At 40.8% G+C, this 144179-nt stretch overlaps 2 protein-coding genes across 2 annotated transcripts; one reads left to right on the forward strand and one right to left on the reverse strand.

Moving 5' to 3' along the window:
* The first annotated feature begins 5101 nt into the window (after positions 1–5101).
* Positions 5102–106783, forward strand: Eea1 (early endosome antigen 1). Its single transcript, XM_051139909.1, has 29 exons — positions 5102–5229; positions 31686–31778; positions 43500–43627; positions 44255–44309; positions 44403–44468; positions 48086–48125; positions 48986–49099; positions 49678–49799; positions 50971–51126; positions 57334–57450; positions 66343–66681; positions 69010–69159; positions 69993–70112; positions 77244–77447; positions 78785–78985; positions 82356–82469; positions 84419–84574; positions 86691–86830; positions 88655–88985; positions 89144–89245; positions 90145–90339; positions 94967–95149; positions 100408–100593; positions 101373–101504; positions 102366–102551; positions 103420–103658; positions 104268–104388; positions 105360–105458; positions 105940–106783. Exons 1-29 carry the CDS (start codon positions 5206–5208, stop codon positions 106060–106062), a joined length of 4236 nt encoding a protein of 1411 aa, XP_050995866.1. The 5' UTR covers positions 5102–5205; the 3' UTR covers positions 106063–106783.
* A 3341-nt stretch (positions 106784–110124) lies between these two features.
* On the reverse strand, positions 110125–110516 carry LOC127183713 (40S ribosomal protein S26-like). Its single transcript, XM_051139825.1, has one exon. It carries the CDS (start codon positions 110506–110508, stop codon positions 110161–110163), a length of 348 nt encoding a protein of 115 aa, XP_050995782.1. The 5' UTR covers positions 110509–110516; the 3' UTR covers positions 110125–110160.
* Between the last annotated feature and the right edge of the window lie 33663 nt (positions 110517–144179).

A 144179-nucleotide genomic window follows, 5' to 3' on the forward strand; every position in this document is an offset into this window, starting at 1 on the left:
ATGAGTCAAATCAGAAAGGCATCTTAAAGAAGTGTAATTGGTCCTAAGGATCATTAATTTGACTGAATTATTCCTTTGATTTTCATAATGAGCTACAAAATTTAAAATGCAGGGCCCCACTCTTAATCAAATTAAAATGAGATTTAAGGGCCCAGTCAGTGCTGGTAACAGATTAGTTAAGCAGGGAGACCAAGAGAATGGGCACTGGTATCAATTACCTGAATCACATCTTTGTCTCTCTCTTTTTAAGTGGTCCCCAAGATTTTTTCTAATTACTCCTGATTTATTAGCACAGAAACAATAGGCTTCTCCCAAAGACCTATATACCCCCCTTGTCTCATGGGAAGTCTAGGCCTCTCATTTTATAGAACCTTATCGGCAAGGGAATCTGTTATTCTAATTCAGAGATAGAAACTCTTTAATATCTCTAGGTCCTGGTCAATTTGTCTACTTAGTTCCTTAAAGCTTTACTTTCCCATAATAAAGGTTGATATGCTTATGGCTTTTGAGCCAGCTATGCTTGCTCTGACCGAGAGTGAGGTAAGGATTGGTGAAGCTCATTTTTTTTCTTTGTAGTCTGCGGACCGTATTAAAATACATGCTCCCTTCTTCCCCTCTGTATAGGTATACCCAGGGTAGAACGTGTAGGGAAGCACATAAAAGGGTGTTTTAGTTTGGAAAGCATCAGAAGAAGGGAGTTGTTCTTTTTTCCCCCATGTCAGGTCCTTTCTCTTTCTGCAATTTTTCCCCCCCAGAGTGTAGCCAAATTATCTGTAATGATTCCCAAGCAGTTTGCAGAGAAACGACTTTCTCCTAAAGCCATATACCTTGTTCTGCATAAAGTAGGTTGAGTCCCTGCCATGTTGTAAAACCACTTCAGCTAATAAGTCCACCTTGTTCTTCCACATTGTTAAGAGATTTTCTAAGATGGATGGACCCTGGTCTATTTGATGCCCTAAGTTTTTGAGTTAGTATCTGTCATTGCTATACCTGGGGCGCCAACAGTGGCCCCTGCTATTCTTAGCTTATTAGAAGAGGTATAAGAAGGTTTCTGCATGTTTCTTTCTGAATAGGGAGTCTGGAAGTGTTTGTGAAGACAAGTGCTGTCTTCCTCCTGGACCATCTAAACTCACATCCAGGGAAACAATCGACACTAAGATGCAACACTTCGGGCTTTTATGCATATGTCATATAGATAAGCAAGGAAACAACCAGTTAGCACATGCACACCGAACAGTTTTTGCTGTGAAGTTAGAAATGATTACGAGATGGAGCAGTTCCTGGAAGGGTTGAAACGCTGATGGTAGAGCTGCATTTACTCTTAAAAGGGGACCTAGACATATCATTGTTCTTGGAATAAAAGGAGGTCCCTTCACTGTGGATTGGATTGGGTCAAGGAACTTGATTGCTGAGTGAACCAGCCCCCATAGGCAATTTGCCCCAGCCGACGGAGTGACGGGCGCCAGGTCCTGATGTGCATTTCGTCCTATATAGCGCTGCAATTTTGGAGAAATGCATAACCAACAGCCAAGTGGAGTATTAGGGTTAGTAGTAATTTAATCTGGTGTACTGATCCTAGGGCTTTTAAAGTCCAATTTAATTTCAGCCTTTTCAAAATATATTTCTGCCTTTAGTCTGGGTAGTAGGTAATAGCTCCCCAGCAGATGACATAGGCATTTAGGCATGAGTAGGAAAGTGTGGGTCAATATCCTCTTTCCCAAGGGCACAGTTCTCTTAGTGGTCGAGGAACAGAGCCATGAACGAACAGTTCCTTGTATCACAGTACGTTCTTACTCAGTGGCCCATCTGTCCGACTTAAAACTGAGTAAGTGGCCCTGTATCCACCAGAATATTGACAGGACGCTCTCCACTTTGGAGCGATTCTGGGCTGGGTGGTGGCTGGACCCAGACCCCATCAGTCTGTTATCTACTTGGAGCACTGATGCCGTCTCTCAGTTTTTTGGCTTGGGCATTCATCTTTCCAATGGCTGGTCCCTTCAGAGTAGGCACACTGATCTTTTCTTGGGCACTTGTCTCTCCAATGGCCAGTCTCTTTACAGTGGGAACACCAATCTTTTCCCAAAGGGGTCCTTTTCTTGATATCTCTCTCTCTTGGCTTCTTTCTTTTTATAAATCTGGTACACCGAGGTCTCTCTTCCTGGAAGGCTGACAGCATATTCTTACCTAAATTCCTGGTCTGCCTATCCTTCAGGGTATCCCTACTGTCATAGACTTGGGAGGCAATTTCAACTTCAAATCCTTCTATTCTCTGAAACTTTCCTCAAATGGCTGATGCTGACTAAGAAACGAAAAGTTATGTTAATAGCCCTTTGGTTTTCTGCAGCCTCTGGTCAACCAGAGTCTAAGTCTGATTAGCTTCCTGAAGATAGTCCAGAAAAGCAAATGGGACTCATTTGAGCCCTGGATCCCCTGACTTACCTTACCTTTGTAGGGCACTTAGAGGCCGCTCGGAGACCGCCAGCATAGTCTAGTAAAAGAGCTTAAGAGACTACTTATCTTGCACTGGGTTCCAATCCAGTTCCCCAAGGCCAGCTTGTTGGCTTCCCGGAGGATTCTCCTCATCTCTTTGGTGGTGAAGAGGGTCTGAAGTAGCTACTGACAGACTGCCCAAACTGGCTGGTGTGTATAAAACATTACTTCTAGCAGAGAGATTAAACTCTAGGACTTCTTTGAGAAAGAGAGGTTCTGCAGTTTCCAGTTATACAGACCACCAGTGGAGAACGGAACACAAATCATCACAGTTGGAGGGAGTCTCCTGCCTATCCTACCCTGGGAAGTTCCCATACCAGGGGCATCCCTCAAAGAAAGAGTTGTCAGAGACCCGAGGAGACCATGAAAGGAGGGCCTGAGGAAGTTGTCTTGCAGGCTGAGGGAAGTCTGGTGTGTCCTTTAAAAGAGGAGTAGGTGGGGACGAGGCCTCCAAAAGGGAGTCAGAAGGGGACTGGGGGTCAGAGTCAGAAATGGGAAAGCGGGGCTGAAGAGATGGCTCAGTGGTTAAGAGCACTGCCTGCTCTTCCAAAGGACCCAGGTTCAATTCCAGCACCTATATGACAGCTTACAACTGTAACTCCATTTCTGAGGGAGCTGGCACCCTTACACCAATGCACATAAAGTTACATAAATTATATTAAAAAAAAAAAAGAAGGGAGAGAGCAATTGCTAGTTGGCATTGGTAAGCGCCATGTGTGAGCCATGTGAGTGCCTCCGGTGACATGTATCTCTGCCTGGCTGGTGGCCCAGCTGTATAAAGTGGCAGTACATCTTCTGAGGGGGCTGCCAGGCCCAGAGGCCAAGACTTATCTTGCCCCTTGGTTTCATTTAGGTCCTCGGAAACAAAAATGGTGGTGTTGGGGGAAAGGTCAGGTCAGTAAAAAAAATTTTTTTTAAATCCAGGATTGGGACTCTTCCATCAGGTACCTCCGGACCAAGATGTAGGAGAGCTGGTGCGGGAGTGTCCTGATTTATTAAAGACTACATGCTGTACTTTGTACATAAGAGAAAGATTGAAGGAGCCTCCAGCTGGCCAGCTTACCTGACATGAAGGCTAATCAAGGGAACAGAAAGTCGTTAATTTTCCTGTATAGCCCTGTTCTCCGAAGTCCTGGGCTTTTCTCTGGAAATCCTGAAAATGAGACTTCATCAGGTTTATTCTTCCAAGTAGAAGATTTTTGATCCATGGTTTCACTTTTCATAAGAGTGATAAACAACAGAAGAATCTACTCAACACACAAAAAAGACAAAAGTTCTACAATCTAGTAGCCCCTCAGAATCCTCACCTAGCAGAGAGGGCAGCGTCCTGGCGGCCCTCCTGACTCAGAAATCAACACTGCTTTTTGTTCCTCCACAAGTCTCCCGCATTGCACACTAGAGACAGAGAAACTTACCTCCTGAGGTGTTCAAATGCCTCTTTTTTCACAATCTAGGCATTGGGAACCTGCTGCAGGCATCCTCCAAATCCAGGCTTATCTGATTTCCCTCTCAGCGGCCCAGGTCACCAGGTACCCCAGGATCCCTTGTACAATCTAGCATCTAAAACCTGGCCTCCAAGCCCTGCGACTGCCTGGAGAGAAACCGTTATCACACCGCAACCTAGAATGTATATTACAAGGAGTTTTTAGAGACAATACAGAAAAGCCACATCCCAGTTGGCAGCTGCAAAGGGAAGCAAGCAAGCGCTTTAACAGAAGCCAAGAACAAGCAATTAACTGAGGCACTTCAACTCCACGTTCCTAGAACATGGTTGGGTGCTTTCCGACAGGAGGGCTAAAAGGGTGGTGGTGGTCAGTTTCAGGTTAAACAAAGGACGGCTGAAATAAGATGAAGAAGAAACCTTTGCCGTGTCACAAAGGAATAAATCCAAACGTCTCTAGTTAACTCAAAACCCAGTCTCTTTCCATCCCCTCCTCCCATGCTTTTCTAAGTGCTCTGGCGGCAATTAGAAGTAGGAAGGAAGTGGGTAGCCCAACACAATTAAGTACCCTTTGGTTTCTCAGGCCCCCATGTTGGCCTGGGGCTTAACGATCGAATCAGCCTTTCAGGCCAAGATGAGGATCCGGCTCAGGGTCGGAGCAGTGTTTAGAGCACTAGCAAACTTCCATCATAAGCTGGAGCTCGGCCGAAGGTAGCTCTGGAGCCCGTTGTTCCAGCCCCAGGTAGGGACACTTCCAGAAGGGACCCAGGAGTCTCCATCCCGCTTCGCCTACGGGACAGCAACCCCTTACATCCTGAGTGTGGTCCACCGCCCTGGCGTCCACACGCTCGCCGGAAGAAGCAGAGGCACCAGCTTCCTGCCGCCTGTCTGTCACGCTAGCCTCGCTTCCGATTGGGCAAAGCCTCGGGCCGGCCTTCCTCCGGCCCCGCCCTCCCAGCGGACGGACAGGCCGAGGGGGCGGGGCTTCAGCGACTCCGCCCCTCGGCCACGGGCGGGCCCGCCCAGCTGTCAGTTACGGGGGCGGCCCGGCAGGCGGGCGGGAGGGCGCTCGCTGGCTACCTCTTCGCTGGGCTCGTGCTCGCTGCCTCTCGCCGCCCGTGGGCAAGTCGGGGCCGCCCGAGCAGCGTCCACGACCGCGTCGCCCCCCGCCCCTGCCCTCCTCCCGGCTCGGCTGCCGGCCCTCGCGCCCTCCGGTCGTGAGTAACCCGAGTCCAGCGCGGAGAGTCCCCGCGGCGGCGGCTGCTGGCCAAACCATGTTCCGGAGGATCTTGCAGAGGGTAAGAGCGAAACCGTCCTTCCGGCAGCACACGTGAGCGCGAGCGCCCGAACCGGGCCGTGGGGAACCGAGGCAGGCTTGTGGGGGGGTCTCCGGGCTCCACTAGGCCTGGTAGCGGCGGGCGCCGAGGCCTGCTGGTCCTGCCCGAGCCGGGCTGCGGGTGGGGCGGGGCGCAGGCCGGAGCCCCGGAGGTCCGGGGTCGGCTCCCGCGCCGGGCTGTCACCGCCGGCCCGGAGGGTGTGGTGGCCGCGCGGCCCTCCCAGCTCCCCGGCCAGTGGGTGCGCGATTGCGGGCAGCTGCGGGCTGCTGCTGGGCCCTCCCTTGCTCCAGCACTGCCTCCACCTCCCGAGGACAATCACCTGCCTCCTGCCGCCGCTTTGCCCCTTTACTCATCTGCACCACACAGGAAGAGTAATGGGAGACCCGGCCTGGCGCGCAGGCCAAGTCCTGGGACTAGAAGGCGCTTAACTGGCAAAAAGTGAGAGGAAAAAGGAAGATACTACTCACTGTTGGAAACTTTTTAAAAGATTTACAAGTGCATTTTCCCTCCCCAAGCTCCAGAACCTCATTATAGTTATACTGGAATAAATGGGTCAGACGGCAAACGCAGTTACCCAGTTTAGCTTCGACCAGGGCTATCTCAGATTAAAATCTGGAAAATCTTGAGGGTAAAAAGGTAAGAGCACTGGAAAGCCATAGGCGTTTTTATTTTGATACCAGTTTCCTAGACTAACACAATTAAAAATCTCTTCTATTAAGAGTTGCCTACTAAAGTTTTTGTTCGGATAACTTCTGTTTGCTCCCTTCTGAGACTAGTTAGTGTGAAGAGTTGTTACCTAGAGAGCAGGAGAATTAGTTCAAAGGACAAGAACTTAGTGAATGTGTAGTAGTCAAGGAATGTGCCAAGGAGGCTTGAGTCACCCAGGACACAGGAAGCCAGTCTTGCTTAGACAGCTTCTATGAAAGATTGAAGTCATCTGGTCATATATCAGGGGAGAAACAGTTAACTTCTGCCTGGGACCCTCTGTATTGACATTTGATTTTCTCTCTCTCTCTCTCTCTTTTCTTTTGCAATTGTTTTGGCAGTTTTGGCAATTTTGATAAAGCAGTGATTTGGCAGCAGACAAGGGCATGCCCTTTACTCTGCCCATCAGTTGCTTTGTTCAATAGTAAGGGTTTCTGTGTATGTTTGATTACTTGATTTACTTAGGAGACTTTTTATCAGGCCTGGAGGAACTGATTACCTCGTGCCAAGAGAAAAGGAGTTTGCTTTATAGTTTATAACCAGTGTTTTCAGGCTTGGGAGTTGCTTCTGGAAGCTACATCTTGGCTTTCCAAAACCATGGGATGCTTTCCAGGCCTCTTGATGCTGCGAAGCAGTGGGATTATGTGAAGGTCATTCTTAGTGTTGTTGTGTGTCTAACTGTTCAAGAACTTTCTGCCAAAGCTAAAACAAATGGGATTTACTGTGGTTATTGCTGAGATGGGTTATTGAATCATTGTATTTAAATAAACCAGATGACAAATGGGCTTCCCAGCCTCGGAACCATTGATGCTTGTGAGCAAGTTTTTTTTTTTTTTTTTTTTTTTTTTTTTTTTTTGTTGTTGTTGTTGTTGTAGGCATGGCCGTGTGCATTCGTCAGTGGCAAACATCATCCCTGGCTTTATGGAGCCACATTTCCCCCCAATATCGTACCGGCTTTGAGGCAACCAAATATATCTCCAGACTTTACTAAATGTTCTCTAGAGCCTAAGTTGCCTGTGGTTGGGATCCACCATGCTAAATGTGTACACTCTGTAATAGAAAAGTCTGTAACTGCTCTCCATAGTTAGCTTTCTTTCCTACAGCATGCATGTTGCACTTCAGTAGCATTCAGGCATAATGCTAGGAGCTGAGAAATGGTTTAGAAAGATGTCACTCTCCCTTTAGAACTCAGAACCTGGTTGGGGAGGTGAACATTAAAAAGTAATTACAGTGCCGTGAGCTGGAAGAGTGAGGACGGCTCTGGGAGCCACTTTTGGAAGAGGGTGTTAGGCAGCTAGGATACGTTTCAGGAAGGAGGGCATAGTTACAGCTTGAGAGGGAAGGACATGCTAGGGAATGGCCTTTATAAAAGCGTGGAATCAGAAGAGGAAGGGTTGATCCTAGGGGAGATGAGCAGTTCAGAAATGAGATGGTCTTCAGGGATGGCTGGGGAGATAAGGCTGTTCCAGGGGGTAGTCACCAAACCGTGAGAGGACCTTGCGTCTCTCTGGAGACATTCAAGTTTGTAAGGTCCATGTGTCTGTTTGAAGGCTTAGGATTTAGTAGGGTATTTTGATGAATCTTAATGCTTGTGCTTATGTTACTAATTTAGATCCTAGAATGTGTGCTTTTATTAACTCTACAAGTGGCTTTTGCTAACAGGTATAACTTCACTGATACAGATAATTCATGGCATCTCATTCACTTTCTACACTCTGATTTGTAACACCAAAGAGATAAACAAAATGACCAGAAGAGAAACCCGTCCATTCCTACAATTCTGAATTAAATATATTTTTACCTTAGAAATAGTTTATATTTATCAGCAAAGTAAAATTAATACTCTTACTAAATCATACCATGTTCTTTTAGAAAGAAATGGCACAAAGTTTGCAAACTGCCTGATATACTAAATGGTGATCCTCTTTCTGGCCTCTGAGAGACTTAAGTTCAAGTGATTTTCAAAGTAGCCATGAGGGTTTGAAAAAGAATATGCCCCACAGAGTCTTAGGTTTGAATACTTTGTCGCTGATTGATGGAACTCATTGGGAAGGATTAGGAGGCATGGCCTTTTTGGAGATGTATCACTGAGATCAGAGTTGAGGCTTCAAAAGCCTCAAGCCATTTCCAGTGCCACCCTGTATGCCTCCAAATTGTGCAAACAGGTGTGAGCTCTCGGCTGCTCCTGCTGCCTCACCTTTGCTCTATCATCCTGAAACCATAAGATACAAATTAAGCACCTTCTTTTATAAGTTCCTTGCCTGCAGTGTTTTATCACAGCAATAGAAATCTAGCTATGCTAGTCCCATTAATCGAAATGTTCCTTACATACCTATCAGTGTAGTGGGATATGGAGCTGCTTGCGATTGTCCACAGCAGCTGACTATGATGTGTCTGGTGCTCAAGGCAGGGTGTGATTCTGCCAGCTGCAGATAGTTTACTCTGACTAACCCCTGGTGACTCTGCCCCTCCTTCTCCTCTCCTATCTCTCTCCGTTTCCCTTCCTCCCGTGATCCTTCCTTCAAACCTACCTCATGTCGGTCCTGCCCAGGTGTAGGCACTTTATTCAGCCAGTGAGGGATAATTTGAGAGGCCAAGTTTTGGGGTATGTGAGTGTCTGCTCATAAAAGACAACAAGCTGATCTCAGAGAGCAAAACACTGAATATCTGAATACAGAGTGCCAGACCGTGCTGTAACATGTGCTGGTTGTGCAGAGGGATGATTCATTAAGGGAAGGGCCAGGTAGAAAATCAGAATATTTTCTAAAGTGGGATTTTAAAGAAAAATCTTTCCCTTCCTTCTTTCCTTTTGTTTCCTTTGTTTCTCCCCTTCCTCTTTTTGTAATCCAAGGACCAAATTTTAGACTTTGTTCATGGTAAGCAAGTATTTGCCTGCTACTGATATAATTTGCCAAGATTCTAGGGTCTCTCCATTGAATAAGCACTTATGGGCTTCTGCTTGTTAAGTCTGGCGAATCAGAGTGTGAATTCAGGGGGTGGCTTTGGGGATAGAAAAGATTGATTTTTTTTTTCAAGAAAATTCAGCAGTATACATGATGGTGCTTTTTACTCTTTATTTTTATAAATACATATACTGATACGTGTTACTGCTCTAGTTCTATGTGTGTGTCAGGGTGGGTTTGTTGCTTGTGAGTGCAGTACCCACAGAACCCAGAGGGAGGAGTGGATCCTCTCCTGGAGCTGGTGTTGTGAGCAGCCTTGTAAGTTCTGGAAGAGCAGAATACGCTTTCAACCCCTGACCCGTCTCTCCAGCCCTGTAAGACTCTTGACTTGGAGGTAGTTTGAATAACTGAGACGATGGTCCACTAGACAAAGGTCAGGGTTAGAAAGTAGGTAGAAGCAGACTGGAGAGGAAGATGCGTGTGAATTATAGATCTAGATGCACTTGTGGAGAGATGAGATAGCTGGAGGTACGTGTCCTGCGTTTTGGAGACAAGTGGAAGCAAGTTAGAGTCGTACGAATGTTGAAGGGAAGTGAAGTTCAGTAAGGACTGAGAAATGCCACTGAGATAATTAAATCGTTCTCAGTCACTTTCAGGAGAATCTTAGGGAGAATAAATGAGTAAAAACCAGCAGCACAGACTAGGAATCCTCTGAGTATGGCGGAAAGGGCTTACAGAGTAATGAAGTACTAAATTCATGGCAGTTACCTGTCATCCCTATAGCATGTTAATTTAGTGAACTCACTACAATAAAGTGTTTATTTAAAAGAATTTTAGAAAAGATTTTATTTGTGTGTGTGTGTGTGTGTGTGTGTGTGTGTGTGTGTGTGTGTGTGTCTATGTGAGTGTAGGGGCTTATATGCTTGTGTGACTGGGATCCAGAAGCCGAGGTTGGATCTCTTGAAGCTGGTGTTACAGCTGCTTGTGAGCTGCTCAGCAGGGTGCTGGTGTGTGATCTCAAGTCTTCATGGTTGGGCAGCTAGTGCTCTTAACTGTTTTAGCCTTTTGTTTTAAATTTTAAAAATTAATTTAATTTATCCAGAGACAGCCAGTGCGTGCATGTGTGCATGTGCTTGTGAGCGAGCTGTAGAATGTATATGGAGGTCAGTTATCTTCTTCTACCATGGGGATCAAACTCAGGTCAGCAGGCTTGGTGGCAGATACCTACCCCCTGAGCCATACTTCTGGCTCACCTTGTTGTTGTAAAAGATTATTAACTATGATGGTTAGTATTGTCAACTGGACATGTGGGTTCAAGCCTTCCAGCACAGTTTTAAGGAATTGTTTGGATTAGCCTTTGAGAATGTCTTGATTAAGTTAATTGCTGTAGAAAGACCCGTTTTAACTGTGAGTGGGGCCATTCATTGGTTAGGGAATCCTGAACTGTGTAAAATGAGGAGGGCAATTGGAGCTCTAGCATGCATGTATTCAGTTTACATGATCCATGTGCAATTCAGTAAAAGTCACACACTTTTCTCAGTTTTAAATATCAGACCATTGTTAAATTTCATATAAGTATGAAAATGTATAAGTTTTCTAGGGTCTCAGTGGTACTTCCTTTGACCTTTCATAGGTAAATAGTATTTTAAAATATTTTAAGAATTCACAGTTTTATACCACTGTAGCGGCTGGTTTTGTGTGTCAACTTGACACAAACTAGAGTCATAAAAAAGGAAGGAGCCTCAGTTGAGGAACTGCCTCCATGAGATTTAGCTGTGAGGCATCTTTTCAATCATTGATCAATGGGGGAGGGCCCAGCCCATCCTTGGGCTGGCGGTCCTGGGTTCTATAAAAGCAGACTGAGCAAGCCATGGGAGGCAAGCCAGTAAGCAGCACCTGTCTATGACCTCTGCATCAGCTCCTGCCTCCAGATTCCTGCTCTGCTTGAGTTTCTGTCCTGACTTTCTTCAATCCAGTGTAAACCAAATAAATCCCTTTCTCCCCAACCTGCCTTTTGATTATGATGTTTTGTTGTAGCAATAGAAACCCTTGCTAAAACAATCATTCTGTGTCAAGATACATTTAAGTGGTAGGTCATATTATTAATTAATATAAAAAGCAGAGTCTCACTGTAGCCTAACGTGTCTAGGAACTCACCATGTTATCCAAGGTAGCTTCAAACTCTCAGCAATCCCCCTGGCTCAGAATTCTGAGTACTAGGATTATAGTCATGAGCCCTAACGCTGGGAGCTAAAATTATTTTAAATAATAAAACTCCCTCTCCTCTGCTCTTTTCTTTTCTCTTTTTTTCTGTTTTTTCCCCCTCCTTGGATCTGTCATAGCAAACAGAAGCTGCCCTCCCGTCCCCCAAGATGATACCCTCATTTTGGAAGCAGCTTACATTTTGTTTGTGGCTAATGTGGAGGACACAGAGAAATGTCCCTTTGCTGTAGTGAGGGACTGATGTGAAGGACTGTCTCAGCTTCAGAACTTGGTCAGCCTCTCCCTCCACCCAGGTGTGCTTCCCTCACACGCCCCATGGACACAAGGGTTACTCTTGAGATCCAGCCCTGACACAGTGCCTGCGTGTACAGTTCACCCCAAGGTCGTTTCTTTGGGAACTAGAATGATGGCAACCACCTACAATTTGAGCAGATACTGGATTTACGATTTTTGTGTTCTACTTTATGAACTTCATCTTTTTTTTCCCAAGAGACAGGTTTCTCTGTGTAGCCTTGACTGTCCTGGACGCACTTTGTAGACCAAGCTGGCCTCGAACTCACAGTAATCCACCTGTCTCTGCCTCCCGAGTGTTGGGATTAAAGGTGTGTGCCACAGCGCCTGGCTGATCTTTTTTTCAAATTGGAGGTACTAGGGATTAAAACCAGACCCTCATGTAATTGAAGAAGGTGTTCTACTTCTGAGCACCTGACTGCCATGTTGAAACTGACAGTCTGTGTATCTTTTATAAGATATCTATAGCCAGTAGATTAGAATTTTGTTAGGTTATAAAGTATTGCATAATACCTTTTCAGTTCTACAAGCTGAACTTTGAACAGATGCATGCATGCCATATTCTGAAATTTTTATTGCTAGGACCTTTCCCTGTTCATTCCCTTTGGTGATTTAAAAAAAAAAAAAAAGGCATTTAGACAGAGAGTCTAGGCTAACCTCATGATCCTCCTGCCTCAGTCTTCTGGGTGTTGGTAGTGTGTTCCACCTTGCCTCAATTTTTAAAATTTAAGGCTTTTTTTAAAAATGTGGTTTCTCAGAACTGGACTTTGATTCTTTGTTTTGGCTGTTTTGTGTCTGCTTATACATATTTGATGAATCTAAACATCCTCTACTCTATAGTTTTCGGAAATATGTAGATTTTATATTATATATTTTAAAAACTTACTCTTTTCTTAAATTATGTGTAATGTCATATTTGCCTAATTTAGTTACTGGTAATTTATAATTAATTAATTATAATTGTCTATCTTTTCCTGACTACTTTTTTAAACCCTTGACTACAGTGAAGAGGTAAGTACTTTCCTGTGACTCTTAGTTACCGCTAACCTGTTTTAATCATTTGAAAATGACTGTAAGAAAGCCAAGCATGCATATAGATTGGGTAGATATTTAGATTTAATTTCTCTGAATGGACATTTAAATTAACTAAGGGCTCAATCGAGTCATGGCCTTCAACTCCTGACCTTCCGGTTTCTGCTTCCCAAGTGCTGTGTATCATCATACCCAGCTAGAATCTTAGCGTTCTGATTTTTAAAAAACTTATTTTATGTGAATGAGTGTGCACCTGAATCTACATATAAGTACTGTGTACATGTAGGTAGGTACCCTTGGAGGCCAGAAGAGGGTGTCCAGAGACCCTGGGACTGGAACAGGAGTACAGGTGGTTGTGAGCCGCTGCCATGGGTGTGGGGAACTGAAGCTGGGTCCTCTGCAGCATCAGCGAGCAGCCGGAACTGCCCTTCCATTTATTAATATCACTTTACAAATGGGAATTTAAAACTTTTAGAAGCTAAATATGTTTTCAAAATTTCCAGATGGCTAACTAGTAGTTGAGTGTTGGTCTGTATGATTCTAGCTTCTCTTTTTGAGCCCATTCCTAGGTTTAGGTAGACTTGGTTTGCTTCTGGAGCTCTTGACCAGCTAACTTGATGAAAATAAAATCAGTTTCAATTAGATAGTTACATATACTAGTTTCTTTTCTGGTTTTGTGATAAAATACCTCGAGAAAGATAACTTAAAGTAGAAAAGGCTTATACTGCCTTATACTTCCGGAGGGGAAACACTTCATCTTGGATGAAAAGGCATGCTGGAAGGAGCATGAGGGCAGCCTGGTACTCAGGATGGACGTGTGTGTGCGCGTGCGTGTGTGCGTGTCTGCGTGTACCTGTGTGTGTGTGTGTTGGAGAGGGAGAGACACACACACACACACACACACACACACACACACACACACGAGAAAGACTGAAAGAAATGGGGCCCAGGCCAAGCCTAACCCCCCGTGAAGTGCTCTAGCTAGGTTTGCCCCATAAAGATTCCAGCAAGTGGAGATCAAGTGCCCAAACATAGGAGCTTATTGGGAACATTTCACATTCAAAGTGCAACAGTGTCTGATCCCTCTCTCCTGGACGTTTCCTTATAGATTAGGTAGGAAGGAAGGACTTAGCTGGCAGCATATCCTGAAGTACATGGGAGATTTTGAGGAGCTGTGGAGTCCAATACAACAGCAAGGTACATAGGCTCCTAGAAACCACTTAGAGAGGCAAATTGAATAGTGATTGCATCCTACCTAACAATAATTTAACAGTGTTGGTGGCTCTGTTAGCTTGATTATTAAAGCTGTAGATGGCTCTTAGATTAGTTACAGTTGCCACAGTTAAAACAATAGGAATTATATTGAAATGAAAGTGGATAGAAGTGATTTAGGTTAAATGAAGTGCATTTGCTTTCTCTGTAAGCTTTATAATGAGCTGAAAGGTGTCTGTGGAGTTATGGTGCTGTTAAGTTTTCCACATCAAGGTCATACTATAACAGAAGTCTGAGTAAGCTTTCTACTTCAGGATTTGATGTTGATCAGGGTATATTTAGCTTTAAGAAGAGAGAGAGGCAAAGGAGCTTGGTATAAAAAGTAATTAATTACTAAACAAGGTATTTAAGGTGTTATGGACATAATGCTGATTAGATTGAAGAATGCCAGTTTTTAAGAGGAGAGATTAGAGTAGAAATGGAAGGACTTATTCTTATGTTTAAGCAGATAGTAAATGCTGAAATCTAGAAAATTGCTCAAGTAATTGCTAATGTCTTGTATATTTTCTCATAATTGTTATTGCTAGTACCATTAACATAATACAACATGGTCATATTTTTTAATTTTAATAATGATATTATATTGTAGAGTATAGAGCAGTGGGTCTCAGCCTTCCTAATGCTGCAGTTGCTACGTTGTGGTGACCCCCACAGCCATAAAATTATTTTCATTGCTACCTTTTAACTGTAATTTTGTTACTGTTACGAATCATAATGTAAATATCTTTGTTTTCTGATGGTCTTAGGCGATCCCTGGAAAGGATGATTCGACTCTCAAATAGGTTAGGACTCAGACGTTGAGAACACTAATAAAGATTATCAAAGAACAGTTTATTCCCAGTTTCCTGGTTACAAATAACTTACAAATATGCTTGCTCATATGTGAGTTTGTTGTTATGTAATTGATTAGCAGGAAGGATACAAAAATACTTGTTTTGTACTTGGTTACACTCTCACTAGAGAATTGATTTGTAACATCCCATCACCAATTAATAAAGTTTGATTTTATTTTAATATGCCTCAAATGAGATGGTTAGTTGTCATTTAGCCTTCCATTTTTTATTTAACTTAAAAATTAAAATAAAATTGTGTAAAGTATTTCTGAAGAGGTCATTAATCTCCCTTTTATGTGTTTGTGTGTGCACTCATGCTTGTGCGTTTGTGTGCACATGCATGGGGGCCAGGATGTGCTTGTAGAGGACATAGGACAACCTGGGCGAGTTGCTTCCCTTCTACCACACCACTGTGTGGGTTCCAAGTATTGAACTCAGATTGTTAGGTTTGGCGTCCAGTGCTTTTCCTCTCTGAGCCCTCTTGCTGCCCCTTTAATCCTTTATTAATATAAGAAAGCAGCTGAAAGGGTGACTTCCTTCTACAGCCTTGGAAGTGCAGACTTGGAGGCTGAAGCTGTAATGGGCCCTCTGTCCCCAGCAGCCAGAGGAGGCTTCCTAAACAGGGCAGAAGCTTTAGGTTCTGAGATCCGTCAACAAGTCTGCCTCTGGCCAGTCTGTAAGGCAGTTTTCTTTCCTCTGATGAGGAGGCCTGGTGGAAACTGGACTCTGCTGCTTCTGAGGAGTGAAGGAGCATCTAGGGTGAGGCTCCTGGCTATAGCAGAGAGCTTGGTATTCCTTCCTTCTTTTCTTCTGTTGGCTGCTGTAGCAGTTCTGGCTCTGTAGATCTGGAAGGTCCAAATTTATGGCAGTACCAGGGTGCCAGACAGGCCTTGTTTGGTTGAGTGTGGGTATGCAAATGTGAAAAAGTAGGAGCAAACAGTGAAGAATTGTCAAACCTGGTGGGGGAGGGAAAGAACCCTGAGTTGTCTCAGAGTTGCTGAAAATTCACAATCAGATCCTGTGATTTTTGTCTGTGCAAAGGTGGAGACCTTTGTTATGAAGTTCAGACTGTTTTTGGTTGCTGCTTTTTGCAGGCTGCCTGTTGCTTCCCTGATTCCTTCGGCTAGAGGGAGGAAGAGAGAGGGGGTGGGGAGGGAGGGTAGGGGAGAGGGAGAGGGAAGAAGAGAGAGGAGAGAGGAGCAGGGAGAGGAGGCGGGAGAGGTGGAGGGAGGAAGGGAAAAGAGAAATTGCACATGCAAGCACATGTATGCTGCTACTGCACTAGCATTTATCAACACTCTGCTCTCTAGCTCCTTTGCTCTCAGGACTTCAGCTTACTGGTTTCAGAAAACTTTGTATGGGCACATGCACTCACGCATGCACGCACGTACCAGCCCTTGAATGCACAGTTGAAGTTTTCTTGAGTCTCATTGGCTGTTCTACTGTCAGCTGAAGCAAACTTCATGGACAGCCTAGAACCGATATGAGAAAGCATTACATAAGAGCTTCAAGGGCATTAAAACACAAATGAGACCCAAACTCTAACACCACTCTCGCATTTGTATTTTAAGTATATCTGCAGAGAAATATAAATAAAGTACATAGTGGAATTTAAAGAATGAAAATAAAAAAAAAATCTTTTAATGTGTATGAGTATTTTGCCTGCATGTATGTTTGTGCAGCCCATGCATGTATGGTATTTATGAAGGCTAAAGGAAAGTGTCAGATCCCATGCAGATGAATTAAAAGATGGTCTTGAGCTGCCATGTATCCCAGAAGGACAGAACAATTTTTTTTAATTATTAAAATTTGGATAAGAATTGGTATGCTAACTTTTTAGTGCTGATCACTTTATTTTCCCATCCTTAAGAAAACTCATGAATTTAAAAAATGGAATACTTTGTAAAAAGAGTACTTTGAGATTCATAGTAAAATGGGGCAAAAGTCACAGAGATTCCCCATAGTTGCTCTGTCTCCTCTTTAGTAGCATTTCCCACCAGTAGCTGTGCCTTTGTTACAACTGATGAACTTTCATTTATATGTTTCTGTAATCCACAGTGTAGAGTTTACATTAGGGCTCGTTCTTGGTATTGTATACTGTATGTACAAATTCATGGGGGTGTGTAGCTATCATACTATCACTGTGGTGCTTTGAGTAAAAATGGCCCCCGGAGGCCCATAGGGAGTAGCACTGTTAGGTGTGGTCTCAGTGTGGTAGGTGTGGCTCTGTTGGAGGATGTATGTCACTAAGGGCTTTGAGGTCTCAGATGCTCAGTCTAGGCCTAGTGTGACTTTTCCTGCTGTCTGTGCATCCACATGTAGAACTTTTAATTCCTCTCCAGTACCATGTCTGCTGTGTGCCGCCATGCTTCCCGTCCTGCGGACAGTGGACAGGGCCTCTGAGCTGTAAGCCAGCCCCAGTGACATGTTTTCCTTTACAAGCGTTGCCATGGTCATGGCGTTTCTTCACAATAAAACCCTAAAGTACACGTAGAGTTTTACTTCCCTAAAAATTCTGTGTGGTCTACTTTTTTTTCTTTATATTGAAAATAGATTTTTTTCCCTTTCATAATATATCCTGGCTATGGTTTTCCCTTTCTCTGCTCCTACCAGTTCTTTCTCACCTCCCTCCCGTCTGGATCCATCCTCTTTCTGTTTCTAGAAAACAAACAGGCTTCTAAGGGATAATAAGTAATACAGTAAAACATAATAAGATAAGACAAAATCTAACATGTTGGAACAGGACAAAATAAACAGAAGGAAAAGAACCAAAGAAAAGGTACAAGAAACAGATGCAGGTGCAGAGACCCACTCAGTCACGCACTTGGGAATCCCACAAAAACACTAAGCTAGAAGCTATCATTTATATTCAAAGAACTGTAGGGGTAAATATAAGAAAAATATAAATAAAATAAATAGGATTAAATTTAAGTAAAAATTAAAAGGAGAAGTCCTGACATGACATTATGAACCAAAGAACCTCCAGAGATGCCCTCGAGTTCCTTCTCTACTGACCATCTAGCCACTGCTGGGCATGGGCCTGATCCTTAGGGCTTGTTTTCCCAGTGAGACTCCCTTAGAGAAAACTACATTTGCAAATGGTTATAAATTGGAGGTTGCTTCTGGGTTAGGGATGGGGCATGTGTCCACCTCTCCTCTGACCTCTAGGACCCCATCTGGTGCAGGTCCTGTGCATGCTGCCTCAGTCTCTGTGAGCTCATGTGTGCATAGATCTTGTTGATGTCGAAGGCCTTGGTATCTTGGTGTCCTCCATCCCCTCTGGTTCTAACACTGCCTCCTCTCCCACAGGGTTCCCTGAGTCCTGAGGGGAAAGGCTTGATGGAAACATCCTGTTTAGGGCTGAGTGCTCTAAGGTCTCTCATTCTATGCATCATGTCTGACTCTGGGTGTCTGCTGCAGGACAAAGCTTCTCTGAAGATGGTTGTGCAGTCATTGATCTGCTTCCCTGGCCAGAGTACCTTTTTCTTTTCCTTAATTCTTAGCAAACACTAATCTTTTAACTGGCTTTGTAGTTTTGCTTCCTCCTCCTCCTCCCTCTCTTCATCTTCCTCCTCCTCCTGCCCCTCTTCCTCCTCCTGCCCCTCTTCTTCCTCCTCCCTCTCTTCCTCCCCCTCTTCCTCCTCCTACTTTTCCTCCTTCTTGCTCTTCTTCTTCCTCTTTCTCCTTCTCTCCCTTCCTCCTCACCTTCCCCCTCCTCTTCCTCCTTTCTTATTTTTCTTTTCTTTCTTTCTTTCTTTCTTTTTTTTCTTGGCACAGGGTTTCTCTGTTTAGCCTTGGCTGTCCCGAAACTCTGTAGACCAGGCTGGCCTCAAACTCACAGAGATCCCCCTGCCTCTGCCTCTGAGTGCTGGAATTAAAGGTGTGTGCCAGCACTGCCTGCCCAGTCTGTCAGCTTTTGCTAGACATCTTTAAGAAGGAGAATTCAAGCTGGAGATGCAGTTCAGTGTAGAACATTTGCCTTTATTATGTTTAGGTATCTCCCTTGCATCTCCCTAATCTCCTCAGGGCTTTTATCATCCTTGGACCATAGGTTGTTTCTACTTTTTAGCTGTTTTCAGTGGTTCTGCAGTGAATCATGGTATATAAAAATCTGTTTTATGTTTCTTTCTTGATTTAAGCTGGTCTGGAACTCTAATTTCCTTTGCTTTGTGAGTGTTCAGATGATAGGCACGAACCACTGTAACTGTCCTGTCTGCATTTGGTTAGATTTTCCTTGAGAAGTTTTTTAAATGCATAAAGATGTTATTTTATTAACTCAGCTAACCAAATATAATGCCCCACTCCTGGGATGGCAGTGAGTGGAGGTGAGTGAGAGTTCTGGTTCTGGTCATGCTGTATCTCAGGTGATCTAGCAAATCTTAGGAAGCCCTAGTGACGTAGGTATGGTAGTATATGGTGTAAATTAGGTTTCTCTTTTTCAGGCCAAGTGAGAAAAGACAGTTTGAATTGAGATAGTGCAGTGTCCAAGGGAATAAAGAAAGGCAGAGAGATTCCAAATTCATTGAGGCATTTGAATTAGCTTGTTGATTAGATGTGAAGGTTAAAGGGAGAAAAAGGAAAGAGTTACGGATGATGGCTTGGATTTGCCAGGATTAGTATGATAGTTTTGCAGTGAGAGATAAGTAATACAGATGGGGAAAGGTTTGCCAGAAGAGATAATGGCTTTGGCTTTGACGCTGCATCTTTTTCTTGATGCGTGGTCTTAACTGTTGTGTAAGATGGCCTGGCACACACTGTGTGATCTGTGCTGGCCTTGAATGTGTGGCATCCTCTTGCCTCTTCCTTCCAGATTCTGGGACTACAGATGTGAGCCGTTAAAATACCCAGTTGAGAAGCTGATTTAGAAACACTCTCACTTAGAAGGACAGGAAAATTTGATTTTGAAGGATAGCTGTGGTCTGGATTAGATTCTAATCTTAATAAATGAAATCACCTAAAGAGTATATGATAAAGCTAAGAAGTAAAGTATGAGGCCTGCCTGCAAACTCTTCCAGCACTTTGCATGAAGGAATGTGCTGCTGTCTCCAGAATCCAAATAGGTAACTAAATGTTGTGCTTCTTTCTTGGTGGTGGGCGGGGCCAGGTACACTGATTTATCCTTCAGCTTAGAAGGAATAGCTCTGCATGCCCGCACTACTGGACTTTTTAAGAATTTCACTGAGGTAGAAGGCCCTTGAATTTTGGTTGGATTTATTTCCCATCCTCTGATGTGCCTATGTGTTACCAACAAGTCAGAGTGATTATTTTCTCCTGCTAACTTGGTCCAGCCAGCCTAATGTCATCAATATAGTGGGCCAGTGTGAAATAGAGATATTATAAGAACTGCCACCCTGCATCTTTTAAGTCCTTGATGATGCACTAATTTCTGCAGTTCTTCTTGTGATATCATACTGTCTTTGACTTACTATTTTACTTGGCAAAGGCAATTCCAGTAGCTTCTATTTTGTCATTCAAACCATAGTAGCCCTCACTCCACAGGTCAGGGAACAAGTGTGGGAATTCTCTCAAATTCCACATGTGTCTATCCAAGATTTGTATTATGGGATTGGGGAAACAACTTCAGGATGAGTGTGGAAACTACTGGACCTACTGTGAGTTGGACTTCAGCCAAAACTGCATTAGCCACCTGCCCTCCATGAACCCCTACTTTAACTAGAAGGCTACAGTGCTTCTTGACATCTCCTTGAATCAGCGTCAGTTCTGAGCTGGTACTCAATAGACCCTAGAAAGGCTTGTTGTTCCCTTTCCCCACTGTACAGTTACCCTTGTAAAAGCCCCTAGGTCTCTCAGGGGAAGGGTGACAAAAAGACTAGCCATAAAACTCCTAGGTACTTTATCAAGGTCCATCCTCAGGGCAACCTGGCAGCCCCCTCACTCAGTGGGTTCTTGGTCTGCAAACTGGATCAAATGTGGAACTGGTTCATGCACTGAGATTCCCTCTTACCATCATCCAATGTTTCCTTCTTTCATTCATTTGAATTTTTTTTTCTGTTTATAAAGATCAAACAAATGGAGTCAGCTTATTTATTTCATGCCTGGAAACACCATGATTAGCCAGTACCAAAGTTCCATATGAATCATGCCACCATAAAAGTCACTTAGCTTGTGCTGCCCATTACAGGTCAAGCCATTATGGACATTGCTTTGCCTGTGCTGCTATCACAATAACTATGATGGCCTTGACTTTAGCAGTTCAGTGCTTTCACCTGACCTCTGCTGCTCCAGGGCCTAAGCAAACCCATCACGTTTAGTTCATCCAGCTGAGCAGCAGCGTCCCTGACTCTGAAGGTCTGGCAGAAGGAAGGGGTGATGATAAAGTTCCTCACATGTGCTGGTGCCGCTCTCACCATCTGCTGGTCATGGAGCTGGACGTGTTGGTCGCAGTGTACCTTCTCACGATCCCTCTGTGTCAGGGGTTTGGCTCTGATAGTGGGCAGGGGATCCTGATGCTGCATGATGTACTCAGATAATGTACTTAATGCTCTCTTAGTGAGGGAGGGTTTCTATTGCTGTGAGGAGACACCATGGCCATGGCAATTCTTATACAGGAAACATTTAAGTGGGGCTGGCTTACAGTTTCAGAGGTTTAGTCCCTTATTGTCATGGCGGGAAACATGGTGGCACACGGGCAGACATGGTGCTGGAGAGGTAACTGAAAGATCTACATCAGATCTGCTGGCAGCAAGGAGAGAGAGAGAGAGGGAGGGAAGGAGGGAGGGAGGGACGGAGGGACAGAGACAGAGACAGAGACAGAGACAGAGACAGAGACAGAGACAGAGACAGATTAGGCCTGTATTGAGCATTTAAAACCTCAAATCCCATCCCCAGGGACAAATTTCCTCCGACAAGGCCACACCTTCTAATCCTTTCAAATAATGGCACTGTTATGGAAAGTGAGCTTATGGGGGCCATTTCCGTTCAAACTCCCACAAGTAGTGCTTCCCAGGGTCTGTGTACAGAAGATGTCTTTTCAACCTTTTTGAATTTGTGAAATGTTTTAAATTAGTTTTCCCCCTTCTTACTTGATTTCTTTCTATTTCATTCCCTCTTTCTTGATTTCCACTCCCCTACCCCCCATCTCTCTCTCTGCACACCAGGATGGACTTGAATTCACAGGTAGCTGTTTGCCTCTGCCTCCAGAGTGTTGGCATTAGAGGCATGCGCCACCATACCTAGCCTTCTAATTAGTTTTTATGGTGGAATGATGGCGAAAGAAAGCAAAATTATTCCCAAAAGTTATATTTTTAAGAGATTCTTAATGTCGTTTGATTTCTTTTTTAAATATTTAAAAATTTTCACTGTATGTGAGTGTTTTGCTTGCATGTATATGTGTGCTAGGTGTGTGTCTGGTGCTGAAGGTATCAGGAGGTGGTGTCCAGTTGCTCCCTGAAAGCTACAGTTACAGGTGGTGGTGAGCTGCCATGTGTGAGCTTGGGACTAACCCTTGGTCAAGGAGCAGGAGGCCTGGAGACGTATGTTTTTATTCTTTATAGAATGCGAAACCTCAATATTTTGTCACTACCCAGATTAGCAATTTATTCCTGAAGACTGCCATGATGGCTTAGTTAGCTCCTGAAGGTCCTAACTTTTAACCTCCTCATAAGTTTCAGACATACACATTTTCATCTTATCCATTCAGACCACAGCAATATCTGACTGTGTTTTCCAAAGATTTTTAAAAATTGAATTTAGCATTACTTAACTTTCTGTGAGATTAGTCTTTCATTAACTTGGCTTCTGCTGGTTTACTTGGTTCTTTGAGATGATATGGGTTGTAAATTTGCTGAACTCATGTTTTCTGTGTGATAAAGGCACCATGATAAAGTTACCATTTCGCTCAGTTTCATTACTTTCACAGTAGGGGGATTTACCTAGGCAGTTCTGTATCTCTTCTAGTAATTAGGCTATGAGCGTGACCTAAGGACAGTTTCCCACTCAAGAGCTTGCTTTTCTCTGCTTGATCTTTCCTGATGGAGACTCAGATGCAGAGTTAGGGGCACAGTGTGGAGTCGTAGGAAAATGTGACTCAGAGACTCTCCAGCTAGTGGAAAAGCCTTCTTACTGATCTGTAAAGTGGTTGTCTTGTACACGCCCATTCTCCAGATGCTTGCCAGCTCTTTGTTGGTGAAGATTTTCAGTTACGCTTGAAAGCTGTAGCTATTGGTTTATTTTTATTTTTTATGATAACTGCCAACCTACACAGCAGGCAGAGGAAGAGCCTGCACAGATTCGTGCTCATTTCTATGGGAATAGAATAGAATAGAATAATACTGCAGTGGCAATAGTAAACCATGTGCTGTAGTAAACTAGGAATATATTCGAGGAGGCGGTGACAAAGGAAGAATTTTAAAGGCAAAAGAATCAGGAAGAATACATAAGATATTTTGAAATAAGAATTATTAGCTACAAAGATTAATAACAAGGGTAGTTTCAGTCCAAGTTGCTGGGCAGATGCTCCCAACGAAGGTTTTTCTTTGTTTGTGTGTATAAAGTTGTGCTGATCTTTGTGCAAGGTTGCAGGTCTCGTAACCTTCTGTGGCAGCACCACCAGTTGTGTGAGGATTTTTCCCTAATAATCTCACAGCTTTATTTTTTCTTAGGGTTGATTTAAGTGATTCCATTTTGATTCTGGTAACTTTCCATGGTGGTGCTAGTATGATTCTGACATGTAGATTGTATGTGTATGTATTTCGCATACATTTGTATTTGCTGGGACTTTAAACATGCTTAGGCAGGGCCCTTACCATTAAGTGACATCCTCAGCTCAGATTATCTAAATTTCATTAAGTAAACAACTAGGCTGAATTAGATCAACAAGCTGTTTCAAAGAAAACCTCTGCTTTAGGCTTTAAGGACAGTTGTTCCTTTTAGGTATTATGTACAGTAGGTAATGATCACAGCCCTGCTTTCTTTTTGGCCAATAAAGGACGGGTTTTCGTTTTGTTTTTCAAGTTTGTGTTTAGTTGATAGCAGTCTTGCAGAGGCTAATGCTGCATTATCTTAGTTGTTAGTAATATGAGCCAATTGTATATTATTAACAATCTACGATATTCTGTATATTATAGTTATTTATTGCTTGTTTGGATATCATAGATGTTCTTGTTTCCTAATGAGGTTATTGATGTGATGTTATTTGTAAGAAATGCATGGTTGGGTCCATCTTAGTTTATGCCACAGACTATTACGTCCTTTGGAATTTCCTGTAATAGTGAAAGCAGCTTCATTCTTGATTTGTAGTGAGCCCTTTCAACTTCACCTTTAGTTTGTGCTAATGAGGTGACTCTCTAAAGTTTTGTGTTTGTTTGTTTGTTGTATTAGGGATTGAACCTAAGGCCTTGAAGATGCCAGGCAAGTGCTCTACCACTGAGATATGACTTCAAACCCTTCCCTTCTTTTTGAAATTTTTATTTTGAGACAAGATCTTGCTTAACAGCTCAAGTTGGACTTGAACTTGCTTTGTTGTAAAGCAGGCCTTAAATCTGGGACAGCCGTGCCTTATTATCAGGTCCAGCATGAGGTGGTAACTGATGCTTCCCTAGTTGTTTCAGATTAGAGACTACTTGTGTCATTGCAATGAGTCTGGCTGCTGGAGCAACACAGGCTGGGTGGTAAGGTGAGACAAGGTGTTGAAAGGAAGGCAGCTCTAATGGGAGAACTGCGCAATGAGAGGGTAGGGCTCTTGTTACTGAAGTCTTGCTGCAGAGTTAGTTGAGCAGCGGACTAGGGTGGTTTGTGAGGGGCAGTTAACTGCCTTCCCCTAGCATGTGGGCCTCATGAAGCATGCTGACCCTAACCCCCTAGGCTGAGGTAAGTTTCAGGTTGTCGGATTTCTAGAGCTAGGGTCATTATTTCCTCAGGCTACTCCTGCTACTTGCTAGTGTGCCCACTGTGCAGTTCCGTATTATACAAGGGTAGGCTAGCAGTGGGTAGTTGCCCTGAGGTGCTCTTGCTGATTGCCAAACTAATGAAAACACCATAATTCTCTGCTTCAGTTGCCAGAGACACTAACCCAGAGATTCCAGTTTGGAACTTTGAGCTGCACCTTCCAACCCCAGGATGAAGAAGGGCTGGATGTTAAGTTAATCACCAATGGCAGTGATTTAATCAGTCATGCTTAAGTAATGGCACCTCCATAAACATCTTGCGCTTGCAAGTTTGGAGAGTGTCTGAGTTATTGAACACGTCCATTACTTGATAAGGAGGCATGTTCCAAATTCCAATGGGACAAGAGTTCCTTTGCTCACAATACACCCAGATCTTGCCTTAAACCCTTCTTCATTTGGCTGTTCATTTGTATCCATTATAGTAAAATAAGTAAAATGTTTCTCTGGGCCTTTGACCCTTTACAACAAGTCACTGAACCAGAAGACAGGTTGTGGGAACCCTTGACTTATGGTCAGTGGACGGAAGTTTGGATAACTTCAGGATTTTTCCTTGGTGATGGCAAGTCTTATGAAATAGATCCTTCAGTCTGTGTGGTTTGCATAATGTCCCAGAAGTGCTGAATTTTAATAGGCTGTAGGACATGGCATTAGTACCCAGAGAAAACTGAAGCTTGGTGTGAAAAATCAGATAAATGGTGAATGGAAAAATATTTTTGTTTTATTTTTTTCTTAGTCTGTTTGGTATATCAAGTCAAACCAGGAATAAGTGCCTCCTCTTTTACTGAGGCAAGACAATGCAGGCCTGATAGAGAAACAGTATTCAGAGGGAGGCAACAGAGGCCAAGTCAGACACAGCCCCCCCACCCCACTCCAGTTGTTGGGGACCCACTTAAGGACCAAGCAGCCTGTCAGCTTCATATGTGTAGAGGATCTAGGTCCAGCTCATAAATGCTCTTTGGCTAGTGGCTGAGTCTCTGTGAGCCCCTGGGCCCAGGTTAGTTGGCTATGTAGGTCTTCTTGTGGTATCCTTGACCCCTCCAGCTCTCTCAACCCTCCCCTGACTCTTCCACAAGACTCCCTGAGTTGTGCCTAATGTTGACTGTGAGTCTTTGCCTCCGTTTCTATTAACTGCTTCATGAAGCCTCTCAGATGACAGTTATGCCAGGTTCCTGTCTGCAAGAATAGCACAGTATCACTAGTAGTGTCAGGGGTTGGGTCTCTCCCATGAGGTGGGTCTCAGGCTGGGCCAGCCATTGCTTTACCATTCCCCCACTCTCTGTTTCATTATTTATCCTTGCACATCTTGTAGGCAGGACAAATTTCAGGTTGAGGGTTTTTTGGATGGGTTGGTGTGCCCCTCCCTCCACTGGAAGTCCTGCCTGGCTACAGGATGTGGCCATTTCAGTCTGAGTGTCCCCTGATACTAGGAGTCTCATCTAGGATCACCCCTGTACCTTCCCAGGAACCTCCCCCACCCCAGGTCTCCAGCATGTTCCAGAGATGCTCCAACCCCAATTTCCCTTCTCTCTTCCAGCTCTCTCATCTCACCTCCATCTCTGCTTTCCCTGTTCCTAATTCCTCTCCACTCCCTCTTTCATCCAGTTCCCTCTCTCCCTCCACTTCTGATGTTTACTTCATTTCCCCTTCTTAGTAGGATTCAAGCATCCTCCCTTGAGCTCTCCTTGTTACTTAGCTTCTTTGGTCTGTGGGTTGTAGCATGGTTATCCTGTGCTATGTGGCTAATACCCACTTATAAATGAGTACATACCATGCGTGTCTTTCTGGGTCTGGGTTACCTCATTCAGAATGGTCTTTCCTAGTTCCATCCATTTGCCTGCAAATTTTAAGATTTCCTTGTTAGTGATAGCCTAGTAGCATTCCATTGTGTAAATGTATCATAGTTTCTTTATCTATTCTTCGGTTGAGGGACATCTGTGATGTTTCCAGTTTCTGGCTTTTACAAATAAAGCTGCTATGAAAATAGTTCTTGTGGTATGGTGGAGCATCTTTTGGGTATATATGTTTAGGAGTAGCATACCTGGGTCTTGAGGTAGTAGTAAAATAAATGCATGGTATTTTCATTTATTTGTTTTTTTTTTAACTTTAATCATAGCTTTGTTTTGAACATAACAAAGAATAAAAACCATAGATGTTTTTCATTTTTGTAGATAATTCACTGTTTGGAATGTTCTTTCTCTGGCTTCTGGAAAAGTCTTGATCAAACTTCAAGCCCAAACATGAGAGGACTTAAAGTGTTGTTAAAAGTTTCTGTTTATGGCAAAGAGCAGTAGTAGTATCCACTTTCTGAGTTCCTAGTGGGCCTTACTTCTTTCTGTCTGCCACCTTGTGTGATACTTTTGGTCTCTAATACAGACTGTGACTATTGCTGTTATCTGATTTTGGTCCTAGAACCCTGTACACTTGCTGTTTGTGCTTTATTTTTGGTGATCTGGATTTTTGTTTTGAAAACACTTTTTCCTTTTTAATATTTAAAAATCTCTGCATTATTGACCCGTGTTTGGAACAGAGTTGTCTGGTTTTTGCATTAACTCTAAAGTGCTATTTGGATCAGCATTCTGAACAAACTTTCTTTCCCATAGCATCCTTGCTGCCTTTAACCTTCTTTATTCCATTCCTCAGCCTCCCAGAATGCAAGAATGACAGGCAAGCATGCAACACCAAGTCTTGTTTTTGAGTATATCATTTTGGGAAAGAATCTTAAATTACTTTTTGGAGGAGTTAACATTGACAAAACAAAATATAAAGTTAAAAGTTTATAAACTACAAATTAAATATAAATATTTCATGGGCATTCAGTATAGTAAAGACATACAATGAATAAGTTTAGAAAGTTTTACAAAGTTAAGTTGTGAAAATTTTAAAGTGACTATGGAAGACAAGGCATGCTCCTCCATAGTATCAGCAAATCAGAGAAGCCCAAGAGCAAATCCCACTAGGTGAGAATAAGCCATTACCACAGTGTTTGAGCCAAATTTGAAGCAAACGTTTTTAAACACTGGCCAGGATGATAGACACTGGCCAGGTTCATATCAAGGATTCCTAGAGAATGACTTCAAATTACATTAGTCTGGTGCTTATAAAGGTGAAACCCACAAGGCTACATCCTTCCTGCCCTTGTCCAGTCGGGGCCAAGCACACCTCCTGACGTACTTCCTGCCTGCATGCCTTTGGCCTATGTGTGACCAGGCACATCTTGGACATTTGAGGCAACCAATGTTGTTTAAAGAAGCGAAAACATGTGGCTTATTATTGTATACGCTTAATAGCCCACACCCTTCCAGGAAATTATCTGTCCTTGCGCAAGGGGCCTTACAGGTTAGAGGCATTTTTATTTTATAGATCTCTTCAACAAAGTAATTTAAACTTCAAGCACAACTTTAGCCTTCACACAAGAAGAAAAATCTGAGAATTCTACTTCTGAAAAACATGTAACTCCTTTCACATAAGTACCGAGTAGAAGAAATGTTAAATCAATATACCATTGTGTTCATGATAATTAAGAATTGGTCACTGGGTCACTGAAAAGGAGTTAGGATAATGCTTGGCTTTTGATACCCCCTCCCAAATTTGTTTCTATAAAGCTGTTTGAGATCAGTGCAGTAGATAAAAACAAAAATCCCAAATTCAAACAAAACCCTCCATGACAAAGTCTAGTAATCACCAATCAATCTCCTTCCCCATACATATCACTGAAGACTTGAGCCTGTCATCAAAATACTGAAGACATAGATGGCAAATGTTATCAGTGGGAGAACAATCTTCTGAAGAGAAGGTTGGGATCACCATTATGCTATTTGGAAAATCACCTGACTGAAGTTTCACAAGAACCTGCTGTGTCTCAGTCCAGATTTAAAAACTTGGCCTATTTCCCTACAAAGACAGGCACCTCAGAACGGTTGTAAGGATGAAAAGACTACGACAAGTGAGACGAGGAGACAAGTGGAGACCTATGGTCCTCCTCTCCCCATTACGCCAGCGTCACGCCTCCCTCACTCTCTGCACTGTGAAGACTGCAGATTCAAAACCTGGCCTGACGCCATACTCAGGAGGATGATCCTGACTTTTGCCCAAGGACAGGTTACAGAGCCATCAGTCGGTGTGGTTCATGAGAAATAGCAGAGTGAGCCCTGTGGGCTTTCCGGAGGCGCAGGCCTTTTCTTCCAAGTGACGTCACTGCCATCAGCACCAATTCTACTGTGGTCATTTCCTAAACTATTTTTAGCTGACTTTCTCAGGGTAGTTTCCCAGCAGAAAAGACAGTCACCACACACTGAGGACAGCAAATGACGTTCAGGTTCTAAGGCCTGCTGAGCCACGTGGGCAGGAAGAAACTGTAGGTTTTAAATGGAATAATATACATGTCCTTCCTTTGTGTTTAATTTTTATGGTTTTTTCAGTATGCTATTGTTTCTACTAGTTGAGTTATTTTCTGTCAAAGAGACAGCTCTTTTTATTCTGAGAAATGAGCCTGAAGAGAAAGTGAAAGCACAGTAAAGCTGTTGACTTGACTGGACTCTGTGGTGGAATCTGCTCCCTGCGTCCATCCATGTACAGTTTACTTGCCCTGTTTGCCTGGTTCTGCTGAAGATGGGGGCCACAGAGCCATCAGCTTGGACAGCACATCTTGGTACTAATGAATAAATGTGCACCCCCTATGTCTAGCTCCTCTCATTTTCTTTCACTTTTGGCCAGAGATTAACTTTTACATCATCTTTAGCTTTTTTTCAAAATTCTGTTTTTCCTCAAGTGGTGTGGTAGGCCTCAGGGTACAGTAGCAGCTGTTCTTGTATGGCCCACTGCTGCCCCTTCATTGGGAAGAGCGCTGGCGTCATCCTTTATGCCACAGTTAGGACATCCCTCTGACTTGTGCTGCGGTATCCTCTAGCTCTCTGTGTTAAAACAATGGCTACGCACAAGATGATCTTTCTTTCTTGAGTGCTTTCTGAGGACACTAGCAAAGACAAGTACAGGTTGAATATCTCCTTTTGGAAATGACAGTGACTGAAAATGTTTCCGGGCTCAGATTGGCTTGTATGCAGGTGAAGTATCTTGGAAAGGAGAACCAACCCTAAACACGAAATTAATTTATATTTCATACACGCATTATACATTTAAACTAAAGGCACTTTTATATAGTATTTTAAATAATTTTGTGTGTGGAATAGTTGGTTGTGAAATGTTACACCTTTTCCTTATCCCTTTTATGTTTCTCCTTAGGCAGGGTCTTACACAGCCTACCAGGCCTCAATAAGGACCCTCGTGCCTCAGTCTCCCTATTGCTGCTGTTACAGGCTGGTGCCACCAAGCTTGGTGAATTGTTTACTTGTTGTATCGTGTTGGTACTCAAAAAGTGCAAGATGTAGCTGGATGTGCCGATGCACACCTGTGATCCCAGGACTCAGGGAGGCAGAGCCAGGCAGATCTCTGTGATTTCAAGGCCAGCCTGGTCTATGAAGCAAGTGCAGAACAGCCAAGGCTACACAGAGAAACCCTGTTTCAAAAAACAAAAACAAAACCCACAAACAAAACAAACACTGAAAAAAATTGTAAGATTTTAGAACATGCCAGATTTTAAGATTAGGGGTGTTTAGCTTGTAAGTTTTTGTTTTTGTTTGTTTGTTTTTAAGTTTAAAGCCATTCAGTTTCCTCCTTGTTTATTATGTTTATTTTATGTGTATGAATGTCTGCATGTATATGTGGACCACATGTCTACCTGATGCATATGGCTGAGCCAGCATGTAGGTGCTGGGAACTGAGCCCTAGTTTTCTGCAAGACAGACAGTGCTCTTACCTGCTGAGCCGTCTCTCCAGCTCCAGTTTCCCCGTTGTTATCATGGTATGTTTGATTAATCTCTTTCCAGCATAGAAAATAAAAATGTAGTCTCATGTCCTACTTTGAATGACTGTGTTTAAGAAGAGTTTGGGAATTTTCTTCAGACTGTAATTAGCTGTTGTCATTTCCTGCTTGTCCCAATTTATATAAAAACAAAAACTATAAATAAATATGTGAAGTATATAAGGAAATAAAAGGGAATGTGGAGTATCTGATTAGTTTTATTTTAAGTAAATATTTTTAAATATAAAAGTAATGCAAGTATGGTTAAATTGTGAGAAACAGTAGCAAAAGCAAAAATTGAGGAAAACTAAAACCCAAACCCTTTGCAATTGTATAGTTATCATTATTTTGAAATAGTTGTTTTTAATGTTGTTATATAGAGCTTATATAATTATACTGCATATGTATATGTATTTATGCAGAAAGAATATATGTGTGTATACACACAAACACATCCACACACACACAGATGGATATCTCGATTTGTAACTGAGGCTGATCTGTAAATTGCAGTAGCCTGCCTTTGCCCCTTGTGTGCTGTGATTTCAGGTATGCCTCCATACCCAGCTGTTTTATACTTTCTAATATAATTTTAATGTTTTAACTGGTAGGAGTTCATTTTTGATTTGGTATTTAGATAAAATATATACTGGCCATGTGCAGTATATGAATAAGGAAACAAAAAGGAAGATGGGCTATTTGATTTGTCTTATTTTAAGTATAAATATTTTTAAATATAAAAGTATTTTTATGTGTTGAAGCAAACTTGTAGTGAATTGTTTTCAATCTTGGGTACTTGAACATTTCTGTAGGATTTCTAATAAAGAATCAGTATTGATGAGTGATTCAGAACCACATTGTTCCAATTAAAACCTTTTCCTCTATTTATTAGTCATGTGTCCTTGGCAGGTTTCTTAGTTTGTGTGCCTTCCTTCAGTCTTGGGTAAAGTGGGAGGCTTGCATGCCTCTCTCTCTCTCTCTCTCTCTCTCTCTCTTTCTCTCTCTCTCCCTCCCCCCTTGCTTGTGTCTGTTTTGGTTGTTAACAGTGTGTCATTTAGCTGCATTGATAGTTTTTTCCACAGGGACAGATGTCTTACCTGTCTCCGAGATACCATTGTGATTAAATATGTTTTATGAAAGTGGATTGAAGGTTATAAAGCATTATATTTAAAAGCTTTATTTAAACAAAATAAAAATTGGAAATGCTTATAGAGATCTTGCTGTGCACAGAGCAAAGGTCACTATTCCGTACGGGTAACTGTTGGTACTGCTGGCTGTCGTGAGCATGCTTACTTTCCATGTGTGGCATAGTTTATGTTGTTGCATAGCTTATTAATATAATATCTTAACATATTTTGTTGCTATATTAACTTTGATTTTCTCCTTTCTTTTTCAGACTCCTGGGAGAGTTGGCTCTCAAGGATCTGATTTAGATTCATCAGCAGCGCCTATAAATACAGTGGATGTCAATAATGAAAGTTCTTCAGAGGTATGAAATGTTATAGAGAATAAAATTCATTGTTACTTAAGGAAAAACCAGTGAATACAAAAATGATTGGGAACCTAAGTTATGTTCATAGGGAAGTTTTTTCATAAATTGCATTATTACAGTGTGACTTTTGAGTTCTATTTATACAAGTAACCAGTATTTGAATATAAGACTGAAAAACTGTATTAAGACTGAAAATTAATATTATCAATTTGTCTTTTATGTTGTCATCATCTCAATTTAATGAAGAATATCTTAGTTTTTTTCAAGAACCTACACTTAATGTGTATGTTTGTACTATTATAAGCTATTAATTAAGCATTAGGTTGTGTGTCATATTTTATAGTATTTTCTGTTTTCACTTATGACTTGTTAAACTTTATCTTTGTTAACTTATTAAAACATAGTGGAAATGTAAATAAGCTTAAATTTCAATTACAAAGCATTAAAGTTGTATTACTACTTTTATTTTCAAGAAGCAGATAATATTTGTTCATTATAGAAAAAAAAAGAATAAAGAAAACCTATGGCTATACTCAGTCTCAGTTGTAAAAGCCTTAAATTTCGGCTAATCTCTCCAGTCTAGGAAGAAAGCAAGGCACCTGCAGTCCACAGCCCTACTGCACATCACAGCAGTGCACACGCTGCCTGCTGTCTTCTCCCCACTTCTCCCTTCCCTTATCCTTTTGAATGAATCTTGCCTATCACAGAGTGCTTTTCCCACATGTATTACATGTTGATATGATTTTTTCTTTGTTCCATGATGAATTACATGCCCTTAAAATAATATTGCTGTACCTTTGTATTCTTAGGGTAAATTCACTTGACAATGATGTGTCGTTAACTACTATTTTAGTATATTGTTGGATTTTACTTGTTAATTTTTTTGACTATGTTTACATATGTTCACGATACAGACGTTTTTGTTTTGGAGACAGATCTCACCCCATGCCCTGGATGGCCTGGTATTTGCTATGTAGGCAGTCAAGAAACAAAACAATCTAAAAATATACTGTGATAGATACTGGTGTTACTGAGAAAAATAAGCAGAAAAGAAGATGGAGTACATGTATATTTGAAGCTCTAGGTTTATATAGTTGTCACTGAAATTTTTCCCAGTGGAAAGGGTGGTGATGGCATGTCTTAGAGCTGAAGAAGGTGAAGAAATGAGCCAAGGAAGTGTCAGGCACAGGAACTCTTTGAGCTAAGAGCCAGACTGGTGTGCTGAAAACAAGCCAGGAGGCTCGTGTAGCTCTAGAGTGCTGAGTGATCGCAGGCTGGCTCCGTGCTGTAATCAGGCCACTTCTTTCAGGCCTTGTAGACATTATACACATTTAGTGCTTAATTCTCTGAGTTAGAGAAGCCGCTGGAGAATCCGGAGCAGGGAAATGACAAGATTTGATAATATGTTTGTCATAGAATACCCTGTTTAGCTGCCACGTTGAAAACAAACATAGCAGGCAAAGCGTGGGTGTGTAGGGACATCTGTCTGTAGTATGATGCTGGCTGCCACCAGGGTGTGACAGTGGAGGGGCCGAGACTGTGCATGTGCTCTGAATGCAGGTCCAGAAGGATTTTTTTGGTTTTGTGAAGTCTAAAACAATATTCTTGGTAAGTCTGTAAGCTTCTTGAGAGAGGCGAGTTTGTCTTTTTTACTTTGTTTTCAACAGCACATCTAGTAGCTAGAGCAAAATAATCATACACCAAATCTGTTTTAATGAATGGTTGGATGGCTGGGTGTGCCCATTTTCCATTAACAGTGATGACCAGAATAAAACATACTCAAAAACCCTTAGTGGCCAAAAGAAACCAAAACCATCAAGAGCCATCTTTTAAAGTGCTGTTCTGTAGTTCTAGACTTGAGATGTGGGTGTCTGGAAGACAACTCTTTGACCAGTTTTTTTAAAAAGGTGAATTTGTGTTTCTTGCTCTTGCCCCTTGGATAATTTCCTTTTATGAGATATAAACAAGGGCATGACGGAATTTTAAGAGATATCTTCATTGGTAAAGTATTTGCAAGGAGGAACTGAGTTCTATCTCCACAATGTTAAATAAAATGGTAGTGATGTGTGGTTGCAGTTCCACCATTAGGGAGGTAGAAATAGGAAGATCCCTGGAGTACTCTGGAGGGCCAGCATTGTCTGAGTCTGCATGCTGAGTTCTGGGCTGCTAAGAGAGCTTGTCTTAAAGAGGAGCAACACTGAAGCTTAGTTCTCTTCTGACTTCCATATGCACTTGCACATATATGTAATGTGTACCCACACATGTACGATGGTGCACCCTTACATGTATACTTGTGCTCATAACACACACAAACACACACATACACAAACACGCATACACACACACAGAAAGAGGGGGGCTAATATAGTGATGGTGATACTAGGTGATGTTTACTGAATGCCTTCCTTTGTACTGGGTAATATGTGTGCTTTAGATATTATACTAGACAGCTTTTCATTACCTGAAATTAAACAACAAAAGGGGAATGTTTAGTCAGTGTTCTGTTTCTGTGATGAGACACCATGATCAAAGAAACTCTTAGAAAACAGAGTGTTTCATGGCTGCTTGCTTACAGTCTGGGCACTTTAGTCCATCGTCCTCATGGCCGGAGCGTGATGACACACAGACAGACATGGAGCTGAGAATTCTGCATCCAGGTCTATGGCAGCAGACAGAGAGAGAGACACACTGACTGGCTTGGGCCCTTGAAACCTCAAAGCCCACCCCTAACGACAAGGCCACACCGACTCTAACAAAGCCACACCTCCTAATTTCTGTCAAGTACTGCCACTCTCTGATGACCAAACATTCAAATATATGAGCCTATGGGAGCCATTCTTGTTCAAACCACCACAAGAAAGAAGGATTTATCTTGGCTTAGTGGTGGCAGTCCATGGTTGCTTAGCTCTCTTATTGGGGCTTGTATTGGGTAGAACACTGTGTCAGAGAGGGCATTACTGAGCAAAGCTGGTTATCATGGCATCTAGAAGCAGACAAAAACAGAGAAACAGGAAGGCACCAAGGTCAAAACAGACCTCTCTAAGACATGCCCCAGGAACTGACTAGGTCTTAGGGACCTAAGTCTACATTTGTTTTTATATCAAAAACTCCTAAGTTATAAACCTTTATTCCTACTGTTGTATTAATTTACTTTGTCCATCTGTTCTCAACGCCTTTATGTGCTTATTCTTTTATTATTCATATCTGACATAATCCCAAGCCATAAGTCACTATAATATCCTATAATTTAAAATGTAGATATTGTTGGCATAGTTTTGTCTTAGTTGCTGTTCTGTTGTTGTGAAGAGACACCAAAGCATCTCTTACAAAGGAAAGTTTTTAATTGGTGGCCTTACTTAGAGTTTCAGTCTGTTATCATCACAGCGGGGAGGATGGCAGCACGCAGGAGCAGTAGCCGAAAGCTGGTATGTACACAAAGAGAGAGACTGGGCCTGGCATGGGCTTCTGAAACCTCAAAGCCCACAATCAGTAACACACTTCCTCCAGCAAGGCCACACCTCTTAATCAATTCTAATCCTTCTCAAATAGTGCCACCCCCATGACTAAACATTCGCAGATAGGAGCCTGTTGGGGGGGCATTCTTATTCAGAACACCACAGACTTACTTAGCCCAGAGGATCAGAAGGAAACATCTAGTATTGGGGATTATGGCTATGGGAAGATGTGATCTTTGCTGAGTAGAACACAGTAAAGACTAAAATTACTTTAATTAAGACAGTTTCTTTGTTGAGAACATATCACATAAAGGTATTTGTTGTACCTGCTAGAAATATCTTGATCTAAAATAAAATCTAACTTTCCAGTACTGGGTTTCAGATAACGATGGACAAAGTACCACAAACAAAAAAATAATTTAAAAAGCATAAGCCAAGAGTGTTTGAACTAAAGCAGCTGCATACCATAGTGAACAAATAAACCAAAGAAAATTTCTAATGTGAAAATGGGAACTAATTTTTAAAGTTCTGCTTCAGAAGCACCTTTCACCTTTTGCAGATACACCTTGAAACATCCCTGACCTATACTAAAAAGAGATTTGTTTATTCCTTCTTATATATGTTTGCATGCTCATGTCTTATTTTAATAAAAGAAGAAACTAAAAACTAAAAGTTGTTATTTCACAGGGTTTCATCTGCCCATTGTGTATGAAAAGATGTGTAACAGCTACTGACTTGTCGGAACATTACCAGGAGGTGCACACTGAATATGAGACAAGAGGACAGGAGCTTAGTGACTCCAGTGTGACTGTGGGTCCTCTATATATTGTTTTGGCAGCTTGGTTGTGGGTTGCTCAAAATAGCTTTGTTTTTCCTGTCTTGGTGTTGGTTCCCTTTTATGCTACAAGGGAATATGGATTGCTTTAATTATGCATGCTTAAGAGAGGAATCAATAAGGAAAAAGGCCCTTGGGTAGTCTGCTTGGTTTCTTCTATTGTTTCCATCTTTCTTTTTGTGAATTTGTAAATAAATATAAATGTTTACTTATATTTTGCTATGAAATTTGAAATATAAAGTGGCATTATCAATATTTATAGGATTATTTTTATATAAATGATTTATTAATGCATTCAGGTTAAAATGATTTTTGCATATGTAGATTTTGTGTCTCAACAGCATTGGAACCTGAATCTAAGGTTCCACCTTTGTTTTTGCTTTCTGGATCCACTGGAAATGATGAAATGTACTTTGTCACCCATTGTTGAGTGTGAGACATTTCTCTAGAGCAGTGTTCTCAACCTTCCTAATGCTGTGACCCTTTAACACAGTTCCTCATGCTGTGGTGGCCCCAACCATACAATTATTTTCATTACTGTTTCATAACTAATTCTGCTATAGTCATGAATTATAAACATCAGTGCTTTTGGATGGGGTCTTAGGCAACCCCCATGAAAGCGTCATTGGTCCTTCAAAGGGGCTATGACCCTCCACTTGAGAACCGCTGCTCTACAGGGTAGGGCTGGTGCATATCTGAGGCTGGGTGGGCAAAGTATTAGGGAAAGAATTTCCACGGTGATCTTGCAATAAGCTTATTTTTAAAATTTGAAGTATTTAAAATTTGAAATATGCAAAAACCATAAATTTCTTAGTTCCTTTACAAATATTGTAAAAGAATGAAACTTGGTACTGCCAGAGGCAGTGTGACTGCTTTTGAATGAAGCAGCCGCATATGAGAAGTTGACCAGCACACTCACTCACCATGTGTGTGGCGCTTCTCATGGAGCAGGGCGCTTCAGTTGTAAAGGAGAGAGAAGATGAAGCAGGCACACCAGTAAGTTTCCATCATAGATGCTGTCTGTGAAGAGGACAGATGGTGGTTTAGGTGGGGCAGTCAGAAGAAAGTTGACAAGAACAGATAGACGATGCACATAGCTTCACTGGCCAAGCCAGTCTAAGCAGGGCAAGCAAAGATGGAGGCAGAAAGGTCTTAGAGTTCTGTTTAGTGTGTTTTTAGCTGTCTACTAGAAGAGTCAGTTTGTCTTTGTTGTATTATAACAGAGGTGGCAGTCCTAGGCACTTGGCATGTAAGCATTTCCTCATGACTGAAAGGACCCTTGTTTCCACAGGAGTGCCTTCCACAGGGTAAGTTTTTAGCTGCATTGGATCCAAGGAAGGACTGTAGATAACAAGTCTTGAGCAAAGGACTTATTGCTCTTAACCTTTAATAAACTAGCTTTTGAAAGTTGGTGACAAATTTGGAAAGATGAAGTTGCCTACTTTTAGCACTTTTTTTGCTTGTGAATATTTCTAGACAGTTTATCTGTCTAGCAACTTTGGTCCCTTGAATATAGATTTGAAAAAAAGAGTATCTTATATTGAGATTTAGTATCAAATTCCATGAGCTAACAGGTTCACCTGCTTCATTCATGTGCAGTTATAGAAGCTAATTATGTTTTAAAATGGGTGTTGTAGTTTTAATAAACTTTTTATTACTCTTTCTATATATGTATATCATACTAATAATTTTTAGAAAATGTCTTTTGAAATGTTAAACAAGGTAAAATAAGTAGGCTACAGGAATTAAATAATCTTGATAGAATTAAAAGTGGAAAATACCAGTTGGCTGATTAAATACTTAAGCTGTTGAGATTTCATGCAAAGCTTTAATATGAGTTAAGGCAGGCAAATATATTTGCTTTACAAAGATTTATTTTTCTCACTGCTATGCTAAAATTTAAGTTTTATTTAAATATTTAGGACACAGAGAAAATCCATCCATTTGGAATATTACTTCTAAGGTTTTCTCTTAGGAATGAGTCATTTTTTTTTTTCCTGAGGTACTAATCTGGTGTGTAGAAGTTTTAGGTACAAAATGGCAAACTTCAATGCCGTCATTACTCTACTGGCCCTCATAGTGCCTACCATCAAAAGTCTTAATTAAAGGCAATAGTAAAAATAAAATCTATGGTTTACACATGTAATCTCAGAATTGAGGATGCTGAGGCAGAAGGATTGGTGTGAGTTTAAGGCCAGGCTGAGCTACAATGTGAGACTGTGTCTCAAACAACACAAAGCAACAAAAAACTGAAGTTGTAAAGGGTAAATAATGTAAGAGGGATAGAGTTTCAAGGAACACTGTAATTTTCTTACTAGCTATTAGTAGAAGTTACAAAATAAATAAGAAAAGACAGGCTAAATATTGTTATTGATATGCTATTTTATACCACAAGCATGTCAGCTAGAGTCATACAACAGTTATCAAACAGGCTAGAAGCATACTAACTTAAACACAAAACCAGTGTGAAATATGGTGGTAGACAACAGACATGTTTGAAGAAAGAATAATCTCAGCCAGATTATCATAGAAGGTTCTTTCAGAGTTCAAAACAAACAAACAAACACACAAACACCTAAATATATTTGGAGTCTAATTGCATTATTTATTCTCATTCTCTGTTTCTGTTTCTCTGTCTTGGTGCCTGTGTGTGATGCTGGGGATTAAACCAAGTGTTTGGCACATGCTTGATGAATATTCTTCACGCATGCCATTTAGCTACTAAGAATGTTAATTCAGTGTCCAGAAAAAGTACACTCCCAAGACCATGGATTATTTTTGTTCGTTTCAGTGGTTTCATAGGGGAATCACTGCATTTATTCACCTGTTGACCCCAGCCCTTCACTCTGGGTCTGTGACTAGAGTACAGTAGAAACCCTGCTTCCTAGATGAGCGTGCTTCTGTTCTGTAGCCCTTTACATCTTTGCTAGTGTTTCTTTGTATCCTCAGAGGGCCTGTCTTTTATTTCTGTCCGGGAACATGCATTTAATTTTTAGAACCCAATTCTACAATCCCATGTGAACAATATTTACATGAATATATGTTAATACATACTAAGTGAAGCTTCAGTAAGATAGATATGAGATACACATGAAATATGTACAAATATATGGGTAAATATTTTATTCAGTGGATGAATTGATAGTGCTTCTCTTGTGTTACCATAGTTCTTTACGTATATCTACTCTATAGAAGTATTTGGCAATATTTATCTATTTCTTTCTATCAGTGAGCTTTGATTATGTCATGCATTATATATAAGTGATAGACATTATATATATCTATATCTGTATCTATCTATCCATCTATATCTATATCTATATCTATATATATATAGAGAGACAGACAGACAGACAGACAGACAGAGACAGAGACAGAGATAGAGACAGACAGAGACAGAGATGATAGGGTAGCCTAAACTGGGCTTGAACTAAAAATTCTCCTGTGTCTGCTTCTCGAGTGCTAGGATAACGGGTATGTGCTATCATAATTGACTAGGAGATAACATTGTTTTTGCATCAATGCCCAAAGAAAAGAGTAGAAGTTGAAAAAAACTTAACTCATTTTGTTTTTGGAAGACTTCATTATTTGCAACTATTAATGACAACTAGTTTCTTTATTGCCGACATACAATGTATAATACACACACAAACACACACATACATTGCATAAACATACAATGTATAATACACACACAAACATACACACATATGTATTTATGATGAAAGTACCACATTGCCCATATAGGGGCATAGAGGTGAGAAGAGTTAATATATTGCTAGTTGGAGTCAAGGAACAAGTTAATGGAGGTGTCGGAGGACGCAAGGCAGTATATGTAAAGGCACAGAGATTGGAGGTAGCATGCTGTGTTCAGAGACACAGTCATGTTACTATTGTTGAAGTTTGTAGTGCTGATTGGGAGGGGTTTGGACATCAGATTATATGGGTCATTAGGAGAATGGCCATGGAAGAACTTGTATGTCATGTGGATGATTAGTATAGAACATTGAAGAATCTGTTTTAGGAAGGTGCTTCTGGCAGCTATGCAGAACATCCATTAGTTAGAATAAAATAAAATAGGCTAGGTATAGGAACATTTGGAATGTTATTACCTTTGTCAGTATAGTAGATAGTAACTGAACAAGAGAAGCTGCAGTGTAGGTGAAGAGGAAAACAGAAAGGGAGAGTGCTTAGGTACAGTGTCATATTACCAAAGAGGTAGAGGAAGTCATTCATACTTCTTAGGTTTATAGTTCATGTTGAAAGGTGAAAGTTGATAAAAAGAAGTTTGAGAAATGAGCCATGGCTTGGATTTATGGTGTGCAAAATGCCTGTGGGATGCAGGGAGGGATGTATGATCCTGCGTGTGTGGGCCCAGAGCTGCCCCAATAGTATTGGCTCTGTATTTGGACTAGTGTATAAATGATAGCTGAAACCACTTGCATTATTAAATCGTAGGGAAAGAGCTGTGATAAGAGGGTCAAGGAGAACATATTGGGACAGTGTTTTTCTATTTTTTTTTTTTTGTTGTTGTTGTTATATGGTAAGGACATTTTCTTCAAAAGTAAAGTGATAGTCCCCATGAGATACGATGCAAGACAGCAGTGCACGATCTTCACAGAGAATTGTTTTAGGTCTTATTGAATGAAGAAAAGATGGCCATTTCTATACTCCCACAAAGCACACCTTAGTTTTCATAGACTCTTCAAAGTCAGGGTACACTTACTTGTTCTTACCTTCATATATACTGTGTCTCACCTTTCATCTGAAATACAGGAATGTTCTAGAATTGCCTGCACTTGCTAAATGCAATAAAATGTATTTCTTGCAACCAAATTATCGTAATTATGCAAGTAAAAACTTCATGAGGTTTTCACTGTTGTTTTATTTTTGATTCAGCGAACTTAAATATTTTGGGTATGTGCCATACCCTGCAAAATAGATTGCATGGGGGGTATTCTTATAGTTTAGAGTGAAGACTAGGTTGGGTTCGTAGAGGTTGGGAGTGGTTTCAGAACTGACGTGCTTTGGTAGTTGGGAAAAGTAAGGATTTGGAGTAAGGAGTCTTCAGAGCTCTTAGTGGGAGTATGTGGGTGTGCAAAGTGTAGGAAACTTTATTATTTGTAGAAACTTTTGAATGTAAAAATTTAAGAGAATAAAAGTTGAATGAGGTTTCTTTTGTGTTGATTAATTATGTTTAAATAAAATGTAATACTATGAATGCCACTAACAATTTGTAGATCTGTCAAACAAATAATTTTAAGAGCATCAGTACATTAATGAGAGAGTTCTTACAGCCTTTGACTTGTTAATACAGTTTGTAGTCAGATAGCCATATATAATGTCCTTTGGTTAATCATTGATTCCGTTCTATAAAAAGATACTTTTCTGTGTGTGTCATCAGTCTTTCACTTTCTTTGTTGGCTGGGACTATATTTTACAATTTGTGTCTTTCACAGAGCTGCTATTGTTGTTGTTGGTATTATTATTATTATTATTATTCTCAAATATATACATGTTGAGTAAAGTCACTGGGAAGTTAGCAGATTAAAAGACCTGTTTTAAGTAAGTCACTTTTAAGGGTTAAGTCAGTGAGTTTAAGATATTTTACTTATTCTAGCTGTCTCTAATCAGTAATCTGTACATGACACCCACTGTAATAAACATTTTTTGTTATTGCTGAAAATTTTAATAAAGTGTTGTTTACTGTTAGTAAAATAACCTCCAGTATATCTACTGTAGAATACTAACGTTATAATCTAGTTGCTGATCTCATAATTTAATCCAGAAAACGTGGGAATACAGCAGCGTCCTCAACAGCACTATCAACGATAGTCTTAATCATATATTAATTCTGCGATACTAGGTCTTTACGTTATATTAGGCTTTACACTATCTTTGGGCTTTTATTGTGTTAGCCTTAGGCTAGCAATCATTTTTTATTTGCTCATTCATACTCATTCGTTCACTCATTTGCTTTTTTACTTGCTTGTTTAAAGACAGAGACTCATGTGGCCAATGCTGGTCTTAAACTCACTGTGTAGCCGAGGATGACTTTAAACTTCTGATCCTCTGCCTCTTTCCCAGTTGCTGAGATTACAGGCGTGCACCATCACACAGCTAAGGATCGTCTCTGATCACAACAGTTCTCTCATAGAACTCTATGTGAGACACTGAACAGTCTTGAGTGTTTCCTTTGGTGACAAGATGATTTCATCATTTTACCTTTCTTACACGTTTATGAGTAGATTAGAACAAATCTTACTTTACTAATGGGAATATACGGAGAGAGAAAAATCATGATGGGAAATGTTCTCAACTAACCCAGAATAGCTGGGTGTGGCAGCACATGCTTTTAATCCCAGCACTCAGAAGTCAGAGGTAGGTGAATCTCTGTGAGTTCAAGGCCAGCCTGATTTACATAGTGAGTTCTAAGACAGCCAAGGTTACGTAGTGAGAACCCGTCTTCCCGAAATTTGTGGACAAATGGATTGAGCTAGAAATGATCATAATGAGTGAGTTAACCCAGAAGCAGAAAGACTCAAATGGTATATACTCACTTATATCTGCATACTAGCCCAAGGGGCATGTCCCACTAAAGCCTTCACTTACCAGGAAACTGGGACAGAGGGGAGGACAGCCTATTGGGACTCTAGATGAGAGAAGCATGGGAGAATAGCAAAATAGAAGGATCCAGAGGGTCCTAGAAACCTACAAGTAGAACATTATGATAGGCAGATTTGGGCCCAGGGGTCCCGCTCAAACTAAGGCACCAGCCAAGGACAACACAGGCGGTAAACTTTAAACCCCTACCCAGATCTAGGCAATGGGCAGAACATTCTCCACAGTTGAGTGGAGAGTGGGGTATGACTTTCTCACGTACTCTGGTGCCTCATATTTGACCATATCCCCTGGAGGGGGAGACCTGGTGGCACTCAGAGGAAGGACAGCAGGTTACCAAGAAGAGACTTGATACCCTATGAGCATATACAGGGGGAGGTAATCCCCCTCAGGAACAGTCATAGGGGAGAGGAATAAGGGGAAAATGGGAGGGAGGGAAGAATGGGAGGATACAAGGGATAGGATAATCATTGAGATGTAACATGAATAAATTAATAAAAAATTTTTTAAAAAAGGAAAAAAAAGAAAAAAAGAAAAATAAAAAGAAATAATGTTTCATACTAGAATACATTTCTTTAGCTTTAATTGATGCAGCCTAAATGGTATCTGTGTTTTCTCTATATTTTGTATACTTTAAGCAGGCTAGTGAAATACCTTTCTTTGATATCAGAAGTAGAGTTTAACATAAATTATGATTTATTTAGTAACATTATGATATGAGTGTGACATTTGACCATATTTCATAAATGCAAAGTGTTATTCTTCAAACTTAAATGTTTTTTTTTTAATTTGTGCCCCTTTTTATAGGGCTTCATATGTCCCCAGTGTATGAAGTCTCTTGGCTCTGCTGATGAACTTTTCAAACACTATCAGGCAGTTCATGATGCTGGTAATGACTCGGGTCATGGTGGAGAGGCCAGTCTTGCTATGACACGGTACAGTACGCTGGTTTTAAAATGTGATATTGTCATGGAATGTGGATGTGATATAATTGCTATGTCAACATTAATTGCTCTCTGAAAATGTGATGTTTTATATTACTTAATTTAAATCTACCCTCATTTCTCATGGTCTTCTTCCCTTGTTTAACCTGTCTCCATACCTTCCTGTCAGTTTGAGTCTTAGGTGAGAATACCAGAATGGAGAAAGTTCTCCGTATCACATCCAAGGACCAGAAACACACCAGTGTTACTGCAGCCACGTGAATGAAGGGGAGAGTGACCAGGCAGGGGCTAGATTATACATTTTATAGTCCTGCTGACAGTGTTAGATTTTATGCTAACTGCATGAGGAAGCCACTTATGCTTATTATTGATAAATTAATAGAAGATATTTTGTTTCTGCTCCAGGCATTTAACAATCAGTTATCTGATTATTTTTCATGAAAATTGTTTTTATTTGTAAACCATATGCTTTAAGAGTGAAATTATTTTTCTAAAGTCTTTTATACACAAAACAATGTTTTTACGATAATTACAAAAGCTATAACATTAATAGTTACTAATTATTATTTGCTAAGCTTGTAAATTAAAGGACATTTCCTCTCTCCCCATCGTCTTAAGAGATGATATAACACTACTCAGACAAGAGGTCCAAGACCTACAAGCCTCACTTAAGGTAAGAATAAACATGATAATGCTTGTTTATTTTCAGAGTTTCAGGTTAAAAACTTTTAATTTTAAGTTTACTAATTAAAATCTTTTTCATCAGGAAGAAAAATGGTACTCAGAAGAATTAAAGAAAGAACTAGAAAAATATCAAAGGCTACAGCAGCAAGTAATTGCATTTCAAATTCTTGAAGCATGTTTATTTTTAATTGTTGAAAATTAAGCATTATACCCTTTTGTAAGGAGCTTGATATGAACAACTTACTGTTTCATTTTTTGTTTAATAGCTTATAAGATAGTATATATAGTTCTAATGAATAGACACAAATAATGGGAAACAAAGAAAAGGCTTCTTAACATATTTCCTTAAGAATTTGTTATATCAGGTGTGATAGTGCATGTCTGTGATCTCAGCCCTTGGAAGGCTGAGGCTGGAGAATGTGCGTCCAAGGACACCTAGGCTGCATAGCAAGACCCTGTCTCAAAAAGGGTCGGGCCTGGGGAGATGGCTCAGTAGTTAAATGTGCTTGCTGCATTTGCAGAAGACTCCGGTTCATTCACAGGGTCCACATCTGGCAGCTCATAACTGCCTGTAACTCCAGCTCCAGGGGGTCCAATGCCTTCTTCTGGCCTCCTGCACATATGTGTGCGCATGTACACACACAGTTAAAAACCTGTCTGTCTGTCTGTCTGTCTATCTATCTATCTATCTATCTATCTATCTATCTATCATCTGTCCAGTCATCCATCCATCATCTAATCTATCTCTCTATATATTATTTTTAAAAAGAATCAGTTACCAGTTTTGCTATTCTATTTTTCTGACAATATACTTGAGTGAGTAAAAAAATTGAGGCTCAAACCAAAACGTCTCATCCCACTGGAAGAGATTGGGCAGTAACAGTGGAGTTGTTGTTTCTCGTGATAACAATGCCTTCCCCTGGAAAACATCCTTCAGGACTTGCCTGGCAATTTTTCACAATAAACTTTCTTTTTAATTAGATAGTACATTCTGAAATACCAATATAACATAATAAGCACATATAGTAGTTGCAGTGGCTTATTGTAATTATCTGATCTTAAGTACTACACACATTGTATATGAGTGGTAACACAGAAGGCTTGTTTTTCCAGGATCATAAACAAGTATGGCAATGCATGTCACTGCATTACTTTGTTTGTCACTTGGTCGTAGAAAAGTTTCATGTCTATTATCTTCCACATAGTTATCAGCTGAAATGCTATGTGGCATTATGTATATGGTTAGCTGCATAAAATACATATGAAAATATTGATACAGAAAGTGATTATCGGTGGGTTCTAGATATCTTATCAAAAGGTAATTTTATGTAAAAATTATATCAGCTGTATTTTAGAAAGAAAAGGAAATATGAGTTTTGAAAGTCCAGAGATAGTATTTGTTTTTAAAAATAAGTAAATTCCCTCAAACAGCTTTTATAATGAGTAATCTGCTTATGCACTATCTTAGCACATTGTAACTTTCAGTTAGGATCTTTCTTCTTTTTTCTTTTTTGCGTTTTTTTCTTTGTACTACAAAAACTACCTGGATTGAAAATGGAAGTAATAAATCAGTGAACAAAAAAATACCAGTCTTACTACTGTTTAAAGAGGGCTTAGTATTTGTCAGTATTTGTACTTCATTTGCCTACCTAACATGGAAACCGTTTACTACATTTGAGATGACGTGTGTGTGTGTGTATGTGTGTGTGTGTATTTGTATGTGTGTACTTGTGTGTGTGTTTTGTGTGTATTTGTGTGTTTGTGTGTGTGTGTGGTAAAAACAAGGTCTTGGTCATTTAGTCCATTCTGGTCTTAAATTTGCTATATAGCTAAGGCTAGCCTGAAACTCATTCTTCTGCCTCCATCTTCAGGTTTCTGGGGTTATAGGCATGTGCCAGTGTAATATTTTATAAATTCTCTGTAGTGTAAGTTATAAATTATCTTCATAGTAAATTTCTGTTTAGAAGCAAATCCATTTTAAATATTGATTATTTTAGCAGTTAACATGTCTAAATCCAGTGCGTAGAGAAATTTTTAAAAATCTGGTTTATTGGAAAATCCTTTATTCCTTCACATGAGTTTCACCCTTTAAAATATGAAAATAATGTGAAAGATAGTAATTTTTGTTCCCAGTGCATGGATGATTTTAACTTTAAGAGATACAGTTTTGTCCTCCTTCTTGATGACGATGACCAGCAGCAGCTGCTGCTTCTTTCCTTCCTCCTTCCTCCTTTTCCTCTCTCCTCCTCCCACTTTCCTTGTTCTTCTTTCTTTTTCTCTTGCTTCTTCCTCCTCCTCTTCTCCATCCTCCTCCTTCCTTCTCTCCTCTTCCTTCTGCTCTTTCTACTTATTTTTATTTTTTATTTTTTTGAGACAATGTCTTTCTATAGCCCTGGCTGCCCTGGATCTCACTATGCAGACCAAGCTACCCTCAGACTTTCAGAGGTCTGCCTCCGCCTCTGCTGAGATAAAGGCATGTACCATCATGTCTAGTTTTTTAATAAAGTAGTGTGTGTGTGTGTGTGTGTGTGCATGTATGTGAATACATATGTGTGTGTGTGTGTGTGTGTGTGTGTATACCTTCTTATATGTGGAGGTTAGTTAACAACTTGTGAGAGTAGATTTCTTTTTTGGGGCCCTAGGAGTTGATTTCAGGTCTTAGTGATGAGTGTATTTACCCACTGAGCCATCTTGTCAACCCTTTATTTTTCTTTTAGAGCTGATTGATGACTTTTTAATTTAAAAAGATATCTTTAATTAATTAAAAATGTTGCACTGTTAGGGATGGACCTCAGGGGCCTCTGTGCTAGGCAAGTGCTCTAATACTGACCTGTATTCCAGTGTCTATCCACTGCCCCACCCTGACACAATACTCTTATTGATTGTGACATTTGATGGCACATATAAGTTTATTATAGGTGTCTTTATGCTTATAGTAAGGGTACAATCAAGGTAATGATCTATTACATCACATGTTTGTTGCTACATATTTTTCCCTGTAAATTCACAGTGCTTAAATGAGAGAATACTATGACCAAATCTCACAGGGAATACACTCAGTAGATGAATTACATTGACCACTTAGTGAATGCGACAGTTATTAAAGTCCATTATTAATTTCTCAAGGCTGTAGAATCAGGCTCATATGCTAAGCAAAGTCTTATTAAAATTTTGAGTGTTCCTTTATGAATGGTTTCTTGAGAGTGATGCTTTCCAAAGAGAGCTGTGTAACAGGGATCCCTTACTGATAGTATGCAGGTGCTGGTGGGCAAGACTTGAAAGTTCAAAGGTGAAGGAGTGTGACCTTGTCACAGCTTGAGCTATTGATCCTGGAGAAATAGTCAGTGAGTGCCTGTGTGACTGAATCGGTCACGTTGTTAGGCTTGTGTATTTACAGTCTAGCAGTGGATGTTGGTAGCTTGTATGGGGAATGTGGTAAGAGCTCAGGTTGTGTTCTAGAGATGGGGGAGTTCTATTAGAGTTTATGACTGAATGTATGGAATTTTGGATACCACCGTAGTGTCATGCAACTTAATGGCAGTTGCATGACACTCAGAGTTTTACACAAGCATACATAAGTTCTTGGCCTGGCCACCTGCAGTGAATTACACTAGCCATCTAATGTCACCGTGTACAGATCTGAAAGGAGGAGAACCATCAGGTTCTGATTGTCCCCAACCCTGTCACTTCCCGTGGCAGACATGGCAGTTGTGCAGTGTGCTCTTCTCCTTTACCGCATTGACTTGTTGCTCTGTTTTCATTAAGGAGGCTAACCCTGATGGCTTGGTGACTGATTCATCAGCAGGTAATTAAAAACAGATTTTTAAAATGTTTTCTTTTTCTTCTTTCTTATCCTTTCTTACATTTAATACCTGACAAAGAATTTTGTTTATGTTTACACTTGGTGTTTGTAAAACAGTAAAAATATTGCTTATGTGTTGGGTTAGAAAGTTATCTGTGGCACAGTTTCATCAGTTGTGTAGTCCATTACATTCTGAAGTTCTGAGTAAACTTCTGCACTATTACTCCAGTATGATTGCTTAAAGAAAACTCAAGTCTTTATGAGGGGTGATATGTCTATAGCTCTTGAATAAGTGATGAGACGAGCGTATTTGTGGCTGCTTTTTTGAGTAGATGGATGCTCGCTGGATAGACCAGCTTACACTCTGAGGTTAGATGTTGCAGTTAAGGAATTTCTCTAGGAATGAAGAGTAGCAGGCATTGACTGCATGCTTTGGCTAATGCATTTTAAGGCAATTCTTGTCCTAAGTTACTTTAAATTCATAATACATTTTAAAGTAGGTGCGATGGTATATGTTTGTAAACCTAGCACTTCAGAGGCCGAGGCATGAGAGTCACAAGTTCTAATCTATCCTTAGCTATAAAGTAAGATCTGAATTTTTCAAAAACCAAACTTCTAAACAAATAGGTATAGATATTTGGAGGCTATTCTAATTATTTTTCATTTATAAATTATGTTAATAAATTGTAACTTGTACCCTAAGTAAATCACGTATGTTCAATATTGTGAAATGTGATTATATTCCCCTAAGGGGAATGGATTCACATTGATTTTCTTTACTACTATGTGATTGTGATACAAATTACAAAAATTGAGTGTTTGTAAGTGATATACATTTAACACATTGCTATGCTCTCTTCTAGAGCTACAGTCTTTAGAGCAACAATTAGAAGAAGCCCAAACAGAAAATTTTAACCTTAAGCAGATGAAAGATCTGTTTGAACAGAAAGCAGCCCAACTTGCTACTGAAATCGCAGGTATATTGAGTCTGAATTTTTTTTAGCCAGTAAATAATTTTTACTACCTCTTCTTCATTATATGCCCTAGGGACCCATCTAATATTTTATGTGTGGCTGTGGAGGAATTAATGAAGTTTAATAACATGAGTTGCTGTATTAATTATTTTGTTTGTCCTTTAGTGTTTTTTCTTTAGTAGATTCTTCTTGAAATTTAAAGATAAATTTTGTTTTTTGATTTAATGATTAAAAAGTAGCATTTAAAATAAATTTAATTTAATTTATTTATATTTAAAATAAACCTATAATATATTGGAGATTTAACACTTGGTTATGCTATCAGTTATTCATACTGTATATTTTTTAATTAGATGGTTTTGGTAAAATATTATATGTATGTATGTTAAAATGCTAAGTAGCATACTTTTGAGTGGAATTTAACATAATCACAATTTTACTGAGTATATGTATGGGTACTTAAAGAATGTGAATTGGACTTAAGTGTGTATAAGCTTGCAGATTAATATATGAGGATTTATAAAACCTTCCTTCAGGGCTAATATTATGAAATTAATATTTGTATTGCTATCTTTAATTAGATATTAAGTCAAAATATGATGAGGAAAAGAGTCTCCGAGAAGCTGCTGAACAAAAAGTGACTCACTTGACAGAAGAATTAAACAAGCAGACAACTGTAATTCAAGATCTGAAAACTGAATTGGTAATTTAGGAACATGTATTATAATGTTAATTTATAGATTCCTAATTAAAATGAAATCTATATGATGCTAGGCCTGTAATTAAGTGATAGAGCACTTGCCTCGCATGTAGGGAGCTTTGAATTGAATATCTAGCTGAAGAAATGTTTAAAAAAATAGTTTCATGAACTGGAGACAATAGAAAAATTCCTTATACCCTTCTCCCTACATATGTACTCTATGATTTTTAAAAATACACATTATAAAGGTTATGTCATTTAACTCCTTTTTTAACATTATTGTTTCTGTCTCAATGCAATTTGTTGGTTGGTTGGTTGGTTTTTTAAGTATTTCCTACACCCGCCTCTCTGGAGCTGTCACTTCCTCACACTTCATATTCCTTTGAGACAGAATCTCACTGTGGAGCCAGCGCATGGAAATTGCCATGTAGACCAGACTGGCCTCTGACTCACAGAGTGCCTCTGCTTCCTGAGTGCTGGGACTGAGGGTGTGCTCCACCACGCCAGACATCTCCTCACACTCCAGTCTCATAAATGCATCTAGTTTTAGGATTACCTCCGTCTGGAATGAAATTTTATTTCAAATCCTACAAGTATAACATTCAAGTCCTATTCCGTGACTGTATCTGTCATGAGGTACATGGCTTTACAATGGTGGACCTATCTTTGACATCTTCTTTATATAGCACTCAATAAATACATGAATAGATGACTGAACTACTAGCAACCTACTGAAAACCCTAAACAAGCTTCCATCTTCTCTTCGTTTAAATTTTGTTGTTGTAGCACTCGGCAAGAGCTCCCCTCAGAGCTGGAACGCTTCTTTATTTTCATTGCCACCTTCTTAGAATAGAGAAGAACAAATACACTGTTTACCAAGTCATTGTCCTGATTAACATGTACAGTTTGTTAAGGAAAACAAAGGAGATGAAATGCTAAGGATACATGTGAATTTGCTAGAGTGCAGCTTGATGATACTGTTAATTGGAGTGGAAAGAGGGCAGGGCGTTGACTCATTGGCGGAGGGTACCAATGTTCAGTATTTAAAGTCCAAATATTGGTAATAATGATTGTTTTTATTTTGATCTCTTTTCCAAAATGTATATTATTCAAAAATATATATTATTTTAGTTTTCTTAAACTGTAATATTTAGTAAAAGGTGTGCTTTCCCAGCTTCAGAGACCTGGCATAGAAGATGTCGCTGTGCTGAAGAAAGAGCTGGTCCAAGTTCAAACCCTGATGGATAATATGACTCTGGAGCGTGAGAGAGAGTCTGAAAAACTCAAAGATGAGTGCAAAAAGTTACAATCAGAATATGCTAATGCAGAGGTAAGGAAGGCACCCAGGAATGCTTCCGTGATAGATTACTATTTTGCCTAGGAAATGATACATATAGCTAAATAATAGGGCTAGTCTGTAAGTGATGATTGAATTTATCTTAATTTGGGAGGAGTAAACAAAGTGTGATGTCATTTCCAACAGTTACATTAATAATGTTTTGGGAAAATATTTAGAAATAATTTCTTCTTTCTATTTTTCCTCTTGTTCTTTTCAATTTTTTGACATGCAATCTCACTGTATTGCTCGGGTTCCTTTTAACCTTCTAGGCACAAGTCAGCCTCGGTCTCTGGAGTAGCTGAGATGACAGGAGTGCAGGAGGCGGAAGATTTGCTTTCTAATAGGCGTCTTTCTAGTTGGTTGACATTGAGTGATGTAGGTGAGCATAGTCTTTGCAGTGTTGTAATTGCAACATGGAGAGATGGCTCCGCAGAAGACCAGGATTTGGTTCCCAGCACCTACATGGCAGCCCACAACCATCTGTAACTTCACTTCTAGGTGTCTGGTGTTCTCTTTTTAATGTACTACACAGACATACATGTAGGCAAAAGTAAATCTTAAAAAATTCTCCAATCTACCACCACAATGATCTCGTTTACCATACATGGTCACATACACCTAGAATTCCAGCATTTGGAGGCGAAGACAGTAGGACCATGATTTTGAGACCAGTCTCAGTGTGTTCCAGATCTCCTGTTCCAGGGGATCTGACATTGGTTTCTTGACCTCTATGGGCACTGCACATACATGGTGCATACACATCCATGCAAGTAAAACTCCCATATTCTTACAATTAAAATAAGTAAATATTTAAAAAATAAGATGCTGAATCAAAGTCTGATAAGGAAAAGTGCATTTTAGACGTCTTTGACTTGAGTGTGCCTAGTCATTTGTTCCCTACTTAGTAAAGCACTCCAGTTGATTAGATCTGACTTCTGACTGATAACTTCTCAATCTAAAAACGTGCTCTCTTGATTTAAAAATGCCGTTGAATGTTATTTGACATTTCCATATAAATGAGCATAGTGACTAAATTTTAGTCAAAGTAATGGTGGCTTTAGAATATACATATTTTAAAGTATAATTCCCTCTGACTTTCCCAGTTGGCCATTCTAAAGTCATACTTATTAATTAAGAATATTAGCAAAAGCTGGGCAGGGGTGGTGCACACATTTAACTCAGGAGGCAGAGGCAGGCGGATCTCTGAGTTCAAGGCCAGCCTGGTCTGGTTTACAGAGTGTATTACAGGACAGCAGGGCTACACGTAGAAACTTTGTCTCAAAAAATGAAAAACATACCAAAATAAAACAACAAAACCTTGATATATATTTATATAACATACTACAGTTTGATGATAGGAGACAATTTTGAATTAATTTAGGAATTCTTGTAAGCTTAGTTTAATGGGCTTTTGCAAATTTGTACTTTTATTAATTTAGGTTAAAATAATCTGTAATGCAGTGAGGAGAGAAATTCAAAGTGTAAATGTTATAACTGAAGTTAAAGTATTCAGAGTAAAGAAATTTGGTGTCTCGCTCCTTTGTCCTTAAATAAACAGGGGTAATTGTAGGAACCAATGCTTTTATTTTCTGGAAAAGATGTGCCTGGGATGAGAGGAAAGTGAGACTGAGGGAGCATGTGGTGGCATATGCCTTTGTAGGCAGAGCTCTGATTTCCAGGCCAGCCTAGTCTACATAGTGAGTTCCAGGTCAGTCAGGGCTGCATAGTGAGACTCGGTCTTTAAAAAGATGAGAAGGGGAAGAAAATGACTTATAATTTAGTTCTTTTGCACTCAACTCTGCTTAAGTTTTCACAAAAATTACCTCTAAAAGGAATTTGAAATAAATTTAGAAGAGCATTTTATTTTTGTTGATTCATGGAATGAATTATTTACTAGTTCAACTGTTGTCTTAGAGAATCAAGAATAGCATTTAATCTCTACTAGGTTAGTAGATATGCAGTGATGGATAAACCTCCCAGATATGTTACATATTTTCAGTAACTTTAAGAAGTAGCATAAGGCTCAACGGTGGTGGCGCACGCCTTTAATCCCAGAACTCTGGAGGCGGAGGCAGGCAGATTTTTTAGTTTGAGGCCAACCTGGTCTATATAGAGAGTTCTGTGACAGCCAAGGCTACACGGAGAAACTCTTGTCTTGAAAAAACAAAACCAAAAAGCAACAGCTCCCTTCCACCACCACCCCAAAAGGAAGTAGCATAAGAATCAGACTAATACTGCCATTGGACCTGGATTTCTTTGGACACCACTAGATTTTGGATTCTCCACCACGCCATTTTGGATATGGTGTTAGCTAAAGATGTGTCATTTGATCCTGTGGAGTTACTGCATCTGCTTTACATATTAGGAACCTGAAGTTCAACGAGGAGTAACTTGCTTTCAGGTCACACATCTAAACTAAAGAACCTAGGTCTACTCAGGCCTGGCACGTCTCCCTTAGCATCCTGTCTTCCGTTTAAGTTGTCTCATAATGGCCTCATGAGTGACTTTGTGCTGGTAAACCTTTTGTTTGCTTGGTTTTTGTGTTTACTTTGAGACAGGCCAGGCTAACTTGGAATTCCCTGTGTAACCCATTGTGACTCTCCTTGCCAGCCTCCTAGGATGGATTGAGGAGTGTGAACCGTCACGCCAAGCTTGTTGTGATACTATTCCTGTCCTGATACATATTATTACCTTAGTGTTTGCCAGAATTGTATGTTGTTAAGTATTGAATAAAAGCTGAAAATATTTTAAGTTGTATCTAATACTATTTCCTTATTTTAAAATTAGCATAATTAATTGTTTCATCTCATATATTTTTTCATATCTTCATTTGCTTTTTGGCTTCTACTTAGTATGAATATGTAGCATTTTTTATTAAAACTCATTTCTGTTTGTTCTCAGCTAAGTGTATTAGTGAATTATGGCACTTAAAATTTTACTAGAAACAAATTATTAGAGATGTGTTTCCTTTTACTTAATCAGAATCATAACACATTAAAAGCCATTAAGGAAGCTAGAAGTACAGGATTTTTCAACTGTTCTCTAGTTGATGTTGCTGTTATGTAATCTGGAATACATTATTAAATATTCCTTTGGTTTATTTTCATCAAACTTACATATCTTTGAGTTAATTATAGTTTTCTATATACTTATAAAAGTATATTTTTACTGTAAAGCATTTCAAGTACTTAATGGAGATTGAAGGTTTAAAGATTAAAAATTATTTCTAAAAACCTTCATCAAGGTAACTCAAAGAAAACAGCAATGAACTTAGATATGGTATTTAATGGGTATGATTTTTAAAGAATATTATTTGCATTCCAAATAATCTTATTCGAATTCTAATCTTAAGAACAAAAATGTTTATGCAAGTAGGGAATAAGTATGATTATAATTATACATATCTTTTAAGAATACATTTCAGTATTAAGTATATTAGTTTAAGAGATCACATTTGTATGTTTGAACATTTTTATTGTGTTCTCAGTGTGCACCTTGTCAGTACTGTCTTCCACCTTTCATCCATCATTTTATTTTTTTTTTCTGCTTTCTAATGGAGGTGCTTAAATTTGAGGTAATGTGCTTCGGGAGACTTGTTAGTTTTGGTAATACCCTTATCTAGCACCTTCTGTTGCCATGTGCAGTTTTGTGTTTTAAGGCAATCTTAGAACTTTGCAGACATGCTCATTTTTGTTTTTTTAATCAAATAAGTTTTCGTCCATTTTAAGTGATTACTTCTTAATAGTAGTAGACTATTCAAGCAGAAATTATAATTCGGTAGCACTACCAGAATGTCTAGCCAAAATACTCTTCCTTAGTTATTTGTAACTTTAAGATCCTACTAAACACTTAATGCTAAGTTCAATAACATAGCATCAAGAAAAATAAACATTTTGTTAGGGTCTCAAATACTGTTCTAATGGGATTAAATACTAAATCTTTGAGAGGATGGCCATTCATTAGAGAGAATATTTTGAATAAATACTAAACCGCAGAAACAGTATTAGCTGTTAGGTAGGAATCCACCACTGAGTCAGTGTCTGCTCTTATAAGACGCCTATTCCTTCATGGGAATTGACTAATGTGTGACAAAGCCAATGTCGATCTCTGTGAGTTAGCTTTTTATTGATGTGACAGCCACTCGAAAGAAACAATATCAAAGGAGGAAAGAGTTATTTTGTCTTATGGTCTCAATCCAGATTTGGCTGAATCTTTACTTTAGACTATCGTAGCAGCTAGGGACTGCGGCAGAGGCTGCTTGCTTCCAGTACCCAGGAAGCACAGAGCCGGGGACTGGGTCAAGATGCTCCTGGTGACCACTTCCTCCAACTATGCCTCACTGCCTAATAATAGGATCAAATCATGAATTAATCAATATATTGATCATTTGATTAAGTCGGGGTCTTCATATCCAATCCATGACCTCTCAATGTGCCTTTTGAGCTGTTTGTATAACCAAACCATACCGTGGTAGGAAGTGAACTGATAAGTGCTATGAACAAGGAGGAGGAGGAGGAGAAGGAAGGAAGAAGAAGAAAAGCAGGATGTGTGCTGTGCTAGAGCCAGGGATAATGTGGCACAATTTTAGTTAGCATGGCTGAGAAAGATCTTGAGGAAATGATTAAGAAGAATATGATAAGTGCGAATCACCATGAATTCTGTAAAGAGGAATCCTGGAAAGTGATTATAGCAAGTGCTGCACCGCAAGCCATAGATGACCTTGTGCTGGTAGGTGGCACGGAAAGGAAGACCTTGGAATGTCAAGTGTGGTACTATCTGAAGAGAAAATGTATTCTATTCCCTTTAATTTTTTCCTTTATCATTATTTTCCCCAAATGACCACAAGACATTGTCATTTTAAAAGATGTAAGTGATTGGTAGTGTGCAGTAGGGGACGGGAGGTCTCCCATGATCCTCCTTTCCTCCTTTCCCTGGTGATTGATGTCTACTTTTTTGTGTAGATGCTTCCCACATCTCTTTCCTAGTGATCAGACTTAAACTCTAAACCGAACTTGTTTTCTTAATTTATGGTTATTAAAATAAAATAAGTCCAAGTGCTTGATCATCCAACTCAGTCAGTATGTGTTTAATTGACTTCTGAAATTTGAAACCATTGTTTTTCTAAATGGATGAGATACAGCACCACTTTAAATACTGCAGAAAATGAGTTCTCTGTGCTCTGAGTTCATAAGAAAGTGGTGAAAATGGCTGAGTAGCGATACTACTGCCACAGCACATCAGATACCCCCAAGATTTATGATGCAAGGACTAACTTGTAATATATATATATATATATATATATATATATATATATATATATGTATATGTATCTCACATACATACATATCATGTATGTATAAGTTGTTGGTGTGCTAAGAGCAGAATTTTGAATTTATGATTATCCATCTTGTAAAGTTTATTCGTCGTAAAGAATATATACAATGGGAATTACTAATTTTTAAGTATGTGAAAAGTAGAACCAGCAAGAAATATTAGAAATACAAATATTATTTGTTAATATCCTTTGCAGTAGCTTTCTGCTGTGTGAGCTTTCATGTACTAGAGGTGTGGCTTTTCAAGATATTTGCCCATCTGCTTTTCCTTTTTATTATCTTTAAACAACCAAACTATCTGAGCAATAAACATTAAATATTTTGTTATTAAAAATGTTTAAACACTAAGACAAGTTTCTGTTCAGCTGTTAACACTTGACCATAGAGTGGTCTTGGTTAATGAAACTACTTAGCTCAGCAACTTCTTTGGATAAACATACCCTCACTGTAATTAGAAAAGTGATTCTCCAAAATCAAACCATATTGCATGTTTAATATGCATGTGATGACCTGAGAGGAAAAGTTTCTGCTGTGGAAGCCTGAAGAATCTATAGACATAACTTGGTTTCCCTTTTTAAATTCAAGAGGCTCATAGTATAGATTTAAGACCATGAAATTAAAAATTGCAGTTTGATGTTACCTCAGACAGATGAAGATGCCAGCATTTCAGTTGATATATTATTTAAATGAATTATATAACTCACATGTATTTTAAAATTAGTTTTAAGCAAAAAATTTAGGTGGCAGTATTGTTGGTATTAGAATAAAGATCCAGTTGAGAAGTTTCAAATGTTACTTCACTTTAACATCATGTCTTCAAATCTTTGTGTGCCTCCATCTCATTTGCTTTAACTTTATTTTTCAGGCTACAATAAACCAACTAAGGAGTGAACTTGCCAAAGGACCCCAGGAAGTTGCAGTATATGTGCAAGAAATACAAAAACTTAAAGATTCAATTAATGAATTAACACAAAAAAAACAGGTAAGAATTTTAAAGCTACATGTAGTGGTGAATAGATTTTAATTTAATCATTAAATTTAATCTTTATAATTAATTAAATTAAATTTATTGTATTTATACAGTAGGACAAGATGACTCTTGCTGTGTGTATATACGTGTTTAATGTTAAATATATTCACATACTTGTACAAACTAGTTTCCAAGAACTCTTCATATTGCAAAATTGTGTTTTATACTCCAAGAGCAACACTCCCCATTGTCCCTTCCCTGAACCCGGGCAACCACCATATGACTTCTAGACACTTAAGTCCCTTATGTAAGTGGAGTTATAAAGTATTTGTGGTTTTGTAACTGACATAATTTAGCATAATGTCCTGAAAGACTCTTCCTTGTACCGTATATCAGAATCCTTTCTTTATAGGCGAATGATACTGCACTTTAGGTTTGTGACATGTTATATACCATCTGCCAATAAGTACTTGGGTTGCTTTTTTATTTTGGTTATTACAAATAATACCGCTCAGAACTTAGGTGTATAAATGTCTTTGTGACTCTGTTTTTAATTCTTTTGCCTATATATATCCAAGAATTGGGTTACTGGATCATATCATAGTTATGTTATATATTTATACTGACATATATAATCATAAAAACTACACAAATAAATAAAAACGTAACACACTCAAATCAACCAGACCCAAAGTTTGTACAGCTCAGTGAACTATACAATTAAAACAGGCATTCAACATGAAAGCTGTGGAGCTTTATATTAAATTTTACATGTTCAGTATCAATTATATCACATGTGCTTATCTACTACCTAAAAATCCACAACAGATTAGAAGTAGAAAAACAATTCACTTTAAATCCTCTTTCATAATTTGTGTTCTCTTTTGTATGTTGAATCTAGCCAACTATATATATATATATATATATATATATATATATATATATATATATATATATATAAACACACACATTTATGTGTGTGTGTGTCTGTGTGTATACACATGCACATGTGCTCATGGGTGCAATATAAGATAACAACAGGAAAGGGTACATGTAAGGTGAGGAGAGACCGGAGGCACAGTGTATGTGTTTGTGATGCTGGCATCTAATCCAGGCCCTCAGGAACGCGCTGCTAGGAAGCATTTAACTGCAGAGCCTAGCCTTATTTCCAGCTTGTTTTTAAAGGCCTACTATACTGATTTCAATTGACATTCCGTGCATCCTTTTACATCCCCATCTACAGGTTGCACAGGTTGCACCAAAGCCTCACCAGTAATAGTCTAGGTTTTTTTTTTTTTTTTTTCATAGTCTAGGTGTTGTACTTTTAGTTTCATTGCCTGTGCTTTAGGAAACAAATGAAGAAATTATTGAATTCAATGTCATAAATTTTTCTTCTATTTTCTTTAAGAATTTTGTCATCTTCAGTGTTATGTCTTAGATTCAATTTGGGTTAGTTTTTGTACACACTGAAGACACTGTGCTGCGTGTGGGTTTTTGCTTTCCTGATAGCATTCGTTGACGATTGTCCTTCCATTGTTGTATGTCAGGGAGCTCTTGACAGTTTACTTGGCTATTGCTTTCATCTGTGTCAGCTCCTGTAACAAAACACCATAAACAGAGTACCTTATAATTAGCTGAAATTTATTTCTTACTGTTATTTAGACTAGGACATCCAAATTTAGGCATAAGATTTTATATCTTGATAGAGTGTGCTGTCGGTTCCCTAGATGGTGCCGCCTTGTATCCTTGCATGAGAAGGAATGAGGGCTCTCTCTGAGTCATTGTACTTTTTCTTTTTAATAAGAGCACTAATCTTATTCATGAGGCTTTGGTTTAAACTCTAGTAACCTCTCAAAGGCGAAATCTCCTAATACCTTTGCTTTGGGGGTTTGGGATTTGAAAATGTGACTTTGAAAGCCATGGGGGATACAAAGCTCGCAACCATAGCAACCATGTATATGCCTGCTTATTTCTAGGTATCTGTTTCCTTCATCTTTGCTTCTCTTTATGCCATTACCATGGTGTGATTATTAGCTTGTAGTAAGTTTTGACATCACAAAGTGTGAAACTTTCAGAGTTTTTTCATTTAGGATTTTTGTTTGTTTGTTTTATTTTAATTTTTGAGGCAGGTTCTTGCTGTGAGGCTGATGATGTCCCAGAGCACGCTACACAATCCAGGCAGGCCTCCAGCTCATAATCTTCTGCCGTAGCCTCTCAGGGGCCATTATAGACAAGTGTACCACTGCACCAAGCAAGTGTGTGTGTGTGTGTGTGTGTGTGTGTGTGTGTGTGTGTGTGTCTGTGTTCCAATGCCAGTGATCTCTGCCTTATTCTTTGTAAATGAGCTGCAGTGATATTCAAGTTCAGGGTAGGACAGTATTAGTGTTAATGCTGTGGGGTTGCATGTGTGTAGAAGTGTATATGCCTTTGTATGGCCTGAAGCCAAAGGTTGACATGGTTGTCTTCCTCAATTGTTGTTCACCTTTTATTTATTTTGGAGTTAGGTGTTTGCTACAGGTGGTTCTTTTTAAATATGCATTTTTGTTTTTGAAAGCCTTATGCATTTTACACTGTATATTGATGATATCTGTCTACCACTACCTACTTTCCTCTCCCTCTAGTGCTTGCTACCCTTTATCCCTCCAAAGCTTATGTTCTGTTAAAAACTGTTACTAATGAGTCTAATTAGCGCTGCTCATATGTACAGGGGTTGTGGCCATCTACTGGGACATGAGTAGTCTACCAGTAGCCAGGAACCCAAAGGAGAGTGACTGTCCCTCAGCAGCTATTAACCACCAGTAACTCCTCTGCCAGGGCTGTGCCGTGGGGAGCCCTGGAATTTTGACTGACTTGATCTTGTACAGGTCTTGTGCTGGTAACCAAAGCTGCTGTGGGTTGAGGCATACACTAAGCCACACCACACCTAAGCATCAGCCTTTCACAGCTGTCCTTCCCACTCCTAGCTCTTCATTCTTCTGTCGTTCTTCTAAGAAGGCCCCTAAGCCTTAGAAGGTAGGAAGCCAATGCAGACGATCTTCCTGTAGTTGGTCTCTCAGTTATACTTGTACATTGTCCAGTTATGAGCCTCTGCATTAACCACTAAAAAGAAGCTTCTCTCACTAAAGTGGAAAGAAGCACAGAACTGTGAGTATAAATACAAATAGTTAGAACACTGTTTGATAACATGACCATTCACTGAAACAATAACATGTACCACAATAGGGTCTATGATCTCCCCGACCATAGCCTTTTTAATGAGATTATAATACCATACATGAAATATTTCTGTGGATCAGGCCTTAGATCTAATCAGGAAGTTGTTGGTTACCCACATAACTATCATTCTATTATTGTACCAATGAGCACATCTTACTACTTGGTCATTATTGTAATTTGTAAGATCCAGTGCTGGATAAGACCACTGTTGTCTTTTCTCCCCCAGGAGCCTACATAGTACCTTCCAGCATATGTAAGCTAATCAGCAAGGAACATTTGCAAATCAGTTGGAACTTGGTTTCTCTGTCTTGCATCCAGAGTGAATGTTATCTTCAGTGAAAGGTCTTACCACCTAGTTATGTGGTAACCAGGAACATTGGCAACAACCTGTGCTGCCCCAAACAATAACTCATAGGGAGGTATCATGTGCCTCACACTATAAGTTTGAATTATTAACAAACCAATGGATTTCCTTAAGGCTTCTCCCGTGGTTTTGGCTCCTCCTGTGTGTATATGGCGTGGCCTAGAGAGTGTATGTGTGGAGGTCAGAGGATAGCTTTGTGGCATTAGTTCTCTCTCTCTATCTTTATGTGAGTTCTAGGGATTACACTCAATCGCCCAGGATTGGCAGCAGCATTTTTACTCAGACATCAGTGGAACTTTTTTAGCTGGAACTCATCAGTTCAGCTACATCCGCCAGCCAGTGAACCCCCATGCTCCTCCTGTAGCATCGTATGCGTGTGCTGCCACACCCAGCTACATGGGTACTGTGTTCCCACACTTGGGTCCTCATGCTTGCATAGTGTCCACTTTGTCCATTGAGCCATCTCCTCAGTTCCTATTAATGCTCCCCTGAACCAGGTCTTTAGTTTCTTAATACTAATGGAGTAGTGCTTGTCTTTAAAGATGTGATGAAAATTTTGACTTTGATTTAATAACTTGAACATAATGTTTTTTTGTGAACTGTAGCAAGAGAAAAGTCAAGAAAAAATAAAATTATAATATGAAAAAAGATCATAAATCTTAAGGCCTGTCATGTGAATGAGCTTGGAAGCACATCTAATCCTAGCCAAGTCTTCAGGAATGGCTACCCTGGTCAGCAGCTCATTACAACTTGAGGAGAGAACTGCTGAGCCTCTAAAGCCATGGGAAAAGATAGATGTTATTGTAAGTTGATATCACTAAGATTGGGAGTAATTTGCTGCATGTGCCCTTTGCTAGCAGTTCTGTTTTACATTCTCAAGGTCATTAAGAGCTCCATAGAGTTCATGTTGTGGGAGGTGGAAAGGAGAGGTTGTATCTGTCTATGTTTATCATGCTGGACCTTAAAAATTTAAAGTATTCATTAATTTAAGAATATTAACTACTAAACATTAACATCACTGTTCTTATAAAAATGACTACTCCCTCAACCCTTGAATTCACTAGGAAGGATGGTGATATGTATACAAACCTCCTTAATATCTGGCTTAATATACAATGGTTATAGTCACATGTCTGTTTTTATCTTCATAGTCTGCTATGACAAGTAGATCAAGAAAATATATTCACAGTTTTGTAGTTGAAAAAGGGGGCATACTTGAATAGCCTTTCTGATAGTCATGGGTGTTTTTATCTTATATTAATATTTGGTAAATAATAGATTCTCAGGTGTTAGTCACTATGGAGCATCTTAAACCAGGTCAGTGGTTCTGAATATGTGACACTAACGTTCACTGGACTGTCTGGCCTTCTCGTGTACGTGATTTCATTGCATCAGTGGCCGTGTTGAAAACGCTGGCTTACCAAGTGACGTCAGTCTTTCAAACGCTGACACACTTCATCATGTAGTATAGAAGCCAACCATTCATCAACTTTACTTTCCGTGTCAGAATAAATTTAAAGTGTGAGGAAACTGTCGATCTCTTATAGCGCATCTAATTAATAAGTGATCAAACTGAAGATTGATTTGTTGATTTTCATTTATCTACTTTTCCTTATTGTCCTGCTGTCCAGTCCTCACTTGAACCATAGTTACTGGCAGTGATTCAACTCAACTCAAATATTTTAGATTTGAAAATCTCTGTACATAATCCTCTCTGGTGGTCCTGGAGATTAAAGCTAAGCCTTGTACATCCTATGCAACCATGCTGCACTGAGTTATAGCCCAGTCCTTTCTGTTTTTTACTTCTTACCTTGAGACAGGTCTTGCTAAGGTCCTCACGCTGGCTATGAAATTGGTATCCCCCTGCATTAGCCTTATGAGTAGCCAAGATTACAGACCAGTGCCACTAATCCTGACTTGTACATTATCTGTTGATATATGTTATGTAAAATATGATGTTTTCTATGGACCATTGGCCTCATCAGTGTAGATAGGTAAAATGTATAATAGGTGGAAAATATTATTTTGTGCTGTTAATGTTTTCAGTTTTTATCTAGTGTTTATAAATTATTGGTCTTAAAAATCTTAAAATCAAAGTGATAAATGGAAGAAACTAGCTTATTATTTTTAATAAAACCTGTGTTTAAGCAAAATTCTGCACCTCAGATTAATTTTTCATATAAATTCTGAATAAATCACAGTCTTTATCTGAGGCTGTGTATGTAGCAGGTGGTTGTAACAGACTGAGTTGTTTTGTCATCTTTTTATCTTTGCTGCTTTCCATTTTAGTATTCTTGGCCTTAAGATGCACATAGGTCAAAGCAAGGGCCAGAAATACTTAACAATACTGCCATGTATTACCATCCTGTTTTGTAATACAATTGGCCTATTGTGTCTGCAGATTTCTGAGCCACAAATCCAAGCAGCTGTGAATTGGATTTTTAATCTTTTATATGTATGAATACATGTCTTTATCTATACCAGTGTATCACATGTGTGCTTGGTGATCTTGGAAGACTGGGGAGGGTTGGATTCTCTGGAACTGGAGTTATAGATAGTTCTGAGTTACCATGTTGGTGCTAAGATCCGAATGCTGGGTTCTCTACAAGAACAGTGCTCTTAACTGCCAAGCCATGTCTATGGCCCCTATATAACAGTTCTGTCTGAAACGTTTACATTGTTTAAATAATCTAGGCGTGATTCAAAGTAAATGGGAGACTTGCATAGGCTGTGCAAATACTACACACATTAAATATGGACTTGAGTGTCCATATATTTCTATCATACTTGGAACATCTTGGGACTAATACTGAGCGGTGTACTGATATGAGAAGTGTAGTGCTGTAGCCAAAGCCATGTTCATATCCCAGCTTTCCACTTATTGACTGGTTTCTTCTGCTAGAGACAATATTATCTGCCTCTTAGAATGAACCTGGGTAGTAAACAAACTAAGAAGGTATTAAAGGGTTTCATGAGCTTTTAGGAAGCACCTCAGAAAATTTTGATTTTGTTTGTTTTGGTTAGAGTTAGGTCTAGACCATGGTCAAGTTTTCCTAACTTACAGCCTACTAAATCAGAAAAGGCCTTTATAGAACACATACATTTTTAACTGAGTCTTTAAGGATGCTAAAGGGGGGGGGAGGGGATTCATAATGATAAAAGGATTAATAGAACCTCATTTTGAAAGGTAGATGTGAAACAGTGTGTAACTATGTAAGAGGAAATGCAGTTCATGGAATGAAGATGTCAGATAGCACATGAATCACAGGGAAACAAATGAATCACAGGGAAATTGTCACTTTTAAGAAAAATATGATGGCAACAGAGTCCATGTCAGAGAAAGCACTCCCCCCCACCCCCACTCTCCTTACCGGAAGACTCACATGAAGCCTGAGCTGCCCATTGGCTACATATGTGTAGGAAGCCTACTTCCAGTCTATGTGTGGTTCTTGCGTGATGCTTCAACCTTAGCAAGCCCCTCTGAGTCCTAGTTAGTTGGCTCTCTTGGTCTTCTTGTGGAGCTCCTGTCTCCTCCAGGTCCTTTTTCCCTTCCCCAACTTTTTCACAAGACTGCCTATGCATTGTCCAATGTCTGGCTGTGAGTCTCAGCATCTGTTTCAAGGTGCTACTGGGTGGAGTCCCTCAAATAACAACCTTGGTAGGCTCTTGTCTGCAAGCATAGCATAGTATTGTTAATAGTGTCATGGGTTGGCTCTCTCCCATGAGGTGGGTCTCAGGTTGGCCCAGGCATTGGTTGGACATTCCCCCAATCTCTGCTCTGCCTTTATGCCTGCACATCTTGTAAGCAGGAGAAGAGGACGAGCTCAGTCCCGAAGCAACTTGATGAGTTTGGATGAATTGGAAACAGGGCTCCCCTTTTCTGAGGAATAGGGGAGAGAGATGGGGCGGGGAGGTGGGACTGGTAGGTAAGGAGGGATGGGGGTATGACCAGATATAGCGTGAATAAATTAATTAATTTAAAAATATATGATGGGAAAACAATTGATGAGAAAATTAAAAGGGAAGCTTTCATTACATAAATGATTATTATCTAGGCTTCATATGTACCTTATAATTTAAACTTGAGTAGGACCAATCATAGGGACAATTAATTGGTTTACTGTCTAAATTATGTGTTTTAAGAAATTAATGTAATTAAAATCATAATAGTGACTGCTTCTTAGTTAAATTGTATTAGGCTCACCGTCAGACTTCTCATGTGTGAATAGGAGTACTGTCTATCTCAGAAGTTGCTGCAAGGCTAGATATGGAGAATTAATAGAGCTCACTGCCTTCTTTAGTGGACTCTGCTGTGTTTTTAAGCAGCTAGTGTTAAACGTTGAGTGCCAGGATTATAGGTGTGTGCTACCACCTCAGCTTCATAGAGTTTGATTCATATTTTAGGACAAGAGAATTTTAATTAGTCACTGCTTGCCACGCTCTTTTGCTCGCTAGAGAGTCAAGGTATCTGAAGATGTGTAGAAAGGATGGATTACTCAGTGACTTTATAAGTAAGCCTGTGGGAAAGAAAATTAGCTTACAAATAGCCTTACTCTTATCCCACCCAGCTGCTCAGTGTCTGCAAGCATGGTTATACTATGACTTTCAGTAGCTTACAATCTTTAGGAATGATTTTTATAGGTCAATAAGCAGATTTAATTTAGCATATGAATGTAAAATATTATTTCTCTAAATATGAGCTCTAAATGTGGCATTATATAGAGACTTTTTGAAGTTACTAATTAATAAGACATGTCTTATAAAAAGATTGTCCTAATATGCTGTTAAATCAAAAGTGTCGTTTCTCCTAGGCTTTTGTCTGCTGTGTTGGAATGCTTTTGTTGCTGGGTTAAAGCATATACCTGCTGACTCACTGCAAATTTCTGTTCATCCTCTTCTGAGTTTATTGTCACCCTTGTCTTAGTTTGGTTTTCTACTGCTTGATGAAACACCTGAACAAAAAGAAAGTTGTGGAGGAAAGGGTTTACTTGCCTTCCACCTCAGCATCGTCGCCATCACAGAAGGGAACTAGAACATACCAGTATGCAAAATAATTTTTATGGAATGAAAAATAGCTTTAACTTTTTAACTTAAGTAGAAACATATGTATGTGGCAAAATGTACATTTTTTCAGGTAATGGCAATATTTTTTTGGTAAATATTATTTTGTATCAGTACAGTTTACTCATGATGACCAATAGTAAAATTCTAAGTTAGTATGTCATAATTCTTTCCTAAAGTATTTTCTACAGTTTTACACTATAATATCGACTACTGGAAAGTTAAAAAGTACTAAAATATAAATTTTTAAATTGATATTTCAGAACTTGACTGAAAAGTTACTGAAGAAAGAACTGGACTACACTCACTTAGAAGACAGGCATAATGAGCAGTCAGTGAGTAAAAGGAATACAGAGGCAGCTCTGCATCAAAGGGACCTGGATTGCCAGCAGCTGCAGGCAAGGCTAGCCGCGGCAGAAAGCTCACTGCAGAGGGCCCAGGCAGAACTCACCGAGAAGGGAGAGGCTGCTCAGAAGCTCAAAGAAGAGCTGCGGGAAGTGGAGAGCAAGCACCAGCACCTCAGGGTGGAGCTGAAGCAGCTGCAGCAGCAGCGGGAAGAGAAGGAGCAGCATGGGCTACAGCTGCAAGGGGAGGTGAGCCAGGTGAGCGCAGCGCACACTGACACCACTGCCCAGCATTTGCTGGCTGACACAAGAGCCTCAGAGGCGTGCTGTAAGGGGGGGTGTAGTAAGCTTTAGCTGTTGCAGGTAATTCAGATTGTTCACCATTCTTAGTTAAATATTCCTGCAGGGCTGGAGACAAGGCTTAGCTACTCAGAGCACTGACTGCTCTTCCAGAGGACCTTGGTTGGGTTCCCAGCATCCACATGACAGCTCATAGCCACCATAACACCAGCTCCAGGAGATCTGATCTCTGTTTTGGCCTCCTAAGCACCGGGCACACACATGGTGCACAGATATACATGCAAGCAAAACACCAATACAAATGAATAAAACTTTAAATTTAAACAATAATAATAATTTTTAAAAATATAAGTTAAAAAATTAAGTCATGTGGTGGTTCTTCACAATGGAGAACTAATAGAAATCACTGTGGGCTTAGTCATCAGGGAAATGCAAATCAAAACAACTCTGAGATTCCATCTTACACCCATCAGAATGGGTAAGATCAAAAATTCAAGTGACACCACATGCTGGCGAGGATGTGGGGAGAGAGGAACACTTCTTCATTGCTGGTGGGAATGCAAACTAGTAGAGCCACTTTGGAAATCTATCTGGTGCTATCTCAGAAAAATGGGAATAGGGCTTCCTCAAGACCCAGCTATTCCACTCCTTGGAATATACCCAAAAGATGCTCCAGCACACAATAAAAAAATTTGCTCAACCATGTTCATAGCAGCCTTATTCATAATAGCCAGAACATGGAAACAGCCTAAGTGTCCATCAGTAGAAGGATGGATAAAGAAACTGTGGTATATATACACTATGGAATACTACTCAGCTATTAAAAACAAGGAATTCCCGAAATTTGTGGATAAATGGATTGAGCTAGAAATGATCATAATGAGTGAGTTAAGAAGCAGAAAGACTCAAATGGTATATACTCACTTATATCTGCATACTAGCCCAAGGGGCATGTCCCACGAAAGCCTTCACTTACCAGGAAACTGGGACAGAGGGGAGGACAGCCTATTGGGACTCTAAATGAGAGAAGCATGGGAGAATAGCAAAGTAGAAGGATCCAGAGGGTCCTAGAAACCTACAAGTAGAACATTATGATAGGCAGATTTGGGCCCAGGGGTCCCGCTCAAACTAAGGCACCAGCCAAGGACAATACAGGCGGTAAACTTTAAACCCCTACCCAGATCTAGCCAATGGTCAGAACATTCTCCACAGTTGAGTGGAGAGTGGGATATGTATTTCTCATGTACTCTGGTGTCTCACATTTGACCATGTCCCCTAGAGGGGGAGACCTGGTGGCACTCAGAGGAAGGACAGCAGGTTACCAAGAAGAGACTTGATACCCTATGAGCATATACAGGGGGAGGTAATCCCTCTCAGGAACAGTCATAGGGGAGGGGAATAATGGGAAAATGGGAGGGAGGGAAGAATAGGAGGATACAAGGGATGGGATAAACATTGAGATGTAACAAGAATAAATTAATAAAAAAAATTTAAAAAAAAAAGAAATCACTGTGGGAAAATCAAAAGAATCTGTCTGAATGTGCCTTGAATATCATAATTTTTAGGCTTGATTTTATTATTTACATCCTTCTGTTTGGCTAGAACCCTTGCTCACCCCTGCACAAGCCCTCCTTCCCCAACTCTACCCTCACTGGGAAACCTCCGAAAAAGGGAAGGCCCTAAGAGCGCAGTTCCGCATTTTTGGCAGCTGTAGCTGGACACTTAGGCTGGCATTTGGTGACTGGCAGCACCTTGGTCTCCTGTATTTGTTAAAGTGTATTATTATTTTGTGTAGGGTGTTTTGCTGGCACATGCATGCGGTACCTGCAGAGTCCAGAAGAGGGAGTCAAATACAGTAGAGTGGGAGTTACAGACGCTTGTGAGCTGGTGCTAGGCATCCAACCCAGAGTCTGGAAAAGCAGCTAGTGCTCTTAAACTGCTCAGTCACCTCTCCAGCCTAAGGCTCCTGTATTTATTTTTTTATTTTTTTCCTCCTGTATTTTTTAAGGGAAAACAAAATAGCTACAAAATATGCAATGCTTACTCATAATTTTATGTGATTTATTATAATTTATGTGATGAAAATTCAGTTGCAGTTTAAGTTATTCTATAGTATACATTGTGAAACGATATACAGTGAAAAAGTGGCATACAGTTAACTGGTGAAAAATACAGTTTAATAAAGTAGGTGGTGTGTGTGTGTGTGTGTGTGTGTGTGTGTGTGTGTGTGTGTGTGTGTGTGTTTATACTTACACACATGTGCACACTTTCATTTCTGCTTTAAAGTTACACAGCAAGCTTCTGGAGGCGGAGCGCCAGCTCGGGGAGGCACAGGGCAGGCTGAAGGAGCAGAGGCAGCTGTGCAGTGAGAAGCTGATGGACAGGGAGCAGCAGGTGGCTGACTTACAGCTCAGGCTCTCCCGCCTGGAGGAGCAGGTGAGCTAGCGTCTGAAGTGGAGCTGACTGGAAGTGTCTTAAGCATGGCGAGGCTCATCTTTGCGTCAGGAATTTTAACTGTAACTGTTAGGACTGTTAGGAGGCTTTCACCAGGAACGTCCTTGGTCTGATCCTTGAGCTGCTGGGCTCTTCTACCCAAGAAGAGCCACTTCCTAAGGAGCCATCGACACCCCCGATGTGGAGCTTAGCAACGTGCAAACACTGAGCTGACATCTCCTGAGGGTTTCACTTCTAATGACTGACCACGTGGGTGTAACAGCTCAGTGACATAGCTGCTCAGCACACATCAGGCTCTATAAAGGACATGCCTCCAAACCATCTATTGAATGCCAGCCCAGAAAATGTAGTTGCTCAAATTGCACCCATATGTGGTTAAAGTAAATGTTATCATTGAATTATGACTTTTATTTTGAATTTTTAAAAAACACAGGTTAGAATCTGTTAATTTAGTGATAGATTTTCTTTAGTAGTAAATGAATTATTAAAGTGAAAAGAAATGTAGATACTGTAGTTTAGGTTATTGTTGCACACTTACTTTAGCATATTGGTATACAAAAATGCAGTGATAAACTAATGCCAGTCTGAAGATTTATTTTCTCTTTAGGATGAGACTTAATGGGTAGAGGACTGCTTCTTAATCATGAGACTGCATTTCTATAAGTAACGAGAAACTGCTTTAAAGCTGATTTTTCCGCATGGCTTTGATTTATTTTTCTTTTCCAATTTGGAATTTGACATAATGCCAGATATTTATGCTTAATATGATCACAGTATGTCTTAAGTTCTCAACTAACAGTCTACATTTTTTTAAGTTGAAGGAAAAGGTAACAAATTCCACAGAATTGCAACATCAGTTAGAAAAATCGAAGCAACAGCATCAAGAACAGCAAGCTCTCCAGCAAAGCACTACAGCCAAACTCCGAGAAGCTCAGGTAAGTGTGTTCTGTTAACTTTCTAAACAAAAGTGAAACATCGTCATTAGTCTTCTGCAGTGATAGAACCAAATAATGCAAAACACTTGATGAACCCTTTAGATAGTTTTAAGTAATTGTCAGAAAATTCTTATTTCTTTCAATTTATATGAGAAAAAGTTAAAGTACTTTAAAATTATTTTTTATAAACACATTTGTTTTATATTTAATTTATAAAGTCTTCAAATATATTACATTTATTAGATATTTTTATTTATTAAGTTGTTTAATTAGATAAAAAGATGAGGAGATGGCTTAGCTGGTAACATGCTGACTGTACAAGCATGAAGCTACTCATGAGGCTGGAGTTCATATTCCTGCTACCCAAGTGAGAAACTGCATCCCAGGACACAGTGTCTGTAATCTCAGTGCTGGAGAGTTGGAGGGCCTGCTGGCCTCCATCTACCCAGTCATTAGTCAGGAGAGAGTATGTCTCAAAAAGCAAAGTGGAGAAGCAATGGAGGAAGACAGCCAGTGTTGGGTTTTGGCCTCCATGTAAACACATGCACATATACCCCCCCCACACACACAAACACACAATTTTGTACTTCTGCAAGGTAATGCAGTATGTGGTGATCATATCTTTTACTTCTTAGCATTACCTTGACACTGGAACTATAGGCATAGAAAATATAGTCTATTTGATTAAATTAGTACTGAGTCTGCTGTTACATGGCTTAGAAGGTAACAGGAGTTTAGTTTTGTTATGTGAGAGCAGGACAAATGTTTGAAGTGCATTTGCCTCTGATATTAGTTTGGTCCTCTTTCATTTGTTGGCTATATTTGAGCACTGGATGCCACACACTGCTCAGTACGGAACATACAGAGAGGCACAGTGCCTGCCCTCTAGGAAAGCAGTCTAGTGCTATGTGCATAGGAATAATTGTGTGTCTGTGGGGAAAGTAATTGTCCCAGTAACCTAAAGCTCTCATTTTACTGGTGCTGGTCTTTGGTTACTCATGGCTGATGCTTCAGCTTCAGCTGACCAGAACTGTTGTTCCTGCAGAGCAGCTCTGGGAAGAGTGAAGAGGAGAGAAGAGAACGTCTTGGTGGATCTGTGGTAGGGAGAATTGAGCAGGCAGTGAACAGCTGGTTAAGGGAATCCAACTGTTGGGAAACAAGCAGTTATAGTAACTAGCTATTGAGGAGAAGTTGAGGAATGAGAGAAAAAGAAATACTGGAGACCCAGGCATATGTGGTACAAACTGAAGGTTTTTAAGCCCAAGAGAACTTTATTTTCTGTCTCTCTCACATGCTTACTGTCTGTCTATGTCTGTGTTGCTTGCTATCTGACTCTTCTTGCTCTTACCCTTGCTTTTCTGTCTCTCTTCTTGCTTGCTGTCACTCATTTTTCTATCTCTCTTCTTGCTTGCTGTCACCCATCTATCTCTCTTCTTGCTTGCTGTCACCCATCTTTCTCTCTTCTTGCTTGCTGTCACCCATCTTTCTGTCTCTCTTTTTGCTTGCTGTTCCCCTTGGACCAACCCCAGTATTTTATTTAAAGTGAATTTTTTTTCATTATAGATTACATCATGAATTTTCTCATCTTTTACAATGAGTAGGGCATTCAAAAATCAACAAAGCAAGAGATCAGTCTAACAAGGAAATACCAAAAGTTCTGTATAATCTACAATAAAGCATACAGCAAAATCCATTTCGAAGCAATTGTCAGTGTAACCTGATTAGTATTTCTTAAACAATACTCGGGAAAGTTTAATCATAAATTTTCCTGGGCTAAAGCCATTATGTTTACAAAATTGTTATAGCAACATAGCTTGAGCTAAATGTTCTCTAATAAAGAAAAAACCTGACTTACTCCCAGTCCTAAACCTAAATCCCTGCAAGGGATCCTCTATTGTAAAATATCAGTAAGGCATAACATTCCAAGCCCACCTTCTATTGCTCTCAAAGCAGATTCTAAAGAAACTTTTCTACAGCTAACACTATCTATCCAGGTACTGTTATGTTCAAGGTCTTAACTTTCTTTCAAGCAGTTTCTTGGGTGCTCACAGTTACAGAAAAAAACCTCTATAACTGTCTCAAGCCTTTGGCCAGATGCCTTCTTTCAACATTCTCTGTGGGAAAAAGTTTTCCCTGTATAAATTTCCTTAGGGCTGAGAAATAAAGAGAAAAGACAGTTTTAGGAAAAAGGGCAGATTTTTAGGAAAAATTTACACCTGGACCATACATAATATTTAAGGGCAGTGGTAATCAGCTGGAGATCTTTGGAACTTTGTCAAGCAAAGCCTCAACGGCTGCTCTAGGTATCTAGAGATCATGCTGGACAGTCAGAGGTCTCTGGAATGTTGTCAAGCAAAGCCTCTATGACTTGTCCTCATGTCTGTGACACAGAACCACAGAATCTTAATTCAAAATAGCTATCAGCCCTGATACAGTCTTTAAATTTCCCTTGGAAATGTTACAAGCCAGGCCTCCATCCTCTGACCTGCTCTCAAGATTTTTTTTTTCTTTCAAGCTCCTACAGAACATCCCACTGAGCTCTCAACACTCAAGTACTCTTCTAGCCCAAAGTTTCAAGTTCTTCCACAATTCTCCCCCCATACACAGTCAGGCCTATATCAGCAATACCCCGTTATGCTGGTACCAACTTATCACCAAAAATAACTTAAGGAGGAACGTGTTTGTTTGGCTTTGCTTCTACATTGCTGTTCATCACTGAAGGAAGTCAGGGCAGGAACTCAAGCATGGGGACCCTGCAGGCAGGAGCTGGTACAGGGGCCATGGAGGGCGCTGCTTACTGGCTTGCTCCTCATGGCTTCCTCAGCCTGCTGTCTTATAGAACCCAGGTCCACAAGCCCAGGGCTGGCACCCCCACAATGGGCTGTGCCCTCCCCCATTGAACACTAATTGAGAAAATTCCTTACATCTGAATTTCATGGAAGTATTTTCTCGACTGAGGCTCCCTCCCCTCTGATGACTAGCTTGTGTCACGTTGACATAAAACCAGCCAGTACGATAGGGGAGGCTTCTGTGAAAGACCTGAAGCAAGGGAGAGCGTGAGCTATGGAAGCATCAGTGCTGTGTTAACAACTGCTGAGGTAGGAGTCAGTCTTGGGAGGAAAAGGAAGTGCTTGGAGCGGTGTGAGCAGTAGTAGTTGAAAGGGACGTGATGGCAGTGATTACATGGCTCAGAACATGTAGAGCTGCATAGGTAGTTTTAAGGTCTTAATTTTATTTTTGTCTTTCCAAGTAAAATGAGAAATTGAAGGGGTCTGAGGAAAGGAATGACCTGGTTTAGCTGACTTCTCAGGATTTCTGTAACTGCTATGTTATGAGTAGACTGAGGAGAATATTAAGAGAAACATAAAAATTAGCTGGGAGATTGCAGTACTTCAGACAAGTAATGTTATTCGAACTGGAGTGGAAACAGTGCAGGCAGTGAAAAGTGGTCAGAGGTGAAGCTGGTAGTCGGCTTTGCTGGTAGACTCGTGCAGAATCTTAGAGGGAAGTTAGGGGTGGCTAAAGACTTTGCCTGGGAGCCAGACTAAATGAAGCCTGAGAAGCTTGTTGGATTTGTCAACTTGAGGCCTTTGACCTCAGTCATAGCAATTTGGACAAAGGAGAGGAGATGAACACCCCATGGGAGATTTCAAGAGCGAGAGAGAGAAAGACTGGAGTGTGTGACCGCAGGTTACCCTGGGGCTTTACTGTTGAGAGCAGGGAAGAAGTGAAGTGTGAACGGTCTGGTAGAGGTCAACAGCTGAGAGGCTTTCTCTTATTCATCTAGGTGTAGACACAGCTGGGAATGACAGCCTTTCGCTTTTCAGCAGACTGTTCTGAGGAGAGAACAAGGGCTTCGGGTGGCCATGCCTAGTTCCTTCCTCCCTACTCACAATACGTGCAACTCGTCTTTCCTGAAGTTTGTAAGGACAGGATGGGCAAGGAAAATGGGAAAAGTCTGAAGAACTAAACGCAACAAGTGTAGTGCTAGTCCTTCATACATTTATAACGTAGGTGACACTAGCATGACCCAAACAGAGTTTAGAAGAGAAGGGTTATGGGAGGCTTCCTAAAAATGGCGGCCCGAGTTACTGAGTATGTATTTCTGGGATAGGTATAGAGATCATAATAGAAAAAAGTAGATTCCAGGTAAAAAGTGCATAGGCAAGGATACTGAAGCTAGTATGAGTTTAACTGTTAGCCTTTGCTGCAGTTTAAAATCTAAGGAAAATTATGTGGGTGAGTAGAAATGTCTGTTAGATAAGCATTCAAAATAAATGGATAATCTTGCTCAGTATAATTTCAATAAACTTATAGCAGTGAAATATAAGTGACTGAGTAAATGAGAGATATGGGAGCTAGGAAAAGAAATTATTTTTGAAACTTAAATCTGTGTTATATGGAGAGTAGGTAGAAACTAGAGCAAAACTTGGTTTAGGGAGAATTTTTGAGAAATACAGAGATCCGAATAGGTTTCTTATTCATGACAGAGACTGATATAGAGAGTAATAAAAATGCTGGAAGAGAATAGGCTACAGGAATTAGACAATAAGAAGCCATGACACCACACACGGTGGGAACAGATCTGGACTTACCTACTGAAGCTTGAAGCAAAGAAGGAAGGAAGGAAGGAAGGAAGGAAGGAAGGAAGGAAGGAGGGAAGGAAGGGAGGGAGGAGGGAAGGAAGGGAGGGAGGAAGAAGGGAAGGAAGGGAGGGAGGAAGGAAGGAAGGAAGAAAGGAAGGGAGGGAGGAAGGAGGGAAGGAAGGGAGGAGGGAAGAGAGGGAGGGAGGGAAGGAAGGAAGGGAGGGAAGGAAGGAAGGAAGGAGGGAAGGAAGGGAGGGAGAAAGGAAGGAAGGAGGGAGGAAGGAAGGAGGGAAGGAAGGGAGGAAGGAAGGAAGGAGGGAAGGAAGGGAGGAAGGAAGGAAGGAGGGAAGGAAGGGAGGAAGGGAGGGAGGAGGGAAGGAAGGGAGGGAGGAAGGAAGGAAGGGCACATTCAGACACAGTGCACTAGGAAAAAGAATAGAAAATCAAGGTAGACAGACCATTTATGAATAAAAAATTGTACATATCAGGGCATACAGTTGTAACAGCTCAGTATTGGCCAAGCAGAGATTGAGGGTTTGGGGAGAATGTTGAACTTAAATAATTACTGAGAATATTGACGGTGAGGGCCTTAGTCTAAGAAAGAAAGACTCAAAGATGATCCTTAGTGCTGAAAACCCAGACACTTGTAGTAGCTCAAATCTATGGAGACTTGTGCTTCTGTTCTAGCACTGTGCGGAAGGACAGGCATGAGGAAACACTGCATACTGATCTGGAATTGGTGTTTGTGGGGTGGTTGCCTGGGATATCTTGAGGTGACAGGAAATGAAGGATGTGTCTGCAAGAATAGTTTGTTTCCATGTATGAGGTTTAGAAAGAAAAGCTAGGCTAAAGTGAATCAACCAGAAGGAAACTGCAGTGACTGGCACTGAAGATGCGGTCATGAAAGTGGAAGATAGGAAGCTGTGGTTACAGAGTAAGGCAGTCGTACTGTTTAGCTTTCAAGATTTCAGATTATTGCAAAATCCCATGCATGAGTGAATTCAATATAGAATGGGTTCTTTCCAAGAGTTAAGGGGATGTGAATGTTGAGGATGTACTCTTAATTCTGTATGTATTTTATATTTTGTAGGAAGTTTGCAGAAATTAAGACAAAGACTAAATCAGGTCTCAATTCTTCAATGAAAGAGGTAGGGATTTACAGATAGCAGTAAACTGTAGAGGGTAGAATATATGGAGTACATACTTCAAAACCAGCACAAGGTTTTTATAAGAGGATGATGCCAGTGAAAAAAGCAGGGAAGAGAGGGAGATGGGAAAAATGGAATCTGCATAGTGAAAACCAGATTTCAATGGAGAATGGAAGCAATGACTCCTGCAGAAGGCTTTGGCATGGAACTTGGATTCCAGAAGAGTAGGAAAATGTGGTGAGAGGGGTTCTTTGTGGAAGGAATAAAAGCTGAGAGCAAGTAGGTAATGTGGCTTTTCATGACTAAAGCTTAGAGGAATGAGAAACAAGCTTGAAAATGACTGAATTGTAAATGTTTTAATTCTAACATAAATCATTAAGGGTGCTGGGTGTCTACTTGTCACCAGCATTCCATAGCTACTGTCAAGCTGGGCCTTGATTCTGAGTAGACACCTACTGTTAGGAAGGAAGTGGGCATTGTGGATGTGATCTAGTCCAGGGTGTTCTGTGTGATATTTAGGAAGAGAAGGGCTTTTCCTGATGTACAGTAGTCCTACTGGGTATGGAAGTGAGCTTGCACATGTGACCATGTGTGAGAGGATAGTGGTTTTTTGGGGGAGGGAGTAGATCAAGACAGGGTTTCCCTGTATAACCCTGGCTGCCATGCAACTTACTCTGTAGACCAGGCTGGCCTTAAACTCAGAGATCACCTCTGCCTCCCGAGTGCTGGGATTAAAGTGTGCACCATACCCAGCTGGACTCATTCAGTAATTATTTTAGAGCATCTGTGTAATGTCCCTTGGATATATATCAATAAATAAGAAAGATAACATCCTCGTATTTATGTAGCATATGTTCTAATGGGAGATTGAAAGAGGTATGTAAACATGAGAGAAAGCAATGTAGTGTGTTGAGGGTTCCAGTGCAGTGGAAAAGCCAGTATATAGAGTATCACAGAAGGCTACAGTTGGAAATGTAATGATTAGGGCAGCTTGATCTAGAAGGGGACATTTGAGCAAACAGTTGAAGAGGGAGGGAGGGAATCACCTGGTTGTTAGGGAAACATTTAAGAGAACAAAGGCTGTGAGGTAGGAATGTGCTTGTTGCATCACAGAGTGAGTCCCATGGATCTAAAGCAGATCAGAAACATGGGAAGTATGGTCAGAGTATTAGGAAAACTGTGCTGTAAACTTTTAGTTAAATTCATGCTGATAAATAATGTAATTAATGTAGTTATTAAGTATGTGGTTTTAATTAATTTACCACAATAAATTGTGATAGTTTTTAAGATGTAGGACTAACACTTTGGATGATTAAAATTATTATTAGTCATTTCATGTTTAAGGAACAGCTTTTTAAGTTTTTTTATCCTTAAAATAGTAGTTTAATTCTTTACAGAATGATTTGGAACAAGTGTTACGACAGATTGGAGATAAGGACCAAAAGATCCAGAACCTTGAAGCCTTACTACAGAAGAGTAAAGAAAATATTTCCTTACTAGAAAAGGAAAGAGAAGACCTTTATGCCAAAATTCAAGCTGGTGAAGGAGAGACTGCAGTTCTTAACCAGCTGCAGGAGAAAAACCATGCACTGCAGCAGCAAGTACGTTCATAAGCTGGATACAGCCAAGCTTTACTTAAACCCCTGTGGTTGGTTTGTTTGTTTTTCTGAGACAGGGTTTCTCTGTGTAGCCCTGGCTGTCTTGGACTCACTTTGTAGACCAGGCTGGCCTCAAACTCATAGAGATCTGCCTGCCTCTGCCTCCCAGTTGCTGAAATTAAAGGCATTTGCCACTGTGCCTGGCTAAATACCTGTGAGTTATATTAAGTGTTTTATAAAAAATAATTCATCATCCTGGCTTTTCTGACTTGTTTTAGCATGTTATATTTATATTGTAATATTTATCATCAAGGTAGGTCTCTGTTTATTGAAGGCCTGTACAATGCTTTGATAAGAGATGTCCTCAGTTCATGTGCCCAGGAGGTAACTTATTGCCTACATGACAAGTAAGTTACTTTCCCTAGTTCACTGGAAAGTAGAGATGTGACTGATGGCACATTCTTGCGTCCTGGCATTTTGTGATGTTAAAAAAAAAATGAGTAACAAATTAATAAGTTAAATGTAGTACTCAAGTATTAGCTATTATTTAAGTATTGCATAATATTTAAAACTCAATGGTTATTCATATTTTGATAATATATTTGTCTTTGGGTAATATATAGTTTCCTAATAGTTTAAAAATTTTTTTATTCCAATATTTATATAGAGTTTAAAAGAAATGTACAAAAACCTTAGCTGAGGCTGGCCTCCAACTCATTTTTGTCCTCCCTTCGCTTTCTGAATGCCACCATATCTGGCTACACATGCCGTTTTATTTATTTTTGTTTGTTTGTTGAGATAGAGACTCGCTATTGTGGCTCTAGCTGGCCTAGAACTTGCTATGTAGACCAAGCTTATCTTCTGCCTCTGAGAGTTGGGATTTTAGGGAAATGCTGCCATGATGAGCTCCAAGTTGGTTTTGAAGAATTCTTAGGAGGATTTCACTAGGCTAATTTTTATGGAGCATTATTCACTTATCTACAATGTGACTACAAGTCCTTGTGAAGCTCGTGTAGTGAAAACACTCTTCACCGTGATTGCGTTGATAGTTAACCGGGTGTGCACCTTTATAAAATCTCACATTTTATACTTAAGCCAGATGAATTTTATTGCATATCAATTCTAGTTGAGTAGAGATGAATTAAAGATAATATATCTGCATTTGATGTTCTTAGGAATTTTGACTTGTTAGCTGTGAAAAGTCTAAGTATTGTTACTTCAAGAACCTTGAAATTACCTGTTACAGAGCAGTTCAGTATTCTAATGATACTTAGATTCGAGTATCTTCATTTTTGGTGTGATTTGCAAACTTTGTAATTAGACTCTCTCATGTGTAATAGCTAACTCAACTAATGGAGAAGTTGAAGAATCAGTCAGAAAGCCATAAACAAGCCGAGGAGAATTTGCATGACCAGGTACAGGAACAGAAGGCACATCTTCGAGCTGCACAGGACCGCGTTCTTTCCCTAGAAACCAGTGTCAGTGAACTAAGCAGTCAGCTAAATGAAAGCAAGGAGAAAGTATCTCAGCTTGACATACAGGTAATGTGCTGTTTAATGAGTGTGTACACAAAAAGCATCAGTTTTAGACCTTACATGTTGCACATTGGCTTTGCTGTACGCATTAGTGGAGAATCAGAATACAAATTAAGTTACATAGTTTCTTGTGTCCACAGATATTTTTGTTCTTTCTCCTCATGCAAAGGTGATTTCTGCAATGTAATTCTTTTTTTTTCCTTTTTTTTTATTAATTTATTCTTGTTACATCTCAATGTTTATCCCATCCCTTGTATCCTCCCATTCCTCCCCCCCCATTTTTCCATTATTCCCATTATTCCCCTCCCCTATGACTGTTCCTGAGGGGGATTACCTCCCCGTGTATATGCTTATAGGGTATCAAGTCTCTTCTTCGTAACCTGCTGTCCTTCCTCTGAGTGCCACCAGGTCTCCCCCTCCAGGGGACATGGTCAAATGTGAGGCACCAGAGTACGTGAGAAAGTCATATCCCACTCTCCACTCAACTGTGGAGAATATTCTGACCATTGGCTAGATCTGGGTAGGGGTTTAAAGTTTACCGCCTATATTGTCCTTGGCTGGTGCCTTAGTTTGAGCGGGACCCCTGGGCCCAAATCTGCCTACCATATTGTTCTACTTGTAGGTTTCTAGGACCCTCTGTATCCTTTTATTTTGCTATTCTCCCATGCGTCTCTCATTTAGAGTCCCAATAGGATGCCCTCCCCTCTGTCCCAGTTTCCTGGTAAGTGAAGGCTTTCGTGGGACATGCCCCTTGGGCTAGTACTGCAATGTAATTCTTGATTCCTACTTGCAAGGTACTTCCTAGTAGGGTGGTCATCACAGTATGAAGGTAAATTCCATGTCCACGGCTACATCGTGAGCCTGTTCCTACTGCCTTACTGTCGTAACGGCCTTAGTGCCTGCATTCCAACAGTGCAGCTTGCAGCGATGGCAAGACCTCTGATCTCCATGAGTGTAAAGGGCCTGGAGATGCCCTGCCCCTTTGCCATTGCCCATTCTAAGACTATAGTGTAACTATTACTCAGTACCCTCAAATCCTCACACAGTTCATAACTTTGGAAAATATGTCACGTATACTTTGAAGTATTTCATGATTTTCCATTCCTCTAATAGATGAACTGCTATATGTAAATGAAGCTGATTTGCACTAAAATAAGTGATATGGTCGTCAGTGAGTAGTTTACTTCCTGTTAGTTAAAGTGTAGCTCTCTTTAGTTCTCACCCAACTCAGTACAGAGATCTGCCTTATTCAGCGTATCTCTGCGAAGATTAAGTATTGAGTTACTGAGAGATAATTATATGGATGGTTTCTTTCTGTTTAAAATCGTCTGTATTTTATATTTGTTGTGTTAATTGATACTTCTCTTTATTTAGCTAAGTATCATTTTAACTCTTCTAAAAATATTTTAATTTCAAATGTATTTATATTTTTTCTACTTTTTGCTTTTCTTACTAGAGATGAATTGTGCTAAAGTTATTTCACTATTACTTTTAATAAGGAGAGCATAACTCATTTGATTGTTATGTAGAAAGCCTGAGTTTTTTTCCTTTTTTTTTTATTAATTCATTCATATTACATCTCAATAGTTATCCCATCCCTTGTATCCTTCCATTCCTCCCTCCCTCCTGCTTTCCCTCTACTCCCCTCCCCTGTGACTGTGACTGAGGGGGACCTCCTCCCCCTGTATATGCTCATAGGGTATCAAGTCTCTTGTTGATGGCCTGCTATCCTTCCTCTGAGTGCTACTAGGCCTCCCCATCAAGGGGACGTGGTCAAATATGAGGCATCAGAGTTCATGTGAAAGTCAGTCCCCACTCTCCACTCAACTGTGGAGAATGTCCTGTCCATTGGATAGATCTGGGTAGGGGTTCGATGTTTACTGCATGTATTGTCCTTGGCTGGTGCCATAGTTTGAGCAGGACCCCTGGGCCTAGATCTGCCCATCATAATGTTCTTCTGGTAGGTTTCTAGGACCCTCTGAATCCTTCTATTTCCCTATTCTCCCTTGCTTCTCTCACCTAAAGTCCCAATAGGATGTCCTCCCCTCTGTTCCACTTTCCTGGTAAGTGAAGACTTTCATGGGACATGCCACTTGGGCTAGTGTGCAGATATAAGTGAGTATATACTATTTGACTCTTTCTGCTTCTGGGTAAACTCACTCATTATGATCATTTCTAGTTTAATCCATTTGTCCACAAATTTTGGAAATTCCTTGTTTTTAATAGCTGGTCCACCTAGCTCAGAGAGAGCATGCGCAACCCGCAGTGCCAAATGGGCCCACATTGGATCAGAGCGCAGGAGACAGAGCCTGAAGATCCGAGCAGTTAGAACATAGCTTAGACACTCCACACAGCCCCAGCAGGATCTCCCACACTCTTGGAGAGGCTGGACACCCCTGAGGTGTCTATATGCTGGTCTGAAAGGCGCCAATAGCTCAGTGGGCCGAGGTCTGGACTACAGGGCCACAGGAAGTACAGGCAACTGAGAGCAACTTGCCCGGCCAGAGCTTGCCAGCCTCATCTGAGACCCACAACAGCTGGCCTGAATCACAGCACTGACATGAAAGGGACCAGTCAGAAGCCGGAGGTTTTAAGTGTGTGATTTCTTGGATTTTAATGAACATCAAAAGTAAAACTCGTTGCAGGAGAAATTATATGGAAAGAGTGGATTTCAAACATACTTCTAGTTTGTTTTATTGCTTGGACTCTGTTCTGAAATCCTTCATCTTTGGAATCATCGTTTTTATTGGTTTTTGTTTGCTTGTTTTGGTTTTTCAAGACAGGGTTTGACTGTGTGTCCTTGGCAGTCCTGGAATCCACTCTGTAGACCAGGCTGACCTCAAACTCAGAGTACCTCTGCCTCCGTGTTCTGGGATTAAAGGTGTGCATCACCTCTACCCAGCTTACTGCAGCTTATTGTGATACTGGTAGACTTTGGATGTTTCCTTCTAAAAAATACAGTGACCTTCCCCAGAAAACAGAATGTACACAAGTAACTTGCCTTTTTAAGATAGGATATATGAATACAGCAGAGACTGGACTGCAGCTCATAGTTCTTTTGCCTTTGCCTCTTAGGTGCTCAGACCACACACCTGTATCTCCACTTCTGGAACCATTTCCTCCACACAAAGACACAGCACCATGTGTTGGTGTCAGAGCTTTCCTTCCCGCTGTTACCAAACATTCCTAGGAGTGTTCCCTCTTACCCACTTCTGTCTTGGAGATTTTCACATACGTATATTTCTGTGTCTCAATTATTACTTCATGCCAAAGAACCTAACTTTTGAATAGTTTTGTGACAAAAGCAATGTGTTTTAAGAAAGGGAAAGTCAACAATTAAATATAGAATTAAAATAATTTCTAAATTTTGTTACAGATTAAAGCCAAAACTGAATTGTTACTCTCAGCAGAAGCAGCAAAAACTGCTCAAAGAGCCGATCTTCAGAACCATCTGGACACAGCTCAGAATGCATTACAAGATAAACAGCAGGTAGGGACCTGGTGATGCTTTGGTTGGTGTACACACACTAATATTTTCCTTCATACACATGAAATCGAACATAAGTGGCTATGGTACTTGCATGTTACTTACATCTTAACATTTGTTTGATGAGGTGTTAATATCTTTGTTATTTAAAACATTATAAGAAGGAAATATCCCTGGTACAAAACTCTTTGAACAATTATGAATTTGGAGTACATAGAACTTTAAGTTTCTGATTAAGAGTTATTAACCAGTGAAGTCTATATTCCAACCTAAAGTCTCAAAACTTCTAGTCCTAAGCATTTCAGATGTAAGAAATACTCTACCTGTATATAAATATAACACTGTACTAGAAAATGTTCAGGCTCCTTAAGAATCAGGTACAAATGGAGACAGCAGTGGGATACATTTGCCACTATAGCAGGAAACTGTGTGTGTGTGTGTGTATGTGTGTGTATGTGTGTGTTTATATATGTGTGTGTGTATGTATGTATGTATATGCATTGTGTGTGTTTATATATGTGTGTGTGTATGCATGCATATGCATTGTGTGTGTTTATATATGTGTGTATGCATGTATATGCATTGTGTGTGTTTATATATGTGTGTGTGTGTATGCATGTATATGCATTGTGTGTGTTTATATATGTGTGTGTGTGTGCATGTATATGCATTGTGTGTGTTTATAGATGTGTGTGTGTGTATGTATGCATGTATATGCATTGTGTGTTTCAAGAACTTAAGAACTGGTTGGGAAATGAGGTCAAGAGTCTGAAGCAAAAGAAAGTATTTTCTAAAATGCCATAATGAAACTATTACTTTACTTGCTAATTAAAAATAGAATAACTTTTTAAATTTAGAATTTTCCATATTTTGTAGTGTTTTATGCTAAGAGAATAATAGCTATAAAGATTGTATTTGCATCTCTGGTACTAAATGCAGAAAGTATAATAGTGATATAAGAATTTAAAGTAGATTAGTAATAAGGAGAGTGACTTAAAAATGTCGTACCAATAAGATGGGATTTTATGCAGTTGAATATTATTGAGAAAACTATCAAAGTTTTACAATAAATTGTTGTGATAAAAATAAAGAAATTTAAAATAAAATAGCACGCGAGTAGGAGTCTGATTTTATTTTAAGTATGTAATTACTTATTCACTTGCTGTTGTGCTGGAGGCCAAATCCAGGGCCTGCACCTTCTGGGAATGGCGTCTCCTATTGCTCTACCACCTCAGCCTGTGGTCATCAGTGCATAAAACAAGTAGACGAGAAACTAACGTGCAGAGAGGACTAGAGGAAACGTTATCAAGGCGGTCACACTGGTCACCCGTGGGTAGCAGACTTACTATTAATACTTACTGCATTCTTCCTGAGAAACAGGGTATTCTGGGGACTTACTTAAGCAAGAGTAACAACACAATACTCTTAGAATATAATTTCTAAGTAGTGCTTTGAAAGTAGAAAAAATTCAACTGTAGTGTTACTTTTATTACCGTTTATATAATATTTCTAGGAAATTATTAAGACATTGTCAACTGGCAGGGAGGTAGCTCAGTGGCATAGTTTGTACCCAGCATGCCTGAGGGCCTGGGTTTGAGCTAGTCACTAAGGGCTGGAGAGTTGGCTCAGGGGCTAAGAGCCCTCGCTGCTCTTGTAGAGGACCTGGGTTCAGTTCCCAGTGTCCACATGGCAGCTCACAACTGACACATATGCATAAAATAATAAATCTTTTAATTTTTTTCACAAATTAATTTAACTGTTATACAAATAAGCTTAGTGTCTTACGTTATGTACAACTTGATTTTCTTTGTTAGTGGATAAAGATAACCTCTATGTCACTGAAGTAGCTGAAGTCTTTCTCCAGATGTTTTCTTATATAAAGTTACAGTTTTCAGTTTTACTTTCACTGAATAGCAGGTGCTACAACTTTTCTTCAAATGTGTTTTCCTCAGGAGTTAAATAAGGTCAGTGTGCAGCTGGATCAGGTGAGTGCGAAGCTGCAGGAGAAACAGGAGCTCTGCAGTCGGCTGGAGAGCCACCTGAAGGAGTACAAGGAGAGACAGCTCTCCTTAGAACAGAAGGCTGAAGACTTGGAAGGTCAAATTAAGGTGTGTATAAAAATAGTTGAGTTTGTCATTTTCCTGCACAGCAGCGTTGGAGTCTGATGCTCTTCACAAAGTCAAAGACCTTTAAGTAACAGAGAAAGGTGAAATGGTACAAAAACTTAAAAATTACTTACCAATTAATTTTTAATTCCATCTTTATTTTCAATTCCTTCATTAATGGGTAGCTTTTATATGTAACAATTAGCGTAGTGGTGGTTTATTGTAAAATGTAAAATATTTCCAGGATACACTAAACAGTATAAGTGTGTGGTTATAGAATCTCTTCTCTCCCTTAATTTTTCCATTTCCCTACAACTTCTTCCAGTGTAATTTCTCAGGTATGGTTCAGTGTTTTCTTTTAAAAACTTGGTGTACCCTTTGGAGTATATACCCTGTGTAGTCGGGATGACAAATTAGACATGGTTGAAAAGAATAATAAAGCAAGCAGAGCTCTCATCTGGAGCCTTTCTCAAGTAGTTGTAGTTGAAAGAACACTCAGGGCACTGTCATAGTGCTTGACTGTAGAAAAACCTTATACTGTGCATTTCAAAAAGTTAGAAACAATGATACTTTGAAAGTTTTCAGCACACATAAAAGGCAAATGAGTTATATCTAACATGATTTAAGCATAATATTATTAACTACCTTATCAGCATGTATAATGTCTATATTTTTGTGTTTTGTTTAAAAAATAATTGAGTGAAGGCTGGGGAGCCTGTTCACGTAAGCTTGAGGACCTGAACTTGGAGACCTAGGACCATGTTAAATGTCAGGGTAGTGGCTGGGCCTGTGACATCAGTACCACATAAAATGTCAGGTGTGGTGGTAGGGCCTGTGACGTCAGGACCACATAAAATGTCAGGCGTGGTGGCAGGGCTTGTGACGTCAGGACCATATAAAATGTCAGGCGTGATGGCAGGGCCTGTGATAACTGTGCTGGGAAGAGAGGAAGGAGGGTTCCAGGGACTTGGGCGTGGCCAGCAGGGCTCTGTCTGCAAACTTTATGTTCAGTGAGAGACTCTGTCTCAGAAAATAAGATGGAGAGTGATTGAGAAAGACACTCAATTTTGACATTTGTCCTCCAAATGCACACACTCCCCAAAGGCAGGCAGGCAGGCACGTACACACACACACACACACACACACACACACATATACACACACACCCCCACAAATGATAATAGAAAGCACATTGCTTCTATTTAAACCTATGTGTAGTAGTTTGATTTTATAAGTTTGAAAAAAAAATCAGACACATAGAAGGATGCACGAAATGCCTAGTACACTATAAAGAAGAGTAACATGAGCTAACCAAGACACTAAAGAAGCAAAGTTGGGAATTTTAAGTGCTGTATATTTAGGGTCAGTAGGTATCAATTTGAGGACTACATGGCAAATCTATTATGTTAAGTATCCTGTTATTTTATGGTTGTTAACTGCATATACGTAGGTAATATATTTTAAATTGGTATAGACATGACCTGTGAGGAAATCCAAAGAATCATTAGGTCTTACTTCAAAAGCCTCTATGCCACAAATTTTGAAAACCTAAATGAAATGGTCAATTTTCTTGATAGATGCCAACTACCAAAATTGACTCAAGATCAGGCAAACAAATTAAATAGCCCTGTATCTCCTAAGGAGATTGAGGCAGTCATCAACAGTCTCCCAACCAAGAAAAGCCCAGGACACGATGGATTGAGCGCAGAATTCTACCAAACCTTCAGAGAGCTAATACCAATTCTCTTTCAACTATTCCACAGAATAGAAACAGAAGGAACATTACCAAACTCATTCTATGGGGCCACAGTCACCTTGATACCTAAACCACAGAAAGACTCCACAAAGAGAATTTCAGACCAATTTCTCTTACAAATATTGACGCAAAAATACTCAATAAAATACTCGCAAATGAAATCCAACCCTATTCTAGATTCTCTGACAGACCCTAAGCAGAACAACTTCCTCATTCAGTGGTGCTTTCAGGATGGGCTTTTATAAATTGATAAGCTATTTTGTATATTTTGTCAATAACAGTTTGAAAGCAGACACATATTATAATATTTAACAATAAATTAGTTATTGTCAAAATTCAAATGGAGGCTCACTTTACCTACAGAAACTAGAAGCTGATTCTCTTGAAGTTAAAGCAAGCAAGGAGCAAGCTTCACAGAGTCTACAGCAGCAGCGGCAGCTGAATGCAGAGCTAGAGCTCAGAACTGCAGAGCTGAGTAAAAGGCTTGAGGAGGAGAAGGAAGTGTAAGCTGACCTGCTTTATGTTCCTAAGGTTTTGATTGCTCACAGTGTTCTTGGAGAGTCAGAGTCACGCAGTATTGTGTTGTATTGTGTGTGTGTGCGCGCGTGCGTGTGCACTGGTTTTATATACTAATGTTAATGTCAATGAAAAAGCCATTTTTCCTTGGTTAAAGTTAACCTTATTTTCTGTTGTTCATTTACTTCTATAAAATCTTAGTCACTTTTCAGCAGTGATATGCTACCTGTTTCTCTTGAGTATTCATTCATTTTGAGTTGTTCACCAGTTCGAAATAGTTAATATAAACAATTTCGGTATAGGAATGTGTATATGTGTCACCTAAAAACAGTCAAGTTTCTGCTCTGAAGTACTATGCTAAGTACAGGATGGATTTTTACTCATTAGGAGTGATTTTCCTTTAAACTTTGTAATGGAGTTTTTCCAGCTTTGATGTTATTGAGTACTTAATTTTCTTTCTTTTGTTGTGATGCAATACTAAAAGAAAACTGGGGAGGGAAAGGTTTACTACATTTTATAGGTTAGAGTTTATCATCAAAGAAAGCCAGGACTAGAGATCAAGGCCGGAGCCTGAGGCGGGAGCTGAAGCAGGGGCTGTGGAGGATGCTGCCTACTGCCTTGCTCCTCATGGCTGCTCACCCTGCTGTCTCACACAACCTAGGGGCATCTGCCCAGGCTTAGCACTGCCTACAGTGGCCTAGGCCTTTGAAAATCAGTCATTGTAACTGGTCTTTGCTACTTTGTGGGTTATCCTTTTTCTCTACCCTTTATCTCCCTAGTTTCACTCCCCTACCACTAGATAGGAGAGAAAGAAGGATACAGGGGAGAGAGAGTATGAGATCCTTGAATCTATAAGTTTATATAAAGCTCCTAGAATTTCAAACATCACACAGTCACAGAAACTATTTGCAGCTGGCGGCCCCACACCTCTGCTAGAGCACAAGGCAGATCATAGTCAGCTGCTGCCAGCAGTCCAAAGCAGCCTCATATCATCACACCTGGTATTAAAACAAAAATATATTCTTATAAGATTTCTGTGTTTTTACAGAAACCAAAATTCCAGAATTTCTCACTACAAATCAATCATCAATGAAAGAAATGAACCACAGGCTTACCCACTAGCCAATCAGATTGGGAACATTTTCTCAGTCAGCTTGTGTCAAGTTGACTGAGAAATAACCAGTACATTGAGTATAGTGAAAACACCAGAGTTGGTGCACATTCTTAGAGCTGTAGCTCCACTTCTCATTCTTACGGCCCATTCATCTGGTATTCAGAAAACCTGTATTAAAAGATCCAAGATAATGCATCTCTTTACAGTCTGCTATATTTGAAGTTAGATAAACCATTTGTCTTTATTTTTGAAGTAAATTGATTCCTTTAAAATATGTTACTACATTATGTTAAATGTTTTGATTCTCAGATTCATAAACTTAAAATATATCTTATATTTTCAAAAGCAGAGACAGAGATCATGTATGCCTAGGAAGTAACATGCCAATTCTGTACTTTGGGGAGCCTGGGAGACCTTTGCTGCTTGTTGTAGACACTGTAGTTTTGTTATCCGACTTTCTCTGATGGCTTGCTGTGGTGGGCAGACCTGAATTATGTCAGGAAGTGCAGACAGCGTGGCCCTTGCTGAGGAACTCATGTGCATGTGATGAGATGCACTAAGACAGTTTTCATCCTGGGGCTCTGTAAATTATTTCTCCTAAGCCATATAAAATATTCAAGACTCAGTGACTACTTATGAGTAACTTTTAATGATAAATATTACATTATGTTAATTTTAAAAATTATTTTTAATCCAGAGTATCTCGTACAAAATTGGATCTACAGAATAAATGTGAAGCCTTTGAAAATATTACACAAACCCTTACTAAGAAAGAAGAAGAAAAAGTTGTCTTGCAGCAAGAATTTGAAAAGTTAAGTCAAGATGCAAAGACACAGCACCAGGAGCTGAGTGACAGATTCCAAGCGGCAGTCACAGACCTGAAAGCAGCGACAGCCCAGAAAGAAGCCCTCATGGCGGAGCTTTCCACAACAAAAGAAAAATTGTCACAAGTTTCTGATTCTTTAAAAAACTCCCAAAGTGCATTTGAGGAAGAGACTCAGAAAGGGAAAGCTGCTGTATTAGACTTGGTGAGCCACTTATGTTTGCTTTCCTGGGTGGAGGTCGCTATCCTAATGAAAATGCCCTAGCTAGCTGCTTTGTGTGCTATAGGCTAGGTGTTCCCTTCTGCTCTTCCTTCTAAACTGATAAACACTTGAAAGTTATTACAGTGATATTTCTTTATTAGGAAAAAACGTGTAAAGAATTAAAGCATGAGCTTCGTGTGCAGACAGAAAGTGCACTCAAGGAGCAGACGGAGCTGAGGAAGTCACTTGAGAAAGAGAAAGAGGTACAGCTGCAGGAAGTGCAAGCAGCCTTTGCACGGTCCTGCTTCCACCCTCATAAAGAAATAAGTGAATGTTTGTTTCTCTAAATGTAATGGCTCATATGTTTAGTTTAAAGTTGTTATTGTGTTTTACTTATCACCAACAAAATTTAAAATCATTTCAAATGTAAAGGACAAATAAAGAAATATAATTAAGAAAAGAAGAAAATTGAATCAACTAACCATAAGAGTTTTAATTAGATAGGATTAAAGACTATTATAGTTGAAAAACTAATAGCTTCTTAAACATGATGTATTTCATAGATTGCCCTAAGATTTCTTTTTTATTACCTTGATAAAACACTGACCAAAAGCAGGTTGGGAAGGAAAAGGTTTATTTGGCTTACATAACCCAATCACAGCCCATCGCTGAGGGAAGCCGAGGCAGAGCTCGAGCAGAGCCCATGGGGACATGCTCTTCAGTAGTTGATTCCCCAGAGTTTGCTCACTTGGTTTATTATATCCCCAGGGCCAGCTGTCCAGACGCGACAGCACCACAGTGGCCTGGGCCCACTCAGATCAATCATCAGTCAAGAAAGTGCCCCACAGGCCAGCTAGGAAGCAGGTTCCCAGCTGAAGCTCTTCTCCCACATGATTCCAGCTTAGGCCAGATTGACAAAACCCACCACCACAGAGACAGCAGTAATAGTTGATGACCACTATATAGTGACAAAAAGATGTTTCTGGACTACTACACAGAAACCAAATATTTAATGTCGTTAATGTCCACCAAATAAGTCATATTTGGAAGGTGGCCAATAGGTTCAATAATATCTGCCAAATGTAGTGTGTTGCTCGTAGCAGATACACACACAAAAATGTGTTTTGACTGAATGAGTCAAACAGGTTTCCATTTCTTTTAGACTTCTCAACAGTTGAAGGTAGACCTCAGTTCAGTCAAAGAGGAAGTCGCACAGGCTCAAAATGCATTAAAACAAAAGGAGAAAGAGGCACAGCAGCTTCAGGGGACCATAAACCAGCTGAAGCAATCAACTGAACAGAAGAAAAAACAAATCCAAGTACTTCAAGGAGAAGTTAAAAATGCTGTTTCAGAAAAGGTATTGATAAAAATATTTACTTTTTATAGGAAAAAAGTGGAAGTTAAGATAGTATTAAAATGGGAATTTTATTACAGGCATAAATACTTAAAATTGTGTTAAATATATAGGTTATAGTTGATATATGATTTAAGTCTGAATGTTCATTGGAATTGCCAGCTAATTTATTATTTACATTTTTGATAATCCTTTGTTTAATAGTCATGAAAATACATAGAAGTAAAGTTTGACATTGGGGCAGTTACTCATGTAATATTTATACTGTTTTAGAAAAGTTTAAAGAAATTCACAATAAATCATTCTTACTATGGGAAAATAATGACATTATAAAGTGAACTGTATTTTAAAAACTCAGCAATGTCAGATTTCCTTTAATATATTTGACATTTTATATTATACCAGAATATTTTTATTTTCAAAAATAAAGGGACATTTACTGTTTTTTATTCTTAAACATGTTCACATCTTGTCCAGAATGAACTAGTGAAATAGGCTATAATTAGTACTAAACATTTAAGCAAAGTAAGGTCTTTCCCATTGTTAGTTTGTGTAGTTTGGTTGGTCTTTAGAGAAGAGGTAGTCTGTACATTAGCCTAAATGGCCATGACATTAAGAGTCAGCTGCCACACTGCTAGAGTAAAAAGAATATAAATTAGACATAGTACATAGGAAGTTTTATGTTTACCAGCTTTTCTGTTATGCTACATTACATAAAAACAATTTTCTTTTCTCAAAATCTAAATAATGTAGAAACATGTCTTTTTGTGCTTTCATATGTAATCAGAAGTTAGAATGTAATTGTTACAGTGTGTTTTTGCACATTCTTCCAGACCCGGATTAGTCTTCAACAACTTGATGCATGTACATAGTTTATGCCATATCCGTGCTCATCTCACCAACTCCTCTTCCCTCTGGACCACTTCTTCCTAATAAGCTCCTGTGTTACTTAACCTTTTTTCCTTTTTAAAAAGTATTTCTTTTATCCTTTGAGATTATAATTACATCATCTGTTCCCTCCATTTCCTCCCCTAAACTCTCCATATCTTTAACAGTCCTTGCTCTTTTTCAAATTCATGGCCTCTTATTTTCATTATACACACCTAGATACATAACAACAATCAATGAAAAGAGCAATCAACACACCAGTGGTGGCTATTCCACTGAAAATAAATGACTCCCCCAGCAGCCATCACCTACCAGTGGCCCCTCAGCCAGGGCCTCATGAGCTGTCCTGTCTGTATGCTGAAGGGTTCCATCTTGGGCAGAGCTGGCTAGTTATACGTTTTAATGACTGTGTGTGTGTGTGTGTGTGTGTGTGGGGAGAGAGAGAGAGAGAGAGAGAGAGAGAGAGAGAGAGAGAGAGAGAGAGAGAGAGAGAGAGAGAGAGAGATTGATTTATTTTGGAAGTGGATTTTGTACTGATCTCAAGTTTGGGATGGAAGTTGGGATGGAAGCCCTTCAAATATCTGGAACTATAGCCATATGCCACCATTCCTAACTTATATATATTGATGTTTGAGCCCCCCAACCCCCGAATTCAGTTTTAAATCCAGATATTTCTGAAACTTCATCTTTATATCATGATAATTTAGTGAATTGAAAATACATTTTGCATGTTTTCTTTTATTAAACTATTACAAGATTTCATTCAGATTTAAAAGATATTTAAAAGATATATATATATATATATATATATATATAAAATCTCACATGATTTTTACAGCTTCACCAAATGATACCTAGATATGTGGTACAACATTTAAGAAAAGAAGTGAGATTCTAGAAAAGGACATAGATAAGTAAAGGATGAGCTCTGACATGACAGGTGTCGTGGTTCCCCAGCATGAGTCACAAGAGCCGCGAAAGGGAAATGGGTAGGCAGTGTGGAGTGGAGTGGGTAGCTCTCTCAGCCCCCAGGCAGGTGCATCAGCTCCCGTCAGTCCACGTCCTCGCTCTTGGGTCTGCCTTCCTCTTCTCATGTTCCACTGTCAATAGCCATACCCATTATAATATGTTTTTCTTGTCTGGATCATTTCAATAGATGTCTCAGGCCTTCCCATTTCCTGTACAGTAGACCTCATGAAATCCTTGACATTTAATGCCATGTTATAATTCTGAGTGCTAGTGAATCAGCTATGAACAAGATAGACATGTGCCTGTGCTTGTGGAGGTTATACCATAGGGCAGACAGACTAGCAGAGTGGTTTGGAAGATGGATGGAGCAGAGTCTTACTGAATGATCAAAAGAGCATCTCTGAAGAGGTGCATGCTGCACAGGATTATAAAAGCCACCAGTGACAAGTCTGGAAGTGGTGACACATACCTTTATTTCAGCACTTAAGAGGCAGAGCCAGGCAGATTTCTGTGATTTCAGGGCAGCTTGTGACTTCCAGGGCAGCCATGGCTGCATAGTGAGACCATGTCTCAGAAAGAAAGAAAAAAAGAAAGAGAGAAAGGAAAGAAAGAGAAAGAAAGAAAATTTAAAAGAAAACAATAACAAAAAACCCTACCAATCCCATGATTTGGAGCTAATTTAATACAAATATCTTAGAGTAAGTTTGAGAAAGTAACATAAGAGAAATAGGTACTCCACTTACAGGCAAATTGGTGGGCTTACAAGATTACAGAATGATAGTTTTTGACCTATGGGTGTTTTTCAGTCTGTTGAGGGATTGATTTTTAGCAGAATACATGACTAACAGGAAAGGAAGGAGTGAGAAGGGAAGGGACTGAGAAAGTGTTGCAGTGACCAGGCAGTGTGTGGAGGCATAAAGTGGAGGAGAATGGGCTGCAAGTGTGGCTTGCCAGTGCGGTTACTGAGCCTTTATGATAGACTAGGTGTTGAGGGATGTTGGGAGAATCAAGGATAACTTGTTTGAATTTGTGCATGTGGATGTTGGACAGTGCCATTTATTGGCGTGACAGTTTGGGATGGGCAGGCTGCTCTCAAGACTTAAGAACTCAGGTTGAGACAGGTGTCTGGATTGTTGAAGAGGAGACACGACGGTCCCTGGATAAGAAGAGCTCCAAGTTGAGGTGGAGAGGCTAAAGCTACGTGTTAAGTAAAAGGTGTTTAAAGAGAAGTTCTGTCATTCTAAAAGAGAACTTTTTAAAAAATGCATAAAATAGTATCAGCAAAAGTCTAGAGTTCTACAGTATTAAGAGATATAGTTGAGGAAAAGAAGCCAGTAAAATAATTTGAGGAGAAATGACCAGCAAAATTGGAAGAGAACCTGAAACATGAATGTCTTGGAAACTAGGTGGGGGAGAGAGAGAACTCCTTAGAATGGAGACTGGGTGGGAGAGAGAGAGAGCTCCTTAGAATGGAGACTAGGTCGGGGAGAGAGAGAGCTCCTTAGAACTCCTTAGAACAGGGGACAGCTATCAAGCAGCACCGAGCGATGGCAGGGTTTGAAAGGCAAAGGATAGACATCAACCTCAAATTTATTTGTTTGTTTGTTTTTTCAAGACAGGGTTTCTCTGGGTCACGCTGGCTGTCCTAGACTCTCTTTGTAGACCAGGCTGATCTCGAACTCACAGAGGTCTGTGTGCCTCTGCCTCTCAAGTGCTGAGATTAAAGGTATGCATCACCACGCCCAGCTATATCATTTTATTTTTATAGAAATTTAATTGACACATTGTAACTATATACATAAACACACATTCATAGGAGGGATGGATCATTCTATACTTGTGTATGTTTGTTCCTTTTATTTAAAGTTGTTGTTTTTTCCTCTCATAATACCTCCTGACTATGGTGTCTCTGCTTTCTACTCCTCCCAGTTCCTTCCCACCTCCTGTCTCATCGGGATCCACCCTCTTTCTGTCTCTCATTAGAAAACAATCAGGCTTCTAAGGGATAATAATAAAAATAAAATATAATAAGATGAAAACTTGTGTACAATTTTTAATGATCAAAGATCAAATGTTTCTTTTAAACATCATTTCTTCATGTTGAGAACCCTGAAACTCTTTCTTTTTTTTTCTTTCCCAAACTCTTTCTTATCTTCTGGTTCCTTGTAATACATACAGTAAATCACCATAAATCACAGCCCTTGGAGCCTATTTCTCCTAGTAAATCCTACTTGTACCCACTCTCCAGTCTCTCTTCTCCTGGTGGCCCTGTCGTGCTAAGCCTCTTTCAGAACTGTTTACTCTAGGAGCGTACATATTTATTTTAAAAGCCAAATATATTTTACTCTCATGAAGACATATTTTAAATATATTATATTTTTATCTCTCCAAAATGTTCTCAAAGGTGAGTTGGTTTTAGAATATTTTGAACTTACGTGAAATTTTCATTTCTTGTCTTGATATTAATAAAGGTTACTTATATAAGTTCCCAGAGTTATGCTCGAGTTTTCAAGAGTAGAAACTACACATTACCTTCAGTTCAGCACAGTAGTGGCCTCTCCTTCTTTTTGGTTGCATTTGCATTTAAATAGGGCCTTGCTGGCTCTGTTACTCTCTGCCTTCATGCCTTTAAAGCAGGTTGCTCCTTATTAAAATATGGTCTTAGGCCATCCATGCAGGTTAGCTGGTTGTCAGAGTTGTACTTGTATAAATGTGTTTGATATTGATGGCGTTTGATCTTCATTCTCTTTTCAATAACTACTGCACGTTTCAGACAGAGCTGGAGAGTAGACTGCAGCAGCAGTCAGCTCAGGCCGCCCGGGACCTGGCGGGAGAGAAGGCGAAGCTGTCAGCCTTACAGAGCACCTATGAGAAGGGCCAGGTAGACCTGCAGCAGCTCCAGTCTGACCTCTATGGCAAAGAGTCTGAGCTTCTAGCCACACGACAAGACCTTAAGGTACAGTAAGCAGCGGGACGCTATAAAGCCCAGGGAACAACTGCCTAGTGGGCAAGGGAAGAGAATTTCCGAAGTGTCATATTTTTCTATGAAATTACTCCTTTAATGTTCCTTTTTTTTTTTTTTAAAGATTTATTTATTTATTATTATGTATACAGTGTTGTCTGCATGTACACCTGCAGGCCAGAAGAGAGCATCAGATCACATTATAGATGGTCTTGAGCCACCATGTGGTTGCTGGGAATTGAACTCATGACCTCTAGAAGAGCAGGCAGTGTTCTTAACCTCTGAGCCATCTCTACAGCTCCCCTTAATGTTCTTTTTAAAATTAACTTTAAAAAAAAATCATAATATGCATGATTTTTAGTGTTATGTATTTGTCAACTTTCTAAGCTTACAGGAACGATTAAAATTAGGCCCATTAAATCTAGCCTTGATTAATAATAGTGTATGATCAAATAAAGTGTCATGTTTATTAAGAGGAAAGGTATAAATAAAAAGGTTAGCAAATTTTATACAATGGTGGCATGTAACTTCTCTAAAGGGAAGCCAGTGCTGTGCTCATACACACACAGGACTTTGAGCTGCCACCCTGCCCTGCCCGCGGTCTCCTCTGCCCCTGTCACTGCTTCTTGTCTTTTTTTTTTTTTTTTTTTTTCTTGTCATGGTAATATCTCTTTCTTTTGTTTAAGTGCACTAATGTAAGATTTTGTTGAGAATAATCACCAAACATTAAGACATTTTATTTACATATGTATATTGTATTTTATTTTGATTTGAATTTAAAGTATATTAAATGTTTAGAAGAAAACAAGTGGATTTTATACTTAACCAGGAGCAATTATAAAGAAGCTTGGATCACCTGGTGGGGAAATCAGTTAAGATTTTTTTTTTCCTCTAGGGGATCTGATGCTGTCTTCTGGTTTCCTGAATGAATGTCATGCACATTAACTCATGCAGACGCACGCACGCGCATGCGCACACACATGCACGCGTGCACACACACACACACACACACAAATAAATTAATGTAAAAAAAAATCAGTCGATCTTCCTAAATTCTGGTAATGAGACGTGAGTTGGTTAGAACAGGATCAGAGTTAGGAGAATGGCAGGGATAAAGGACAGAGTTCATAGCAGGCCAGTAGAGGGCAAGGACTTGACACAGCAACAGGAAGTTGGGGCAAAGAAAGGGAGAAGGAGGCTAGTCAGTTACCCCCTAAAAAGGCTTAGTAGATAAGAGTACCTACTGTTTTTTCAGAGGACCTGAGTTCAATTCCCAGCATCCATATGGCAGCTCACAATTGCCTGTATGTAACTCCAGTTCCAGGGGATCTTGTGGTCTTTCTGACCTCTGTGGGCATTGCACACTTTTGATGCACAGACAGGCACATAGGCAAAACATACATACATGTCTTTTTTTTTTTTCGAGACAGGGTCTCTCTGTGTAGCCTTGGCTGTCCTGGATTCACTTTGTAGACCAGGCTGGCCTCGAACTCATAGCAATCTGCCTGCCTCTGCCTCTCGAGTGCTGTGATTAAAGGTGTGCGCTACCATACCTGGCCACATAAAAATTAAAATAAATCTTAAAGAAAATTTAAAACTGGTCATTTATTACTGTTAAATTGTTGTGCTTGTTTTACATGTTGAAGGGCAGGGGAAGTTTGCATTTAACCTAAAGGCAGTGAGGCATCTCTAAGGAGACTTGCATCATGTAGTCTGAGCAAAGAGAAAGCAGAGGGCAGGCCTAGGGGAGGTTTACAGCAGGGCCCTGTGGAGCCTCTCTTCTGACACCACTTTTACAGTGTGGCAGGCCCAGGCATGCAGCAGGGCCACACCACGGCTGGAGCTGTTGGTTTTACCCAAAGCCCCCTCCTCTTTAGCCACCATTTCACTAGATTTTTTGATAAAATAAAAGTTTATACAATCTGTTTTAATAACTCTAAACTGAAATGTGTACAAACTGCCTTTTTAAAGAACAGGTTCCTAAGGAAGCGCAAGTATTTGTAGACCAGGAAGAGAGCTGATTGTCAACCATTTTTTCCTTTTGCTTCAGTGAGCTGATTTCCCATGTGAGAGAGAAGGGAGAAGAGAGTACATTCTATAACATGACACTTCACTACGTGGAGGCTTTTGGTTGCTGCTGTCAGTGTATATAACTCAGACTGACAGTGTGTCCTTGGACACCAGTAGAGTTGAGCAAGCCTGGCCTGATCTGCATCATTAGCCCCATCTACTGGATCATGGATTAAACACTTTGCTCACTGGCATTTCTCTTGCCTATACCCTGTGTTGCCATTTGTCCAGGAAGAGGAGAATGGAATTCACTATTCAATTCAAATTCATAGTATAAATGTATGCCCGGCTGGAATGGAAAGTGTAGGGTTTTTACAGAATTAAACCTAAATTTTCTCATCCCAGTACTTTCTCTTATGTCATTTTATTAGACGTCCGAAAAAGCAAGAACTAACATTAGAAAGGTTTTATTTGAAAGAAGTGTGGGAAGTCTTGCTTAATAAAAAACAGTTAGAGCCACAGGGGACCGCAGCAATTTTTTTTTCCGCTATGATGCTATGATCAGTGTAATCACGGTCAAGGTTGGTAGTTGATCCACTCAGTGATTTGCCTATTGTGCTGGGTGTGGATAGGGTAAAGAGCAAAGAACTGGACCAGGAGGAGCATCCTGGTTAGCAGTGCTGAGCGAGTGAGGCATCCATGGCAGTCCTGTGTAGGAGTGTGTCAGTGGGTGTTCAGACACAGAGGAGAGCAGTTGCCCTCCCCATCTTCAAAAAGACTTTGTGATGCAGTCTAACTTGCATCTTGACTTTAAAGAGCTAATTAGTGTGTTTCATAAGTTTAAATTTTTAGAGTCCAAGAATTTAAAATCTTACAAACCAAAGACACTTGGAGGTTTTTGTGGGCATTTTGAAATCCTTACAAACTTTCTTAGAGGGTGTTACTGCTTTCTTTATTAGTAAGCCTGTTGAACCAGAATCTCTATTGTCCAGTTATAATTGTAATAGATTTATACAGTAGGCATCAACATTTGTTCAGTGCTGAGCTCAAACTCATGGTCTTACATGTGCCAGACAAGTACTCTACACTGGCCGATGTCCCCCAGCCCAGTACATTTTATTCTTTTAAAAATCAATTTTCCCTTGATGACATATGGGCCAGTTACCACGTGCCTCATTTTACACAGGATCTCACACTATTTTCCTGGGAAGTTGGTGGTTACCATCTGTCTGGCTTACCTGTGCAGTTTTGGTTACACATCACTCTTCTGTAATAAGCGCCATTTTATGCAGGGTCACTATGAGTATAACTGACAAAATAAGTCTGAAAGGATTTACAGTTCCACTGGCTGTTATTAAAATTTGAGCTTTATATCTAAAAGATTCTGTACTGAGTTATTGTTAAGTGGTAACTTTCCTTTTTCAGGAAACCTACTCTTCAAATTAAGTCTTATTTGCTTTGTTATTTATTTTTGAAGCAGTGTTTCACTGTGTTTTGTAGGCCAAACTCAAACTCATGTGTAATCCCCCTGCCTCAGTCTCCCAGGCACTGAGATTATAAACATTCATGCCCAGCTTATTATTAAGTATGTGTTCTGTGCACTCCTGGCTAGCAGGGGTCCTTTCTTGAGTTGCATCCTGTGTCCTTTTCAGGGGCATGCTTCTCCGGGGGGAGTGGGTGCCTCTGTGAGCTCTGCTGAAGAGTGGGCTAGCTAGTTCTCACTCCCTGCAGACCCTTAGCAGAAGTAGCCAAGTGGGTGTGCCTGTACCTAGGACCACGTCCCCAAATGAAACCAGCGGGCACAAACTTGGCCCTTCTCTTTGAGCTTCTCAAGACCTGTGAGCGTAGAGCAGTCGGTCACTGTGCTAATAACTGTGACCTCACTTTGTGTTGACAAGATACATGACAAAAGCAACTTGAAGAGGAAGGACTGGTCTTTACTCTCAGTGAGAATACAGTGCCCAGCGTGATGGGAGGTTTGGATGGACGCAGGAGCTCAAGGCAACCTGTCACACCCTATCGGTAGCCTCCCTTCTTGTCTCCTTCCATTCAGCCCAGGACCCCTGACCATAGCGTGGTACCGCCCATGTTTAGGGTGGGTCTCTCTGCCTGAGTTAACCTAATCTAGAAACTCCTCCACATTGTACTCAAAGGTCAGTCCCATAGTGGTTCAGAGGATATTAGCAGGACAGTATTTACCACCACATGAAGGACTTAGATATTAGCGACATCACTTGCTGTACCACTGAGACAGGCTGATCAGAGGATGCTCTGATGGCTGGTCAGTACACAGCATTAAATAAAAGGCTAAATTTCTTGAATCAGATTGACAGCTGTGAAATATCCCCCTATGACAAAACTCTGTCTTGTTTATCAAGTGTTTACCAGGTCAGGGAACATAGATCCCATAAAATGTATGTGTATACTTATGTAGCATTCAACTGTGTTTCTTTTTAAATTGCTTTCTTTCATATCTCCAGTGGTCTTTCTCCAACCATATATGTTTTCTCTGAATATATTTAATATGGTTGTTACTTATCTGATATAAGTACCCAGTAAACGGCTTTAAATTATTTCTAGGGGTTTCAAAAAAAGGCCTTCAGCTTTGTCCTCCTTCCCTCCCTCCCTCCCTCCCTCCCTCCTTCCTTCTCTCCCTCCCTCCCTCCCTCCTTCCCTCCCCCTTCCTTTCTCCTTTTCCCTTTCCCCTTCCCTTTTGTTCTTCTCCTGATAAAATGTCTCAAAAGCAGCTTTGGCTGCAGGCTAACATCCAACTCACGAGAGCCACATGCCTCTGGCTCAAGAGGACTAGAACTAAAGATTTGTGCCACCAGGCTTAGCAGTTTTGCTCTCTCAAGAGCTTAATGGTGCTGAAAAGGTCCTATTGCCTAGTATCTTTTTCTGATTATTTTTACATTTACCTAAGTTTATGTACTTAGTTTATCTATGTTTATTCATCCCAGTGTTAAACCTGCTTACAGTATTTACTGCTTTGATTCACTGTGCAGGCTTGGAGCGTGAGAGCATTAGGTTATTCCAGATAGCCCAGGGATGGAGTAAGCTACCATGTAGGTTTGTGTAACTACCCACTTGACTGTACACATACAGATCCTCTAACAAGATGTCCAGAACATATACGCATCATTGACATGTGATTATTTACTATGTGTTAGTGTGCTTTTATTAACTGTTATGCTTGTTGAAATTTACTAACCATAGTAATTTGAGGAAATACTTTTTATAAGTCTGTAGAAGAGAAGCTCTCTTTGGCACAAGAAGACTTGATTTCAAACAGAAATCAAATTGGGAACCAACATAAATCAATTCAAGAACTGCAGGCTGCCAAAGCTACTTTGGAGCAGGACTTGGCAAAGAAAGAGCAGCTGCTAAAGGAGAGGAGTGAAGCCCTGCAGGACACTCAGAGAGAAAAGGTGCGGCCTCCTCCTCCTCTGCCCTGGCCTTAGCCCAGACCCGCAGGCCTGCCCTGCCCTCCCCCCCACCCCCCACCCCGCTCACAGTGCAGACTCAGTGCTAGGAGGTGTTTCCTAGTCACTTCCTTGTCATGTCCACCTAGTTTTTTTTTTAATTGTCTTTTCTGCTTTTATAAGCATCTTTTTCATGCCATAGAATTTTTTGGTGTGCTCCAAATTGAAATTCCCTTTAATTATAAAAATTGTGAGTGTCTTTAGGAGGGGAAATTGTGAAGCTGGTATGGCGTTCGTGATTTATGTCTCAAGTTAGACAGTTCTGACAGACAGTGTTTAATTGGTACTTAACTACAAGGATTTTAGCTGGGATATATCTTGTTTTAGTGTCAGGTCTATCCCTAATAGATGACCTGTTCTGTTAAAATTATTTATTTATTTATTTATTTATTTATTTATTTATCTATTTACTGTATATTGAAAAGTCTTTCCAAAATAAGGAACCTTATATAAAAGCAGTGATATACTAGAACTTGTAAAAATTAATAGTATTGCTACATTTTATAGTAGTAGCCTTACTCTGCCTAGTTACCATTCACTTTATAGTATTTACTGTAACTATTTAATCTCAGTGGTGACATTATCAAGTTAAATAGGATGGGACGATGCTTAATCTGCTCTGGGTAGCCTCAGTAGAGAGGTACAGGTGGGGTCAGAAATACCAACATTTTAGCTTACTAATTTTCAAGAAAGATGCTTTAAATTTATTTTTAATTTCTCTACAGTCACTGAAGGAAAAAGAACTAGTAAATGAAAAGTCTAAATTGGCAGAGATGGAAGAAATTAAGTGTAGACAAGAAAAGGAACTCACTAAACTCAGTGAAGAGCTCAAGTCCCACAAGCAGGAAAGCATAAAGGTGGGTGCGCTCCATCTCGCTTATGGGCTGTTGTCTTTTACGTTCAGTGCATTAGATTAGAGAGTTAAGAAAGAACCACTATGTGCTACACAGATTATTTTACTCTTTTTGATAAATACTGTGGCCAGAGTGTTCTTTATTGCATGATATCCATGTTAAAACTACTTTTATTCTCTAATTACTGAGTAAAGCAAAACAGCTACAGGATAAGTTTTGATTTAAAATGATGATGTGGGAAATTAATTTTAAAAATTAGGGTGTTGGTTGCAGAAACTGTCTACTATTTGCTTTGTAAAATATCATGCATTTTCATGTGCTCTCTGGGGTCTCCTGATAGCTTTTCTATCTGTGGGCATCCTCCCCGTTTGCCTCCCAGTCTACCTGGGCTCTTCTGTTCTTCCGGCATGTGTGTGACTGTAATGCAGTGCATACTCAGAACATAATACTGCTTGATGACTCAGTGATTACCCAGTAAACAAATGTAAGTGAGCAAACTGAAAGAAAGGGTAGAGATCCTTTTCAGATAATGTAATTAAAACACATGCAGGTGGAGTGTCACCTGAATGAAATGATTAGTGAGATGGAAATAAATATCTGTAATTTAAATCAGTGGTTTGAAATATTGAACTTAAAGACTCCCTTTCTTACAGCACCCAGGAGCACTAGCCCAGGGGTGGCCCCACAGCCAGCAGGGCCCACCCCTGTCAATCAAGAAGACGCCTCACAGGTCCTACAGGCCACCTGGTGGTGGTGGCGGTTCCTCCATTGGGATTCCTTCTTCCCACACAACTGTAGCTTCTGTCATGTTAACAGGAAATTAGGCTGTATATAGGATGATTTGTTTATGGCTTTTTTCAACAGGAAGTAACAAATCTCAAGGATGCCAAACAACTTTTGATTCAACAGAAATTAGAACTTCAAGGTAGCGTGGACTCACTGACGGCAGCTCTTGAGCGGGAGAAGGGAAGTCAGCAGCTGCTGCGAGAGCAGCTGAGAAAGGAGGCCGAGAAGCGGAAGGAGGAGTTCTGTGAGAAGGAAGCGAAGCTGGTCAGTGAGCCACCTCATGTGTGCAGAGCACGGCTGACAGTAGGGCTTTGAGTCAGGCCAGGAGGACTTTTCTACCTAGAGACTGTTATGGCTTTTTTTTTTTTTTTTTGTACTAAAATTAGGAAAGACATCAAATTTGATTGAATAACTGATACATTAGGAAATATTTTATTCTGCAATCACATTTTAGTCCATATAAGTGAAAGTCCAATTAGGTATAAGAGTAAAACATTTTTAGTGTAGACACAAGCACACAACCATATACGTGGAGGTGTGCGCTGTGAAGCCAGCCACATCAGACATGTTCATTTGGCCACAGTAGATGCTGAAAACTGGGAGCAGAAACTTTGCATTGGAATTATGATGGCCGAAGTCTGCTCCTCTTTCCCTGCATTGTGTCAGCTCACAGGAAGCTTCTGGCTTCTTTTATTGAGCTGACTCCAGATCTCACCAGACAGCTTTGCCAGATGTTTAGTCGATAGGGAGGCTTTTGTTACAGGTTTGGTGGGAGAGTAGGAGCAGGAGGGTGCATCAAGGCAGGGTGCTTTGTCGGCAGGACGTCTTCGTCCTCCTACCATGTGCATTTTCCCTGTTCTGGTACACAGTAGGTCTTAAGTTGTATCACTCTAATCTCTGTCTGCTGAGAACCTAGCTGACCCTCATTTTTGCATTATGGTCTTTGAGCAAGCCTATTTAAATTACACCTATTTGCAGAATCGGGATTTTAGTGTATGATAAAATATGTTCTCCTGCCGTCTCCAGAAGAAGCAATATGATTTTCACCTTTGGGTATTTTAATTTCAGTAAGTAGAAATTTTATTTTGTACTACTTATTAATAGTTTCCCCTTCCCTATTTTTTTTTCTCAGCATTCTGAAATAAAAGAAAAGGAAGCAGAAATGAAAAAACATGAAGAAACTGAAGCTAAGCTTACCATGCAGGTCACAACATTAAATGAAAACTTGGGTACTGTGAAAAAGGAGTGGCAGTCCAGTCAGCGGAGAGTTAGTGAGCTGGAGAAGCAGACGGATGACTTACGCGGCGAAATTGCTGTCTTAGAAGCAACGGTTCAGAATAATCAAGATGAAAGAAGAGCACTGCTAGAAAGGTGACTGATGTCTGGTGAAATTAGTTTGTACTCCCTGGGTGTGGTGGAGATGGAAATGCATGCCTTTAATCCCAGCACTGAGGGGTCAGAGGCTGGCAGACCTGAGTTCGAGGCCACCGTGGTCTACAGAGTGAGTTCCAGAACAGCCAAGGCTACACAGAGAAACCCTGTCTAGAAAAAAGACAAAAAAAATTTAGTTTGTACCTATTATAAGTAATAGAAATATTGTCAAATTCCACATTTTCCCATTGGACAAAAATTGAGGAAAGTGTGTAAGCCCTGCAGGTAAGTAAGTAGCCATTAAGAAAATCAGACTTTAGCTGGGTGTAATGGCACACACCTATAATTCCAACACTCATACAAGGTGCCTCTCTGTGAGTTTGAGGCCAGCCTGGTCTACAATGTGAGTCCAGGACAGCCAAGGCAACATAGAGAAACCCTATCTCAGAGCGGGAGTTGGGGGAGAAAGAAAACCAGACTTTAAAAGAAATTAAATAGCAGAAATTATTGTATTATATTTTAAACTACCAAAGCTGTCATTACCCCATTCCAGAAAGGTCCATAATGATTCTTAAATATTAATTTTCTCTTTGCACTCTGTTCTGTCAGGTGTCTTAAAGGTGAAGGTGAGATAGAAAAGCTTCAGACCAAAGTATTAGAGTTGCAGAGAAAGCTGGACAACACGACCGCAGCCGTGCAGGAGCTGGGCCGCGAGAATCAGTCTCTCCAGGTGAGGCCTGCCGAGGGCACCACCCTGGTCTCCATGTCCTCTCTCAGTAAAAAACACATTTTCACCTTTAGAAAGCCCATGTTTATTAAATATTTTCAGACAAATACTGTCCATGTAGAGATATTTTATAGATATTATAAGTAGTTATAGGAAAGATAAAAAGGGAGTAGTTTCAGAGACCTCTCATTTGAGAGTGACATCATTCTGGGATTGTCAGAGAAAAAAAAATTTAATTTATTATAATTTATTCAGATTACACCCCGATTGTTATCCCCTTGCTTGTGTCTTCCTGTTCCCACCCTCCCTTCCCTAGACCTCTGACGGGGGGGGGGGGAATTCTTCCTCCCCCACCATATGGCCACAGCCAATCAGTTCTCATCTGGATAGCCTGCTTCCCCTTCCTCTGTGAGCCACCAGGCCTCCCACCCAGGGCAAGTGATCAAATCCAGGCACCAGATTTAGAATTAATAAGTTGGTGGGTTTTTAAAAAGTGATCTCAAACCAGGCATAGTAGTTCAGACCTTTAGGAAGGAAGAGGCATGGAAATCACTTCAAGTTGGAAGTCAGCCTGGACTACATATCAAGACCTTATCTCAAGGAGAAAAAACAGCAAAAGTGACAGTGAACAGAAAATGAAGTGATTTAGGTGTGCTGTCAGCATCCTGAGGGAAAAGTGACTGTTGTGATAGAATGAATGGGACATTGCCAGAGCTTCAAAATTGCCAGAACTTTGTAATTGCCAGTGCCTCTGAAGATTGAAAATGTGTTTAATTTTGTTTTGTCATTCAGATTTATGAAGGTAGCTGTTCTGACAAATGGAAATTGACTAGAATATTTCCAACTTTTAAATATTCATTTCATATGGCATAAAGTCAAAGTTTTGTAAATACCTGGCAATAAATGAGAAGTAGCCAAATTCATTACTCTGTGAATGTTATATAGTCTAACCTATCAAACCCTATTAACACCAGATCAAACACACACAAGCCTTGAGCAGAAAGTGGGCAGAGGACAATGAGGTGCAGAGCTGCATGGCCTGCGGGAAGTGCTTCTCCGTCACCGTGAGGCGGGTGAGTGGCGTCCTCATACAGCTGCTTTCGGCTCTTCTCAGGGGCAGGTGGTGTGGGCCTCAGCCTGTGCATGCTAGCTTCTGCTTGTCTTGTGTGCTTGAATGCTAGTTTTAAATCCAACCACTTTTTGTCCCAGCTATTCTCAGGATGGCTGTTTTCTGAAGTAGTGGGTAGATAGTCAACTTGTGTGTTTCAGTTATATTTGAGTTCTTTTGAAAGAAGCAAAAGTGTAGAGATTTAAAAGAGTGTATTATTATATATAATTCTGCTACACTTAAATTCCAAGTAAGGATAGTGTTCCCGAGGCTTGTGTGGAATAGGAATAGTTTTTCATTTGATAGGAGCACTTTAATATTTTAAAATACACTCACATACTGAGATACCATCACACCTTCACAGTGCGCTGTGTGACAGTCACGTAGTTGTATAAAGCTTTTGTTGTAGCTTTTGTGTTTGAAAGTGTTTACTTTTGTCTTACCAGCATCACTGCCGACAGTGTGGAAATATCTTCTGTGCAGAGTGTTCAGCCAAAAACGCCTTAACTCCTTCTTCAAAGAAGCCTGTTCGGGTCTGCAATACATGTTTCAATGATTTGCAAGGATAGCAGGTTGTCGCAGCTGCAGAGAAGTACACACTAACGTTAGACTATTAATAGATTTGACTGGGACTCTGGTTGTATACTAGGCCGAATTGGAATTCATATATTTTGGAATGTTACCAGTATCAAGTAAAGCTCTTCTATTTTTGTGAGACTTGGGTTCATCTTTGATTGCTTTTTTCCATTTAACCCCTAAAACAGCTTTCATGCCAAGGTCAGATTAGCCAATGAAATGTAAATAATCTTTGGACAGAAAATAGCAATGTATTTTTTTAAGTATAATTTAATTATTCACAAATGGTGAATACAATTCCTTAGCTTCTTTCTCTCAAATTATATGTAGAAATGTATGGATGGTTGTTACCACTTGTCGCAGTTTCTGCTGCACAATAACACAGTGATTACATTACACATTCTCTTGGTGGAGTCATGCACAGGAAGGTAACGCTTTTACATTGTTATGTTATACACTTAGTACTTGAGTGTTCTAAATGCAGTTTATGCTAAAATGATGTGTTAACCATGAATTCAAGCATGGTTTTGTTTGGGCAGCACTGATTAAACTCTCAAGTAGATTTGATGAACTAACTCCTATGTAAAATTAAATGGTTTACTTTATGGTACTTCTGGGATTATATTTATAAAACTAGATTTAATTTGTATTTCTCTATCTTATTTCAGACACTCACACACTGTCCCCTAAAAAAATGACATGAAACTTCCCACCCTGAGCTGAGGGTGAGTTACAGAACTGTGTACTGGCCTGGTCTTGGGTTTTCTCCTGGTAGAAAGTCTTCTGAATACGCTCACAGCGCAGCCTTACTTTGTCCTCCCAGCATCTTCAGAGCATTTGCTTTCTAAATCAATCTTCTGTTCCTTATCTGGCGCTGTCTTTGTAAATGTAGCTCAGCCTCAGTGTAATTGTGCTTTCAGTTTAGCCTTCTTAAAGCTGGGAACTGATACTTATTGTCCTGTCTGTGAAGACAGTATAAAATGGTAAGAAAATACTAAAATTCTACTTTATACTTTCTCTAACCTAATAGAAAAGAATGCTCTGAAAGTTGCAAAGTTGACTTTGTTTCTGATAAGGGATCCATGTTAACTGGGAAATCTTTTAATTTTGCAAAATAGTGCTAGGAAATTACATAACAGCTAAGGAATAGTGTGGTATAGCTCCTCCAAAATACACTTAGGAACTCCTAAATTATAATAAAATGGACACACAGTTGCCAGACCCCTTAAGGGTCAGTTCTCTGCAGTGGGTAGGATTGAGTTCTATTTCTCCACAGTACTATAAACTGGAAATTAGGAAAGCGTCCAAAGACTGAACTTACTATACACTAGTTTTTATATTATCTTTCTGAAGAAGAAACATAAGGCTACACACTGTGTCATTGCAGTCGTTTAGTAATAATGATGATGATGATGATGAGAGCAGAGAAAGAGCTAATATTCCATTTACAAGAAAGAAGAACTTAAAGTACACACGCACTGTCAGGGTTGTGCTGGAGTCTTCATGTTTATGACATACTTACAACATACACAAACAGGAGGATGACATGTGGTTTTTAATCAGTAAGCCAAGTTAAACCCTGCTGTCGGTAATTACTAAGGACTCTGACTAAGTCCCAAGCCGTGGATAAATATATATTCTTCAGCTTATATAATGAAGTACTGCAATGGCTCTATATTAAAAATAATATTTGGGTAACATAACCTGAGCTTTTATGCATCTTATGTCATTGTGAATCCTTTCAAGTAGTTCTAATTCTATACTTTTGGATTTTGCATATAAATACTTTGCCGTATGTTAGAAAATTGCAGATATTCATAACATAGTTCATGAAAATTCTGGATTAAAATGTTCATTTCATCCTTTAACTGAAGACACTGAAGATTTTCCCTTTGTTCACCTCCACTTTGCAAAAAATGCGGGTGGCAACAAATAAAACCATATGTGTTTTTAGGTAGTATTCTTGTTTTCCCCCAACTAATTTTATGTCATAGATCCCAAATAATTTCCCTACCACATGCTACTAGACTGATGACACTAATGAAGCCAAACCATTTTTTTCCTCTTTCCAATTTAGTATGTATTGGAAACAAAAATTTAAGATTGTTTTCTAGTTTAATTAAGAAGTCCTCCTGTTCTTTTTGGCTGTACATGTTAGATGTTTGCTAGTAGTGGTGCGTCAGGGCTGGCACACACACTAAAACCAAGTTGTGCGGGGATTCTGTACAACACACTGTGTGTGCAGAATGGCTGTAATAGAAAGCAGGCACAGCTGCTGATACAGGACTTACTCCTTCTGAAGAAAGAAAAGAAGGAAACAAACACAAAAAACCTCAGTGCAGTGTACAAATAAACATTTTGTTCAACTACCTCTTAAAGTGGAATTTAACTAGATTAATAGTTTCCTTATCGTAATATTAAATAGCAGCTGCCAAATTTATGTTCTCATCCCTCTTAAAAAGTGTTTATGATTATTTTGTATAGTTCTGAGGTCTTTATGGCTACTTTTTTACTCTTGCATTTGCATAAGATGTTTAGCCTCTAAGTGGAAGGCAAATGACAGTCGTATATTTTGATATTTGTGACCTGTTTAACTATAGCAGTTTTTTTAATGCACTTTGGCTATAAAAACCATGGAGAACTTGATCTATAAGATTTAAATGTGCCATCAATTTAGTATTCCTAGACATAAGCTTGATGAATGATCTTCTACAATTATAATGTGCCACGTATTCATGTCTTAATTGCCCTTTGCCTGAATTTTAATGATCAAATTGTTATTGTTGCACATGTGGATACTGTGTATAAACTTCCTGAATTTATGTAAAATCATATAAAATGGAATTGAAAACCCACTGTGTTCTTTCTGTAAGAAGTAATGAATTTACTGTAACATGGTCCAGCCACAAGTCTGACATTCTATGCTTCTCTGAATTGGGTCATATATCCATGGCCTCTGTATATAGTTTTGCATGAGCATTTTCTCCTTTAGTTTTTGGGTTCATTATTTATATTGTGTTTAATACTTGTGATCATGTAGTTGTGCCTTATTTTGTGGAAGAGTTTAGCTCAGTAAATACTGTAATTTCTAGTCCCAGTGACTAGAAAGTTACTGATTATAAAATTGATAAATTACAAAACAGCATTCAAATCTGTATAAAGAACAATGAAAGGATCCTTACTGAATTGCCACTTTTGTTTTTTACTATGTTAAAGATGATATTAAAGACCGTTTCTTTCTAGTAGATGTTATCCTATTACTATAGTTGCACTGCTTGCTTTGAAAGAGAACATGCTATAATTGTCTTTTACAAATTCACCAAATATTAGGACTTTGCACTTGGACACAGATAGTGGCCATGTTGTTTAACTTAAGATAGTAATTAAGTTCCTGATCTCAAGAGAATTCATTAATGCCATTTTGGTTGAGATGTTCCTCTTCATCCTTCACACTAAGTTTATGGAGAATGAACAAAACCAAAAAGAAATGTTTGAAGATATAATCAATCCCTCCTTTCATTTCTCTCTCTCTCTCTCTCTCTCTCTCTCTCTCTCTCTCTCTCTCTCTCTCTCACACACACACACACACACCCATACACACCTGGCCATTTAAAGATACTTTTGTGAAGATCCGATGCCCAACTGTTTTTTTGTTACCTTTTTCCTATACCCTCCTGTTTTAGAATGAATTATTTATTTCCCTATTTAATTAAAATGTTCACTAATCTCTGAGGAATTTAAAATATACATTCTTAGATGCTATTTTGTGGGCTGTATAGAATTCATATTTTCATGTAATCTGTCCTAAAGCTATTTGTATCTTTTCTCCTAATTTTTATGCTAATCTTCCCCTTATGATAGTCACAGAGAAAACTAGTTCTTATGCATATATGTGTGTGGTTTCTGGACTAAAGGAATTGAGAAAGTTACCTCATCTAGTTTATTGCTACAACTTTCTGGAAAGAGAACATCGAACATCGAACTTCCTTCCTAAAGCCAGTTTCGTAGCCAGAAAGGTCTTCACAAACCTTTTTTTTTTAAGTGTAACTTCCATTTTATTTGTCCAAAGTATTTTTTCTTCTGTCCTGTCTTTACATGGGCTTTGGTGGAGGTCGTGGTGCAGCACCAGCGGGTCTAAATTGAGGTGAGGGTGTTCGGTCCTTCCGGGCCTCACGGGATTGGTTCCTGACCACCTTGCTATGAATGGCACAGCTCACGCAGCAATGCAGCTTGACGTAGAGCTTGGACAGCACATAAGCGTCAAAGACGCTGGCTTCAGAGATGTCCCTGACAGCAGCCTCCTCTACAATGTTCCGGATGACGAACTTCTTAATAGCCTTGTCCTTGGGCACAGACCGGGCGCAGTTTGTGCAGCAAATTGGCTGCACGTGGCCGCGGCCCTTTTTAGCACGGCCGTTGTTTCTCCTTTTTTTGGTCATCTTGGAGCCAAGACCAGTCTTCACAAATCTTACCTTGCAAAAATCTATTTAGCCTTTGGTTGGTTTGGTTGGTTGGTTGGTTGGGTTTTTTGGACGTAGTTACTTTCAGTTTCATCCAGATGACATCTCTAGGAACTCCCTGGAGATATATTCTCGTCTTTGCCTTTCTTCCCCTCGTTTATTTTTATCTCTTTAATTTTTTAAAGCTCTCATGGAAATTAGTGGGTTTCTTTATGGTATTTTCATAAAACATGTCATTATGCTTTGTTTTTACGCATGCATTTTATTCCCCTTCCCTTGCTTACCCTGACAAGTTAGTGTTCTCTTTGTGTTCATAGACCCCGGAGGCCTGTCTGGCACTCCTGTGAAGAGACGGGGACAGGTTCTCCACTGGAGCAGGGCCTGGTCCTTGCACAGTGGCCTTTGTGCTGCACCTGGCTCGGGTGAATAACTTTGCATACAGCTTCCTCAAGCATAGCCCCTCTGTCCTTCACTTCAACATAATGACGTAAATCAACTAAGGCTTTGGCTGTCCTGCAGGCAAATTTGATAAACACAGATTTGAATTTTAACTGAAAGTTTGTCACATATTTGTGTTAATAGTCCCCTTTGTAATTGTTGGTTCTCTTTTTGGCATCTGCTATAAACACTTCTGATCAGACAGGAAACTGCAAATGAGGTAAACTAGTTTAATGTGTAAGTTGGAGTGACAGACTTGGGCAATAAGACAGGAGCTACAGTATTCAGATATGAGTCATTAGAAAAATGGGTACTGAGAACATAAATTGTTGGAAAGCTGAATTTCCTGAATGCCACTGCAAAAAGTAGTTTGTTAATTAATGTTATAAAATGTAAAAGCATTTGTGTGGGTGAACTAGCAGATTGAGTTCTCAGGAATAATGCTGTGCTGGGAATGGTAGGGCAACTGTGTAATGTTAGCACGTGGGAGTCTAAGGATGGAGGGTCATGAGTTTGAGGCCAGCCTGGGCTATGTAGCAAGTTTCAGATCACTTGGGCTACATGTCGAGATTAGGTCTTAAAACAACACCAATAGTAATAATATGTTACCCTTATTATCGGCCATATTGTTGCCTTTATGGAAAACTTAACAAGAATGACAGTGACAGGAACCTTTAAAATGTAACCAAGTCAGCCAGGTGTGGTGGTACACACCTGTAATCCCAGGAGGCAGAGGCAGGTGGATCTCTGTGAGTTTGAGGCCAGCCTGGTCTAAAGACGGAGTTCCAGGATACCCAGGGGTATTACACATAGAAACCATGTCTCAAGAAACCAAAGGCCAAAACAGAACCTAAGTCAGGGTCAGGCAAGGGCTCGTTTTCCTCCAAAGCTGCATGAACAGCGGTCTAGTTTCAAAGGTGAGGAACTCTTAGCCCAGCTCGTCACTGCCTTAGAGCCTCACACGAACTGATTATATGTGGGTTTCATATAGCAAGAGATGTCGCATCTAAGAGGTTAATTATATGACCCAAAGATTTATTTCCCTTAAGAAAGAAGCTGGGGAGCTGAGGCAGCTGCTGGTTGAGTGGCAGGAGAAGGAAAGAGAGGCTTGTGTGCTCTGCAAGTGAGGTTTCTGAGCAGAATATGTATGGATCCATCGGCTGTCTTCCCCTCCCCCTCCCAACACCCGCCCTCCCCAGAGCTGGAGAGGAAACGCAGATGTCTCAGTTCACCTGTGAGAATCAAACACTTGGTTAGTGCAATAGTTTGAGCAGACGCTCCTGTGCCCTGATCCACCCATCACGATGCTGTTCTTGTAGGTTTCTAGGACCCTCTGGGTCCTTCTATTTCCCCATCTCCTATATTTCTCTTACCTACAGTCTCAGTAGGATGTCCTCACATCTATCTCCAGGTAGTCTCCTGGTAAGGGAAGACGTTCATGGGACATGCCTTTTGGGCTAGTACCCAATTATAAGTGAGTATATACCATGTGAGTCTTTCTGCTTCTGGGTTAACTCACTCAGTATGATCATCTAATAGTAAACATCGAACTCCTACTCTGATCTAAGTAATGGACAGGACATTCTCCACAGTTATATGGAGAGTGGGGATTGTGACATGAACTCTGGTGCTCCATATTTGACCACCTCCCTTTGGTGGGGAGGCCTGGTGGCACTCAAAGAAAGAATAAGCAGGCTACCAAGATGAGACTTGATAGTCTATGACCATATAGTGGGGGAGGAGGTCCCCTTTGGTCATAGACCTAGGAGAGGGGAATAGGGTGAAATCTGGAGGGAGGGAAGAATGGGATAACAATTGAGGTGTAATCTGAATAAATTAATAAAATTTAAAAAAAAGAATCAAAAACTTTGCTGGGGAGGGGGAAGAAGAAAAAGGCTGCTGCACCCTGTCAATAGCTAAGGTTTCTTGTTGTATAAAAAAGCATTGCTCAGCCCAGAGACTAGAGAAAGATACTGCAGAGACGGGCACATCATTTAATATGAGCTCCAAACAGTTTCTTAGTACAAGAACCTGGGGTTTCCCTTTCATTTGGTTCTGTTTTGTTCTGAGAACAGGAGACTTATGTAAGATGTAGTAGTAGGTTTACTCCTTAATTTGCTGTTTGCTTTAATGAGAACAGCAGTTGATAGAGCAGTGCAGCTGGCCTCAGGCATGGAAAAGGCTCTCCTAGAGCGAGTTAACCATGGTCAGGCAATTTCTGTTGGCAAATGTAAATTCATATAATAAAAATATAAGAATTAGTGTGACTTCTTTTATGCCCTCCCCCAAATGTTATCCTTCAAAGAGAAGTTATAATCAAACAAGGTTTAGAAGGAGGATGCTGAAAACACACGAAAAACATAAAGCCACCTGGATGCTTCCCAATGAGTCAAGAAAAACAAAACCACTGGATTCAAGTGAAATGTATTATGTATACAATTACATGAAACGTGAAAAGGAAAAGCAGAATGAAAAGAAATGCAGTTTTGTGTTTCAAAGGTAGTTTGGTCTGACATTTTCTAACTGGTCTCAAGAAGATGGAGGGAGTTCGAGGCCAGCCTGGTCTACAAAGTGAGTCCAGGACAGCCAAGGCTACACAGAGAAACCCTGTTTCAAAAAACCAAAGGGAAGAGAAAAAAAAAAGACGGAGGATACTGAGACAGCAGAACAGAGTCTTCTGTTGAAAGCAAGATCTCCCGAAATGGAAGCCTGCCTACTCCTTGAATTATTAACAAGACACAAGAGGTAAAATTCTGCAGCTTATACGTTGTTTCTGTATTTGTTGATATTTGAAAAGCTACTGCAGGGCTGTTTCTTAGTCACAGCAAGAACTGAACAGAAACAGTAAATAGCACACTGCTGCCTCTCTTCAGGGTCAGGGCTACCTTAAGTTTGTAGATTTACCTCAGACCCACCCAGGTGGCCTGGGCTTTGATTCTGGATCAAAATAAATACTTTTCTTACTGGCAGGGACTATTCCAGCAACATAGAGGGTTCTGGCGTTATTCCAGACCTCACAACTGTCTCAGTCTACAACAAAGTCGCTGATGTCAAGTCAAAAACCCAGTTTCCCTAGGATGAGATGGTTTAACTGTATTAAATGGCTTCCCAGGAAACCGATCTGGCCGTGCTTTATCCATGAGCCCCCTGTGGCAAGTGGGGCATCAGGCATCATGTTGCTCTTGACTGGTGTTTGGAATCTACCATCCTCAAAAATTGAAACTGCAGTTCCAGTTGGCTCTCATGTTTGGGGATAATATGGACATAAGGAGTTTCATAAGCAAAAGGACCTGGTCTAGCCGCTTTTATAAAGCTAAGTAATGAGGCTAGGTGGATTTTTTCAGACATACACTGAATGTGTCATTTAAAGGAACAACAGCAGATCATTTAATTTCTACTTGGAAATGAGTAACTGGGAAGGGAAATGTTGGCTAGTTTTTCTCAAGTCATAAGTAATACAGTCGTAGTTTGGAATCAGGTGTCTCCGTCCAGTTCCCATATTCTTCCCCACTCTAAAGCTGCTCTGTCTCAAACAATCACAGTAATACACCAGAGTAATAACAAAATGTTAAAGGGAACAAGACATGCACACTAAAAAAGGCGAGTGCGGTTCTTTTAAGCATTATCAGTAAGTTTTAGAAAAGTAACATGAGAAAAAACATCTCCCATGGTAACTCACTAATGGAAATTGTCTCCTAAAGTTTAGTTCTTAACCCTGGCAGGGCTGTGACTGAATATGTCTGTCAGCCAGGAAGCTTCCTACTGGAGGTCACTGCCTTGTCCTGCATGCAGGACTCGGAACCATTCATGATAGCTGTCGTAGTGACAATCACCTGAAGTTCTATACATCCTGGTCCCCTTGAGGAGGGACACAGTTTTCCCAAGTGGGTGCACACCAGAGGACACCCTTTCCAATTCTGCTCCCAAGTCTGGCTTATGCAGACTTTGTCCTGTACTGAATTTGGATGATGGCTGCCCCCCACTGTCCACATGTCAAATACTTGATTCCTGGAATGGCAGTACAAGGGAAGGGGAGTAGTTGAACCTCTGAAAGGTGGGGCTTGGTGGGAGGTTTTTAGAATGAGGTTTACCTGGCTGGGATTGGGGGACCCTGATTAGTTAATTTTCATTCATTGATTCTCTCTTCTTCCCATGAGGTGATTTTTTTTTTTTTTTTTTTTTTGCCATGTGCTCTATCCATGATGTCCTGCCCCACCACAAGTCTGGAAAGCTGACAAGCCTACTTAACCCACTGTTACTTTCAGAAAAAGCAAACCAAAGAGGTCTTATACCTCTTAGTGTCACCTTTCCATCTGTCTTATTGGAAGTTTGACACAGGGCATGAATTTCCACTTGTGGAATCTTTCTACTTTGGGGTAGAGAGGTTACATCCCATCAGGAATTAGTGTATGGACGACACTTGAGCATACTGCTCAGTTAGACCATAATGAAATGTCCTTGCTATCATTTGCTGTTCAAGGTTGCTCTGCTGTGCCTGGACTGGTTCACTGCAACTGACTGATGTTCTAGGCTTGGCTATGGGAGTGGAAATTGATAGAATTTTGCTTCCTTCTCTTCCCATAGTCAGGAATTCATGCCGTGCTACCCCCGCCTCCCCCCGCCCCCAAATCAATATGACGTTAGTGGCAAACAACATTGTTGGATGATGGGAACCCACACATATCTGACATGCGGAGGGGATCAATGCTTTTGACTACCAGTCTGTCTAGTGGGATGGGCTGATCAAGCATTGTACATGAACCACCCTCTTTTATTATGCCTCGCAGTTCCAGAGTCAGTGGAGGACATATTAAACTGGTGTCCAAGCCTCCAAGTTTCTAAAAATCAAGAGGAAAAGAGTGCAATGTATCAGTAACAAGTATCAGTGCTCTTGCCTAAGGTTTACATAAAGCTGCTGCTGTGATTTTTTTTTTTTTTCTGGGTCCCTAAAGCTCCCAGAATAAGGATTGACTCATAATATACTAGGAAATGAATAACTTGGCCACGTAGCTAGGCACATTCCCTTATTAGCTCATAACTTAATATAACCCACTTTTCTAATCTACATTCTGCTGTATGTCTGGTTACCTCTGCTTGGGTACCATGCATCTGTCCTCACATCTTCTCAGGGTGACTCTCCCATGCCTAGCTGTATCCCAAGAATCCTTTCTGACTACTAGATGTCCCATCTTCTATTTTTTGCCTCAGCTATAGGCCATTAGCTTTTCATCGACAACTGATGCTTCCATACAGACGAGATTCCTTCTACATGTCTCCCTTTTAGTCCAGTGAAAGGTTCTTTCTCTTATAGTAATAAACTGCATGCAATAATAACAATTAGAATACAATCCAGTAAGAATTATATTCACAATTTCCAGTCCATATGCGTTTGGAAACACTGGAAAAATAGCCTGTCATCTATCCTATCTTGATGTGTTTAAAGTTCAGTACCAAACAATTTCTACCCTAAGTAGCATTACCACATTTGCTTAAATCTTAAGCAACTAAGCTTAATTGTAAGACTATAACTATCTAGTCTTCAACCCCATCAGAGACTTGAGAAGGAAATAATATTACCTACTAAGTAGGAAATGCAGGCAAGCAACTTCCAAAATACAGAAATGACAGACAGGCAGGCTGCCTGGCCAGTCCCCAGACTTTCTCTACAATGGAGGATCATCAGCCTTCTGTGTGGAAGGAATATGACCTTGTTAGGCTGGGCCCAAGGTGAAGGTAGTCTTGGATGGCTTGACCCCACTGAGATAAAGATCTTAGATTGACTCAGAGAGAGGAAGTTTCAGCCCAAGACAAAAGACAGGCTCCTGCAACTCTGCCCAGGGCATTACAAAACGGACCATTGATTAGGAGGAAAAGGACCTAGGGAAATCAGAGGGAGAGAGATCAGAGGTTCCTGACCACTGTGCTGGGAGGAGAAGAGGTGCGGAGTGTGCGGACTTCTTCTTTCGGGTACAGGAGAAATCCGGAGAGTTACACCGAGGGATTTGCCCTGTGAAACTGATACCCAGAAGGTTTCATTCTTGTTCTAATTAATCTTTTTCCCTCCTATTTAGGATAGTCGGTTGTAAGGAAGATACCCTTGTTTAATAAATTCATAGTAAAGTTTAATTGTTAAGGAACCAGAGCCAACACTTCTGGCCCAGAATATCTGACAGATATTTGTGAAGCAGGAATTGTGAAGGACTTCCTTACCCTGTCTTGACAGAGCTTGGCAGTCGAGTTTGCCTGCATTCAATTTTGGCCCATTTTGAACGGCATCTGTGTGCAGAGGGAACAGGGCCATTGCTTTCTGTGTGCAGAGGGAACAGGGCCGTTGCTTTCTGTGTGCAGAGGGAACAGGGCCGTTGCTTTCTGTGTGCAGAGGGAACAGGGCCGTTGCTTTCTGTGTGCAGAGGGAACAGGGCCGTTGCTTTCTGTGTGCAGAGGGAACAGGGCCGTTGCTTTCTGTGTGCAGAGGGAACAGGGCCGTTGCTTTCTGTGTGCAGAGGGAACAGGGCCGTTGCTTTCTGTGTGCAGAGGGAACAGGGCCGTTGCTTTCTGTGTGCAGAGGGAACAGGGCCGTTGCTTTCTGTGTGCAGAGGGAACAGGGCCATTGCTTTCTGTGTGCAGAGGGAATAGGGCCGTTGCTTTCTGTGTGCAGAGGGAACAGGGCCATTGCTTTCTGTGTGCAGAGGGAACAGGGCCATTGCAGTCTGTGTGCAGAGGGAACAGGGCCATTGCTTTCTGTGTGCAGAGGGAACAGGGCCATTGCTTTCTGTGTGCAGAGGGAACAGTGGCAGCTTGTCACTTTTGAAGCAAACTGCTAAAGGAGATTCTTCAGTGCTCATCATCTTCTTTCAAGTTGAAGGAGGTGCTGCCAGGAGCTGACATATCTCAACGTAAAAAAAGCCTTAAGTTAGTGAAAAAAAAATCTTTAAATACCATATTCTATAGGTCTCTGAGGTTTTTGAAGACTATCATTTATCTATCTTTAATCTGAATAGGCAAATGTTGCTTATTTCTATTTACTATCTGTTCAGCTTAGGATGTGTATTTCTGTGATAAACTAAACTAGTATCTGACATGACCATGAGTTTGACTAACTATTAATCTGCATTACCTAAGTATTCTAAATAGTTTATAATAGCAGCTTTTAAAAGGACTAGAAGTAATCCATTTATTTATAAATGAGTTGTATAGTTGAAACATATATACATATGTGTATCAAAAATAACTTTACATTTGTATCAAGATACAGTAGTCTATACCAATGTACCAAAAATAACCTTAATTTTATATCAATATATAAAAATGTATACTAATGTAAGCAAAAATAACCTTATTTCTGTATCAATATATAAATCTATAACCATTTAGATTATTGGCTTATGTTCTTTGGTTTAAAAGTAGATTCAATAATCTACCCTTATTTCCTATTATTCCCATATGAGGCATCAGATGCTTAGAAGAAAACCTGTTGACATCTAGGTTAGTATTCTTTCTAGATCTTGCAAAGAACTAGAAACAAAGTGCTTCCGACCTATGGGTTATTTACTTATCTAAATAATGACTGGCACCCACCACTGAGGGACATTGTCATCAGCATCACATTATGTGGATGGTCCTCACTTCCAGGACTTTAATCTGCCTTAGAGGGATGAGGTGGAGGAGTCTCCTGTTATGCACGTGTATGGGAGCTAGTGTGAAACTGTAAGTAGATTGCACGCCCTAGAGCTTTTAAGTAACTGAAAGAGCCTCAAACACAGAAAACGCTCACTTTTAAAATCAAGTTGTGAAGATTATGTTTTGCACGGCATCCATTGGACAGGGATGGATGACAGGGATGGACAGAGAGGACTAGGATGGATGGCACATCTTGCTTTGAAGTTCAGATGTGATATGAGCTGCTGTCCCCTGGTACAATACCAGGTGTTAAGACAGAGAGCACTTCCACCAGCTCCCGTGCTCGCCGCTCTTGGAGCGAAGCCTGTGCTTAAGTCAAGGTTTTGGAAGAAGGTGTAGAGACTCTCCAGAACCAGAAATGCTCAGTCATACAAATTGGAGTCACATAAAATAGGAGGGCAGCTGGGCTTGCTTGGACATACCTTTAGTCCCAGTACTCAGGAGGCAGAGCCAGGTGGATCTCTGAGTTCAAGACTAGCTTGTTCTACATAGTAAATTCCAGGACAGCCCAGGCTACCTAGTGAGACCTTGACTCAAAAATCAAACAATAAAAACAACTAACGTGGGAAGCCATATAAATCTCCAATCTGCCACTTTCAATGTGTTCCAACTCTAACTCCCTCCCAAAAACTCCTCACATCATCCTATGCTGACTCATGATTATCTATTTTATTGCTTAAAGAGTCTGTTCATCTAACTGACATCCTATCTTTAGGCTTAGGTTATTAAAAGTTATGAGATATTTAGTGATGTTACTGCCTATAGCCTGTCATGAAATCAGTGGCATAAGCAACATTGGAGATCTCTGAGCGCTGAAGCTGTATTGCAGTCCCCCAGCCTCTTAAGGGCATGTGTCTGAGCACTGGAGAGGAGCTGCCCTTCTTGATGCTGCGCACATACACCACTTGGGAAGCAGACTGTGTCCTAGGAGATGATAGTGCCTTGGCGCATCAGACTGGGGGCTTAAGGAATGGTTAAAGGAACTGTATCATCATCAGCATAATAGTAACACATTGAGAAGTAGGAAAAATGCATATTATCCATAAATATTTTCTGAGTCTTGATCCTACCTTTGTCTGCGATGGACAAGTAGTGCCCAGTAGTGCACCGGGACAACTTTTGCATTTCTCAGGAAAGTAGGCACCAAAAGAGAAAGGCCTCCTTCCACCCACAACCTCCTGCTCCAAATTATAATTTCTCAAGAATGCTGTGAACTCTTATGTCAGAATGAGCACTAGATGTGGCTTCCTTGTCATGTGGCTGCACACAGCTTGTAGCCTTACCCCTACTCTAGAAGACTTCTCGCACTGGACAGTGTGAACAGAGATACCATGAGTTACTTTGCCTTGGCAAGCCAGCCGTAAACCCTGAGACTTACCTTAAAAGTATATGAACTGGGGGCTGGAGAGATGGCTTAGAGGTTAAGAGCACTGGCAGTTCTTCCAGAGGTCTTGAATTCAATTCCCAGCAACCACAGGGTGACTCACAACCATCTATAATGAGGCCTTGTGCCTTCTTCTGGCATGCAGGCATACATGCAGACAGAACACTGTATACATAATAAATAAATCTTTAAAAAAGAAAAACTATATGAATTGATTTGTTCTCCAGATGTAATTCTGCCTTGCCATCCTTGAGAAATGTAACTTGTTACTTATGGCTTTGTTTTGTAGCACTCGAGACCCAACTTGCAGTGTGAGAATAGTGTGCAACTTCAGCAGAACCCACATGGAAATCTCTCTGGCTTATTGAGGAATTGTATCATGTGACTCTCTGTTGTGCTCAATTTTTATAATTAAGAAGAGATCATCAAAGAGGAACAGTTAGACCTTGAGGAATCGTGTGCTTTCTGAAGAAAGAAAAGAGAAAACAGGGCTTGAAACAGTAGGCAGAATTTTTTTTTTTTTTTTTTTTTTTTAAATTAAAGAACCTTTCATAAAACAAGACAGGGAAGCCTGGAGGCTCAGGGAGGTTCCTGTCAGCAGAAAATCACCTGTCGATTTTGAATTGCTTTCTTACTAAAGTGCAGCTTTCAATGTGAAGGATGCCGCATTTCCGGTGCATCTCCAGTGGGTCTCAGATAGTTTTTGAAGTGGCTTTCACTAAGATCGGGACAAATCCATCAGCAGAATCAACCTGCAGCATTTAGCCTCTTTAAGTGTCTGTCTGGGGGTCACTGCCAAAGGCCCACATTTAACACACACACACACACACACACACACACACACACACACACACACACACACACCACACCACCACCACCACCAACAACAACAACAAAACGAGGACAACAGCGATGACGAACAGGTGTTGTTGTCATTTCTACGCACCTAACTTGTATCCCCACGCATATCTTGAAGTTCTTTCCCTCACTGTGGCTGTATCTGGAGTAAGGAAATAATCTTGGTAAAATGAGGTCATACGGGGTCGGGGTGGGGGTGGGGGTTGGGGGTCGGGGTGGGGGTTGGGGGGTGGGGGGGTTGATCCCAATGATTACTGTCTTCACAGGGAGACATTATAATTCATAACAATAACAAAATTACAGTTACCAAGTAGCAGTGAGACATTTTCATGCTTGGGGATCAGCACAGCATGAGGAACTGTATTATAGGGTCTCAGCGTTAGGAAGGTTGAGATCCACCGCTTTACGTGAGTCTGTCTCAGGTGGCTGACTCTAGACAGCACGAAATCTTTGTCTTAGCTTGGGCTGACAATAATAAAATGTCCTAAACTTGGTGATGCAAACAACAGAAACTCATTTCTCACAGATCTGGAGGGTGAGAAGCCCCAGAGCCACGCACTGGCCCGTGGAGTCCCAGTGAGAGTGGCCTCCTGAAACAGTCTCCCCAAATTCCAGCTCCATAGCAGCCTGAACATCAGGGGCTCCCCAGGTACAGCAGCTACTGACCAACTGCGCGTCTGCACTTACTACTGTTTAATAATACCAGTTATTCTGTGGAAGCAGTGTATGTGTGACTTGTATGTGGTTATGTTTATGTTTCAAAAGTTAGGAAAGCTCTGCTTATTTGGTTGCAATATTAATTTTTAAAAAAAGACTGAAACAAGTTTGGAGTCATGATCTAAGTCTCAGGTGTGAGCCGGAACTCTGCCGCTCATCTGCCGGGTGACCTTGAACATGATATGAGCCCTGCCTGGAGCTGAGGTTCTACACCTATGCATGAGTGCAAACTGAGCAACATGGCCCTCCTCCCAGGAAGGAGACGAGTGTCCGGACGCGCAGGACAGCCAACGGGAGACGCTAGAAACGGAGGGGAAGGGAGACACGAAGGGGCGCAAGAAATGGAGACAAGTTTCTGATCAAGTCTCGTTTATTGAAAATCATCACAGAGCTTTTATGGGTGGTTACTGGGGCAGGTGTATTTGCGTAAGCGAGGTTGATATGGATACCCAACTGTAAAAGGCTCCAGCAGTTGTCTACTTTTACAGCTGCTCTAACAACAGAAGGGGGGAAAGTTCCAGAAAACTGTTGTAAAGAGTCTGGTGAGTCAAGCAAACAGCTCCCAGGACTGCTGTTCCTACAACAGGGTGGCCTCGCGGGCAGCTGGCCTTTATCTGATCTTACCAGTAGTCTTACTGGAAAAGGTAGTTTATAGCCAGAATGGGGCAGCTCTTACTATGAGCTCGGGGATCTTAGAATGACCGTTCCCCACAGACGTATGGAAATTTCTTTGATGTAAGACACTGAACCTATCTGTCCCCCGTATTTGACAGCTTTTACTTACTGACACCAACTAGCCTATTAGTGCTCTCTCCCTGAAGTACACCAGACCATCAGTGCATGCGTTGAAGGAATTCCTTCCAGAACCTTCTCAGAGAATCTCATAAACAGGCACGGTTCTATCCCCGGGGGCTTCGCAGACACAGCAGGTGCCCAATCAAGACTGTGTACAGAAATGAGCGAACTACATAGAAACTGTATTTCTGACAGGCAGCCCCCTTTCAGCATCATACTGCTTCTGGAACAGTCTTCGTGTGCATAATTCTTTGAAGTGTTTACACTTCTGTGAAATTACTCATTCCTCACAACGAAAAGGGAAGGCTGAGGCACGGAAGGGCCCTGTGATTGGCACAAGGTTAGACCTGCAAGACAGGCTGAGGTGTGAGTGGCCTGGGCAGTGAACTGCGCATTGCTGTTTTAAGCACGCTGTTAAAAGTATGCTCTTTGTTGGATTAACCTTTTTGTAAACCTGCCAAAAGCACCTTCTGATTTCTTTAATAAAGCGCTGAACGGCCAATAGCTAGGTTGGAGAGGATAGGCGGGACTTCCGGGCAGAGATAGGAACTCTGGGAAACAATCTGAGGCAGGGATTCTCTTGGCCGAGCTGGAGGAAGGCGCTGTCCTGAGGAGAGGTATGTGGCAGGACGTAGATTCGTATAAATGGGTTACGTTATGTTATGTAAGCTAGTTGGGAGCAAGCCTAAGTTTTCATATATTAATAAAAGGCCTCCGTGTCATTGCTAGCAGATTGAAACTGTCCGGCAATGGTTCTCAGTTGGCATCTGCCTAGCACCGCATTCCTCATCTCCCGGTCTCTCTTGTCTTTCTACCAACTCCATGCTTTCCAGTCCTCAAAGCTCACTTTTGCCCCCCGTGTTTCCTCCTGAAGCCTTTGCCAGGCATCCTAGAATAAAGACTCTTTGAACTCAGACTGTGGTCTTCCCAACTAGAGGGAGAGGGTCACATAGAGCCATTATTTTATATTTCAGGGTTTCTACTCAGTCCAATGTATGGATCCTCACCAAACACTCGGTAGCATAAATTTTAACACACACGCAGTCATTATTTAGAAGCACTGCCCGCCCCTAGAGACAAACCATAATTTAAGTTCATTAGCATATTCTTTGTTGCTTACATTTCTTCAGAAACTTACTGAAGCAAAGCCAGCTTTTTGGAAAAAAGCAATACCAATAAAACTTTATTGATGTCTTCCTATACCACAAACAGCCTGAAGGGGGCAGTGGGGAGGGGAGGCCGAAGGGAAAGAAACCAATGGACTAAGAGAGACAATCATAGCATTCTTTCCTAGGCTGAAGACTCATCGCCTTTATGATGAGGTTGACCAGCTCTTTTTGCTAATAACTCAAACTTTTCATTAATTTTACTAAACTTTCTAGCAGAATGTCGCTTTAAGGTTTGCTTTTGGAAAACAGAGGCTTAAGCCATCGATCTGTAGAATCCCCTGGGCAATGGAAGCCTTCAGAATTAGTCTCCTTTAAGACCATAGACTCACAGTAGGCCACCCAGAGCTTACCCTTCAACAATGAGGATCTTTCATTGAGAAATCTCCAGAGCACTATCTGCCTCTCAGACCTCACCAGATACACAATAACAATCAACATTATTGCATTTCTAAAAGTTTAATTGAATTTGTTTTTTTATTAAAATGATAAAAGTCAACTCTGAGTCCTTAGATCATTTTGAAATTTGAATTAGAGATTGGAAAAGAGAAAACAAATCCCTTTCTTAAGTGAGTGGCTGTTTTACTTTTATATTTGTAAAAGAAAATAAATACATAATTTCAGTCCTACTGATATTTATCAAGTTATTCCTTTTCTATGCGCCATAGGAAATGTTGCTTTGTAGGTCTAAATTTGGGGGGTTGTTTTTTGTTTTTTGTTTTGGTTTTTTGAGACAGGGTTTCTCTGTGTAATGGCTCTGTCTATCATAGACTCGATGTGTAGACCAAGATTTCCTTGAACTCACAGAGTTCACCTGCCTCTACCTCCTAAGTGCTGGGAATTGTCAACTTATTGAGTTCAAATTATGCAGAGATACACAAATAGGCTGTTCCTCATAGTCTGCCCTCAAATTGTAGTTCTAAGGCTTGCAGTTGGTGTTGTTTTTTTACAATGACTCTTGATTCTAGAGAATTTTTTTTTTAAAAGTGAATGGCAGTTTATAACCCGAATAGGCCTCTAATTTGCTTTCTTTGGTGAATGAGCACCGATGTTAAAAACAGAATGCCCTCTTCAGTCACAAGAAAGAGACGTTTTCCTCCCTGAAATCATTTGTGAAAGCCTTGGAGATAGAGCTGAGTGCTGTATGAACCTGGTGCTTGGGTTTCATCCAATTTCAAAGGTGTGTCCAGAGCCCACCATTGCCTCCTAGGATGGAAGGCCCAGCTGCAGGCTGGGAAGACAGGTAGGGACAACAGGAGGAAAACAAGGAGGCTGAGGTGGGGAAGTGGGGCCTCGGCTGCAGAGGCTGGCTTTAGGCTGCATTCTGGTGATACTTCTAGATCTACCAGCTGAGGAGTTCCAGGGGCTTGTTTGCAGCAGCATCTAGAGGTCCCCTCAAAATACACAGCAGAGTCACAGAGTCACAGAGTCACGGTCATATGCTAAGGGACGGCTCCCAACTCTCAGTGTTCATTGGTGGTCAGATCAAATGTGAAAACGCCCATCTTACGAAGTTACCAACCAGGCAAGGTGGAGCAACGGCAAACAACAAGGATGACAACGCAGACGGGGGAGGAGAACGGTGTTTCTGGAAAGCCTCAGAACGGAGCAGGTAAAATTGAGTGACAACTACGAGAGCGAAGCTGTACGTTTTTCCTTTATCCCTCTACTGGCTTCATTTCTGTTATACTGGGGAAATCAAAGAACATGTCTGTCAAGAGAGATTAGACATAAAAGACCTCTAGATCGTTGAATTAGATCATTAGGGACTCCGTTTATTTTTATAATAAATTTTCAATGTTAGGGAACAGCGAAAGAAGTTTTTACAAAGGTGAAACAAAAATATTTCTAGAATCCGTTTTGTTGGGCTACAGCATTGAGCTGGGGCAGCCGGCCTGTGGGACAATTTGGGGAATTTGCTTCTTCTACCATCGTTGCCCAGTGTAGACAAGAGTAATGGTCTCATCAGACTGCTGAGCAGGTTTAATGAGGCAGTCCATACCGAGTTGATGTACTGAGCAGATAAAATCCCGAGTGAGTAGGTAGCATGGACATGAGCTAGGCCGGCCATGTCAAGAGCCCCAGCGCCTCAGACCCACAAGGATGGCCAAGCATCCCCATGGTCTGAGTACCAACAGATAAGAACAATTGGCCATTAGCTGAGCCTGGCATTGCAGAAACTTTCAAACACGGCCTCCTCCTCCTCCTGCTGCTGCTGGAGAGCTGCAATCAGAGACTGCTCTCCTACAGAGACCGCCAACGGTGATTAGGTAACCTGCCTCCTCTGTGTGCTGAGTCTCCAGGGCCTGCTGCTGGGGTGACAGCTTTTCTGTAGGAGTTGTCTGTCATTTCCTCATCCCCTCCCCATCACCACAGTAGGCCAGTGCCAGTAATGTCTCAGGCATTGTGTGTGTGTGTGCACACGTGCAAGGGGAAGTACATATATACTGTGGTGGTTTGAATAGGTATGGCCCCCCTGTAGACTCAGGTGTTTGAATGCTTGGCCCATTGGGAGGGGCATTATATTAGGAGGTATGTGCCACTTAGGGGTGGGCTTTAAGGTCTCCTCTGCTCAAGCTACACCCTGTGTGACACACAGTCTTCTTCTGCTGCCTGTGGACCAAGGGCTCTCAGCTCCTTTTCTTTTTTCCTTTTTTTTTTTTTTTTTTTTTTTTTTTTTTGTTTTTCGAGGCAGGGTTTCTCTGTGTAGCTCTGGCTGTCCTGGACTCACTTTGTAGACCAGGCTGGTCTCGAACTCACAGGGATCCACTTGCCTCTGCCTTGTGAGTGCTGGGATTAAAGGTGTGCACCACCACCACCCGGCTCAGCTCCTTTTCGAACACCCATGTCTGCCTGGGCCCTGCCGTGTTTCCTGCCATAATGAGAACGGACTAAACCTCTGAAACTGTAAGCCAGGCCCAATCCAAATGCTTTCCTTTAGAAGAGTTACCATGGTCACGGTTGTAGGCTTTGAACTTTTTCAAACCTACTTTATTTTGGGGTTCTTTAATGCTTATACCTCTCTTCCAACCCACTTATCTGGTCTGTACTAGATATCAGTTGGCAAAGACCATGCCTCCGCAAGAGCAAGTTCCTCTTCTGGTGGACAAACATCACATGTCCTCACACAAGTCTGTTTCCATCAGACAAGCACCACACACCCTCACACAAGTTTGTTTCACATCCTACACTTGGGATCAAAACAAAAACATGTTTATACCCGCTACATAGGGTGTTCTCTTCACAGCAGCAAATTCTAAACTAAGACATGTACTTAAATCCACTGTAGCATATGGGAATAAATTCAATTTTTGTGAGGCTGAGACTAGACTGATCTAACATAGAAAATTCTGGTAAAAGCCAGTGTTCTATAATAAGATGTCTCAAAAGGAAAAGAAAGACAAAACAAAGACATGACAAAAAAGGTGAGACTATAAAAGCAAGATTGAGGGCTGGAGAGATGGCTCAGCCATTAAGAGTGTTTCCTGCTTTTGCGAAAGACCTGGGTTCAGTCCCCAGCACCCACAAGGGAGTGGGCTCATAATCAGCCTTGTCTTTAATTCCATAGGATGTGGCACCCTCCTCTGTACCTTATAGGACATTCACATGTGTGGTATACACACACACATGCACTCACACACATATGTACACTCACATATATATTTAAAAAAAAAAACAGCAAATCTAAAACAAAAAGCAATGTTGCTTCTCTCTTGATTTCTTATATGACCTCTCCATAAAATGCCACCTACCATGTTGGAACACATCAAGAAGACAATTGCTAGGTACAGACCCTCTGTGTTTTTGTTTTTGTTTTTTTGTAGAAGAAATCTTTTTTTAAATTTTATTAATTTATTCAGATTACAACTCAATTGTTATCCATCATTTGTATCCTCCCATTCCTTCCTCCCTCCCACTTTTACCCTATTCTCCTTCCCTAGGTCTATGACCCAGGGGGACCTCCTCCTTCACTATATGGTCATGGGCTATCAAGTCTCATCTTGGTAGCCTGCTTATTCTTTCTTTGAGTGCCACCAGACCTCCCCCGAAAGGGGAGGTGGTCAAATATGAGGTACCAGAGTTTATGTCTGAATCAGTCCCCACTCTTCACATAACTGTGGAGAATATCCTGTCCATTGAGTAGATCAGAGTAGGGGTTCGATGTTTACTATTGTATTGTTCTTGGTTAGTGCAAACCTTATTTCCACAGAGAACATCTTGACTGTCTCATGTCATCCGAGCACTCCATACTGTGTGTGATGTGGCCCTAGAAATCGGTGCCTGCAGCTCTGTGGCCAAAGTACTGTTCATATGGGAGCAAAGAGACTAGAGGAATGTTGTGTTTCCATGATGGTGGCTGTGAGCTTCTTGGCCCAGGAGTGTGTCACCACAGGAGAGAATGAGAGAAGAGAGCCACACAACAGTTGGAGAGCTCGCAGTTCTATCCAATTCTGGGAAGCTGTTTTAAGAAAAAGAACTGAGGCTGGAGAGATGACTCAGAGGTTAAGAGCACCGTCTGCTCTTCCAGAGGCCCTGAGTTCAATTCTCAGCAACCACATGGTGGCTTACAACCATCTATAATGAGTTCTGATGCCCTCTTCTGGCCTGCAGGTGAACATGGAGGCAGAGCACTGTATACATAATAATAAATAAATCTAAAAAAAAAAAAAAAGAAAAAGAAAAAGAAAAAGAACTAAGAGCCAGGTGTGAGCCTGTGATCTTAGCACTCAGGAGCCTGAGGCAGGAGGATCCAGAGTCCAAGGCCAGCGTTTTCTACAGAGTGAAGCCCTGCCTCAGACAGACAGGCAAAGAAACAATAAAGAGTTTGTTGCCTAAATAAAAATAATGACTAAATTTTCTTCACAAGCTCTTAACGGGCATACAGTCTCTTAATTTCCTTTGGTTTGCATGGAGTTGAAAAATCAAGGTCCCAAGGAACCCTATTAATATTCCCCATGAACTACATTAAATTAAACGTATTACCATTTTAAGAACCAATAAGTGGTCCAAGAAATAAATGCACACTCTGGTGCCCACATGGTCTTTTGATGCTTTCTCAAGTCCATCTAATCAGGAGGCAGTTTCTGATGGGTCTCTATGACTTCACCCCAGATCTTACCCTGCACACGGAGAGGAAAGAGAACAACACATCTCACCTAGGTTAGTTGGCCTATCTGTTGTTTGCTTTGACTGACAGTGTGGTGAGTCCTTCTGTAAGTTTCTTTTTTTTTTTAATATTTATTTATTTATTATTATGTATACAATGTTCTGTCTGTAAGTACACCTTCAGGCCAGCAGAGGATATCAGATCTCATTACAGATGGTTGTGAGCCACCATGTGGTTGCTGAGAATTGAACTCAGGACCTTTGGAAGGGCAGGCGGTGCTCTTACCGACTGAGCCATCTCTCCAGCCCCCCTTCTGCAGGTTTCTTGTCCCTGCTGGCAGTGTCTCCTCGTGTCACTGACCCCACAGCTATTCCCTGAGGATGGAGGATGACCACTACCCACCACTGATGCAAAGCATTTGAATGTGTCAGGAAAAGAAACGGGTTGGTATTTGGAATTGTGCTTACGGATTTTGCTCCTGTTTGTTTCAAGCCTTAAAGAACTTAAGCCTAGCCAGAGATCTGATCCAGGCCCACTGGCGAGAGCTTGTTGAAATTAACTGCTCCAAACCATGATAGACATGTAGAACTTGAAGAGAACTTTAAAAGTCTTCTTGCCCCAAACAGTTTACCTCTCAAACCAGGGAGCAAGCCCAGAGAGGGAAATAGTAGTAACAGACACGGCCATTCATTGGTTAATGATGGGGTAAGTTCTGAGAGATGGACTTACAGAAAGGACTATGATGTCACTGGGCCATCTCATCTCCTGAGCCACTTTAGATGTGCTCCGTGGTTAACTAAAATGCCATCCTGTAGTGTGCTACTGGGCTGTCCTGGCATGCCTGTAGGTCTGCAGAGGCTACAAATGCTGTGCTATCCAGTAGCTTAGACAGACAGACCACCTTTCCCCAGGTCCCTGTGTCCTGCCAGGGCTTCTCCCTGCTCCTGGCTGTCATAATGAATGAAGCAACAATCTGACAACAATGGCTGCATTTGTAAAATTTATTTAAAAAAAAAATTTATGTTCATTGCTGTTTTGCTGAAATGTATGTATGTATGTATGTGGAATCAGAAACTCTGGAACTGAATGAAGTTACAGACAATTGTGAGCTGCCATGTGGGTGCCAGGAGTTGAACCCTGGTCATTTGGGAGAGCAGCCAGTGCTTTTAAGCACTGAGCCCTCTCTCCAGGCCCACATCCCTCTTTTTTTCAATTAAGAATAACTGAGGTAGAAAAGGAAAGAAACTTTAGGCTCTTAAGTTTCTGTGTATGTATGTATTATGTATGTATGTATGCATGCATGCGTGCATGTATATGTATGTGCATGTGTGTTAGAACTTAGAGTTGAACTTAGAGTTCATAGCTAAAGAATTCTGTAATCATCAGGAAGACAGGCAGCTTTCCAGGTTGCACATGTACTTGTTGTGTCTGTCTTTGCTCTGCTTAAAGATGGTTTAGAAACAGGGTTTTCAGACATGAACTCTTGAATGTCCCAGTTTCCTTGGCCTCCATATCTTCTGCTGATCTCTGGTTTTCACCAGAATAAACTGAACCTCTAACAGACCAGACACTTGAAGCCATGGGCAGTTCCCAGCTGTTTCTGAAGCTGTAGTCAGACACCTGGAACCACAGAGTGTGAGAGCTGGAAGGCAGACGCTGGTGAAATGTGTGCTGTGAATCCTCCATTTTACTAACGAAAGAAAGCCAAGCTGCAGATGGTCATACGGCAAATGTGTGGACATGACCCCACATTCTTCAAAGTCTTTTTTTTTTTTCCAGGTTGTGACTCTCAAGACTGTAGCACGAGAAAGTGCCTCTGGGGTTTTAGTTTAGCCTCTCACTTCGTGGTGACTAAAGCCCACAGTGTGAGGGAGGCTTGCTCAACATTATTATCTCTGTCAAACAAGACTAGAATACACAGCAGTTCTTAGCATGGAACCACCCACTTATTGCTGTCATAATATTATTAATAATACTTGTTTAAGTTTTTTTGGCTTGGGGCTGGAGAGATGGCTCATCAGTTAAGAGCATGCACTGCTCTTGCAGAGGACCTGAGCTCCATCCAGCATCCATGCTACATAGTGCACAACCGCCAGTAGTTGGAGTCCAACTCCAGGGTGACCAGATGTCTCTGGTCCATGGGTACCTTCACACAAATATATACATACATTATATATGTGTGTATATATATATATATATATATATATATATATATATATATATATAATCATGTATATATATATATATACAGAGAGACATACACATATAACATAATTTTTAAAAATCTTTAAAATATCTGACTATCAAATAATATACAATTACTGCAGAAAATTTGAGAAGCAAGAAACACAACAAAATGTAGATACCCCAGTCATATAGCCATTGACACATTTTTCTGACATAATTCATAATTTTAAAATATTATGTTTACAACGCCTGTAATTTGCTCTTGAAACAACATATTATGAGCCGTTTAAAATCGTATTTAGTATTATATTGCAACAGTCTGAACTACCCACTTAAAGAGTTCATATTACCAACCGTACCCGGAAGGAACCAGGAAATAACAGTGTGTACAGCTTTGCAAATCAACCTGGCAGCACTTCAGTTAAATGTTTGTCACAACAGATCAGCTTGTCCGGTTGTTTTCAGGGTACACGATGCTGACTTGCTGACGTGGATCTGAATTGTTTGGAGCAAGTTAATCATTGTTGCGAAGATAAGCAGAGATTCCCAGATGTCCTCTGTCATGGCTAAGAGGTCCTGTGAGGAGAGGGTCCTGTGATGGCCTCCAGGTGTGCAAAGGGACTGTCCTGTCCGGGGCTTGTCAACAGCAACCTTCACAATAACAAAGGAATCTTGGAGACAGTTAGGGACCTCCTACAGAAATTGGGATGTGTGCCTTTTGTTGATGACTAAAACCATAGCAACTGCAAACTGTGAGGAAAATAATCAACAAGCAGCTGGAGAAGAAGACAGTGGAGGGGGCAGCCTTGAAGTTCGGGAGGTGGGGGGAGTGGGGATAGTGAGGGTTGGGGTCAGGGGGTGCGGAGTGGGGGCAAGTGGGGAGGTGGGGGTCAGGGGGGGTGGGGAGATGAGGGGGTGGAGGAGGAGTGGGAGGATTTGGGAGTAGGGGGGGGAGGGGGGTGGCAGGGGGGTTAAGGTCAGGTGAGGGGAGGAGGTGGGAGGGTAGGGGGGTGGGTTGGCGAGCACCTGTCAAATTTGCCTCCTGAAGGGGCTCACGCTGGCTTCCACTGGTTGAACAACCTCCAGGTAAACACCAGGTGGGTGTTCCAGGAAGAAAGAATGACATGAGTCTGGAAGGATCACATTAACTTTTAAAGTCACAGACCCAACTACTGCCTGGTACTTCCACATTGATGGTTTTAGTTAGGAGAGATAGAAGAAAGAATGAATTAACAGAATGGAGGTATAGTACCTCCCTGTAAGGCCCTATGGGTGTGTATTGTAAAAGGTATCTGGAGGCAAACACAGCACCAGCCCTTCTCGTGTCTCCGGAAAACAAGAGTGTGGCGTCCAGGTCCCTTCATGTGCCCACAACAGACAAGAAGGAAATGTCTGATTTGTCCGAGGACCCCCCCCCCCCCCCCCTTAAAGACCCAGGGACACTGATTTAGGCCGATTACTCTTCAGTAAGTGTCAGCACCATCAAGGAATTAGAAAGCCCACTGGGACCAATCCGATCATCTGAGAGATAGATGTGCACTCGTGGTGTCTGCTTTCGTAATGCCGCAGTAAAATTTTAGTGTTCCCCACATGCACAGGGCTGATTGCAACCTGGTGTGTACGCTTATGCAAGTTCAGTTCAAGGGAGCTCTTTCTAAGCCACTTTATATCGTTAGAAACTTCATGTTGCAAAGCATCACTGTGTTAAGATTGCTTCAGGCTTTGTTTTGTTTTTTCCCAGGACTCATCACCCGCTGGCAACGAGCGCCGTTTTGCTGCGGGAAATGGAGCTGATACTATGGATAGGGCAATGTTCTTTCTATTTCCCTTGCCATCTGCCTTCATACAGAGATAGAGCCGAGTGAAGAGGCTCTTCCCTGCTCTTTCTTACAAGATGTTTAATTAAAAACAAAATGACAATGTATGACACTTACCATTCCTCTCTTGAAGAAAGGTCATCTTGGTTTTTTTGTTTTTTTGTTTTTTTGTTTTTTTTTTCTGATGGGCAACATAAAAGAAAATACATCATTACTTACAGTAATGGGGAGGGGAAGGGTGACTGTAGGGCTTTCTCAAAGTTCCTTTCGTGAAAGGAGCTGAGTGGAATTCACTGCTGTCTTTCTCCTTTCCTTGAGAGGTCCATGAACTTTTACGCTTTGGCCAATGGATGATGCAAAGTCACAAGCTAAAGGCTCATGGCCTTCCACCGTTAGGTGATATGGTATTGTTTCTTTGGTATGCGCTGGCGGGAGAAGCCTAGGAACCACAGAAAATGCGTGACTCATTCATTTAAGGCAAAGGGTTACAGCAAGGTGTGCCCAAGTGGACTGACCTTCATTGTCACACCGATAATCGGTGCCGGGCAATGGCAATAGTCTGACCTGACCTAGTCATCCCTAGATGCTGTTACACAAGATATGTCAACATGCCACTCAGCTTTAAGGCGGGGCCACTGCTGGCCACCATGCCAGTGTTCCTAGGTAATTGCTAGTGAGCTGAGAAGGAATTCAGTCTTCATTCATTCATTCTCTTGATGACCAGGAAATAGAGATTCCATCTTGGCTTTTTGGGTTTTATGTCATATATGCTTCTACTAAAAAGCTGAGTAGAGCAGAGCAGGGTGTGGTGGTGCACACCTTTAGTCCTAGCACTTGGCGGGGCAGAGGCAGGTGGATCTCTGAGTTCGAGGTCAGAACATGTTCCAGGATAGCCAGGGCTACACAGAGAAACCTTGTCTTGGAAAAACAAAACAAAAAGCTGCACGGAGTTTCCTAGCATCATTTTCTGACCACTCGACACGCAAAGCATGTGTCTTCTAATCTGACTGCTGGATTCAGCCGGAAGGGCTTTGTAACGCTTCACCCAGAGAAGCAATTAGCTGGGAAGTGGCCCCTGGAAAGGCTGTGCTTGAGTATTTATACTGTCGCCTGGACAGGACCTATTCAGACTACCTGATTACCCACCCCTTCATTTCAGTCATGTTACTGATCTTTAGATAGATGTAGTGTTCATCCTGAGGTTTGACAGAAACGGCAATTCCACCATTTAAATTTGAGCCAGATTAAAAAAATATATATATATATATTATTAATTATTCATATTACATCTCAATGGTTATCCCATCCCTTGTATCCTCCTATTCCTCCATCCCTCCCATTTTCCCTACTCCCCTCCCCTATGACTGTGACTGAGGGGGATCTCCTCCCCATGTATATGCTCATAGGGTATCAAGTCTCTTCTTGGTAGCTTGCTGTCCTTCCTCTGAGTGCCACCAGGCCTCTCCATCCAGGGGACATGGTCAAATATGGGGCACCAGAGTTTGTGTGAAAGTCAGACCCCACTCTCCACTCAACTGTGGAGAATGTCCTGTCCATTGGCTAGATCTGGGTAGAGGTTCGAAATTTACTGCACGTATTGTCCTTGGCTGGTGCCATAGTTTGAGCAGGACCCCTGGGCCCAAATCTGCCTATCATAATGTTCTTCTTGTAGGTTTCTAGGACACTATGGAATACTACTCAGCTATTAAAAACAAGGAATTCCCGAAATTTGTGGACAAACGGATTGAACTAGAAATGATCATAATGAATGAGTTAACCCAGAAGCAGAAAGAGTCAAATGGTATATACTCACTTATATCTGCATACTAGCCCAAGGGGCATGTCCCATGAAAGTCTTCACTTACCAGGAAACTGGGACAGAGGGGAGGACATCCTATTGGGACTCTAGATGAGAGAAGCATGGAAGAAAGGCATTTGGGACAGATTTAAAGCAAGCCTCACTAAATATTAAATACTGACCAAGAGATGGACGTTGGTTAGGCCCATTCCTCAGACTTTTACAGCTGGAATGACTTCGAGCAGCAACATATTGCATGGAGCTTACAAGGACAAACCTTTGGTTGCTGTGACTTCCCATGAGGCTTTGTTATTTCCGGAGAACTTCAATTCCCAGCGTTCCAGAAAGCTACCTGGTTCTTGGGCAGGTGGGGCTTACAGGTTAGTTTTGGGCACTACATTGGTCTCCCTTAGAGACTGGTTAGACTCACACCTTGACCTCAGGTAATCAGTGGTAAATTATCACCTCCAATTTGAACCGCAATGTTTGGGCACTCTGACTTTTGATAAAAATTCTCTCCTGGGTTGCTAAACTTTAAGGGTCATCTGGAGTCTTGAGAAACTTTTCTCAGTGTTGAGAAGAAACCGAGTCCTTGTTGACTGCCACTGTCTGTCTTAGTCAGTTTTGCTGAATGAACAATGTCTGCATAGCCACACTACATAGGCACCTCAGAGCGTGGACAGCACTGCTTAGACCATGGCTCCGGGATCTGAAGTGCCAGTCAGGGGCCTGTGGTGGAGCAGGCTATACATCTCCCAGTATCTTCTACTAAGATGGTAGGCAGAGGGTGGCACAGATAATCAGCAGTTCCATCAGACACTAGAAGGTCCACAGGAAACACTTTAGATCCAGGCAGATTCAGTACGACAGCACCTCACCTGATCTCACAGAATCTGTGCTCCAGAGGAAAGCTGAGAGCTAGGGCACAGGAAAGTCATTCTTCGGTCAATTCTGGTCATACAGGCTGGTCAGTGGCTGCCATCTACCTGTTCTGTCAGGAAAAGCCAGGCTACTTCAGTCTTGAGGTATGACAGGGTGAGTCATCACACAAGCGTAGCTTTTTCATTCTAATTGGCCATGTATAATTTTGACTCATCCAGAGAGGAGGAGGATCGGTAGAAATGACAACACAAGCACACCCTGGTTGTCCTGCCTCAGAGGCTAGAAGAAAGCCTTCAGACCCACGTGGTGTACACGGCCTCAGAAGTGAGGAGGGTTCGTGGGGGTGATGTGACCCCAAGTGCACCCAGCAAAGTTAATTGTTTGAAGTCAGTAGTTTTTATTTATTTTAGAGAAAAATGAGAAGAGTTGCTAGAAAAGTTAAGACACTTCAGGGGCTCTTTATCTTGTACGGATGAGCAAAAATCTAAACCATATATATCCGACTCGTGTGTGATCTGGCCCCAGGTACCTTCTGGTATTTGTTACTTTGCAGTTTACTTCGTGAAAACAGGGTCCGGACTGAAATTCTTAGTGTTTTATGCCTCTGTGCCAGGGATGGAGGGCCCTGGCCACACCTTCCTAGGTCTACCACAACTTATCCAGGAGATTGGGGCCCATGTGGTACCCATGCTAAGTAGCTTCAGTGAGAGCTATGCAAATAGAATTAGGCTCAGATTTATTCAATTATCGCCACTCCCTGGAGCGTTAGAATCTGTTTCACCTGCCCCCTTCTCTGTGTCTCTCCAGCAGATGAGCAGGAACAAAGGAAATAATCCTCTCACGTTGTTCTCCCTTGTGGAAAGTGATTTCCTTCCAAAGATCATTTTGTAGATTCCTGCCTGAATTCTGCATTATCCTAAACTCCTGGCTTCCCTAAATCCCCCTGTTCAGCGAGGGCTCAGCAAACATTTGGTAAGTCAATGGGACAATAACAACGCCTGCACTCTGTCCTCTGGTGATAGCTAGCTGTGTGTGCCAGGTCTCCAGACTGGCTCTGCCTTTTTCAGTTTCCTGCCTATCCTTGCTGCCTGGTAGTGATTTCTCCCTCAACCCCAACCCAGATGTTTCCTTTAGGAGTCTCTGCATTCATTCCAGAAGGTTCTCTCCTCCCTCGCTTTCCCTCCTTCTCTTTTTCCCTTCCTTTCTCTCTCCATCTCTCTCTCTCTCTCTCTCTCTCTCTCTCTCTCTCTCTCTCTCTCTCTCTCTCTCTCTCCCTCTCTCTCTCTCTCTCTCTCTCTCTCTCTCTCTCCCTCTCTTCCCCTACTCCATTTTTTCTCTCTTATAAATATTTCTCGGGGACTTGTAGTAGGACTGACATATCAGAGAACATAATCTAGCATAGGCTAGAGCAGTATTCAAACGAGCCTATTGAATAAACAGAAATGTTGGCCTATGAAATAAAATGCTGGCACTCTTCAGATGAATTTGGCTGGCTCCTAAATGTATATACAAACCTAAAGTACATTTTGATGTTACACCCACCCACTTCTCCCCTTTCTTGAGTTATTTCTAAGTGAAAATATTCATTTGCAATACTGACATAGGGCAATATTGAATTGAATTTGTCCATACAGAGCGGAGAGAGGACATTTGGCTTCTGCAGGCCCTGAGTCATGACCTTGGCTTTTCACCTTGGTGGCAAAAGCACAAGGGTGCTCAATCCGGGAGGGTGGGGATTCCTCTGGCTGTAACACAATCTGTGTGGTTATGGGGAAAAAAAACAAAAACAAAAACGATGAACGAAAGGAATTATCAAGAACCACAGCTGTAACCAAGCAGAGATGCAGGGACACAGAAAGAACACTCCAGTGCAGTCACATGAAGACACAGACGGGTACTGAGAGCCCTGCCCTTCTTCCCTAAGCTCCGCAGTGGATTAGATTTCCGGAAAGGACTGGGGTCTGTCCTTAATGCGCACAGCTGCAGTGAGATCCGATGAGTTTAGGGTTATGTGTGTGCCATTGCTGGTCAAAGTTGTTTTCTTATTTTTGCTGCCCCAAGCACTAAAATTTCTTCTTATAAAAAGTGGCGTGGATATGTTCTGTTCTGGGTTGAGTACTCATTGGGAATAATCATTAAAATGAGGCCTGAGTTTGTACCCAATTCCCCCAACAAACCTTATCTGTATGGGCAGGTGCTGTATGTGGAAATACAAAGCAAACCATATCCTCAGATACCCCATCTCCTCATGGCAAGATTAAATTTGGAAGTAAGCTACTGAATAAACACAAAATATGAGGGTGTGGCCAGCAACCCATTTGGTTTTGTATGTTACAATATATTATTTTAACCTTCACTTGTTTGGGAACCCACAAGTAAACTATTATTTTTTGAGAAGCCCATCGTGTTCTGTCAGACACTTGGCTATTCTGATTCTTTGCTTTTCAGGCAACTAAGGATTGCCGAGAGTGGAAGAAATCTTCCCCAGGGAAGAGCAAACCAATTGGTTATCCAGTACCAAATGGTCAGCCCTGAAAACATACTTATGAATAACATTATACAGATTGAGTAAGTTGCACTTAGGAATGTATATATGTACATACGTTTAGGGATGTGTAACATATACACATTATATAAGGAAGTGCTGAATAAATGAATGAGCTCTCCAAAAAACAATAGCCACAATAACTACGAATTGAGTTGTAGTGTTTAATCAATGAAGAAAAAGGTTGTGAGGTCGTGATGGTTACCACTGACCATTCATAGTGACAGGATATGGAACACCAATGAGACACACTACTTTAGGCATGCCTGTGAGAGGTGACCTGAGTCGAGTTAGCCTCTGGGGGTGACAATGAAGGATTATCTGGGTTAGGTCAAGTGAAGTGGGAAGGTCTACCGTGTGAACTGAGGTGGCACCACTCTGTGGGGGAGGGTGCTCGACGGAAACAATAGAAGAAGCATGCTAAGCACCAGAATGGCTCCTGAGGTGGTGAAGTGTCCTCTGGAACTGCGAGCCAAGATAGATGGCCTTTTCCCTGGAGTTGCTCTTGTCAGGGCATTTTAGCACAGCATTGGGAAAAGAAATAAACACACAGATACTAGCTGTAGCTCCACTTCATGGTGAATATTACCCAGAGTTCTGAAGAACGTGGCCAAAGATCTGTCGCCAGAAAGATCTGGAGACAATCCAAATGTGTTCTCTAGATCCCAAGAGCTTAACTCAGGGTAGGCTGCCCTCTTAATGGTGACCCCACATGGATCTTACTTGGGGAAGTGTCTGATTTCTTCCTCAAGATAGATTTTCAAAGGCCGTGCCATTTGGCTAACATGCCAACATTGACCTAGTTAATTTGGGTATATTCAGCTTCTTCTACTCCTTTTGACAATGGTAATTAGTGTTCATTCTCCTGAAAATGCACTCTGTGTGTTTCTTTTTCAGTAGCAGGGCTGGACTGACGATGAGGTGGGACAGGCAGTGTTCTGTGAATATGGACCGTAGCCATGCCAGGAAGAGCTCCTTTGTCCACAAAATCTCTGTACTTGCTTCCTTTTATGTGAATGCCCTTACCACAGCTATGCATGTTTGGCTCTAGCCATGTCTTTGTCAGAATGCAAATGCTCTGAGGATAGCTAAATAGCTCTGCAGTACAGACAGCCGGGCAGCCTGCTTGTCTATTTTCTTCCATCTGATTTTTCCAGCAATAAATTGTTTTGTAAATACACTCTAGCTGGCACTGGACACCGGAGTCTTGGGTGAGCTTTGATTGTGGGAGCAGATGAATGTGAAAGAAATGAATCAAAAATAATATACTGACTGTGATTAGGTGGTGGGGGGTGGGGGGTGGGGGATGACACTATGTATTGAGTCTTAGTGTTTCCGCAGTCTGGGTGGATGTCCTAAATACCACAGCCTTGGGCATTTCTTTGAGCTCCAGTTTTCATTACAGCCCAAACCCAACTCCTTCTCAGTCATTCTATGTGTTCTCCTTGTTAAGTTTCAAACCCTGGGACAAATGGCTGAGATAATGATTTAACATATCAAAGCAGACCTGGCCACCAGGTCCCCCCCAGCATCCCTCAGTCCCTACAAGTTACAGGGTATGGGTGGCATACCCTGCCCCCTACCTGAAACTCTTCAGCCCAGGATTGGGCTGCCCTTCCCCTAACTGCCTTTCCCTCTATAATCCAGCCATCTTGGTTACCCTTTCTCTTTTGGTATATCTTTACCTTCCTGACCTGACTGATCTGGCTCTCTCCTCTCCCCTCCCTCCTCTCTTCACATGGCTCAGAGTCATGTCCACTCTGAACTCTCCCAGATGTCTCTGCTTCTGCCTACACTCTCCCTTTTATCTACAATAAGCGCTCTCCTCCACTATTCCTAAGAGCAATCACATCCTTTCCTTTTTCTTTCTTTCTTTCTTTCTTTCTTTCTTTCTTTCTTTTTTTTTATTCATTCCTCATATCCACTTATCTGAAGCAGAAGTCCACCCTGTATCTTTCTGATCTCATCATCCTTCTCACTCAGTGCCGTTCAGATTGGGAGACTTCCAAGAACTGTACTAAGCCATGCGCGATCGGACTCTAACCAACTTCAACATACCATCCATCTCTGAATGGGTTCTCCTCCTCTCTGTCTTTGATACATCTGTGCTCTTTAGTCTAGTAACACTAATAATAGTAATAATAATAATAACAACAACAACAATAGTGGCAGTAGCAGCAGTAGGAATAGTAATATAATATATTATATATAATTATATTATATATAATAGTAATATAATCCCTACGGAGGATTAGCATGTAGTGCCTCTCTTCACTACTCTGTGTTGTATCCACATCTTTACTACACACTATTTTAGTGCTCTCCTTACATTTGTAACACGTAGTTCCCGATCTTGGTTTGGCCATGTAGCCAGGCCTGGTTAATATTAAATGAGATTCAGAGTCCATGTGAAAGAAGTTCTGCATGTCTCCACTGTGCCCTTAAATGTCTCCTATCACTGTAATAAAAATATGCTCTTTGGTCCAGGAAAAAGGACGAGAGACCGAAAGACTCTCCTGTCACTGGAAGGAGAAGCAGAAGTGCCCAGCTGAGCCCAGCCTGGACCAGGTAAGCCCCATTGGACCCATGGGCTTACCAGAACTAATCACTGGCTATTATTCCAATGTTTGGGGATGGTTTGTTATTTTGTAATGACAAACGGATACAATAGACACAATAATTTGTGTTTTCTTCTACTTCTGTTTCTACATGTGGGCTGATGTCATGTTGACTGTGACAAATAGGTGACAAAGTCCCCTTGACTCCTCTGAGATTTTCCAAAATAAATGGGGGGTTTCGTGCTAATCTGATTAGTCAAGAGGCTGAAATTAGGCACAGAGTTGTCCTTCCCTATCATAGAGATGCACTCTCCCCAGGTGAGAAGACCAAGCAATAGGGGCCATCCCACTTGAATTGCAATTGTAGGCAAGGCCACAGTGTGTCATAGGAGGCATTTTAAAGGTCATGCTCATTTAAATGGGACATCTTGCTCTTTTTATCCCCAGTCCTTTGAATTTCCTTTTGAAAGGCTAGTGAGTATTTTTGGCCACTCTATTTCCTTTACCAGATAAAACCATTACTAAATGGATGCTAATTAAGTCAACACAGTGATGATTCAAAAGGAAACCCCTGAGCTCTTGTGACTGTTATATACCTTGTCCCCTACGAGCAGGGCAAGATGCTGTGCTTTTAAAGGGGACTCCAAAAGGTTTTTTTTTTTTTCCCCCTGCAGCCACAAATGTAGAGTGATTGCTTTTGTTTGGTTTGGTTTTTGAACGTGTAGCAAATGGGCATGCATATGGGAACATAAACAGAGACAGGAGCCTGAAGAGCTAATAGCCATCACACCTCTGCAATAGAAAGGTGCACACACACCTGGACTGATGTGGCTCTTATCCCAGAGAGAGACTTCAAAAATAATTCTTTTAGTCTTGCTCAGACTCATCCAGAATTCCAAAGCAGGAGACACAGATAGGACAGCCACTTCACTCTTGAAGCTAAAATGCTCTGAATTAGGTCGAGGGTAAAGATGGGTTGGGGAATCAGAACTTTGAATAATATATTCTTTCCCTCCTTTAAATCAGCCACTAGTGTATCTTTAAGTGGTATCTCTTTGCATTAAGACCATTCATTGCCATACAGTGCCTTAAACACCATCAATGGCCCAACTTAGAGCATCTTCAAGTGGTCCTAGTTAGAGCATCTTCAAGGACACAGGAGAGAGTGGGCCAGATTTGAACTGTTTTTCTTCTATCTGAAATACTGCTGTTTGACCTGAGGGACAGCTCTACTAAGGAGTAGGTGTGTTCTGACACCCATATTTTCCTGTGCCATCTCCTGTGGTAGGGCCTCCTGTCCTTGGATGTTGAGGCAATCCTGAGGTCTTTTCAGTTACAAACCAAAGGCCTCACCTGAGAACCTATGTGTTGTACTGTGAAGCTGGGCAGTGTGGCTCCTTCCTCCGTGGCAGGGACACCTTCCTGATAGACTGGTGGACAGCCAGGGAGTCCTCATCAATGGGCCATGTTTGTGGCCAGATTGTGTTGGCTGCACTGATGGTTTACTTAGGGTTTGAAGGCAACCTTGTTAGGGTCCCAAGGGTAACAGTAAGTGAGAAGCCACTTTTGGACTTTTAGGCAGACTCTTGGGAAGGCAACTTGAAGAGCCTGCAGGGTACCTCAGGCTTCCTCGGGTGAGCACTTTCGAGGTGCCTTCTTTCTGAAGCAGTGAGTGTGAGGCCTCCCACTCACTTGACTCTCAGTCTTTTCAGAGTAAGGGAGGTGGGAATGCAGCGAGGGGCTTGCAGGCCAAACTGAAGAAGGCTCTCCTGCCTCTCAAAATGTTTCTTGGACAGGTTCTGGGGGAACTATGCCTCTTGACAGGGTGACTCTATTCTTCCCCTGATGCTAAGAGGACATTTTTCTGGAAGCTTCCAGAAGACACTATCTAAGTTGCTATTCTCTAGAACACAAGTTGTTTCTTCAGTGTCAGTGTGTGAATGCCTCCTATCCTGTGGCTTTCCTTTATGCTTTCCCAAACGGAAATTCCGTACAGGTTGTTGCATTTTTAGGGGAGAGCGGCTTGTCCAGTCTGAGGTAACAAAGGCACCGAGGTACAAAAGGGTGTCTGAAATGTCAAAGGGAAGCTTTTAATTTAGAGGAGGTAGGGAGAGCCCAATTTTCATTAGTGCCCTTGACATTTCAAAGATGATTTACCCATGTGACTTTGGTATGCTGAATAGCATGCTAAATCCATCTAAATAGCAGACTGACATTATTAACTTACTGTCTAGTTATTATCCCCAAACAAAAGACCTTTAAAAACTTTGGTAAATTAAGAGACTCCAAAGCCACATAGCTAACCCTCCCTTTGAGGATTCTGTGGGAAGAGAATCAAATGTGCATTAAATTCTCCTTGTATCATGCTTGTATGCATGTGGTCATGTGTGTATGCATGCATTTAGTGCATTCCAGGGATTTTCCTCAACAGGAAAGACGAAGTCCCTTTCTTCCAGGTTTAAATAATGAGACATGTTTTCAAGACAACTGATGTGAGCCATGCATGGTGACACTTACCAACAAACCCAGGAGTACTGCAGATTCACAGCTAGCCTGGGCTACATTAGAAAGACCATAAATGACATCTTTTAAAGGAAAAATGATTGTGAAAGGAAAACCCCAGATGCCATAAGGTTCTCCTTTTCTCTTGATGAGCAGTGCTCTTTAGGATTTGCCTGGGCAGAGTTCCCTTCCAACAGATTCTATCTCCTGCTGCACAAAACCTGATTCTGCCATTGGGCCATGTGACCCGTGGGAATGTGGAAATGACCCATGGCATTGGGACAATGCCAGTTCCTACCCGTCCTTATCAATGACCTCATCAAAGTCAACTCTTGATTATTCAGAGAGAGGAGACTCTGGAATGGATGCTAACACTGTCTGCCCTCGCCATGGGAAACTGGAAAGTGGACTTAGACGGTGCCTGGGTTGTTTGTGGACGTGCATCAGCAGTTAAGCATATATTCTGAGACTCTCGGTGACTTTAGTGCTGCCATCTGGAAACCCATGTGTTTGGGCAGGATGAATCTCATTGTTGTGAATCATTCACTTTTCAGCACAGTATGATTTTAATTTCATCAGTGCCACTGTTTAGCATCTTCACAGACAATTATTTCCCTCCTTGACTTAATAATAGTGAAGGCTGAAAACCAACAGGTGTTTCTCATGACCTGACCTTGCACTGACCATGATTCGGCAACAGCTGAAGTGCTGTGGTTATGTCCTTGTTTATTGTAATTCTGCGCTCCCGTTATGTCATAACACATGACCTCCACACTGAGGGGCCCCACACCAACACACTCCCCACTTTTGCATCTCAGTGTACTTGTGTGCTTGTCCATTGCAGGCACTGGTTTCCCTTTGTTTCATTTAATCACGTTAAGGCATCAAAGTCCAATAACCATGTAGCAAGAACTAATAGGCTCTTAGATTTATTCTTATTTGCAAAGAGGAGGAGCCTGGTGTTATGACGCTGCCATAACAATCTTATGATATTGACTCTGAGAATTTCATGTTTTCTTACTTTACTCTGATTCTTACTTGGTTAAAGGTCAAACGAAGCTGACAGGTACCAGAGCATCGTTTAAAGAGACTCGCTGAATAATGAACCAACGTCAACTCAATTTGTACTTTTACAAAGAAATCTGAAATTATGGTGGGGTTTGCTCTAAGTTTTAGAGCTGAGTCCTCAAGCATTGTAAGACTTTACATGTCAAAA

This window comes from Acomys russatus, chromosome 31 (assembly GCF_903995435.1).
Source record: "Acomys russatus chromosome 31, mAcoRus1.1, whole genome shotgun sequence".
NCBI lineage: Eukaryota > Metazoa > Chordata > Mammalia > Rodentia > Muridae > Acomys > Acomys russatus.

Excerpts from the sequence above, each read along its gene's own strand:
- Eea1 (XM_051139909.1), top strand. The coding sequence starts at position 5,206 with ATGTTCCGGAGGATCTTGCAGAGG. Across the intron at positions 43,628-44,254 it reads GCCAGTCTTGCTATGACACG|AGATGATATAACACTACTCA; the intron begins GTACAGTACGCT and ends CATCGTCTTAAG. Across the intron at positions 44,310-44,402 it reads ACCTACAAGCCTCACTTAAG|GAAGAAAAATGGTACTCAGA; the intron begins GTAAGAATAAAC and ends CTTTTTCATCAG.
- LOC127183713 (XM_051139825.1), bottom strand. The coding sequence starts at position 110,508 with ATGACCAAAAAAAGGAGAAACAACGGCCGTGCTAAAAAGGGCCGCGGC.